Below are 144,179 nucleotides of genomic sequence, written 5' to 3'. Positions count from 1 at the left end.
TACAGCCGATGTGGAGCAGGAACCACTAAGTTTCGGTCCAATACGATGCACAGGTTGAGAGTAATACCTTCCTTAAGGCCCACTAGCTTAGGAATATGAAGTTTAAGAAAGGCGATCATGTCAGATCCCTCCTCTCCCTCTGGAATACCATGAAGTCTAAGGGTGTTTCGCCTATTGGGATTTTCCAAGTCTTCCGTCTGTTGTTTGAGAAGGGTTATTTCTTTGGACATAACCTCCATTTTAGGAAACACGTCTTGAGTGTCCCTAATCCTCTGCTCCACAACGTTTGTCTCCTCCATGAGATCATACATTGTGATAGGTAATGGAGTCTTTGAGAGAGAGCCCAGCTCCTTTTTTTGGCATTTTGACGCAGCCGCTATAGAGTCTTTGCATATGGAAGACATATTGGCAGAGGCAACCTTTTGATTTGAGGGGTGAGGGGATTCCATATATAGGAGAGGAAGAGATATCACCAATAATGATAATTTACCAGAGCTAGCAATGTGCAGCAGAGAGACCAGCTTGACAGGAAATAGACACAGCTTCTTACATAGTCTCTTGTCTCCCTCCTTTATTGACAGCCAATATAAAGCAGAGAACAACAGACAAAGTCTGCGAGGAAGAACCACTGGTAATCCCTCAAAGCAGAAAGAAAACTCCAATAATGTCTATTTCATGAACATATTTGTCAGAACCCCACCCTTGAGTGAACAGAAGCCACCATTCTATTGCTTCTTACAAACAAAAAAAATAGTAGGGCACCAAAAATGGCAGCAGAACACCACGCAGCCCGCAGCAGACAAAATGGCGGCCACAACTATTCCTTCTAAGGGGGACACGTCGAAGGAGAAACAGGAGCAAAAAACTACCCCCCCCCCCAAAAAACAAGCACAGCTACCTGATCTACCGCAACAGGGTAACTATTATAGCCTGTCTGTGTGTTTAGCAACAAGACGCTGCCGCTCCGTATCGGAAAAGGTACCGGCCGTTGCGCGGGGCCTCACGGAGTCGCGGACATCTTGTGGCAACTCAAGCCATGCTGCTCACGTATTTATTTCGATCTTTCCCTTTCAACCCTTTCCCCACTGGGCCATCACCATTAATGTGTTTATTCAGTTCAGAATTACATTTGGAAATGCAGTTGATCTAGGGCTTCCAATAGCTAGCATCCACTACTTTCAAATTATTAAACTAACTGCTGCTACGGTACTGCTTAGTTTGCATGAGCAGAAGCATCTCTCAGCACACCTTAAACACCTGCATTGGCTAATGGCAGCAGGAGAATGGTATTTAAAACCTAATACATAATGCACTACATTTTTTTAAATCATGGCACCAAATTTCATTTACAGAAAATGTGCACCTAGACTTGGGGCTAAGGAGCTTTTTGTGTTCAAGGGTCCTCTAACCTGAAACGATCTGCTCTTCATTACTGTTTCATCTCTGAACTTTTGAAAGTTAGGTAACAATGATCTTTTCATGTTAGTTTCCTTTAATATCTCTATATCTGTTTTTCCATTTATGTTATTTCTAAAGCCCAAGGAGACTCCTTTAGAGACTATGGGCTAGATGTGGGTAAATTAGATTTATAGATTCAAAAATATTGAATTTCACCGATTCGGTATTCATGAATCGGTAAATCTAATCTAGGTAATCATTCGGTATCAAATACCGAATCGGTAGGATTCGGTATTTACTGATTCGGTAATTACTGAATCGGTATTTGCCATTGATTCCTATGGCCCTTGAAGCCCATAGGAATCAATGGCAAATACTGATTCGGTAATTACCGAATCGGTAAAAATACCAAATTGCCAAGGGGGACAGGGTGTCACTTTGACACCCTGTAGCACCCCTGTTTCTGGCTTGTGTGCCTAGGGCATGTATGTGTGTCACATGGCACAGGTGTACATGCACAGATGTGCATGTACACAGGAATTCGTTGTTTACTACCCAAAAGTATTGGGTGGTAAATAACGAATTCTTAAGGGCCTGTGGCACTGTTTACTGTGCCACCTACATCTGGATTTACAGAATCGGTAAATTTACCGATTCTGTATTTTACGGATTCGGTAAATCTCAAGCCCCCTACATGTCAAACACCAAATACCGGTCGGTAACGGCCGAAATCGGCCGTTACCGACCGGTATTTGGTGACCTACATCTGGCCCTATAAGTGCAAATTATAAATCTCCTAATTAAATAAATAATAACTTTTTCATTGTTGGTGTCTGTGTAATTACTGAAAATAAAGAATGCATTAATGTTAAATCCTAAAAAATAATCAGATATTTTTAAATATGTGTGTTTAAACCCATAACTCATAGAATCATGCCATTCTAAAATAACAGCATTTCAGTATTGTCAATTTCATTTATTTTTATTTTTAGGTGTTTTACATTTTTGATTCACTTTTTCTCACAGTACCATTTTAGTGTGCACAGTTGGTTTATCTTATGAGCAAATGGACATATAGGCCCACCACTCAAATGCATCCCCCGGCCATACCTTTCCCTGTTCCAAATAGCTGAAGGGTTTGCATGTCTGTCACTTTGAACGTTTCACTCTGCAGGTAAATGCAAGCTCCTCTGATTAGACATCAACCCAAAAGTACGGGCAAACAAACATACGAACCCATAGGACAAATATGATAAAAGAAACCAACCATAATGAGCATATATTTTAAAAGAAACACATCACTTTGAAGAAAACAGAGCAACCAATGGGAAACAATGATGAAAAGAGACCAATGAAAAAGAGAAACGTGATGAGAAAAATAGCAACCCAAAAGATGCACAACTAATCAGACACACACAAATATTTCCTATTTAATGTGATGGGAAGTGGCAGAGGAAATAATAAATAGAGTGAACACAAACTGAAGTGACCATAGGAATAGGAGAGGCAAAGAGAACAATCAAAATTAAATTATTACCTCAAGTAAAACAGAAGGCAGGGGATGGAAGACCTAAAAAAGAGATCGCAATTGAAAGTGTGATAGATAGAAATAGTGAAACATAAAAAGAACAAGATGAGAAAGTAAAGGCCTAAAAGGCATCGAAATTCATGAAACCTAACTTCTCATACAATCACGTTTACCTTGCCTATCACAATGACAAGTGCTACATTACCAAACTGTGAGTACCAACATTTTCGGAGAGCTGTAAAATCAGGAATGTGCAATCTTGGGCCATGAAGAGCTTCTCCTACACCTAAGAGACAGAATTGAGCTTAGCTAACTTTCAGCTCACCTGGGAAGGCATGAGGTACATTGTTCTTGATGGTCTAAAGGTTGTATGGTGGATCTAATGTGCTAATACGTCATTAAGTTTTGGTCATCTGGGCAACAGCCCTGGGGCTTTCTTGGGTCTGAAGCTTTCGGTCAATTTGCTATAATGCATATTGAAATGTTTGGATTTACTGCAACAGGGACTGCACGTGCATGCTGGTTTTGCTAACCACAATTTTAGGCATACGTTCAAAATATGCATCAGATTATTATTTTAATGCCATTATGTATTTTCTATGTAGTTTGTGCGATAACTATTTGTAGAGGCAAATTACTGGACTGTACCGTTTAATCGATTTAACTTCTATCTCTCCAAACTGCAATATACTGGAAAACAGCTTATCTATTGTGTCTTAAAAGTTTTCAGTGAGAGATAACTAGTATCAAATATTAATATTGTATTTCTACTAAACAGTAAGTGCCCTGGGAAGAGAGAGAAGGCAGTGCCCTAACATCGTATAATAAGAATATCCTGCACTGCTTTAAAATTATTCTGATAAAAGGGGTTTATGTTGAGGGGAAAGGGAAGAGAATTCCCTATATCTTGATCCACTTCTTAAGTACAACCCCAAAACGCAAATAAACAATATATTATTTTGTGGGGAAATAAATCGTAAAGAACAAAGTCCATGAGCCAGGGAATATCAGTGAACCCATATGTTTTTGAAATAGTGGAACTCTGATTTCTAAATGCCCTTGTGATAAATGGTTGGTGCTGGTTGATCCATCAGAGGCATCACAGAGCTTGTGGCGATTTCTAAATATTCTCAAACAATTGCGCTCTGTTTTAATGCCCGCTGGCAAAGATGTGGGCCCTTTCTCAGGCATTTTCATGTAATATCATATGATGTCTGGGAAGCAAGCCACAGTAGTAAGGCGTAATATACTGTAAAACATTGTGATAGAAAGCTAGGTGAACGTAAAAGAAATGCAGCATGTCTCCACAGCAAATGTGCAAAGTTTCAGAGTACAGCTTTATTACAGATAGCATACCTATATGGATGGCACTGCTCATTAACATAGTTTTGGGTGTACTACGACTTGCATCTGTCGAAATCATTGCTTATATCGACATGACAAGATGAAAAATAAAGAGGTATGACTGGGCAATTACCATGCTTGCGGATGCCTAAAATAAATCAAGCCAAGGCAAAAACAACAGGTCTGGCGTTAGCTGCCAACCTCTTAGTTTTTACAATGATTTTATATAATGTTTTTGTAAAAAATTAGTGCAATGACCATTTTTGTGTGATCAAAAGCACATATTGGGACGGTAGTCCCTGACACTGAAAGGGACTACTTTTTCCAGATAAGTGCACATCGTGCAAGAGCGGAAACCCATCACTCACAATGAAGTCAGCTATTGGTTGAGGAAAAATGTGAATGACACAACAACAGACCAACTGATGAACAATGTTGATTGAAAGTTCCTATAAGTAACTATATTATATATGTTTTGGCTAATGACAGAGGCAAAAATTAGTTAGGCTACTGCGTACCTGAACCAACGACTTAAAACAGGAAGCGGTACCATAAGGGGAAAGTCAAACTCAAAGGGATGTGCTAAATTTGTCTTATCACCTCATAAGGAATATGCAAATCCTTTTTGGGGCAAGACAGTGTAGACAAGTTACAGTTATAGGAAAGAAAATAGAGGTTCTTCCAAAGATCAAAGAAGAGGTTCCCCTTTCAAAAACGAGAAACGCCATTTTTTTAATGCATCCTTGTACTCATGAATTCCCAGCTTCATAGAAATTGAGGCACACGTATGGAATGTGCAATAGAACGACTTGTATGGTCAATTTGGATGAATTCTTTACATTTTTGTTGGAAAGATCATGATCTAAGGGGTTACGCGGTAAAATAAGCCATCACTGCTGACATCTGGTGTTACCTGTAAGTCATAAATTGGAATCGCGGGAAGGCCAATTCATTACATCATCCTTCTGAATGAGAAACATTTAGTATCACTAAATTCAGGAACAGCTACATGATTGAATGCGTCAAAGGAGAAAATGATAAACCCAGGTACTTCATAGATCAAAACCTGGTATAAACTGCTGAGTATGTTCCTGTGGCTCCCCAAACCCTTTGAGGGGCCAACTTTTATACATTTATACTAGAGCTACTATAGCTGTCTGTGACTCGATTGCCACTTAGCAAGGCCTCATCACCTTCCCTTCCTCCCACACTCCTGTCCAAGACAAACCAGATTTTTCCCTGAGCCTGAAAACAAGGGCCTTTGATATATGGAAAGAGAAAGGCTGCTTCCGCCTCTAAGCTTTCTTCCTGGGAGACCAGATTAGGACCTTTGAGGAACTCAAACTTGACAATGGGATCCTGGAAACTGAGCAGTTCCATTATGTTCAACTCTGCCACTGTTTTTCTCACCCCAGTATAAAGGCTGGGGCAACCAGGCTGCTTACCCCCTTTGAACACTATCTTCAACACCTCACCGCTCCTAAGCAGCTGATATCCAATATATGTAGCCTTCTCAATGCCCAACCATCGACACCCAAAATGCCATACCAATTACACTAGGAGAGGGACCTTCCTCCAGCATACTCTTGACACCAAACAATGGTAGGAGGTATTCCTTTACAACATAAACTCACCAGAAATGCACAGGGAAATGACATTCTCAATAAAATCCGGTATCGCTGACATCTCATTTCCCACTGCCTGCACTCCATCAATGCGGCCCACTTAGCACATGTGTGTCAACATAGGCACCCTCTTACACATACTGGAGGTCCTTTGGATATTATATTCCAAGCGAACGCCCAGATCCAGAGTATTGAACTCGACAAACTTTCTGAAATTGCTCTCCTAGGAAGACCTGCGACTTTTACCCCCTCCACTCCTCTGCAGGAAAGTACATCTCTGAACTATTTCTCGCCTTGAAGCAAACAATGCTTTCCCTCAGGGGGAAGCCCATCACTCCTATATATGAACTCTGACTTCATAAATTGTGGCTGCTGTTGAGGCATAAGAAGATTGCTCACAACTAATGGACAAATCCCTGCTTTTTCACAACCTCTGGGACTTAGATCGTCTCTGTCAGAAATACGATTTCCGGGGCAGGACGTGCCCCCAAAGGCTTTGCGCCCTGGGCCTATCGAACACAACATAGTTACCATGCTATGATGTGGCCCTCCTGACAAACTCTGCTGTGTAGGTTTTAACACTTCAATTTCCATGCAATGGGTGTGAGTATGGGATGGAAAATGGTGGGGGATTGTTACAGACTGAAAAACACAACGTTGGGGAGGGTCAAGGGGAATATATTTATAGACTATCCAAACTCAATACCCCTATTCAAACTGCAGTAAACAAAAAGAGTTGGAGGGTCTGTATGCTAGGTCGCTGAGTCTCAAAGGTCCTTAATTAAGCACCCCTTTTGGATTGCACTAAATCAGACCTAGTGGTCACATGACACGGGTATGTAGTAGATATCCTATCAGCCCACCCATTTGGCGGAGCATCGTCATGTAGGACGTCTGACCAGGGTGGTAAATCTAGGCCCAGATGAATCGGCCAGATAATACACACTACTGGTTATGTTTGTACAGTGTCCATGCCACAGAGTGGTACTGAAAAATTGCAGTGCAAAATAGGGAGTGAGGTAGAGTGAAGCTAAAATGACGGTCAAGGCAAAGAAAAATAATTTTATTGGAGATATTCACCAGGACGTCAGGTTAAAAAGAAGTGTAGAACAGTGTTGACAAAATCACTGTGATACTTTGCTGTACTATGGATTTGGCCAACATGTTTCTGCCTGAGGTGAACTACACCGGCATTCTTCAGGGCCAGCTACAAAGAGATCTTGCTACTGCAAAGATACACTCAAACACGATGTGCAATGTGAAAACGTGAAACGGACAAACAAAAAGAGTTAAAGAGTTGTCCAGATTACTGGAGAGGTCACGTAGACCATCCTACCATAACCTCCTGATCAGTAGTAGTTGGAGGAGGAAATCCCAGCCATGTGTGGGGGTCAAGCCTCACCTCACCCGGCAACGGCTCGGAGATTGAGGCCCCGCTCTCTCCGTCGGTACCTCTCGGCTGGAACCTAAGCCGAAGGCTATGGTAGGATGGTCTACGTGACCTCTCCAGTAATCTGGACAACTCTTTAACTCTTTTTGTTTGTCCGTTTCACGTTTTCACATTGCACATCGTGTTTGAGTGTATCTTTGCAGTAGCAAGATCTCTTTGTAGCTGGCCCTGAAGAATGCCGGTGTAGTTCACCTCAGGCAGAAACATGTTGGCCAAATCCATAGTACAGCAAAGTATCACAGTGATTTTGTCAACACTGTTCTACACTTCTTTTTAACCTGACGTCCTGGTGAATATCTCCAATAAAATTATTTTTCTTTGCCTTGACCGTCATTTTAGCTTCACTCTACCTCACTCCCTATTTTGCACTGCAATTTTTCAGTACCACTCTGTGGCATGGACACTGTACAAACATAACCAGTAGTGTGTATTATCTGGCCGATTCATCTGGGCCTAGATTTACCACCCTGGTCAGACGTCCTACATGACGATGCTCCGCCAAATGGGTGGGCTGATAGGATATCTACTACATACCCGTGTCATGTGACCACTAGGTCTGATTTAGTGCAATCCAAAAGGGGTGCTTAATTAAGGACCTTTGAGACTCAGCGACCTAGCATACAGACCCTCCAACTCTTTTTGTTTACTGCGGATTGTTACAGACCACATTGGTTGACTGTTAATGCAAGCACTGTTTGTGTGTCTTTAAATGTAAAACCTAAATACAAATCATTGAATCTTAGGACTAACTGCACACGTCAACATTTAACATGGCACTCTGAGTTATGCCCCAGTGTCTCTCTTGCTACCTTATTCATGTAGCCTTTGCCATCCAATAGGAAATATTATTTTTCCCTAAAAACGCTGTTGAGTCAAAGGATACGAATAACTTGCTTTTTATTGTAATTTATGCCACACGGTTCTGAACAGTGTAATCTACAGATGATGCTACTCCTGAATTTACTTTTCAATGTTATTGAGGTTCTACTTTTAAAAGCATACAAGCAGTGCTTCCACAATTATAAGTATTGCAATCATTACTGCATTGCGTTTTTCATGAGGTAAATTTCAGCAGGTGAAGCATTTCAAAATGTAGCTGGGGGAAATGCCTTTTAAATTCTGAAACATGCAGAATTTAGTGCAAACATCATGAATTCCTCTTGCAGTTACTCATTTTTCTAGAGAACGCCAGATTTTAAGGTATCACTGCACTCGGTAACTACTTCACCCTGGGGAAATAGTATTACCTAGGTGCGATAAATACCTCATATCGTTCTGAGACACTCATTTTTGGGGGCCAAACTGGACCTAAAACAGTACTAGAGCGCATAAACATGATAATGTTAATCAAAAATACATCTGCTGTCTAAAGGCATTCGATGTTTCAGCTCTGTGTATATATAATAATCTGTGACATCTTCCTCAGGTTAGGGTGACAGTCTGTTACACCAGACTGCTTCAGATCAATATTTGGTCTCTTCATAGGATAATGGAAAAATAAATAGCATATATAAAGTTTGCACCACGCATATCCATATACGGCTGATGAAAAGCCTATGAAGGAAAGTAATACAAATATATTGAAGGGTGTTAGGAAACTCAAGATAGAGATTTAGTTCACATTATCAAACTCTCAATAAGTACATTGACCATAGCACTTTATGATTAGGGAAAATATGTCATTTAAATATAAGCAATGTATAGCATAATTAAACCCCAGATTACAGACAAGTGAAGGGTTCATATATGGATGAATATTTGCTCGACTTTGCATACCAATTCCCCTGCTGTCTTCTAAGCCCTTTCAGAAATGTATGCAGATCGAATGGTGCCCACATGAACCAGCTGTCACTGGGTGATGACTGGTTGTGTGACACTATACATGACAGCCTGCCAGGAACTCAATCTCTCTGGATGCCTCCTATCAATAGGTTGCTGACAGTGGCTGAATGGCTGGGAATATTAGTGTCTGTAAACTTGCAAGGGAAGTGTGAGCGTGTATTGGTGTCTGCACGCATATCTACACAATAGACTACATTGGGTATTTGGCACTTGTGTGTTATGTTGTGGCGAACATTGTTGGCTATGTCTGTGGTCCCTTGACAGTGAGTGCAGTACCCTTCAGAATGTATTTTTGCTTGCCATTGTGGACACACAACAACCTATTGGAGCTAGTTATTGTAGCAGTTAATTCATGTTAAGTGGGGGCGGGTGATGCTTGTATTCCTGTTGTCGGTTATATACCTGCCCTGGGTTATGTGCCTGCATTTGGCGCATTGCATTTTCACTGTACATTTCTTGCTGGCATTGGGGTACTAACAGAATCCCGCTGTGCTGCCGGACATAAGCTTGACCAACCCAAGATGTAGTTCTTTTACGCCGCGTTTTGCATAACCTGACTTTTCAAAAACTCAGATTTCTTACACACTGTACTCTGTGTTATTTTCGTTTGTGCTGCTATTTTCGTTTGTGCGTCTCTTTTGTTTGCTGCACTTGCAACACTGCTGAATACACCGAGACGAGTCTTACGTAATATTGCTGCCTTTGTATACATTGGATTTCATTGCTACTGTTTGTTGCATTTCTTTATTGTGCCTTGTTCTTACGTGTGTTGTGACCACTTGTTGTTTGTGTCCTTCATTTCGCTCTACCGTCTTGTATTAGTACTTTTACAGCTTTTATGGCAAGCTTTGGCTGTGTGCCATGCACTCTCCTCTTTTATAATCCGCGGTGTGTTTTGTACATTTTAGTGAACATTAAAGGGCTAGCCTTACATTTGCAAGTTACCTTTGGATTTTGAATATTCATATATAAACTTCTCTAATTTGCTTTTGAGTCTTTTATAAGCTATTTTAAAATCATGCTTTACAGCTCCTTTTGACTCTATTACTCTCCAAGTTGTTTGCTCCTGGTTAACACAAGTGTGCCCCACTGAGTCTAACAGTGTAGGAGGAAAAATTCCCTTGGATCAATGTTACTAACAGTCACCTTTCATACCATCCATTTCATATCTCATCCACACTGGTTCCAAAGTACAAGGACCCCCACATTTATCAGTATAAACACACTATAGGAAGAGCATATACATATGAAAAACAATATACACATTTATTGGAAAAAAGAGGTTAAAAACATGGTCATAATCACATTCATGATCAACAATCTTTATAAAACAAATTGTAAACAAGAGACAAAATTAGGTGAATCATATTGAAAACATCCAAGTAATTAATTTGTTGGGATCAATTAACAGAAACAGGCAAATATCAAAAGTACTCAGCACAAAAGTCCCTCGAATTTAATTAAAAACACTGGCGTTGATGCGTTTCGTTGTGCTGCCTGATATGCACCACCTTTCTCAAGACAAAAGAAGTTTATGTGTCTCTTAATTTCTTTTCACATCATAAAAAGACGAGAGTTATCTCTTAGGTATCACAGCTGGTGCTGAACTAATTTATGTGGTCCTTCCAGATGGTTATACCCTGTCTGATCGTATTTCTATATCTGGCACTTAAAGGTAATCCTTCAGAGCGTAAATTATTAAAATAGCAAATTTCATCAATTGGTGTTGACTCCAACTGTAGGCACTCCACTCCACACCAGGCTGTTGGCCTTGTAGTTGTAAGTAAATATAATGGTCTGCAATTATATGAGCAGTTCACGCATATCGTGTTGTATCACACTTCTTGGATAAAGTCCCTGAGTGTCCTATATCGAGACTAGGGACCAACAGTTCAGATTCCCAGATACGGTGAATCTTTAAGCGTGAATCATCGTTGTCATGTGGTTCTGGGGCGCAGCAAGATTGAGGGGCATATTACCAACAACTAGCGATATTTATCGCTAAATGGGCTTAGCAAGTATTTTTTTAACGCCAAGCATCGCCGGATATTATGGCAGAGATAACGTGCTATTGGCAACGTCTATCTCTAAAGCGATATAATATCCGGCGTTAGCGGTGAAATGCGCGAATATCGCTGGTAATCCAGCGATATTCCCGCATTATCGCTAATGAGGACTTAGCCATAATATCCAACTCCCATTGGATATAATGGCTAAGAACTGGTCTGAGCAGGCGTTAGTTTTTCGAGATATTCGTGCTTAGCGCGGATATTTCCATCGCTATGCTTGCCTTGCTAATAGGCGATAGCGACTTTAGGGAATGCTTTCAGTCGCTAACAGTTTGGGTATGCCCACTTTGCATGACATTAGCGATAAATATCGCTGACATGCAAAGCGGGCCCCAAACCGCTCGCTATCGTCTACAAGCTGTCTCTAACTTCTGTTAGCGACAGCTTGCTAATAGGGCGGTAGAATTATCGCTGCTTAGCGGCCGAAAACAGCCGCTAAAGCGGCGATAATCACATATATCGCCCGCCTTGGTAATATGCCCCTAAGAGTCTAAAACTGTTCTTTGAAAAATAAAATAAAAACACATTTACGCCGTATCTAACTAGAATAATCAAAACAATCTGAAAAACAAATAGTTTTCTATCACATGAATTAGCAAAACCCACAGAACCTGTAAAATCGAAGTTGTTTATTTCTGGAAGCAGCACTCGAGATTAAAAGTACACACTTTTAACATCTGCCTTAAGCAAACCCTGGCTCAAACACAGGACCTTTCCCCAATTGAAATTCTCCATTATCTATTGAAGAAATAATTGGGTTGCTCTCTGCTGACAAAGTGAACAAAATATGTGACAGGGAAATAGAGGGGAAAAGCACAGCTCATTCTACGATCATTGGATATCTGTCACACCTCTCTCTGCTAGACAGCAAGGGGGGAAGGATGGTTATTGTTGTGGGTGAGGCAAGACATACAGCAAAGTGTGAGGTCGTAGCAAAAAGTAAGGTGTAGGAAAATACAAGAACGGAACACCGTAGTGCGGAGATGTAGTCATAGAATTCGACCACTGACAGGACAGAAGGGACAAGGATATAGAGCCAACAGAGTGATTGATAGCAAAGTGCCTGTCAGATCGAGAAGGTTCAAAATGAAAGTGCAGGGGCAGAGAGAGCATGGGCGTCAATTCACCTAAATGTCAGGGGTAGCGGAAGGGACATCACAAGCCCTTTGACCTTCACTTTCACTCACACACACACTAACACACAAATTAACACACTTACACCCCCTCACACATAGACACACTCTCACCCACAAGCAGGCACACAACATACATTTAAAAAGTATGTTTTAACTTACCTCAGCTGCCATGGAAGGGCATACTCCATCTGATTGCACTCCATTTTTATTACACTATTAGTGAATAATATTTTATTTATTCGCTATTAGTGGAATCATTTTTTACAGAAAATAAAGGGAGGGGATCCCCTGCTGCCTCTGTGCTCCATGCATTATAGTTTCCACCTCTGAGGCCAGGGGTCACAAAGGCAGTGCTAGGGGTAGCAAAGGACACCCTACATGACGTCCATAAGGGAGAGGTGGGACACCTGGAAAATAAGCCCAGAGGAGAATTAAATCAAGATAAGAGTGGAGAAGGGAACAGACTGGGAACAGTCGAGTGGGAGAGTCAAATTAGTCAGGAATGGGCACGAATAACAGCAAGGAGGAGAGGATATGATGGTAATGGTTCAGGCGGGGTCAGATAAAGTGAATTGGTGAGGTAGAATAACACAAGAGAAAGTAAATTCTAGGCTATTAGGATAAAAACATTCAGAAAAAGTAGAGGTGCAGATAAGGACCACCTCGAGGGATGAATATATCTGCAAGGTTGTCTTCATTGATAAGTGACCTGCCTTGAAACCCCTCCAGGGTCTCACCTGCCCTAACCCCAGCCCGCCCCTGACTGCCCTCTGATCCCCTTCACTTTCCAGCTGCAATACCCGTCACAGCTACTGAACTGTTTCCACAGCCACATTCTCCCACACATACCTTCCCCAGCAATAAACACAAATGTCAACATGCAAAAATAAAATACAAATAAACAGGATTTGAAACAGAAGAGATATGGCTCATGACCTTGTTCTGGTCGCATCTGCCTGATCATGGCTACAGTCCTCTGTTCGAGCCCATGCTTCTGGGCTTGGAGAGATGTGGTGGTCCTTGCCAAGTGATCAGATATGGGGTAGGGATTTGGAAATTGTGCTGGGTGAGGATCAGTCTCCCGGCTAGCTACCCAGTGGCTGATTGGAGGTTTGGAGAGGTCAACGAAACTGGTGGCTCATCCTCAGTGCCTCATCAGAGTGCCTCATCCCCTGTCCCTGGTCTCGGTCACTGCTCATCCAGGGGAACACTGCGCAATGAGTGTGGCTCTCGCGCATTCTGCCTCTCCCTGAAGGCCCTGGTAAGATGCGGATAGTGATGAGCGCAGTCGAGTGGGCCTGGTTGGGCAGGTGGGCACAGACAGGAACTGCTGCCAATAAATGAGAACCATTTCACAGTAATACCACTGTTGGCTTTATGACACTGTGCAACTACAACAAAACAATGTTAAAAGGGCAGAGGCGTTAAACACACGTTGTGGTTTATTGGTGTGGCCAGTATGCAAGTCATATTGTGTAGTAATATGCAATTACTAATATGAACAGCCTAAAGAGAAGAGCTTACCTTTCCGCAAGCTGAAATCTTTTAATGTGTGACAACACCAAGAGAACCATAAAGTCCTATAAAATTAATGGCAATGCAGAAATAACTGAGATGACCTACAATGTCATGCCTTCAATGAAAGGTACCTTTGCTTGACCTAGACATGATTACATGGATCTCATAATAGTTAGCATCTTAAAACATGATTAGAATGTTCATTCATGTCCTCTGGGAAATGAGCTGTGAGTAATTTTACCTAGGTCACCTAAAGCGACAACGTGATGATTAATGTACACTATAATTTACATAAGCATTTCCCTGAGACATCAGGCACTTTCCCAGTTGCTAAATCAGTAGTATTTTGAAAAAAGTGTATAGTCCTGTAATAACCTGCTGGAAATTCTTCATTTTATTGAACCAGACTGCATACAACCTCGCTGTGCTTGTTTAGACTGAGGTGCTAAACACCTCTTTTCCTGCCAGATTGTTACAGAATTAATAACGTCAAAGGCATTGCACATATAAGGAATATAGACTTACATAATAAGGGACCATTTTGGAATTTCTCCAGAATGAATTGAATTGATTTTTAAATAAATACATAAATACTCGGATTTGTAGAGAGGGGCTAATCACCCACGAGGTTATCCAGGTGCTGTCCGTATCACGGGAAGATTTGCTGTGATTTGCTCAAAATCACAGGATGTTAACTTGATGCTGAGACTCAAACCTGGATCCCAGCTCTAAAGCCGGCAGCTCTTGCCGATTTGTCCCCAGAGTTCTTACATTTACCATGTAAGGAAGCATGTACATCACAAAATAATGTTAAAATAATGTGAGCAACATCAACTGTGACAGGTCAATTTACAATATGTCAGCTCCACTGTCAATCATATCATGGTTTTGAGGTGTATTAAGGTCATGCATTATCTGCTCAATCATCATTCTGGGTTCCTGTGTGCGATGGGTCAGTTATCCTTTCTAGATCTAAACTCTCAACAAAATGTTTCCTAAAACTTTTAGAAATGGGGGTGTCAGGTTCAGCATAAAGCTTAGGCAATATGCAAAATATGCTAATAAAAAGACTGTAGGTGCATATACACAGCCGTTGAAGTCACACCAGCCCCCACACATACAAACTGGGACAAGCACAAAAGCAAAGCTGTATTTCAGGTTTATATAAAAATGTCACAGTTAGAAATATTGAATGACACATTTTCGGTTCTAAATATCATTTACAATACTATTGTCCTGTTTGGGTAGATTTTCTATTATATTTGAAGGAGAGTAATATTTTTGTAAGCAACATTTAAGACACAGCATTAGGTCCAACAGTATTCTGAGAATGATATTCTGCTACCACACTACTCTTCAACACCCGATATAATGAGCTTTCAGGAAACTGGAGAAGATGCAATACTTACTGGCACATAATCGGATATGACGGAAGCTCCATTTGCATGTGTTGATTCCATGTGTGCATTAGAGGCATTTCATCTCATGTTAGACAACTTTATTCATTTCGGTAGGTGCCAATGTTACTTACTGAACATATTTTTGCTTTTGATGCTACGAGTGGAAGGGTAGCAACAGTCAGAAATGTAGACGAGCAGGAGATGGCTTCACCCGTAACATCTAAAAGTGACATCGTTGAGGGGAGTAATGCATGATCAATTAAGCTGAAGGCTGCAATAACATTGATACAGCTAAGAATGGTGAAGAAACAATTGTGCTGAGTTAGGTTAATGAGAGCCATTCCCATGGAGAAACATCTATGAAACTTGGATTTCCCAGTACTGAAAAAGTTGGTCATTGTGAGCATTAGTGAGTGACTGGGGCCGACTGGGAAACCAAAAGTCGTCCTGGCAAAAATGCTCAAATCAGCTTTGTTCCCTTCATCTCCTAGCACAATCTCTCTCCTTCCATACATCCATTTTCTCTCACTCTCCTCTTGTCATCCTCTCTGATCGCCATTTTTCTTCTTCTCCCTATATCCGTCTCTTTCTTGAAGCCTTCCTGTGACAGAGGCACCAGGCACAGCCCCAAGCTTTCAAAACTAGCTTCTTATGAAGTGTAAAAGCTGGTCTTGCCTTGCACGATACTTTAACCCTATCTCGACAACTGGACCTTAAAACTACCCATGAATAACCTGAGCATTGTCCTGTGCGGGTGGTCTGACCATCACTCTATCTCATTTTGTGTGACCATACCAAAGGAGCCAAGCCCCCCTAGGGACTGTGGGGACCTGGGGAAATCTCCTCCGGTTCCTAGGGAAGCCATTGATGACTATGAGCAAAATGAGTCTAACTGGCTGAAGGGGACTAGTGATACTGAATGCCCCAGGCATAGCTCTATCAAGACAAGAAACCACGAGGCCGACAAATGGTTCTCTGTAGATCTGAGAATGGCAAAACGGAATCTCCGAAGCGCAGAAAGGAAATGGCAGTCGGGGTATTCGGCAGCTCTGAGAACCAGTTATGTCCATCAACTTAAAATGTATAAGGCTCTAGTAAAGCAAACTAAAATTAGCCATTTCATGAATAAAATCCTTAAGGCATCTAATAAATCCAAGGAAATTTTCAGAATCGTCAACAAACTATCTAATTTAGACAGGGCGACTATTGTAAATAAGATAGTCCTTAGACACCAGATGATGAGTAGATATATTCTTAGATTTATTGATAAGATAACAACATCAAATCCATTGGAAGATGGTATGTCCATATGATGCCCCACCAGGAGCAGCCTCTGTCCTGCTCAGCCTGTACACTCCAACTGCCACTCCACAGCTCACCAAGCACCCAACATTCCACGACATCATCATACATCCAACATTCTAGACATCTTCAGGCACACCAACACTCACACTGGCTGAGCAGTAGGAAAGGGAACCATAGGCAAGGGAAATGCAGCAGTAGATTATAACAGCGACCCTCCCTATTACACCCTCACATAGTCTGTGCGATACTCTCAATGAATTTTTTGTGGACTAGATTGCCGCAATAAAAAGGAGCATCCCCTTGGGCTTGTCTGCTCCCAACTTCCCGCAGGGAAACATGAATAGCTTTATGCTCTTGCACTTCCCCAATGTATCGCAGGATGAACTGATGGAATTTATGGCGAAAGTTAAATTAGGGTCACCTAAGGACAATTGTCCTCCAAAAGTTCTTAGAGAGGTGGCAAGCTCTGGTGGGGACAGTCTCCAAAAATGTCTTAACTATTCTATCAACTTGGACCGGGTACCTAAATCCTTCAAAAAAGCAGTCATTATACCCCTCCTGAAGAAAGAGGGGGCAGACCCCTCAGACATGAATATCTTTCGTCCAGTGTCCCGTCTCCGTATTTAGCCAAGATCGTGGAAACCTACATGGATCACCATCTCTGCAATTTCTTGGAGGAATCAGAGTTTCTGGACCAATGTCAGGTGGGGTTTCGACCAGCACACTCCACGGAAGCAGTGGTTACATCGTGTTGGATGATTTGCGAAGAGACATAGATAAGGGGTGTGAGAAGTTAGCCTGGTATATGATGTCCACTAGTTCTAGAGGGCACCTTGCATCAGTCTAATCGACCCTTATTGATGGTAAGTTATAAAGTCAACCTTATAGAAAGCTATCCTAGTGGTAGCATTGGAGAGCAGACTTCAGGCTAAGACTTGGAGACGAGTTAAGCAAGTTGTTTTACCATTTAAAATCTCTTGAATACCAAATGAAAGCACACTACACAAGGTATATATCAAATATCTATGTATTTATTCTAAACACAACCACTCTGCACTCTTTATGAGGTCAGAGGTAAAAGTACAATACAAGGAACATAATTAGCATACAATAAGTTGCACAGTATACGTTTTGCCCTAGGGGCCTCACAAACCATATACTAAAATAGTGGTATAAGAACCACATGAGGAATAGAAAGCAGGCCTAGGGCCTGTGTAAACGCTGGGGCTACTCAGAACAACCAAAGGTTAGGATGTAGGAGGCCCAAGGGAGACGTGTGCAGTGTCTGAACACAGCTGCAGGTTACCATTGACTTTCTAAGGGGAACAAACAGTGTTACAATTTTAAAGAAAAAGGGTACAAGGAGGTGAACTGTGATGGAACTCTTTTAGACTAGGACACTTGGAGAGTCAATACCCACGGGAGCACAAGAGTACTTGTGTTACCTCACCCAGGGAAGCCGGGTGCATAGGTGTCTTTTCGTGTCGGGTTTCGTTGTCGATTCCAATGGAGAGCTGCGAAGAAGTACTGCAGGCGACCAGAGGAAAAGCGTCTGGGTGGATCCAAGGGTGGATCGGAGATGTGAAGAACCTGAAAGCAGAGGAGACAGAGTCTGGGCCACTAGCCAGTGACCAGGGCGGCGATAGAAAGATGCCACCAGATGTCGGGTGATTTCAGGTGAAAAGGTGAAGTTTGTCTCTTCAGCCACGAGGTCCAGGAGGCGTCAATGACATCCAGGAGCTAGATTCGAGCAGGCCCACAAACGATCTAGTTGACTGCGGTGTGGGTCCTCGGATTGGACCCAACAAGCCTTGGCAAAGGCAACCCACGCAAGATGGCGAGATTGGCTTCGATGCAGACTAGCAAGGACTGTGGAACTTTTCCTTTGCAGGAAAGTTGGAGCAAGCCTGGAGCAACCAGGAAAGCAAGTTGAAACAAAGGTTGGTCTTCTTGGGGGCTCACTATGCAACGGACTAGGAACCGTGAAGAGGTGTCAAGCGGAAATGCACAAAGTGGGCCCACGGGACACTCGTGGAGTGTGGGCCTCTGAGCTTTGGTGCAAAAAGTGCTCGGGTTGGGGCTTCAAGCATCCCAATGCAACTTCAGGATAGCTCGGAAAGTCAGTGCAGGTAGCAAAATGCAGGATGTCCAGGAGTTCCGGTCCCATGTCTCTCGTGTCTGCCACAGGTCTCAGCTTTGCTGTGAGTGGAGGGGTGGTCGTAGGTTCTCTATGGCAGCCCTTTCCCTCTGGAAGACACTTCCATTGGAAATGAGGCATGCATCTGTCTACAACAAATTTAGGCAACTTCTAAAGACGTAGCTGTTTGCACAGGCTTATAAATAGCAGGGATCCTTGACTTTTCATTACCTAGCGCCAAGAGACCTACCCGGTGATCGTGCATTCTATAAAAAAACAATAACATAACATAATAAAATATAAATGCGTACTTTGCACACATTTAGAAAATGGACATATGATGAGTGTGAAATTATTCATTATTCTTAAACTTTATTTATTTATTTATTTAATTATGCATTTTCAAAACCAAAAAAATTACAAGTACAAGCAATGCATCATATCCAATGTACAGGCGCAATCAAGATAATTAGGCGATGAAACAGATGTTAAGGACAAATTGGAAAACAGTAAGTCACAGAGCAATATATAATATCAGAGGCATAACAAAGATTGTAGGAATAGATCACATACACTGGAAGTCTTAGTTACATCAGATACTTCAATGGATTGCAAACAATGAAATGGAAAGAGGGGGTCTGTAAAAGTGGATGGGCAAGCATAATTTAGGCGGTCGCCACAAGGTCAGTCTGTGCGTTGTCAACTTCATTGAGTGGGTGAGAGAGTAAGTATGTCTTGAGGGGTCCCCAGTTGTGGCGGGGACGGGAGGTAGGGGGAACCAGTTCAGCAAATGCATAAATTTGTTCCTGCCAAAATACCATATCTCGTATCCATTCCTTAAATTTAGGTGCCCTGCCCCGTCCCCATTCACATGCTATCCGCCATTTAGCTAAGAGGAGGCTGAAGGAGATTAATTTCCGGCGTGGAACCACTAGTTTCTCAGTGTAACCCAGTAAGGCGAGAAGGGGAGAATGTTGGAGGCGCAGTGACGCCATTTGGTCTAGGGCAGTAAGTACCTGGCGCCAATACTCCTGTACAGCACTGCAGTCCCAGGCCAAGTGTAGAAAACCAGCTCCTACGGCGCCACAACAATCACATCTGTCATTATCACGTGATTTGTAGTGGTAAAGCTTGGCTGGTGTACAATATGTGCGGTGAAGAAACTTATAGTGTAGGATACGAAGGTGGCTACTGGACATGCTGTGTTCTGTCTGCTTGCAGCAATAAGTCCACTGCTCGTCAGTGAGGACAAAACCCATCTCCACTGACCATTTGGCTCAAGCAGCGGTCTGTGTGGGGCCTTGAGTAGTGTAAATGTCGGCGGCATTTGACACCGTCCCCCATGAGGGTCTCCTCGCCAGACTTTATGAGATCGGTCTGACGGTGCTCAGCTGGTTTAAATCTTTTTTGGCTGGCCGCCGACAAACGGTCTGGGTCCCCCCTTACTCTGCCGTGGTGCCGCCACTGGAGGTCGGAGTCCCGCAGGGCTCAGTGTTGAGCCCGACTCTCTTCAACATCTTTATGACCCCTTTGGCGGCACTGGCGGAGTCTTTTGGGGGCCAGATCATATCCTATGCCGATGATACCCAGCTCCTCTTTACGTGTTGGAAGGGAGCAGATTTTGTCGGCGAGAGTATCCGTGGGTGCCTTGGGGCTGTTTTTAATTGGTTCCAGCTTAACAGCCTCAAGTGCAACTCAGATAAATCTGAGGTACTCTTCTTCGGTTGTCGGTCTGATCCAGATTGGCAGTAATGGTGGCCTGTTAACATGTTCCCTCCAGCAGGTTCTTCCCAGCTAGCCAAGAATCTGGGGGTGAAGATCGATAAAGGCCTGACGTTGAGATCCCAGATTCTGGGCTTAACGGGTACATGCTTCAGCCTCCTCAGGATGCTCCTTATGTTTCTTCCTCTGCTCCTGGAAGATCACAGGAAGATTACGGTTCAGGCCTTAATTGGCTCGAGATTGGACTATTCCAATGTCCTTTATCTCGGCCTGCCGGAGTATCTTTTGCAACGGCTGCAGGTGGTCCAGAACTCGGCAGCACGGGCCATTTTTGGCCTCCACGGGTGAGCCAGTACCTCTGGCCTCCTGCAGTCCCTCCATTGGCTACCTATCCGGAAGCGGATCGTTTTTAAGGCCTTGACCTTGGCTCATAAGGCTCTCTATGCTTCTGGAGCGAAATATCTTCAAAAGAGGCTAGCTTTCTACCACCCTGCCCGATCCCTGAGATCCGAGTCTTTGTTCCTTGCCGTGGTTCCTCGGGTAAAAAGAGCAGGCATTGGGGGCCGGTCCTTCAGGCTGTTGGCACCACAGCTATGGAACACTCTGCCCGTGTCACTGCGTAGCACTTCCAACTTGTTAGCTTTTAGGAAGGGCCCTAAAACTTGGCTTTTTACTCTCTAGATTTGTTCTCTTTTTATTTCTGGTTTCTTTTTTTTAATTTGCCCTGTTGTGTTCTCTGTTACAGGTTAAAAATAAAAGCGCCGGGACACTCCTTGGAGTAGCCGAGCGCTATAAAAGACACAGATAACATAACATAACATGAAGAGTATGAGGAGTGAAGAAAAGTGTGACGCCACAACTCTATGTAGTATTATGCGCAATGGGGCAATCTCTGGAGGCTCCTGAGGATAAGAAGGTGTATGTTCCTTGAAGCCCTGGCGCAAACGGACATAGAGAAAAATGTCCATCGACGAGGACGGATGTTTAGAGAAGAGTTGCTGCAATGTGCGGAATTTACTGTATATGGTTTTCCTGAAAACTTCCTCCTGGAGGACAGGCATCTTCGGATGATAGACTAGGGGAAGTAGGGGCACGTACAGCATGGGAGCCTGGAATCGCTGGACAATGGCTTGCCATGCTTTCACAGTACTGGTGACTGGTGATGTATCTTCGGTGCGTGATGCGGTGGCAGTAAATATTGCGCCCTCTAGTGGTATGGGATCAGATAACCAGTGTTTGGTAGCAACTTGTGGTATGTACCTGGGTGGGTGGAACCATAAGTGAGCGTAGTGAGCCTGGGCGCATATATAATAAAGTTCAAAATCTGGTATATCAAACCCGCCTTGTAAATATGGCCTAATGAGAGTATCCCATTGTATTCTAGGTTGTTTTCCACACCAGGTAAGGTGTATCAGCTCTGAACGAAGCAAGGAGAAGAAGTGTCTGCCCGGATCATATGGTATGTTCAAAAATAAATAAAGGAGTTTAGGGAGGATAACCATTTTTATGAGGGAGATGCGTCCTGCAAAGGAGAGCGGCAGGGCAATCAATTGTGTGGTTTTATCTCTGATACCCTCTAGGGTGAAACCATAATTAAGCCGCATCAGTTTGTCGTGGTCTGCATAGATATGTATGCCAAGATACTTTACTTCCTCAGTGCACCACTCTATAGGGAAGTCAGGGGCGAATCTCGCGACTGATGTGGTAAGAGGGAAAATTTGGGATTTGTTTCAATTTATATGAATACTGGAGAGCCCTCCAAATTGCACAAATTATCGGAGCAGCGGGTTAAGGTTAAGTTGTGGCTCCCTCACGTAGAGCGTGATGTCATCCGTGTACAGGTAGATCAAAATGTGTCTAAGTGGTCATCGAAGGGCTTTATCTTGGTGGTGTTATCGTATCTTAGCTGCAAGTGGTTCAACCACAAGGGCGAAGAGGAGAGGAGCGAGTGGGCAGCTCTGTCAGGTACCCCACGTGATGAGGAAAGAAGGAGATGAATGGCCAATGGTCATTGATGAGGACCTTAGCTTCGGGGTTGGTGTACAATAGGCGGACCCATGAAAGGTATCCCCTAGGCATGCCCATGTTTTGGAGGATGACAAAGAGGTAGTCCCATTCAACCGAGCCGAATGCCTTCGTGCCATCAAGGAATACGGCTGCTAGGGGCAATGTTGGGTCTACCATCCGTAGTATGGAAAAGAGCGTACAGAGGTTGTACGATGTTGCCCAGCCAGGGATAAAACCAGCTTGATCCGGGAGAACTCATTTCTCCGTGAGCAGGCTAAAACAATTAGCCATATTTTTTGCAAGAATCTTGGCATCCGTATTGATTAAGGAGAGGGGCAGATACGAATCACATTAGTCTGCTGGTTTACCCGATTTCAGGAGAGAAAAGATCAGGGCCAGTCTCATGGACGGGGAGGCAGCCCAACTCTTGTGCCTCGTTGAAAATGTGCTTGAGAATGGGGAGCAGATGATCAATATAAGTTTTATAAAAGTTGACGGAGAGACCATCCGACCCAGGGGCCTTCCTAGACTTCATTTGCATTATAGCCTCATGTATCTCATCGTTTTCAAAGGGTGCCAAAAGGAACTACCTCTGTGAGTCACCGAGCCAGCCAAGGGATATATCTTGCAGGTATGGGGCAAAGTCTGGAGGTTCAACCCTGCAGGTACCATACAGATTAGTATAGAATTCGATAAAGGTACGGAGGAAATCCAGACTGTCTCTATGACGCATACCAAAAGGGTCCCTAATTTCAAGGACATAGTTAGAGAACCGGGCTAGTCAAATGTCTTGCCCTAACGCCCTACCTGGGCATCCGCCCTCTCTGTACCTATGTGCAGTGTGATATTTCCCTCGAAGTTGTGCCCCTGAATCGGCCGTGTGTTTGTAATCGGAGGGTTTTTCTCTGAATGTTGCCAGACGCTGCCCGGAGTTATCACCCCAGAGATCCCTCTCCAGCTGTTTAAACTCACTCTCAAGCATGTGGAGTGTTCGACGAAGGTCTCGTAGCACCTCAAAGCTTTTGGCCATGCAGGAGCCTCGGATGGTGACCTTAAAGGCTTCCCATACCATGCTCAAGGATGAAACCAAGCCAATATTGTTCTGAAAAAATTCAGTGATTTCTGTGCCGATTTCAGCCCTGAAGACGGTATCAAGTAGTGCTTCCGGCATAAGTCTCCAGAATCTAGGAGAAGAGATCGAATTAGGTGGGGCTATTGTTATAAGTACCGGGGAGTGATCGGAATATGTTCTAGCAAGGTGAGTTGCTTGCGTGATCCACAAGACCTCCTCACGGGAGACCACCAAATAGTCCAGGTGAGCCCAAGAAACGTGTAACGTGGTGTAGTGAGTACCTTCCCTTCTAGCCGGGTGAACATTTGCCATGCATCTGTGAGCCCATGAGCTGCGAATATGCCCACCAGTGCATCTTGCGTCTTAGTATAATGTTGGGGTGATGGATTGGTTCTGTCTACAATGGGATGTGGTGCTCCCCAAATAATGTGAGTGGAGCATATTTGGAGTATACGCCCCCATAATGTGGTGTAGAAATTGGTATAATCAATATTGGGCCCATAGCAGCATACTAGTGTGACTGACTGAGTAACTAGTATACCCCATATCATACAGCTTCGCCCAAGAGAGTCCTGTTGTGTGCCGCCCAGAAGAAAGGGAAATTCCCATTTTACAAGGACCACAGTACCTCTGGAGTAGCTACAATAAGAGGAGAATACTCGAACTGCAGCCCACTTGCTGGCAAAGGTAGGGGTACGAGCTGGGTCTCGGTGTTTCTCTTGTAATACCGCAATGTGGTCATGATGCCTACCAAGGTATGTCAGGACTTGTCTGCATTTCCGGGGATATCAAAGACCCCTACATTCCACTTGATTAGATTTAGTTGTAGTTCCTCAGTGTGGGTTGACATGGTACTTTAACGTAATTATACTGTGTGCTCTGCGAAAGTAGGGAGAGAGTGCACCTTGGAATATAAATATAGAGTCTGGGTCTACCTGTTGGAAAGAAATACAGCATACAACAATGGAGCCAAGTCCCCCCACCACCCCCACTCACAACAGCACCCCAATCGTGCCCGCAATGGTATCACTACCCAACTCAAAAAACAATTGCAACAGTGCAATAAAAAGAGAGTCATGCATTGAATATAGGGGGGAGCAACCATGTGGGGAACGCTAGTGTGCAACAATAACCTCCCCCTCCTTGTAGGTGTTAGGTCTGGCTCCCGATGGTGGGGGAGATGGGTGAAGGTGGGAGTTGCGGGGCATAGTTCGATTCATAAGTTAAAAAACAAATAGAAAACAGAAAGAATCATTGTCTGCCAATAAAAAATGGAACTGGCAATTTTGAGTTTGCAGCACTAATCGGTTGATAAGTAACAGTTCATCAAGAGCCAATCTTCTATGATGTGATAAGATGAGGCGTTGAGCGAAAAATAAGAGTGGCAGAACTGATATCAGGCAAAAGCCCGGGTCTCACCTGGACGCGACACCTTTGGAACGGCATGAAGACCATCAGCAATGACAACACCTCTAGGCAGGAACACTGAAGACGAGAGAGGTAGAGCTGGGGTCATCAGTGAGAACCCAGCAAAGGAGATTGAGATAGGTGGTCCTGGGAATCTCTGGCGGGAGAATGTTTCTTGATGGTACGAAGGAAGTTGTCGACCTGTTGCCCATTTGTGAAGAAGTGTTGCTTGCCATGGTATGTGACCCGCAGCCGGGCAGGGTACAATAGTGCATATTCAATTTGCAGCTTGCGAAGCTTCTGTTTGGCAGGCAGAAATTGATGGCGCGCCTCCTGGACCGCAAGCATAAAGTCTGGGAATAGGGAGAAGTTGGCACCCTCGAAATGTAGGTCTTTTGTTCCCTGGCCAGTTTCAGTGCAGTGTCACAGTCTCTACAGTTAAGGAGTCGGGCAACGATCAGGCGGGGGTTCGCGCCCGGGAAGGTCGGGCGCCAACGGAGCAGTGTGCACGCTTAACGATTAGCTGGGTGGAAAATGCGTCTGCGCCAAAGGTGGTGCGCAAACAAGCGTTTGACAAAGTTCTCCATGCGGCCAGTGTTTGCGCTTTCAGGAATTCCAGTGACGCAAATATTATTGCACCGGCTGGGCACCTCTAAATCGTCATTTTTGGCCACAATTATTTTGAGTAGTTTGTCCATTTGAGCCACCTGCTGTGTCACTTGAGTTGTGGCATCGTCAGTATCGGATATCCGTCTATCCTCTTCATTAAGTTGTTCGCCATGTTTCTCCACCTTCAACACTATATAGTCCATGTGGGTGCTCATGGAGTCCATTTTGTTCGAGAGATCCATAAGGCTGTGCTGCATGGCAAAGAGGAGAGTCTTCACTTCATCCACCTGAGTCGGCGGAGGGTTCTCGATTGTGCATCAGTAGTCTGCTCTAGTTCTCCAGTATTAGATCGTGTGGCAGCTGTTTTTGTATCAAATAGAAGTTTTGACTGCAGACCATCTGGGTTCCCCATGGAGGGAGGCGCACTTGAAGCGAGGATGCAGCGACAATCAGAGGCTTGGGGTAAGTTCCGTGCAGTGGCTGTCACCAAAACAGTTTCCCTGAGTCAGATCTCCCTTTCGTTGTATCTGAAGGAGGAACGGGCACTTAATTTTGCAGTTTTAGGCGTGATGTTGGGTATAGACTGCAGGTGAGTCCCACTTTGCAAGGGGGTACAGGCGCCTCAATGGTGAGCTGACCAAGAGTGTAAAATAGTGCTAAGTGAGTCTAAGCAGGTGGGAAGGGACACTGCAGACTGTAGGACATCAACGATGCTCGCCGTCAGTTTAGTTGGTATGGGGGCAAGCAGGGCGAGTGCAGTGTTGTACGTAGGCCGCAGACCAGACCGCTCGTGTAGGAGCGCACACGATCCAGCAGTGGCACCTACTCTGATGCCTTGAAGATAGTCCCCGATCCTGTCTGATAGCAATCCTCAGGTAGCAGTCTATCATGGGACAGCAGAGATCATGTGAATGACGGGGCGGTATCGCAGGAGCTAGGCACCATGCTCAGGAACAGGTGCTGTAGAGGTGGTGTTGCTGGGGAGCCCAACGGTAAGTGCTTCACTAAGCCGTGACAGGGTGGCACCAAGAGGGTACTGAACTGACCAGCGGAAGGCGCCTGGGTCCGGTCTGTGTCTGCGCAATGGGGATGATCGCATGCGGGCTCACCGTCTTAGGGAGGTTATCCAGATAGTTCAGGCTCACCAATGCAAATGGCGGAGCGGCGACGACCAAAGCCTGTGCTGTCCAGCGACCTGTGCAGGATATATTTGGGTTCCCTATGTCGCCCAGGGTCTCAGATTGCAGAGATCCGGCACGGTATGGCGGGCGGCAAAGGAGCAGCACCGGAGGCAGGTGTCTTGTTGCTCGTAGCAGCCTAGATGCCACGTGGAATCCCCAATCCTCTCCTGTCCACTCGAGCCACCAGCAGGGCTCCACAGGGCGCCATCCTCACCTGGGGCAGATTATTGCGATGCCTCCTAACATCCAGTTGGGGTCTTCAGTGCTAATTCAAGCACCGGAGCGTAGCTGCAGGCTTCGGGAATTTCAGCAGGCACTTTATTTTCATGCAGCATGCAGATAACTCAGGATAAGTGATGAATTTTACTGCCAAGCATCTGGAGCCTCACAGGTGTGCGGCCATATTGGTCGTGCGCCACCTAGCTCTCCCATTATGCTTAAACTTAATTTGTCAAGTCGAGTCAAGTTAAAATTTGTATAGCGCACTACTCACCCAGAGGGTCTCAAGGCGCTTGAGGGAGGGGGGTACGTTACTTATCAAAAATCCAAGTTTTGAGTTGTTTTCTGAAGGAGAGGTGGTTCTGTGTAAGGCGGAGGTGGGGGGGGAGGGAATTCCAGGTTTTTGCCGCTAAGTAGGAGAAAGATCTTCCTCCCAAGGTGGATCTTTGGATGCGTGGAATCACGGCGAGGGCTTGATTGGACGATCGTAGTTGGCGGGTGGGGGTGTAAAAGGTCAGGCGCGTGTTGAGGTATTTGGGTCCTAGGTCGTAGAGGGCTTTGTGTGCGTGGGTGAGGAGACGGAACATTATTCTCTTGTTGATGGGTAGCCAGTGGAGGTCTCGCAAGTGACCAGATATGTGATTGTGGCGGGGGATGTCTAGGATGAGTCTGGCGGATGCGTTCTGAATGCGTTGGAGTTTTCTCTGTAATTTGGCTGTGGTTCAGGCGTAGAGGGTGTTTCCATAGTCCAGTCGGCTAGTGACAAGTGCTTGGGTGACCGTCTTTCTTGTTTCGGTGGGGATCCAGCGGAAGATCTTTTTGAGCATACGTAGGATGTTAAAGCATGATGATAAGATGGCGTTGACTTGTCTGGTCATCGAGAGGGAGGAGTCCAGGATGAAGCCCAGGTTGCGTGCGTGGTCCGTTGGTTTGGGTGCGCTGCCCAGGGCCGGTGGCCACCATGAGTCGTCCCAAGCAGAGGGGGATGAACCTAGGATGTGGACTTCCGTCTTGTCTAAGTTCAGTTTTAGACAGCTGTTCTTCATCCACTCGGCTACGTGTTTCATCCCTTCGTGTAGGTTGGTTTTGGCGGTGTTTGGGTCTTTGGCAAGGGAGAGTATCAGCTGGGTGTCGTCTGCGAAGGAGATGATGTTGAGGTTGTGTTGGCGCGCGATGGATGCGAGGGGGCTCATGTAGACTTTGAAGAGAGTGGGGCTGAGCGAGGAGCCTTGTGGTACGCCGCAGATGACTTCAGAGGCCTCTGATTTGAAAGGGGGGAGGCAGACTCTCTGGGTTCTTCCGGCGAGGAACGAGATGATCCAGTCCAATGCTTTTCCTTGTATCCCGACGTTGCTGAGGCGTTGTATAAGGGTGCTATGACAGACCGTGTCGAACGCTGCGGAGAGGTCCAGTAGGATGAGGGCTGCTGTTTCTCCGTTGTCAAGTAGTGTTCGAATGTCGTCTGTGGCTGCGATGAGGGCGGTCTCGGTGCTGTGTTTGGTTTTGGAAGCCGGACTGTGATGGGTCGAGGGAGCCGTTAGACTCGAGGAAGGCGGCGAGACTGTTGACGGTTTTCTCAATGACTTTGGCAGGGAATGGGAGGAGCGAAATGGGGCGGTAGTTCTTAAGTTCGGTGGGGTCTGCTGTGGGTTTCTTCAGGAGGGCGCTGAGTTCGGCATGTTTCCAGCTTTCCAGGAAGGTAGCAGTGTTGAGGGAGCAGTTGATGATATCTCGTAGATGGGGTGCGATGATGGAGTCGGCTTTGTTGAAGATGTGGTGGGGGCATGGGTCGGTTGGCGATCCGGAGTGGATGGAGTTCATCAAGCGGATGGTGTCTTCAGTGCTGATTGGGTTCCAGGCGCAAAGGTTGGTGGTGGGGGGGCTTCAATTCGGAGGTAAGGAGGGTGGACTGGTCGCCGAAGCTGTTATGTATGTCAGCGATTTTGCTGTTGAAGAACGAGGCTAGAGAGTCGCAGAGGTCTTGAGAGGGAGTGATGTCGTTGGTGCCGGCGGTGGGGTTGGTAAACTCTTTGACGATGTTGAAGAGTTCTTTGCTGTTGTGGGCATTGTTGTCTAGTCGATCCTTGAATGCTGATTTCTTGGTGGAACGGATCAGCTGGTGGTGTTTGCGGGTGGCGTTCTTGAGGGCAGTCATGTTGTCTGTGGTTGGGTTTTTTCGCCAGATTTTCTCGAGGGTGCGGCAGATCTTTTTGGATTTCTTAAGGTCGTCATTGAACCAGGGGGCTTTTTTGCTACCTGGCTTGTTTTGATGGTTTTTCAAGGGTGCTAATTCGTTAGCGCTGTGGGTGATCCATTGTGTGAGGTTGATGGCTGCTTGATTTGGGTCCAATGATTTGGCGGGAGGGTTTTGGTATAGCGATGTGGTGAGTTGGTCGGTGGTAATTTTTTTCCAGTTTCTACGGGGGATTTGTTGTGAGTGGTGGGTCGTGGTTTTTCTGTAGTTGAAGTAGATGCAGCTGTGGTCCGTCCAATGGAGTCCTGTGGCGTGATTGAAGGAGATGTGCTTGCTGGAGGAGAAAATTGGGTCGAGCGTGTGTCTGGCGTAGTGGGTGGGGGTGTCTACCAGTTGTTTGAGTCCAAGATTGGCGAGGTTGTCCAGAAGGGTGGTGGTGTTGCTGTCATTGTTCTTTTCCAGGTGGAAGTTAAGGTCTCCTAGTAGACGTTTGTTATACTAAAAAGATTTCATTTCGAAATTAAACACTTTGAGATGTCTATTTCTCCTGAGGCTGCATTATTTCATAGCCCTGTGCAATGGACTTTCATACATTTCTGAAATGTTGCTTTATGTCTTCTTGGTTCATGCAACTACAACACAACGATCAGGTGGGGACCCAAGGGAATATTTAAAGACCGTGCTCTGGATACATTCCCTAGCAGTACATTAATAACACAAGAGTACCAGAGGGTCTAACCAATGTATAGTAGAGGTGCAGATAAACCCCAGCACTAAACTCAAAAGACTGACTCTAATAAAACTGATTCAATAAGCCACCTTTGCGGATGGTCTAGGACACCCATCAGTCATCACTCGGAACCACCCTTCAATATTTGGGGTTCCTCTGAAAGACCCCCACACACACAGGTGTCTTACTATCAGTAAGAAAAGGAAACCGAGATGGTAAATGGTCCTTTCTACTGGGATAGAAGGTGGTGTGGTCTTTCTACTCTCATAAAGATGTTGAATGGTGCAGCTGGGGTGACCAAAAAAAGTGCAGTGCAAATAAAAAGTAAAAAAGTGTATTAAAATTGGACGAGGAAGTATTGAACTACTTTATTCAGATGATACTTGCCCTACCAATATTAAAAATAGTCAAGACAGGTTACAAAAATTACTGTCTAGATGTGGTACAAGGTCGACATGTTTCAGCAATTTTTGGCAGATTAGCCTTTGCTTTCTTCAGGACCCACAACAACGACTATAGCTACTGCAAATCAAGATTAACATATATAGTGTAACCAAACTGTGAAAAAATGAAAATGAAGACTGGCACAGACATCACCTGAGAAGTCTAGGTGTTGCCTCACGTCTTCTCTTACAATTCAATACTCTTGTGTTATTAAAATTCTTGGTTCATGCGACATTCCTTATGATGACAAAGACAGCTCTTTACCCCTTTGTGTATGAATGGTGCAAAAGCAACATTATCCTTATACCAATAAAAAGTAACAACATGAAGAAGCTCTGTGTCAACTAACCTATGAGGATAGAAGAACATTAGTTTCTCATGATGTGTGTGGGAAAATATGCAGGAGTAATAATTTGTATCAGGAAAGATGGAGGAATGATCACATAACAATCAGATGATTGTGGACCTATCATTGATGTCATGGCTACATAAATCTCAAAACAGATGTTGAGTTGGGACTGCCCCAAAAAAGTGGCACTCAGTTAATCCGGGCTTAGATGTGTTAGTGGAGAGGGGCACAAAGAGAGCAGCCGTTTAGAAGCAATTTTAATAGAGTTAAGTCAAGAATTAGGGAAGTGAAATCCTAGGAGAGGTCCTCACCTGAGAAGAGACATATTTAACTCCAAGAGGTCACGGAGAAGGTCAAACTTTAAACTAATTTGTGGTTTAGATAGGATTACATTGAGAGAAATGTGCTGTAACATGACGAATGTAAGATTTTAAGGCATGCCATAAAGCTTTATGTGAGAAGCAACAATACTGCATCTATGCACAGAGGCTGATCCAGCAGGACACCAAACTACAGACAAGTATCACTAAGATACACACATACGGGCCCATAAACCACTCTCAGTTACAATATCCGGTCAATGAAAGCCCTGCTGAGGATCAATTTAGAGTTTTTCTATATGTCAGTTTACCTAATTTTTAACCTATTAATTACTAGGCCCTTCCTTACTCATGGATCGCTATTAGATGAGTTAGAGTTGGTAATTAACGACATTAAACATTTACCTATTTTATTTCATTGATTAACCACAGACTCAGTTTAAGTTTAAAGTTTTATATGAAAAATGTTAGTAAATAAGGTACAAATTACAGTGTTAACTCCATCATTCTGAAGAGGTAAGATTCAGTTACCTAAATTAGGCTCTACATTTTAATGATGAGTACCTCAGGAAAAGAGGACAGAGAGAAAAGGCACATTTACAAAAATACACAATTATATTTACCTAGGATTGTGTGAGATCAGACCCCTCTGGCTAAGAGTTTGGACCCCACAAAATAACAGGTAACAGGTTCAGAACAGGAACAGAACAGTACAGGTCACCTCTTCTGGATTCAACGCCAGTGTCAAACCCCTCTCTGATACTAGTTTCCCTCCTCAACTATCTTCCACATCTCGTTCCTAGTTCTTAAATTTTATTTGTAAATTCTAATCTGCTTTAAGTAAATCGATCAGCAATCAGACAGCATCTCTATCTCTCAGCGTTCTGGCAGCGATCAGGCAGCAATTAAGCTACTTCATTTAGCTAACTATCCCAATTATACCTATTGGTGGCATGTTCCACCCCTAAATGTTTCAAACGTGTTTAATCTGAGTATTTTGATTGGACAAGCCAAGGGAATGATTGTCACATCATACTAAGTTTATTACTTTTTCTTAAGAGCATTGTCTTATGTTCCTGCCCATTTAATTTGTTTCACCCAAGCTTTATTCCCACCCGTTTCTCATATTAAAATTAAACTTTGTATAACAGTTATAACAGTTATACATTTGTTCATTGAGTCTTCAGGATGTTCCGTCATTTCTGCCTATGAGAAAATATCATCTTTAATCAGGTTCCAAGACTTGAGATCACGACTCCAGCGTTGCGCGCATTACCCACGTGGGTTTTAAGCCTCGTCTCTCAATTTAGGCCCAATTATGAACTAACAGAGAAGTCAAAAAGACAAGATGTTAGAGTCAAATAAAATGGTTTCACTGTATACCACTAATGTCTACTCTAATCCCATTTAGTCAAAATAATTCTTTATGCATTAGTACTTAGTATGAAACACAGTTTAGTTTTAAGCAGAGCAGATGCTTAGCATGTGAGTTCTGAAGCGGCCATTTTGCACATTAGTGCACAGAAGCAAAGCTTTCCCTCCAAGCGTTATGACATCACGCAGTTGGCGCATGAGCAATTCATTTCCCGAGTTTATTTTGCGGCCATTTTAGTCTCATTCCAATTACTTGTTAGTAGACACATAGGCAAGCTTCTCCTGCTTCTACATTGTGTACGAATTTCGTGTAAATTAGTATGGCAAACATTTATTAGTACTTTATTATGATTATACGAGAGGATTCATCCAGCAAGATGCCTAAATGCAAATCCTTGCTCCATCAATCCCCTCTCTGATGGCATTTATGCCATCAACAACTACCCATACCCAAATCAAAACCAACTTTAGCATATTTCCATTCCTTTCTCTAATTTGTCCATTTATATTTCTTCTTTCCCTTCTATGTTCTTCATTTTCTTATATAATTCACCTTTTAATTATTCAAGCCTAATTTCTTCAAATTTTCTTTTCTTTCCCTGCTTATTTATTTTATATTTTCTTCTCCTTTTAATTCATTTGTACCAAATCATTAGTATAAGACATATAAATGTTATTCCAAGTATAGGCAGTATTATTTGAGCTATTACTCCTTTACCAAAACTAGTAAACCAAGACCCTATTGAAATGTAACTATTCGTTAGTCTTTTCCATACATCATCAACTTCCAGTGGTTTTAATTCTACTTCAAAATTAGAAATATTCTTAATATAGTTCCCAATTTCTATACTTTTGCCAGGAATGTAAGTGCAACAATGTTGCACTTTCAACATTTTATAGACTCCACCCTCTTTTGCTAATAATATATCAACCTGTGGAGACAAATCTTCCCCTTTTTTTCAAAATCTAATGCCATTGTAACCTGAGCATTGCCAGGTGTATAAAAATGTCCTTTCTCCGCCCATGATGGAATTTTGGGTTTCTTTTCTTTGGCTTTCTTCTGGAAATCTTGTCTCCTGTCTTCTACTAAATTCAAAAATATATTTTCTTCTTCTTTTAGTAAACATGTTAGATTATGCTTATGAGCTTCTGCTATATGTATTGCATTTTGTGCTAATAGAAATTCTCCCATAAATTGTGCAGCTAGACTAGTCAGTACTGGATTCATATTCTTTCTAACAGGAACTTCTGAAAATATCACATCTAAGTTTGAATAATAGTATTGCAATTTTCCTGTTTTATAGAACAGACTTGTTAGTATACTACATGATATGCCATAGGTTAACGGTAGGTGGTGATATGTAACTCCTTCTGCTACTGAAGCTGGTAATTTCATGCATACTTAACAATCACTTATCTCCATAGTAACTTCATATTCAAATAATAATTTTGTAAAGACATTGATGGCCATTTTATCAAGAAAGGGCGATACATTAACGTTGCTTTTATCGGTAGGAAACTGCTGCTAAAGAGGCGATAATGGGCTTGATAAGATGCCCTTGTGAATTCCAATAAAAGCCCAGTTTAACACTATAACCTGGGCTTCTATGGGAATTCTCAAGGGCATATTATCAAGCCCATGATCACCGCTTTAGCAGCAGTTTCCTGCCGATAAAAGCGGCGATAATGTATCCCCCATTCTTGATAATATGGTCCTTAGAATTGTGTTATTTTCTGTTACTGTGTGATGTATTTCTAACTCATCTGATGCTTCTAATTCTTCTCTATTTCCCTTTGTGTTAGCTAGCTTTCCATCTTTTATTGTAAAAATTGTCTTTTCTGTACTCATTGCTAAGGTGAATCCTAACCATACAATAATCACTATTGCAATGCTACATTTTTGTAAACAATTTCGTTTTGGTCTTTCACTAACTTTATTTTTAGCCATAATTTAAGAAGATTTCTCCAGTATTAGGGGTGTCTTTCATAGATTCACATGCTTGAATATTCCCCGTCGTCGGAGTGGGAGTCCCACGGTAAATAAAATAGCAATAAATGCTAAATATATAATAATATATAATAAATATATATATACATAATAAGGAAAAACCCAAAAAATGCATACAATAACCCTCTGGTACCTAACCAAGAGTTTCCACATAGGAATGCATGGGGAAAAAGAAGTTCCAATGCAGCCTATCCTTGTCATTATGTTAGTCCAAACTGCAGCCAATCAGGCGCCAGCAGCCCTCTAGAACCTTCTCCTCAGAGCTCAAGCCCTCAGATTTTCTACCGCACGTCGTGTGTAAGGGAGTCTCCCTGAGCTCTGCTCAGTTTTCTTTCTTCAAGTGTTCCAGTTTCTTCCAAAATGTCTTCAAGTAAGAAGTCTCTCTTCAGAGCTTGTTCCTCATGTGGAAAGCTGAGATTATTTCATGATGACCCACACAGTAAGTGTATTTACTGCCTTTATCCGGACCATGAAGTGGGTACCTGTAAACTCTGTAGAAAATTCTCAGAGAAGACTCAAAAGGACAGAGAAGGCCGTTTACTTGTCTGGCTTCAGAGGCTTAAAGACAAAGATAATTTAATTTCTGACGCTGAAAGTCTTGGGTCAGGCCGTTCTAAAGCAGCTTCTAAACGTGGTAGTGTGCAGGAGGTGCCTTCGCCATTTCTTAAAAAGAGGAAAGTTTCCCTCACAATGACCCCTGCGGTGTCTTCACCTTTGCCTACCACGTCTGGGCCCACGAGACAAAGCTCTCAGGCTCTTTCTGCTTCAAAGTCCAGTTTTTCTGTGAGGAAAACGGATTTGCCGTCGACGACGGTGGTTTCTACTCCGTCGACGAGAATGGCTGTCTCTGGTTCCAAATCGACGACGACAGTCACAACGACGCTGGCCTCTGGATCGTCGTCGGCCCTAGCGTCGACGTCTTCATCGTCGATGAGAGTGGTTCTCAGCTCTAAGACTGTGTCTTCTGTGATTCCTATTTCATCTTCAACGACGAAAAAAGCTCACTCGTCGACGACCCGGTCGTCGTCGACTAGAGTTGTAAAGGCTTTGACTCTGTCTACGCTCTCGTCGACGAGCGCACCGTCGATGGCTATCCCGTCGACGAGGGGACCTGTTCCGTCGACGACCGCTCCGTCGACGACCGCTCCGTCGACGACCGTTCCGTCGACGACCGCTCCGTCGACGATGACTCCGTCGACGATGGCTCCGTCGACGATGACTCCGTCGACGAAGGCGTCGACGATGACTCCGTCGACGAAGGCACTGAAAGTGAAGGTTCCGTCGACGATGACTCCATCAATACCAATGAAGACAACTCCGTCGACGGTCTCCTCGTCGACGATGGCATCCAAGCCGATCCCATCGCAAAAGTCAATTGATGTCATGCCGTCGACGCGTACGCAGGACACAATTTCGACGCCGGCCTCTTCTTTTGCTACAATGCCTCTATTGCCCTTGCAGTCCAGCAAGCCACAGTTCGAGACTCTTACAGAGCAAGAGATGATTAATCCTCCATCTCCGCTGTTTGCGACTGATTCTGATCAAGAGTCTGATGACCAAGCTCACAGTCTTTCCGATCTAAATATTAAGTGCCAAGACTTCAGTAACGACGAGGAAGATGTTTATGGCCAACATCAAACAACTCACACTCAAGTTCCAACTGCGATGTTGCCTATCTCCATGATATCTAACCTCCAAAGTATGTTAGAAGACTACAATCGGCGTTTCCCACCAACGCCACAGGTTACAACGGTCCCATCAGTAATAAATCCAGTTTCTAACCCGGTTCTGGCTCCTCCTCAACCAGTGTCGCCTGTCCCTGGTCACCGAATTACATCAGTTCGTGTTCATACTACCATCTATCCAGAGGATGATGATGACGAGAATCCTCCAGAGCGTGAAGATGGTGAAGTTTCTGAAGTAGATGAGGATGGGGAGGAACATTTGGCGGAGTGGGATGACTATCGTGCTCAAACACCATCTCCTTCTCAGGTGCCTGCAGCGGATTCTCCTCCAGTAGACATCGCAGGCTTCCACCAGTTAATGGATAGGGCAGCACAGCGATTCAAACTGCCACGAGCACACCGAGAGGAAGATTGCTTCCTATACGATTTCAAAAACCAGCCCTTGAAACAGATCCACACAGTCCCGATTATAGACTTCATCTGGTCTGAAGGGGAGAAAATAATGAAGACGCCAAACTCTCTACCAGCACAGCTGCCAAGATTAGAAAAGAAATACAAAGCTCCTATAGGATCTCCAGCATGCCTTACAGGTCAACCTAAGCCCGACTCTGTTGTCACGCAGGCAGCTCAACGGGGTTCAAAGAATCCGGCGTCTACAATCACTGCTCCTCCGGACCGTGAGGGCCGTCGCCTGGATGCTATTGGGCGAAAATTTTCCTCCATGTCCTCTACAACAGTTCGAGTAGCTAACGCAATGGCCATTCTAGGCCGTTATGACCGTCAGGCTTGGGCTGACATGGCCGCCTACGTAGCGTTACTCCCAGAGGCTTCCAAGTCAGAAGCACAGAAGATTCTGCAAGAAGGAGAAAGGACGGCAGAAGAACTTATAGATTGTGCAGTGGATGTAGCCTGCACAGGTTTTCGCCAGCTCGCTGGAGCGGCCGTCCTGCGTCGCCAGGGTTGGTTACGTTCAACTTCGTTTCGGCAGGAAGTTCAAGCACGAATCCTAGATATGCCATTTGACGGCGAGTCATTATTTGGAGCGCATATTGATGAAGCGCTACAATCTATTAAAAAGGACACGGACACTGCACGTGCTTTGGGTACCCTTCAGTTTAAGAAGCAGCCCTTTCGGGGTGCTCGAGGACGTGGCACTACGTCCACTTTTCGTGGAGGAAGCAGTCAATACCGGTCCTTCAACCAAGGTAACCAGCGTTACACCGGTAACCGCCAGCAGTCTTCCCGTCAGCAGCCTGCCAGAACTTACAGAGGGAAGTCTAATTTCAGAGGACAATCCAACAAACGTCAATGACTCCTCTGTCGAACGAAGAATTGGAGGTCAAATCTCTCTGTTTGGTTCTCAATGGTCCTCCATTACTACGGACCGTTGGGCACTCGACATTGTGAAGAGAGGCCATGCATTGGAATTTGTCGAGGTACCTCCTCCAACGCCACCCTCCGGACCACCACCTCCGCACCTCAAAGAACTATTTCATCAGGTTCGCCTTCTCCTTCAAAAAGGTGCGGTGGAAGTTGTGCCAAAGTCGCAGAGAGGGAAGGGGTTTTATTCCCGTTTTTTTCCTCGTCATCAAAAAGAACGGAGAATGGAGACCGATACTGGACTTGAGAGCACTCAATCATTATCTCAAGGACCAGACCTTCCGTATGCTCACGCTTACAGAGATCTTGCGTTTGCTCTCAGTCGGAGATTTCATGACTACCATCGATCTCCGGGACGCCTACTTCCATGTCCCAATTCTAGCGGCTCATCGCAAATTCCTGCGCTTCAAGGTGGGGCACCTTCATTTCCAATTCAGGGTCCTTCCATTTGGCCTCCGTTCAGCCCCCCGAGTCTTTACAAAAATGTTGGCTCCGGTCATGGCTTTTCTTCGTCTTCAAGGCATACAGATATTCCCATATCTCGACGACTGCCTCCTGAAATCACAATCCCGCGCACAACTTCTACACCATACAGCAATCTGCCAGACAGTGTTCCGTTCCTTGGGTCTGTCCATCAATCTGGAGAAATCTCAATTGCAGCCAACAACTTGCAAAGATTTCCTAGGAGCAACGCTGGACACCAACCTGGCCAAAGCATTTGTCTCCCAGGAACGTCAACAGAGGATCCTCCGGCTAGTTTCGCTACTTCTCGCAAAGAAGTGCGTTTCAGTCCGCTTGTTGAAGTCTTTTCTAGGGATGGCTTCGTCATGCATCGCTCTTGTCCCTCATTGCCGACTTCGAGCACGACCTATCCAACAGGCTCTGGACAAGCAGTGGCGTCAAGTCACCGGTTCCTTCAACGATCAGGTCTCCATCACCATTCCCATGAAGAAGGCGCTCAGATGGTGGGCACAACCACACCAGCTAGCAGCAGGCACGTCTTTTCTGTCCAACACCCCAGATCTAACACTGACGACGGATGCCTCCCTGGAGGGCTGGGGAGCTCACCTCCAAGACCTGTCCGTGAAAGGGAAATGGACTTTCCATCAAAAGTCCTGGCACATCAACAAGTTGGAGCTTATGGCTATCTTTCTGGCCCTGAAATCATTTCAACCAGTGCTGCAGGGAGAGTCAGTTCTCATACAAACGGACAACACGACCTGCATGCATTATATAAACAAGCAGGGCGGAACGAAGTCTCCGGTGTTATCCCGCCTGGCAGAGGCGATTTGGGACTGGTCCATCAATCATCAAATCCAAATCACTGCAGTACATCTTCCGGGGTTGTCCAACCTCCTAGCGGATTCCCTAAGCAGATCCCGATCATCCAACCACGAGTGGGAACTCCACCAGCCAACACTCGATATGGTCTTTCACCGTTGGGGATTTCCTGCAATCGACCTCTTTGCGACTCCAGAGAACCGCAAATGCCCCGCTTACGCAAGCTGGCATCCCCACAAAGGGTCCCAAGGCAATGCCCTTTTGATGGATTGGTCGAATCTCTTCGCCTACGCTTTTCCTCCGATCCCTCTAGTGCCACGCGTACTTTGGAAGATGCGGAGAGAGCCTTGCCACATCCTTCTGATTGCTCCCAGGTGGCCACGACAGGCGTGGTTCTCAGAGCTGCTACTCCTGTCTCAATGCAAACCCATTCTTCTTCATCCTCGAATGGATCTTCTCTCCATGAACAGGGGTCAAATCTACCATCCGGACCCCTCTTCCCTGAGCTTGTCAGCCTGGAACCTGAGCACTGTGAATTTGCACATCTAAGCATCCCTCAGGACTGTCGTAACATCCTCGCTCAGGCCAGGGCTCCATCAACTATAAAAACCTATAAGTTGAAATGGAAACGCTTTTGCCACTGGTGTGCAGACGCCGGAGTACATCCTTTGCGTGCCACGCCCGCTGAGCTCCTCCCTTTCTTTCTCCATCTGGCTCAGTCGGGTTTGTCACATGCTACTTTAAGAGTTTTTCTGGCGGCAATATCACGTTTCCGCCATGATGGCTCCGCCTCCTTATGCTCATCCAGATTGATACGTCAATTCTTCAAAGGACTTCTTCGGACTTTTCCTCCAGTTCGGCGTCCTCCTCCAGAGTGGCGCCTCAACATTGTTTTGTCCCAATTAATGACTGCTCCGTTTGAACCAATCCATAGCGCAGACCTCAAGTATGTCACCTGGAAGGTTGCGCTTTTACTTGCTCTGACGTCCTCACGTCGAGTGAGTGATATGCATGCTTTCACGATTAAACAACCATTTCTACAGTTCAAACCGGATTCTGTGCTTTTACGCACTAACCCTACTTTCCTTCCAAAAGTGCCGTCAGACTTCCACATTAATGAACCTGTTATACTGAAGTCTTTCTTTGCCAATCCGCAATCACCTGCGGAACAACGCCTGCACTCTTTGGACATTAAAAGATGTTTAAAGTTCTACATCAGCAGAACAGCCCAGTTCCGAAAATCGGATCAGCTCTTCGTGGCCTATGGCCGTTTTCAAAAAGGGCGACCAGTCACCAAGCCTACAGTAGCCCGCTGGGTGGCTTCGGCGATTGCTTTCTGCCATCAGAAAGCGGGAAAGCCTTTACAGTCTAGAGTAAGAGCCCACTCTACCAGGTCTGTGGCCTCTTCGACTGCACTCTTTGCCGGAGTTCCATTGCATCAGATTTGCAGAGCTGCCACGTGGTCCAGCAGGCACACGTTCACGAAGCACTACAACCTGGGTGCCATGGCTGAAGGGGATACCGCAGTGGGACAAGCTGTGCTCCGTAATCTTTTTCAATAAGGTGAGCCTCTGTTCTACCCTCCTCCTATGGTTTCCAGTCTTATGCATGTCTTCTCTATGTATACATATAGTTTTATAACTTCTATGGCATGGGTTTACACCTGTTGATTCTAACCTTTTGTGTATACATTGCATCCTGGAAACTTTGTGTTCGGATACGGACTGCTTACTATTCTATATTCAAGCATGTGAATCTATGAAAGACACCCCTAATACTGGAGAAGAACAATTGTTACTTACCTGTAAACAGGTGGTTCTCCAGTATTGGTGTCTTTCATAGATTCACATGCGACCCTCCCATCCTCCCCTCAGAGGCTCGCTTCTCCTCATAGACTCTGTGGTCACTCTTGTGCTACGAAAATCTGAGGGCTTGAGCTCTGAGGAGAAGGTTCTAGAGGGCTGCTGGCGCCTGATTGGCTGCAGTTTGGACTAACATAATGACAAGGATAGGCTGCATTGGAACTTCTTTTTCCCCATGCATTCCTATGTGGAAACTCTTGGTTAGGTACCAGAGGGTTATTGTATGCATTTTTTGGGTTTTTCCTTATTATGTATATATATATTTATTATATATTATTATATATTTAGCATTTATTGCTATTTTATTTACCGTGGGACTCCCACTCCGACGACGGGGAATATTCAAGCATGTGAATCTATGAAAGACACCAATACTGGAGAACCACCTGTTTACAGGTAAGTAACAATTGTTCTTCTCTTCTTTCTTTCAGAAAATCACAATTTTTGTTTTGTTTTTTCAAGGGAGTTCTCACCTCTCCCTCGTTAATTTGATCTGTAATGATTTCTTCATCACTTTCTTCATTTATATCTAACTTTTCAAGATCTTCAAGAATAATATAAGTCCATTCAGGTCCCTAGAATTTATTATTTAATATTCTTAGTCTCTTGCTTCTTCACTTTTGATTATCACTACTCGGTACCGATTGACTAGTGACTTCATTCACTTGTTCAAGTTCTTCATCAATAGTCTTAAGGGGATACCTCAATCTTTTGACATATCTGAGCCAAATATCACCTTTTCTGACAATTTTGGGTTGCACTGTTTTTTTTAACTTTCTTCATCACTTTCGAGTATTCTTTTATTTTAATTTGGTTGTGGCACAACTTGATTTTCTTTGTCTTCTGAATCCCTCTCTAGTTGACGAATTCAGGACTTTTTGAAGTATTACTCTTCACCTGAACATGTTCCGCTTTATCTAACTGACCCTGTGCTGATTCCCTGCTAATTGGTTCTTTTCCCTGTTCTTGTTTTCCTAGTCTTATTGAGCTTGGTTCACATTTTTCTTCTTCAGAATTATTTCTCAAATCGGTCTGTGTGTATTTTTCTGTTCTTGTTCAGAGTCTTCAATTTTGTTCTCTATTTCCTGAACTTAATCTCCTATCTCTATCTGATCTTCATCAACTTCTAGCTTCTCTGCTTTTGTTCTGCTCCTTGTCCTTACGTCTGCATCAGTTAAATAGACTGCTGGTATGCAATCCTCCTGACTAGTGCTTAGTTGTTCTTGATCAGCTACTTCAGAGTTTGTTATTCTAGGCTCTCCAGCTGTACAACATTCTGCACCTTCAACTTCAATTTCTTGCTGTTGATTTTCTTCATCGGGAGCTGGTACTTTCTTCGTATGGCTGGCATGTATCCAGTTAGGTAAACCTGTACATTTCACTGCGGTTGTTGTGACCAATATGACCGGTTTTGGGGTACTTCACCTGGGTGCGAGACAAGTTTCTCGGGTGTGATTCTTCACTGCCACCCAGTCACCTGGATTTAGATCATGTGCTTGATCCGGCTGCCTGGCCTCTGCGTCTTCTCCAACCTGGTGAGAGACAGAACGCACTAGATCAGCCAATCTTTTACAATAATACAATACCAGGTCATCAGTTATGCTTAACAATCTGTGTCCAGGTATGAAAGCTATTTGTTCTTCCCATGACCACTTCATGGGGACCCAGTATTTCTGTCAGGAATGAGTCCCATCAGAACAAGAGGCAATGCATCTGGCCAATACAGTGAAGTGGATGCGCACACCTTCACTGATCTTGATTTTATTTTGCCATTCAATTGTTCCACTATCCCAGAAGCCTCTGGGGTATAGGCACAGTGCAATGTTTTTTCAATCTTGAATGCTTCACAGATCAATCAAATTATTTCATTATTAAAGTGAGATTCTCTGTCTGATTCCACCTTTACTGGAAAACCAAAACGTGGAATGATCTCCCTCAATAATAATTTGGCAACTGTTATACTGTCATTTCTCCTGGTTGGGTATGCTTACAACCATCATGAGAATAAACACACTATGACTAGAATGTGTTTTAGCCCCCTACATGGTGGTAACTGAATGAAATCAACATGCTACCTCACAAATGGTCCTTCGGATTTTCTAATCCTTCACAAACTGACCACTGTCTTTCTACCTGGGTTATTTTGTTGACAAGTTAAACATCTCTGGAAAAGGCTCTCTGCAACAGTTCTAAACTTCGAACTATACCAATCTTGTCTGAAAAGCCTGATCATGGCATCCCTACCTATGTGGGTGACTCCATGATACATTCTTGCTAATTGTGAAAGTAAACGATATGGCATGACTGGTCTACCATCTGGATAAATCCAGACACCATCACCTTCTCTTCTTTGACATCCCATTTTGATCCACTCTTCCTTCTCGCTTCCTTCTACTACATGTTATAAATGTCTCACGTCATCCCATGTTTCTAATGCTGAAATAAGCATAAGTTGGCATCTGATTCCTGTAGTTTAAAATTTCTTGTTTACTGCCATCTTTGTTTAAGCATAATATTGAGCAACTTGGTCAGCATAACGATTTCCCGCAGTCACATAGTCATTTCCTGACTGATGTGCAGCACATTTGACCACAGCTACTTCTTTTAGCAACTGTATGGCTTCTAAAAGCTCTTTCACATATTTTCCATTTTTTATAGGGATTCCGGAAGAAGTTATGAAATCCCTTTGCATCCAAAGTTGGCCAAAGTCATGCACAACCCCGTAACCATACTGACTATCAGTGTAAATGGTTACTCTCCAATTTTTCCCAAGTTTGAATGCTTTAATTAAAGCAATCAATTTGACTACTTGTGCAGACCTGACTTCAGGAAAATAGGATGCTTCGACTATTTCAGCCAATGTACAAATAGCATAAGCAGCACTCAATTCTCCTTCTTCATGCCTCATGCATGAGCCATCTACGAATAATTCATTTTCACAATTGTTCAATGGTTCTTCTTGAATGTCTCGGCGAGGTTTTGTACAATATTCTGTTACTTCAAAGCAATCATGATCAACATCATCCCTCACTTTTTCTCCAGGAATATCAGGTAATAGAGTAGCTGGATTTCAAACTGTGCACCGGATAACGGTCACATTTTCAGCTCCCAAAAAAATTCTCTCATGTTTTGTCATTCGACTCGTGAGATAGTGGGTTCAAGTTCTTGTCAAAAGAATTACAACTGAATGTGGAACATACACTTTACCAGGATGTCCCATCACAATCGGTTCACTCTGTTCAAGACTTGTGCAAGTAGCAGCTACTGCTTCAAACAACCAGGTAATACAGCGGCTACTGGGTCCAGAGTGGCAGAAAAGTATGCCACTGGACGTCTCATCAAACCATATCTTTGGGTCAATACTGACAAGGCACAATTATCTTGTTCACAGCAAAACATTGCAAACTCTTTTGTATAATCTGGCATTCCCGGAGCAGGAGCTTCACATAGGCATTGTCTTAATTTTACAAAAGCTCTCATGCTTTCATCATCCCATTCTACAGGATTTTATTTTGCTTGTTTCTTTGTTAACTGAATCAGAGGCTTGGCAGGAACGAAATCCCTACAATCCAATGCCTACAATATCCTACAACGCTAAGAAACATTCCAATTTCCTTCTGAGTCTGGGGTAACTGCATCTGTTTTATTATTTTGATTCTTTCAGGTGTCACCCTTCTTGCTCCTCTTTCTAGTTGATGTCCCAAATATTTTACATTGTTTTGGCAAAACTGTAATTTCTCTGGTGACACTTTGTGCCCTCCATCTGCCAGATGGTTTAACAATACAATAGAATCCAAGACACATTCTTGTGTTTTTGAAGCCACTAACAAATCGTCAATATACTGGACCAAAACTGAATTCCTGGGCATTATCAATGTTTTAAGGCACTTTTTTAGAAGCTGATTAAAAATTAAAGGACTTTCAGTGTACACTTGAGGAACACGATTCCACACATAAATTTGATTTTCAAATTTAAATGAAAAAAGGTATTGACTATCTTGGTGTAATGGGATAGAGAAAAATGCATTACACAAATCAATTACTGTAAACCATCCTGCGTTCCATGGTATCTGATATAAAATTACTGCTGGATTAGGCACTACAGAACAACAAGGTACCACTATTTTATTTATTTTCCTAAGGTTTTGCACTATCTTATATTTAACATTAGGTTTCTTAATGCAAATTATGGGTGAATTACAAGGGCTGCTCATTATTTCTTTCAAAATGCCTTGTTGAATCATTCATTCTATTTCTGCTATGACACCAGATTTTATTTCTGGACTCATTTTATATTGTCCTGTATTTGGGTAGGAAGCACCTTCTTGTACAGTCAATTTCACTGGGTCCACACCTGCCATTAATCCTACTGCTTTCCAGTGAAATCTCATACCTTTGGATTTACTGTTAATTTTAGCTCTTCTGGTAGGTCATCTTTTCTCATCATGGAGTACATCTCATCTGCCTCTGTTCCTTGTTTTGCTAACATCAATTTATAGATACTATCTCCGGATTGTCACGTAAATACAGAATATATCCCAGTGTCTCAGAGGTAGAGAAAGGAGGGAAAAACTCAACAAAGCCCACGATTCATAAGAATGACATACGGTTTATATGTATGGATTCCCATCACTCACCATGCCTGGTGATTGGCTTCATCATTTGGGTATCCTTTTGTGAAGACTGACATTCTTGCTCCATAGATTTTAGAGCTCTAGGATGTCAAAAGGTATAGTTACCAAGATGAGCAGAATGTAGATAGTGGAGTGTATGGGACAGAAGGACTGAATGATTCTATCCCTTGGTCCCCTCTTTAACACTCCATATCACTGTACATTGCATTTTGCCATACCTTTGCTTTAACTGCGTTGCTAATTTTTATCTTTCTCTGAGGGATATGTTAATGTAGTTTTAAAGGTCATAAAGAGTTACTACATGATCTGGCCCCAGAGAGTTGATAACCAAGTTTCACTGCTCATATTCACAGCAGATTAGCTTATTGTTAAACCCCCATTTTTGAATATAAATGACTACTTTGCCATCTAGAGTTTATGCTAATAGTTTGGTTTTGTCAAGTTCCCTATCTTTGCATTTTAGCATTTTAGCATACCAATACTATGTAATGGCGGAGAGTGTATGACAAAGTTCACACGGTCCGTTAATCATCAGCGTATGTCTTTTTCTAAGCATAGAGTCTCTAGACTACATGTCCCATGATTCCCTAGGTTATTCTGTAGTTGTGAGCGTAGTCCCGCGAGATCTCAGGCGAACTCTCGCGCTTACCGGGACTACGCTAACCAACACGGAAGTCACTGGTAGGCTGCTAAGAGGAGCGGGGTCTATGTAGTGAGTGTCTCTTTTTCCGTTCGGTACCTCCCCGACGGCTCTGAAGACCATCAGAGGTACCGACGGATTGGTAAGAGCTAGAACATCTCTCGCTGACATTTTTAACCTTATCCTTATCCCTAGAGATCTCGAACGCTAGTTGCGCTATTCTGCATTTAACTATGGAGTATCTTGAAGGGGATAAACTTAATATTTTTAAAGGGGAAGAGGTTGTGATTTAGCTATCGGTTGTACATACCTCTACTAACGGCTAATTGGGTCATCAGAGTACCGCGACTTTCTCTGTTGTTGTATCTGAATTGGCGGACTTTATGATTAGCGCTTTAATCATAACACTAGTACTATCTTAGTAGCAGCTAGTTGAGGGCTGTGATTATGCATGACCTTTTTGTTATTAAGACACCTAAATGAGGTTTATGGTCACCATCACGACGCTTGTGGCTATACCACTGTCTGAGGAGAAATGTTTTATCTATGGACAATACAGTAAATACCCTCAAGGAGGGATAGTGCTGTCCAGCATGAGAGAGTGGGGAGTTACATGAGCTAGGAGTGCTCTACCTAATACATTTGGTATTTCGTTCTAGTTTTTAATGTTGAAGGTTGTATGTTACACCGCAGGAATTTTTGTTTGGTGTACTTTTCCTTCTAGAGCGGTGCCTCCTTTATCCTTAGCTGTTGCCAGGTAGGGTGAGGCCTTGTCCTCCATACTCACGAGGTAAGATGGGGGTTATAGCTTATTTCTTGGGCGTGAGTGTGATGATTTAACCTGTTACCACACATTAAATAGAGAATGAATGGGAAGACTCTATCCTAAGATTCTATTGCACATTGTGTCACTTTACTTATTTATTTTTCCAGACCACTTGTGAGCCTACGAGGAATTCTGGACTGTGAGAAATTTGACTCACATTGTATCCTTTTCTGGTTTGCAAAAACTTTTGTTTAGCTTACACTTACAGCAGTAGCTTTATTGTATATAGAGGTTCTGATGAAGGCACATGGTTTATCTTTACCGTTGAGTGCTGAAACATGTTGACCACTTTTGTCAAGGACGGCTATTTGTTAAAACTAGTCCTTAACACTGTTTTAAACTTTTGATCATAGCAGACATCAATAAAATTCACAGTCTGTCTACGCATCAATTTTATTTTTTACTTCACCGTTTTCGCACTGCACTTTTATTTCTGTCCCATACACTCCACTATCTACATTCTGCTCAGCTTGGTAACTATTCCTTTTGACACCCTAGAGCTCTAATATCTATGGAGCAAGAATGTCAGTCTTTACAAAAGGATACCCAAATGATGAAGCCAATCACCAGGCATGGTGAGTGATGGGAATCCATAAATATAAACCGTATGTCATTCTTATGAATTGTGGGCTTTGTTGAGTTTTTCCCTCCTTTCTCTACCTCTTAGACACTGGGATATATTCTGTATTTACATGTTAATTTGGGGCTGCATGTCTGGGTTAGTCTTTAAATTTTGGCCTCTGACCCTATTTAAACTTTCTGTGTGTTTTGGTCTGGATTGTCACACCATTTTGTGTACAATATATGGTACTGTTCATTTTACACAGTAAATTCCTACCTTACAAGTTTACAGCACTGGAATCACAAACCGTCATAATTCATCCTCCGATGAACTACTATTCTGCAAAAAAAATTGAGAAGTTACAGAATTTAGCTTACCACTTTATCCTTGAAATCCAGCATCCACACTGTACTTTGCTCTGTTCACAAAATTTGGTATAGGGGCAGGTGGTAATTGATTCTGTGGGCTTACAACCAGTTGCGGTTTACTCAATATCACCTCATTCTGCATTTGTGGATTTAAATTTTGATTTGGACAATTATTCGTTTGTATATTTTAACACTCGTTTTTCCAATGTCCCAATTTTCCACACCCATGACAAAGAAACTTTTTCTTTGCTTCTTCTCTACTCATTTTCCCTCTTGGTTTTCCCTCATTATTTTCATTCTATCCTGATCTTCTATTTTGTTCATTATTTATTTTTAATTTTTGTTGTTCCACCAATTTTACTTGTGCCCACATTACTTTTTCCTCTAACTTTTTTTGTCTATTGTCTATTTCATCTCCACAATATTTTGCATACTTCAAAACCTCATCTATAGGCTTAATCTGCCAGCACAGGATGTGCGTCTGAATCATCTGACACATTTCTGGTGTTAGTTCAGATACCAATCAATATACTAAATGTCCCATACTTTTATCACCCAGATTTTCAAATTCACTATACTGTTTAAACACTTGCAATAGACACTCGTAGTATGCATGGACAGTCTCATTTATTTCCTGAGTTGTTCTATCTATTTTCACCCAATGAGTTTCTTTTGGAGGTATATTCCCTTTCAAAAATGTAATCACTTGATTATATTTCTTCATTATCTCTTCTGACGGTGCACCTGTTTTCTCATCTCTTGGATATTCATCACTAGCCCAATTCACTGTAGTTTTACATTCTGTTCATAAATCAGTAGGTACCACTATGTCAAACAAACCATCCAGGTCCTTCAACAAAGCCTTCAAAACTTTCTCAAACCTTTCAACTTGTCTGGACCATTCTACAGGCTTCTCTCTTAACTTTGGGAAATCGTTTGTAAATGATAGAATATCTTGCCTTGTCCATGGAACATGTACGTATACCCCTCCGGGAACTTCTCTCGTAGGGCAAATTCTTTCAGTCTTTTTGTTTCTCTTAATACATACTCTGATGCAGCTTTATTTGATTGAACTTCCTCCCTCTTTTTAGTCCACCTTGCCTTCCACCTATCTAATTCCCCACATTTCTGCAAAATAGTCATCAGTTCTTTAATCTGCAAGTTTCTTCCTGACATATTCATATTTTCTAAATCTTTGTCAGTACTCTGCTCTGTAAGATTTTTGCAATACTTTGGATTTCTCAATGTCAATTCCCATTTTGGAAGCAAGTTCTGTTAACTTTTCATTAAATATGTTTACATTTCTTGTTATGCTTCAGCATATAAATAATAACTCTTCCTCACAATATGTATTTATTCTGTCTATTCCTACATTTTCAGCTATCATTTCTTCTAATTCTATTTTTAATCTATAAATCTCCAGAATCATTGGTGGCGGTATGGTTTTATCTACTCTCTGTGCCCATCTTTCTAATTCTTCTGCTGACACTAGGGTAGCACTTATAGTTCCTGTGGAAGTCTCCATTTGTATTTCTGGTGAACAATTTGAGGTAATTCTCTTCGGAGTTTCATTTACTTGTTCCTTGATTGGTAAGTCCATTAATGATATTACTGATTCGCATTCACTAGCTTGATCTTCAATTACTATATTTTCTTTCCTTGTCTCTTTTACAGAAGTAGTCATAACTTGTGAATTTAGACAATTTCTTTTATCCCCATATAATGGGACAACAGGACCTATAGCCACTGGTATAGTTAATGCTTCTGGATTTACACTCAATTTGGTTATTTTCTGTATTAATTCTTCTGTATTCTTATTGATGGCTTCCCTTTCCTTTTCTTGTAAAAATCTCAAATTTAATGAATCATGCAATACTTGTGGAACCAAAGGAGTTTCTAAAGCTGGAGCACTTGGTATGCTTCTATTGGGTCTTTCCTGATATGGCAGAGGATTCTTTGTTAAAATATCTTCCATTCACCACAACATGTCATATTTTTAGTTTTCCTTGTGCACTTGCTTCCTGATTGCTCATCTGACATTAATACAGGATACAATCCTTCTGCGACCATTGCCTATCTCCACTGTTTCATCTGATCTTCACGTTTTATGTGTAACGTCGTGGGATAGAATCCCCTTTGTCCCCTACTACTCCTAGTTCTGTCTCATTAAAACGACTCCATTTCCCATTCCTCTAGTGCTTCATTACGGGTTAATCTAGGTCTGGGTTCTAGTTCATGCATCCTATTTCTTAAAATATAAAGGATTCTTCCATTGAATTTACAATGTTCTGGAAAAGCCAATTTTTCATCACCTTTTGTGTATTCGATCCAATTTTCTAACCACACACAAGTATGATACCCTTTCTCCATCATCATAAAGGAAGCTGGTGTCTGGGGCGGTGGAATAAGAATTCCTTCTTCAGTTTTAACAGGTTTATCTTTTTTGAAATAATTCTTCGTTTTCTGCATAAAGGACATTTTTCTTTTTTCTCCGTACATATTATAAGTTATTCTTCTTATAAATTCTTGTCTAACAAAACCTAGTTGTCTCCTATCCGGGCGATTCCCTATTAAGGTTGGATCGTTTTTCCACATAAAATTCTTATTTTCATTCTAATTAATTTGTACTTTTGTTTACACTTTGTCCTCCAATCTTTTATTCTGTTACTCCAATCAGGTTTGGATTTTTAAAACTCTTTTTCCAATGCTTTTAGCGTACGTCAGTATTCACTCCTCAATAGTGACCCCTCCTTTACAAATCCTTTGTAACTCACATGCCTGCTGTCTCAACCAATCCCAGCACGGCACCTGTATTACAAAAATGTATTTTCTTGAATTACATTTTTTTTTTACATTCGATGACTACATAGATACATTCGCTACTCTGTTGATTTAGCAAATCTAATACCTAGTTTCTTACACTACAAGTAAACCCTTCTGCTTACTCTTCAAACACTACGAGCAAACCTTTTCCGTTTACTCTTCACACAAGCTCAGAAGAACCTGCTACTCTTCTAGTGTTACCCTTTCTAGGTGATATAACACCAAAATTTCAACAGCGAACTCTTCACTATCAAGTACTCACACTGTTTCTCAACTAAATTTCTAAAATCAATGAGTAACCTCCCTGCAGTGTGATTTCCATTCATCACCCGGGAATTTCCAGACAACATTAAAACAATATACAAACAATTTTATTAATACTTAGTCTATAACCAATAATCACCAAACTAATCAATAATAACCATGCCTGTGCTACCAGCAAATTGATCCAGCAGGAAACCAACCTACGGACAAGTATCACTAAAATACACACATTCGGGCCCATAAACCACACTCACTTACAATATTCGGTCGATGAAAACCCTGCTGGGGATCAATTTAGGACTTTTCTATAAGTCCGTTTACCTCCTGAATTTTGAACCTATTAATTACTAAGCCCTTCCTTACTCACGGATTATTATTATTTGAGTTAGAGTTGGTAATTAATGACATTAAACATTTACCTATTTTATTTCATTGAATAACCACAGACTCAGTATAAGTGTAAAGTTTTATATGAAAAATGTTAGTGAATCAGGTACAAATTACAGTGTTAACTCCATCATCCTGAAGTGGTAAGATTCAGTTGCTTAAATTAGGCAATACATTTTTAAAACAAATCTTTTAATTCATAATCCATGATCGCACAAAAGGCACATTTAACAAAATAAACAACAAAAAAACAAGAAAGGGTACCATAACACAATACATTACATCATGTTATCATAAAGTCAAGTACATACATGGTACAATAACAAACATGAAGGGAGAAAAGGGAATCTACACAGGTTTATTCATCCAAATAGGCAACCACTGGGCCCCAGATCTCACTGCCCAGTTTCTTTTTTCGTCTACCTTTCAGAGCGTATAGACTGAATTCTATATTAAACATTGAAAGAAATCTAGCTCTCTATATTTCAAAGGAAGGGACATCTTTCTGCTGCCACATTGATGCAATACACAGCCTAGCCACTGCTGTAGCCAAGAATATCAAATTCCGAAATTTGTGAAGAAATTGATCCTCAGCCAATAGCTCATCGACCCCCAACAGTATATGTACCACTGAAAGTTGTATAGGCCCACCCAGAATCTCCCCTAGAAATTTCTCTATATGATCAAAACAAATCTTAAATACCTGCAAGAATAGAAAACATGTACCAAGTCAGCATCACCGACCCCACAGTAAAAACACTTTCCGTCATTAGCGCCTCCCCTATTTAGAATTTTTTGCAGGAGTATAGTATAAATTAAAAACCGTCTTGTAATGCTGTGCACGAAGATTAGCTGACAAAAACAATCTCTCAGCCAATTCAATAGAGGTTTCGACTCGAGTGCCAATACGCCCTAGCCTATTATTCTACTGTCAATTTTGAACCTCTAGATCATTTCCCAGATTATCCAATAAAAGGGAATAAAGTGTACCTATCTATGCACTTTTCCTCACAACCTCAATGAGGGGGTTAACTACAATTTTCCATCGGGCTCTAAGCAAATAGTCCCGGACTTGCAGATATTTAAAAAAATCAAAACGATATTAAAAAAATTGCTCTTTTAACATTTCAAAAGACATCAGATCCCCGTTACTGAATAAATCTCCAATATAATGAACCCCTTTTACCCGCCAGCTATCGACCACTCGGTCCCAGAATATCGATGGAAGTAGAGTGGTAGCATTTAATGGAGTATACCACAACATCCTTTCTATCTTATACTTCTTTTTAATAACCTTCCATACTTTATAGGCCGTTTAAGCACCTTGAATCTAGTTCTCTTATAATAGCTCATATCATGGTTAATAAACAATCGGTTTTTAGCATCGCTGCCCAACAACATTTGATAGATACAGGGAGCTTCAGCCATACAAGTCGGTTCTACCCCAGTCAGTAGTATGCTCATACGCTGTAATACACACACATAGTAATATAGAGTAAAGTCCGGGACAGCCCACCCTCCTTGCATCCGAGGCAGAATCATGTATTGCAACGCCCTCTGTGATTTACCCTGAGCCCATAAAAATCTGGCACAAATAGATTGTAGTAATGCAAGATTAACACAAGAGATCTCCAATGGCATTGCCCGGAAAAAGTATACCATTTTCGGAAGGATCAACATCTTAAGGACATTGCATCGGCCAACCATGGACTAATGCAAACACTCTCATCAATCCAATTGCTTACACACTTCGCTCAACAAACGTGTCCAGTTGACCGACACCAATGCCTCCAGACAGACCCGTAATGTAATTCTCAAATATAAAACCTCATTCGCTACCCTCTGGTCGTCAAATTCCTTTATATTAGCGCATAAAATTTGTGTTTTAGAAGCGTTCAATTTGTACCCAGATACCCCCCAAATTGTGCAGCGAGTAATTCTATTTCTGGCATAGCAATCAAAGGGTTCGTTGTTACTACTGCCACGTCATCTGCGTATGCAAAGACACAGTATTGCTCTTGCCACCAGGTTACCGGTTAAATCCTAGGACTCTGTTCTAACATTTTTTTAAACGGGTCTATATATTAGAAAACAATAAAGGGGAGCAGGGGCATCCCTGTCTCGTCCCCCGTGTGATGTGTACAGGACTAGATTCTAGTCCCATTGTGCAAATTCCAGCAACAGGTTGACGATATAGCATTTGCAAGGCTTTGATGAATTTTGGCTTAAACCCACGACGTTGTAACACAAACCACAGAAATCCCCATGTTACACGATCAAAAGCCTTTTCGGCATCTAATTATATAAGGCTGAAGCCTTCCCCCGTGACATTTGCTATATCCAACATAGTGATCACTCTGTTAACATGGTTTGTAGTCCCCCTCCTGGGGAAAAAGCCATGTTGTCGAATTGAGACCAAAGATGTTATCACTTCTGCCAGCCGCGTTGCAAGGATTTTAGAATAGATCTTTCCATTGGCGTTTATAAGGGAAATTGGTTGATATGAAGCTGGTTGTTCAGCAGGCTTATCTTTTTTTTAAATACTACGATGCTAGCCTCATCCCAAGTTAAGGGAGGTGCACCTGACTGAGCTGATCTAACCATGGCTAGCATGTCATCCTTCAGGGCTCCAAAAAAGATTTTATAGATCTCAAGTGGGAGCTTATCTGGGGCCTTTCCCACTGCTAGCTCCGTTATAGCTCTTTCCACCTCTCCCATTGTTATTGGAGCCTCAAGTAAGTCTGCATCATGCCTCTCTAAACTATTATTGCAAAAGCGCTGAATCAAATCCTCCACTGATTGCGGGTCATAGGGTTCTCCACTATATAATGTTTCATAATAATCGTGAAACACTTCTAAGATCCCAGCCTCAGTTTCTACAAGATTGCCCCTGGAATCAACAATTGCACTAATCCTCTGAATCCTCTGAGCTGCCTCTTTAGACCTGAACTTCTGTGCTAAACATCACCCACTAGACTCCCCATATTCGTAATTTAGTTGTTTCTTGACCGCACATTTCTTAGCTGTCTCCTTGCCCCACTGAAGATTAATTTTAGCTTTACACCTAGCAACTGCGCTTTGAAGACCAGCAACATCAAGACCTCTTTGTATGCCCAGCAAGAGCTTTTCCTCTGCTTCAATCAATGCCCTATATAACTCCTGTATTACTATCTGCATTTGTTTTTGCTTATACAGACCAAATCTTAGAGCTTCCCCCCTAAAAGCGGCTTTAAAAGCATCCCAGACACACCCCGTTCCTGCACTACACCGATTAATCAAAAAGAAACACTCAATCCCCTCTTTCATATAAGCCACAAACTTCTCATCCAACGATCATTTTCTACCAAAAGAAAAAACACGGGCTTTAGATCTTATCCTATTAAGCGGTTAGATTACCACCAAAGGGCCATGATCTGAAGTCACCCGTGGGTAGACCTGTATTCCAGCACTGGCCAATAACGAACTCAGAACTAAAAAATAGTCCAGCCTTACAAATTTCTGATGAGGGAAAGAGTAGAAGGTGTACCCCGGCTTCTCCCCTCTCAGAGTGGCCCAAGCATCAAACAATCCATGAGCACTCATAAGAGATTGGAGGACCTTAAATACCCTGGGCTTCCTCCCAGTATATCTTTAATTAACATCCAGTAAGGCTTTAGGAGCGAGGTGTAAATTTAAATCACTGCAAATGACTAGTGGAGTGGACCATAAGGCCAATTCTACATTGAGCCATTCTAAAATCAAATATTGAGCCATATATAGAGCATACAGTAAATTTTTGATTTCCAGTAATACACTCCACAATAGCCCACCTCCCCTGGTTATCCGCCTTAGCCCTTCCTGTACTTTGAATATGTTTTTTTGCTAAAATAGAGACCCCCCGCAGATTAATAGATTGTTCAGTGGTCACCAGTACACTATAGCCCAAATCCAATAATAATTTCCTTTTAGCCCAAACTATATGGGTTCCTGCAGACATATTTGATCACACTGCAGCATCTGCAACTCACACGCAACCCGCTTCCTTTTATTAAAGTTATTTAGACCCCTAACATTCAACGAGCAAATCCGAATGCCTCCCTGAGTACCTCTATCCCCCATCAGTTTTCCCTGTATTTTTTAACCAATAACCTATGTGCCAGAAAACAACAGTTGCCATAGGCATAACAATAGTACAATCATGGATTTTTTTCCCCCAGACCCTATACCACCCCCCACCCCCGGACTACCCCCCCACCCTCTGACTCCCCAACCCACTCACCCCCCCCACCCCAATAGAGGCGTAAGGACCATGTCCTCAGTGACAATGGGCTGCACCCCCCCCCCAGCTCCCACCCTTGCTCCACCGCACCCATCAGACAATCATCCTCTTCAAACATCATACCCATTATCAACAATACTTGCAAAAAGAAAAATAAATAGATGAGTACATTAATCATTACATTAACTTCCCAAATTCTTGTGCAGCAATTTCTGAAACAAAATACTGTGTTTTTTCCTTATAGATCACTTTCAACTTACCGGGGTTTAACAGGAACGCCTGACCTCCTTTGGCCTGAACTGCTGTAATCAACTAACGCAATTTCCATCTTAACTGTACTGTAGCCTTGCAAAAATCTGGGCACACAAAAAATTCACACCCTTTACCAGAACATCGCACATCTGGCCTGGCCAAATCATACAATGCTTCACGCAGCAGATAGTTATTGAGGCAGATTAGTATTGTCCTGGGCCTTTCCCCAGACCCCCTTTTCCCCCTCACTGCACAAACGGAAATCTATGTGCCCTGATAATCTCTGTCTCCCAGTTCAAGTCCTTCAGATCAGGGAAAGCATCTTTAAACATCTCTATAACAAATTGTTTCACATTTTTCCCTTCTCTGTTTTCTGGAACCCCCAAAACGCGGAGATTATTTTGTCTTGATCGATTTTCGAGATCAGTCAATTTCCAGTCAATATCCTCCTTTGTTTTTTGTAGATCTACTATTGTTGTCTGCTGATGGACAAGCTGATCTTCTACCCCAGAAATCCGCTCTTCTGCGTCCACAACACGAGTTGTTGCTTCCGCACATGATTTAGCTATACGGCGTACGGTGTTTTGTAGTTTGCGCACCGCCCCCTGAGTGCAAAGCCCTTCAGCCTTTGTTTCTTCCCTATGGGCCATATTTATCTTATATATAGTATTCATTGTGATCTCCCCCTCCGGCTCTAGGGGAGCGCTTGGAGTAGTTTCTGTATACCCCTGCTGAGGTGAAAATTAATTGTCCCATACTAGCTGGCCTGCCAAGGTCGTGTATCTTTAAAGAGAAGATTACTAGGGTCCTGTATTTTCCAGACAGTCTCTTGATCCATTAAGTGATAAAAGCTAGGATCCTCCTCCTCTGGGTGTAATTCAATTTCATCGCCCAATCGGTAGCCGCACTTACATTATCATTCTATGAAATATTTGAGAGGTTGGACATAGAGTAAAACTTCCCACCTGAGCCCGCAGATTCCTCATCATTTAGTCCATCAACAACAGGGTGCCCATTGCTCTGTAAATTCTGCGCCTTCAATAAACTCTGCGAAGCCCTGCCTGTGTTTAATGGATTGCCTCCAACCATCAAGTTCAGACTTTTGCTTGAACCAGGTTTAGGAACAGTATCTCCTAACCTCTCTTTACCAATCACAATCACGCAATTACTTTCTAAAACTGTGACTTTAGCAATAGTACTGGGAGCAGGGCTAGTGGTATGCAACATTTCCTTGTAGAACCCCCCACAGCTTATTTAGCTTCTTCAGCAGATACAATTGTTACTGTTGCATTATTGCCATCATTGCCAGCTGCTGCTCCAGGCTCTGAGAGTGTAGGTATTTCAGCAGAACGAACCTCCGGCTTACCTCGCAACGCCAGCAGGTATAATCTGCACTCTCTGCGGAGTGCCTTGTTGCTGATCTGCGCTACAATGTTGCACTATGTCTGCCATGGTCGCTAGTTCTCCTCTCCGACCGCTAGAGCCTCGCACAGCTGCTCTTGCTCCCCTGCGTGGCACACAGTCTGCTGTCCAGCCTTAGTACGCGGAACAGCAGCAGCCGCCGCAGTTCCGAGCCCATCCAAAGCTGCTACAGTCATTCCGGTCCCTCCTGCTGCAGCCGCCGCTCCACGGGTCTTCGCACCCCTCCCTATCAGAGCCATTACAGGATGTTTTCCACCCTTGCGGCTAACGTAGTGGATATCCTGATGTCGTGGACCCGAACGCCCGGGTCTGTACTTCTGCAGCCGATACAATTATTAGAGGGGCCGCCTCTTCCAACACCAGGACGCCACCGGATAATGGTGGCACCAAATCCAGCGACACGCCGATGCAGACTCCAGCCGAACGCTCATAGAGCCTAAACCGCCACTTCCCAGAGCTTACCACCGGGGCTACGAGGACAGTAGGTGCGGTGAGAAAAACACAGGTGAGAGCCTAGAGAGGAGCAGCCACACGCCTCTCACTCAGCCACAGCTGCGGCCGCCATCTTGCCCCTCAAGGCCTAGTTAATTAGGCTATACATTTTAATGACGAGTGCCTCAGATAAAGAAGACAGAGAGAAAAGGTACATTGACACAAATGCACAATTATGTTTACCTTGGTTGGTGTGAGATCAGACCCCTCTGGCCAAGAGTTTGGACACCACAAAATAACAGGTAACAGGTTCATGACAGGAATAGAACAGGACAGGTCACCTCTTCTGGATTCAACCCCAGCATCAAACCCCTCTCTGATACTAGTTTCCCTCCTTGACTATTTTCTGCATCTCGTTCCTAGTTCCCTTGCCTCCTAGGTCCTCTTCCGCACACTCGGTCCTAAATTTTATTTGTAAAATGCTAAGTCTACTTTAAGTAAATCGATCAGCTATCGGACAGCATCTCTATGTCTCAGCGTTCTGGCAGCGATCAGGCAGCAATTAAGCTGCTTCATTTAGCTAACTATCCCAATAATACCTTTTGGGGGCATGTTCCACCCTCAAATGTTTCAAACTTGTATAATTTGAGTATTCTGATTGGACCAGCCAAGGGAATGATCGTCACACCATACTAAGTTTATTACTTTTTCTTAAGAGCATTGTCTTATGTTCCCCCCATTTAATTTGTTTCACCCAAACTTTATTCCACCCGTTTCTCATATTAAAATTAAACATTGTATAACATTTATACATTTGTTCATTGAGTCTTCAGGATGTTCCGTCATTTCTGCCTATGAGAAAAGATCGTCCTTGATCAGGTTCCAAGACTTGAGATCACGACTCCAGGGGTGATGTCTACTGTGACTGCGCGCATTACCCACATGGGTTTTAAGCCTTATCTATCAATTTAGGCCTAATTATGAACTAACAGAGAGCTCAAAAAGACAAGAAGTTAGATTCAAATAAAATGGTTTTACTGTATACCACTTATGTCTACTCTAACTAATCCCATTTAGTCAAAATATTTCTTTATGCATTAGTACTTAGTATAAAACACAGTTAAGTTTTAAGCAGAGCAGATGCTTAGTATGTGAGTTTTGAAGTGGCCATTTTGCACATTAGTTCGCAGAAGCAAAGCATTTCCTCCAAGCGTTATGGCATCATGCCGTTGGTGCATGCGCAAATAATTTCGCGCATTTTTTTTTGCTGCCATTCTAGTCTCATTCCAATTACTTGTTAGTAGACACAAAGGCAAGCTTCCCCTGCTTCTACATTGTGAATTTCGTGTAAATCAGTATAACAAAAATGTATTAATACTTTACTATGATTATACGAGAGGATTCATCCAGCAAGTTGCTTATTTGCAAATCCTTGCTCCTTCAAGGCTGTGTCTGATACCGACCAGCAATAATGTGCAGGCAGTTTTATGAAAAATCATACTCAAAACCATGCAGCAACATTCATACAGCACATTATTCCCTATTTCTTTGCATGAAATACAAAACATGGAACCAGCAGCAACATAATTACCAGTACGGGTTATCAGTACCAGGGACTTTAAATGTCCCCAAATCGTAGAGGGTGCATAGCATGAAAGGTTCTTGTCCTAATGAGCAGACACTTTTTTTGCATTCCTTAGAAAACCTAAAAACACATTTCTCTTCATTTAAAAGTGGCTGGCAGAATCTGATCGCGGGTATTGAATACATATTTTACTTGATTTGGACCTTTGGCATGGTTTGCATGGATGAAACGATCAATGGTATCGAAATCAGATGTCAATGTCCTCCCCACAGCAAAGACACTTCCAGCTCTATCACGGTGCCTGTTTGTCCATATAAAGCTAAACTGTTAAATCTTGAGTTATTTCAAGACACTTTGACTGACTAATTTTATCACATGCAATTCCTGCTCACATAAGATCAAATGCTGCTCGGGTTTGGAGGCATGGGCAGGGCAAAAGATGGCTCTGTCATCTCTGAAAGACGCATGCAAACCTCAGAAAAGAAAAGAAATGTATAAATCCCCAGAGCACCTTCGTCTAAAAGAACTCAAGACCTTGAGGTTGAAACAAATTAGACACCTCAAGAGTCTTGGGCAAGACTGAGCATGTGCAACACTTAACCCCAGTCGGCCTGACCTTAAGATATAAAAAAAGAATCATTACAAAAGCTTGCTGACCCTTCCACAAAGATTTCTGTTAGCAATGGAGTCATAATGAGAATATTGCCCTCGAGATCTGACAGGACTTTTATGAGAAAGCAGCAGAGAAACCACAATGGGAAGCAAGAAAGAAAATCAATAACAAGAAGCAGCGAAAAATAGGAAGACTGATGCGGCAGTTATAACCAACTTTGAAAGCGGATAGAGCTTGTTTTTCAATTAGGTGATGTGCTTTTTCTTAAAATACTTTTGCAGGTTCTGATTTAGTAAGCATGAGAAATATAGTATTGCAGTTTATTAAGATAAAACCATCGCCATTTATATTTATCTGTAAATAATAGCTTTTACCAAAGTAAACTCAAAAAATATCTGTAATACTAGTCAGGTACTTTTGTTGTGCTCGAGAGAGTTGTCTGACTCCTACCCTCGAATGCATCAAATTCATACATTTCTGACTTTGAATGTAAACATGTGTGTTCCATCTTTCCTCACAGCATAGCATGGACCACTGGCTATCGCAATTTCTTGATTTGCAAAACAAATCTTTAAATCATAACTTTTGAAAAAGTCCTCCGAGTTTTAAAAAAGTGCCTGCAAAAATGTTAAATTGCAAAAGAACTAACACGCCTTTTATTGGGTCAGCTACTGCTCAGAGCCAATAAAAGGCGGCAAAGGTGTTAACTTCCTCTGTTGCCAGCTTGTAACCACTGTGAAAATGCACAGGGCTCTACTCATGTGCTAGCATGCTGAGATCTGGCTCCATGCCTACTCCCCCACGACCCCTCCCTCTCCACTGCCTTTTATCTCGTACCTACCACAGTCCTGCTGCTAAACCCCCCACCTCTCCTGTGCTCTTCTCTCCTGTGATTCCAGTAGCCGATCCCCACCCGGCCTCTGTCACCAATGCCATCTCCAGGATACTGCTCCTTTATCTTCTCCACGCGTCTCCTGTGCCCTCCCAATTTACCCCCTGCTGCTCTGTGCAACTTTAGAATGGGAGTTGTAGTTGCCAGGAATAGAGAAGTTTTCAAACTCTTTGGCACCAGACAACCTCCTACTGCGAGACGCGGTGCTGCTGGACACTGTCAGGTCACAGACCGCTACTTGGCAGAGTGTCCTGGAGTGACATACCAAAGGCTGAGCAGTATGTGTATGGCAGGAACATTTTCTGCCTGTCACAAAATTATAGCAAACTTTGGGGTTTGTGGTAATGTAAGTGTAAGCGTGTCCGCATATAATATTCAATAGTCATGTATATGTGCTCTTGATGTTGTGTTTTTGTTCTTTAAAATCATAATAATTGGGGTTTGTGGCAGCAAATTTTGACTTCATTTGCTACACAATTTGCCATCCCAGGCCACAAAATCCTGGCAGTATGATGCATACAGATATATTAAGACATCACCAAGGGTACGATTCACAAAACAAGTGCGTCCTTTCGGGTATCCCAGGTTTCTACCTATAATTTGCATATATTTGGTGGAGTGCTCTGTTCATGCACTTAAGCCCTAATCACCGGCCGGCTGGACCATGGTAATGCGTTCTACGTAGGAAACACCTCACACCTCCTGGAGAGACTGCAGACCATACAGAATTCAGCAGCAAGACTCATCCTTAACCCCCTGAAGTGAACCCACATCACCTCCCACCTCATGAGGCTCCACTGGCTTCCCTTCCAGAAAAATTGTCAATTCAAGATTCTAATCCACACCTACAAGGCCCTTCACAACCTAGGACCGGCATACAACAGCCATCGCTTGAAATTCCACCAACCCTCCAGACACCTGCGCTCTGCCTCCCTCTCCCTCGTGCGCACACCCACATCCACCGAAGCAACAGTGGAGGATGCTCCTTCTCATAACTAGCTGCAAAATCCTGGAACAACTTTCCCCTCCACCTCTAAACCTCATCCTCCCTGCTGAAATTCAGGACAGGACTCAAGACCTGGCAGTTCAACTGAACCCACTTTTGCTGCAGGGTTCTCAGTACCTGGAAACCTGATTAGCCACGTCATAGAAATCCTGATTGACCAATCCTTAGTCCAACCACCCTACTATGAGTCGGGTGGACCACCAGATTACCAATGAAGGTGCCACCACTGACTCCACTGTCGGAAATCTACACTGGCGACCTGATGGATTAGGGGTTGTTGGATTAGGAACATTGCCCTATTTATATGGTCTGTTGTTCTTTCTTTTCCTGTTTGACATTGCCAGCGAAAACCTGGAGGTCCTATAGACAAAAGATTACTAATGATCCTCACACCCTTGGTGAAAACTCCTAAAGGAGTTGGGGTCATTATTACACTGATTGTCAAAAACAAACTCCTGGAGTGAGAATTGGTTTTTGAAAAAGCCAAACTGCTAGGTGAGCAGTCTCTTAAACATGGCAGGCTCTCACCAACCTTTCAGTGCCTTCAACACTGGGCCACAGTGATCTTTAAATATGAGGGTTCTCGGTTTGTCAGGCTTTTGGACATAATGTCCTCCGCCACCCTGGTGAACAGAGTAAACAAAACAGAGTGGGAATCAGGCCCCGAATCATAAGAAGTATGTCTCAAAAATGGACTTTACTTTAAGGTTTTACTACAGTGGTAAATTAAATTTGCTGTCTGAAAAGTCTTCAAATTGTGACTCTGTGTATTAGGATTTGGTGAACTATGACTGTTATTTAACATTGCCGGGTCGCCTCTTCGCTGGGGCAGCTACGCGCTATATAAATCTAGCTAACATAGCATAACATAACATAGCACACCACCACAGTTATTGACTATATTTATTTTGACCTCTATTGGAAAATGTTTGGTATGTAAAGCTAACTCTTTAAAAGCAAGGTTGTTAAAACAAATCTCCCTTTTATTCCACTACCTGTCTATCCCTTTCAGTTCTGATTCAAGTACCACCCTCCAATCTGCACTGTCCTGTCCTATTGCATCTTTTGCTATGCCACTGTTCCTTTTCCATCCTCACATCCAGTAAAATGTGGAGGTAAATTGTTCAAAATAGCAGGAGTCAGAATGTGGAATGACCTTCCAAAAGCCTCAGACTGATTCATGATCAGGTACTGCTTAAATAGTGGTATAGACAACATCTCCTGTAGGCACTGGACTGCTTCAAATAGACCCCATTACCCAACCCCTAATTCTGTTAACCGATTCTCCTGGATATTTGTTTGGTTATTACCAGATGAATTTAGTGATGAGTGATTTGTTATAATGTTTCATGTTTTTATTTTTCTTCTCTGTTTTCTGTGTTTATAGCCTGTGTTGCTTGGTGCACTGAAGCTGAGCATCCTGAATTTTATAAAAAAATAAACCAAGCAAAGCTCTCAACTCCCTTTGTCTGCCTTCTGAAATTCTGTACCTCTGCTGTACACTCCCCTTTCAATGTCAATAGCTTTGTTTTAGCTCTCCCTGTTCTTCCTGATTGACTCCTTACATAGGTGAGACTGTCCTGGCCTAACTCATCCTCCCCTAACCCCTTGGGCCCTCTGATCCCATTTCTGAGATTTTCCTTTTCTCTCCTTTCCAGAGTGCCGGAACTCTCAATCCTCTCCTTACACTCACCTATCCTCTCTCTACTTGCCATTCCCTGCCCCAAGAGATCTAAACAATAATTCACATGCACAGCCGCTGACCTCTCCCAGTCAGATGCACAACAGTTTTAGTGTATTCTCCTTCACTGCTGCTCTACAGCGGCCCACCACATTGATATTGCTGATACCCTCAGGCATCTCAACCGCAATCTCTTGTACTTTACTGAATAGCCTTAAGACCTACCTAAGGCTACTCTAGCTTCATTCTCACCAGAGTAAAATAACATGGTGGGATATAAACCATATTCATTAACCTTTAAAACCAGATGTATTCAAAATCATCTGGATTCGTCTTTTGTATATTTTTTGATGATCCAAAAATACCCAAATACACTACATTATGTTTAGTGTAATTTATCAACACCGTAGTGTCAACTGCCTGTTTACTGAAAAAAGGATTGGCACCATAACTTCCCAACAAATCCTCTTTACAAAAAAATATTGCTGAGAGACTTCACTCTGCACTAAGAAAGGAAAATACCACCTGTGTCTCTTAGTTGTCTCCTTTTTGACACACATCATAAAACACTGCTCTCATCCCACCCAGATCAAGGTTTCCATCGTTGACCTTAATATGGTTATTGAAGATGACCTCAAGTCCAAACCTCCTATTCCAGTGCAATGGTTAGAGTATCTTCAAAATCCCTTTTCATATGTCCCAAATTAAAGTATAACCTGCTAACCTAAAACATTTAAAGTATGGACATACAAGATTAAATTCTTGGGGCAAAGTACAATTTTCCCTATTACCTCTTCTGGGCATTCAAGTCCTCAACTCCACTGATAGCTCTCTCTCACTCTCTGAGCACTAAAACAAGGTTCTCTCCTAGACCATCCTTAAGCTCTCCCTGTTTAAACTTGAACTTAAAACCCCAAAATCTCAGCCCCCAAATCCTTGCCAACTATCTCTGAGGAAAGGAACTACAACAATATACTACTTTCAACCCACCCATGACAATGCACTCAACGGTGCTAACCAGTGGTACGTCGGGGTCGCAGTGACTGTTTAGAAGAACAGTTACTTCGTTCAGAGAGCAGAGCATATTTTTTGATGGCCTCATACCTTCAAAAATTATCTCTGCTGCTAGAGTGAAAAGGGGACTTATGTTTGGCAAGCATGTAATGGGAAATCAAGTTAACTCTGTCTCGAGAAGGGTAGATTTGGCTTATCTCCAGCTATGAAATTTCTTCACCAAGGTGGAAGCAAGAGGTTATGCATTCAAGCAACTAAAGCCATTTAACTGTACTCTTACACCAAAGTGTAAACATTTAGAAGATGCACATGTAGATCTTGGACAACAAGAAACATGAATATGAAAACCAATATTTGAATACAAGTATATAGACTGGCACACAAGCATAACTTGTGTGCCTGTTGTGCACTGCTTGTCTACAGTTCATAAATGCGGACGTGTTCACCATGATTTCATACCTATCTAGTGCATGTTTCTTAAAAATGTAAAACCTTAGTTAAACATCTCTTACCAAACTTACTCTACCTATACTTGATAAATAACTTATGCGGTTATGCACAAACTATGGATGTGCCACAGCCCAGCTCTGAGTCTTTTCTACCCCTCTTATAAACAGTGGCACTTCTTGGTTGTGCCAAGGTGACACCTTTCCCTTGAGTGGTACCAGGAGAGTAAACAAGGGTTAAAATAGCCCCTATATGCACCAGCTCTTAGAGATCCCCCAGGTGCCTTCTCAAAGCCAGCTACTATGGTTATCCGGCCTAATTTACCTAATGTTCTTGGACGTGCCCCATGTAGAGCAGGGGACTCCCCTTTTATATGTGGCCACCCATTTAGTATTATGAGATGAACTTCGTGACTTCTGTAATACACATTAGTGTGGCCGCCAATGCAAAAAGCAATGTATACTACTATTAAATGTGCAAAATATACCTTAATTATTTCTTCATTTCAGCAGTTAGGTAATAAAAAAAACTAGTTTGCACTTTGTGCACTTTCTCAATTTTGAGCAGTTGAGATGGGCCAAAATACAGGAAACTCCAACATTCAATGCAAACTGGGATCTGTTATGGGCATGTGAGTTGCTTTTGGCCTCCCAATAAGAACATAAATGGTGGCCAATACCAGGCAAGAAAAAGATGAGAGTATACAGGGGCGCCAATTCGACCTCACGAAAAGTGCAGTGGTGTTATTTAAATGTAAAAGCTGTGAAGACCAAGTAACAGATCAACTTGGTGAAGTGAAGAATTAAAGGACATTTGCCCACCACAAACCTCTATACCTGCCAGTGACGTACAGCTGGAGACTGATTATACCGGACTGCCCAGATCCTTATATTAATGATGATGCAGGCTGTGCAAAACATGCACCACATAGCTGGCCACCTGAATAATGTGCAAGTTCTTTTGAATATTTAGCAACTCTATTGCTTAAAGCTTGCTTACTTTCTTTGGTCATTTAGCTAGTATTGCAAAACTGTACACCCTTCCCTGTCTATCGTTCTGTCTGTCCCTAAAATCTTTAGGTATATTTGTCTTTAAGTTCAAATAATTTCTTAGAAAGACATTGTGGGTTATTTAGAGCCCTGAGAAAAGGTGCCATCTACCGTATTGACATTGATACACTTGTAATATCCAGATGAGACTTTTGGGTGGGTGCCCCACATCTTGCAAACTAAATAACCCCCATAGTTTTGACAACGTGAATATCATACTTTCAGTTAATCCTTGAAAATAAATGGTATGTTCTATGAGACAGAATTGTTTTATGCAATCGATTTTAAAGGGCGGAAAATATTTAGCTTTTAGCTGAACTCTGAAATGTTCTTCATTTGTACTCTAACCTCAAAGGCTTGGAACAGAGACTGGCAGGTGTCCTCTGTCTTTCCACGACCCTTTTTCTGGGATCATAATCCGTCTGTGTTAGGTATCACGTTCCCTTCAATTGCCATAGTAGAAAAAGCATAAAAAATGGATATTGTGGCCCAACATGCGCACTGTCATAGCACTCTGATTTGGCAAGTTTCCTGTTTACCCCTTTAACGGTTTATCAGAACGGGAATTTAGTTTACACACAACATGTATTAGATTAGAGAGTTTTTTCCACTAAAGTAAACAGGAGGCTCAAAAAATCAATGCTTTTATCCTAAGAGTTCCATAAGGAAATAAACTCTATTAGAATGAATCGAATTTGCACACTATTTCAGTTGCACAATATACAATTTTCTTGAAATGTATTTTGCTTCTTGAAAATACTTTTATCTCTGAAGAGTTTACCTTCAGTAATAAGTCACGTGGAATTTCTGAGTTATGTCTCCTATCTGCATGCTCATCTGACAAAATAAATACTTCTCTAAATAACAAAAATAATCCACTGGAGACTTTTATCCAAAAATAATGTTTAAGGCTCTCCAACGCGAGAACATCCTATCTAAATATAGATTTTATCTGCACACGTATGTGTGTGTATATAGCTACAGCTTGATTTAGAGTTGGGCCGCAATGACAGTTCTTTAAATTAAGTCATTTCAGTCTTTCACTGGGAACCCCGTGTAAATTTATGTGTGTGATAAGGCAGAGTTCTCATTGGTGGATTCTCCATTGGCTCTGTAAGAGGGAAGACTGTTAGGGTGTCTGTGACTCTCTCTGAAGCGGCACGGACCAGCTGGCTAAATTAGTGTAGGCTTGCACCCATTCCTGTGGCTGTCCCTTATTGCAAGACTGCAGTGTAATCCCTAGTGGTCTTGCAAAGGAAACCCAGAAAATGTCAGGCATGCTGGGAGAAAACTCCAGCATATATGGGTCATTTGAAATCGGAGTACTGGAGATGTTTCCCCAGAGTGGTGGACACATGTGTGACAGCAGTTCCACCATGTTGCTTTGGGAGAGGTCAGGAGGAAACAAGCCTTTGCCAAACCTTAAACAAGCACCAGCATGTTTTTTTATCGTTCTAAAAAATAAGACATTTTAAAAAAAACTGTTGTTGATGGAGCAGTAAAATTACTATCTAAAACCTTAAAAATCATAACATTTGCAAGGTAAGGTACGTAGACAACCTCATCTCCTTCTGTACAGTGGCTACAAAGATGATATTGCAGATATCATACCAAATTACATCATCAATTGTAGCACTCTGTTTCTTTCACATTCATAACTTTTACTTGAGTGTGAACGTGGAGACAACCAATTACACTAATTTGCATTATCCACTTAAATCCAGGATTTTATCAAGGTTCTTATGATATCATTCTCCTAAGTAGATGATTAAGGCAGAGTGTGTTTCCAGCAAGGGGTTTCCCTCTCATTGTTAATCGGAGAATGTGAGAAGGAGCCCAAGGAAACACTCCAACAATCTGGGATGTATTCAAAGTTAAAGTTAGAGGTGTTTTACCTTTAATAGCCTTGGGAGTAGGGGCAACCCTTATTATTTGATGTTCATATGTGCACCTGATAAGCAGTCCTGTGGTGAGCAAGAGTTTGGGTGAAAGGCCTTTAGCATTACTCCAGCATGTGATGTGGTAGGTGAGAACAATTATTGAATCTTTGACACAATGAAGTGTTGAAATGTTGAGGAATCAGTACTGTTTCTCTTCATCTATTGATCTCCATTTTTACAATCACTAGCATTTTCAACTGGTATTTGAGTATTTGAATTATGACCAGTAGTGGTGTACAATCGTCTTGTGGAACAGCTTAAGGGGGAGATTGTTGACTTAGCATTGGATACAATTTGCTAAGCCGAATATGAATCAGAGAACATAGGCAATTATATCAGTTTCAAGATTCTGAATGTGCTTAAGAGTGTATTCAAACTAATTTCCAATAAAGAAATGCCCACACTGTAATCATCATATAACAATGGGGTTATTGTGCCACACGATTTTAAAAAACACACAGTGGAAGCCTAATTTTATGATATTGTAGCATGAGTAGTGGGTGGAATTTTCATTTTAGGTTATTGGATGGCCTATATCAAACAAGGTGTAAGACAAAATGCTTCCCAGAAAAATGGCTAGAATTTTTTGAAATCCATTGGATGGAAAAATGTTCCCCATGATTGTGAATTTTGAAGGGAAACCAGCTATTTCCGAATATGCCAGACATGGCAAAGGCAAAACCTCAGAAGTGTGCAGCACAATTAGGAAGACTTACGAAGTAGGTGGATGCCAAGGATATGGACAGGTCTGTAGCAAGACAAAAGAAGGGTAAAAAGATTATTTTTGTACTCCAAGGCAGGCTGTGATCCTTGGTAGAGATTCCTGCTAGCACAAAAAGAATATGTAGTAAATAACAAACAGACGCCTTTTTGAAGAGGTTAAGCAAATTACTGGCCTATCTAAACCAGCATTGATATTTCACAGAAATTGGATAGTATGTTGATTCCTGGTTAACATGTGCAAGAGGAAGGAGAATGTGTTTGCACATTTTCAAGATGATCTGGGTTTAAACAGATGCATTGCATGGTTGTTCAAAGACGCCATCCTACATAAAATAAGCCCAGACACAGAGACTGAATTTCTGAAATGACAAATGATCCTGCAGTGTGTGTGCACATAGATTGGTAATATCTTTGGCTAATGCTGTAAAGTAGTAAGAAGAATACAGTTACGCTGTGTGTATAGAATCTACTATCAGTCAAAGAAGGTTAGAAGAATCTCACCTTAAGGCATAGTTAGCAGCAAATGGAGTAAAACTAAATTGACTATGCAGGATCAGTTTAGCCATTCGGGCACTGTGGGATTTTCCTCGTGAGCTGTGGGATCAGGGCTGCTTTGAAAGCAGGATGGGTTACCATGGCCTAACTATACCCCTGTAGTCCCTTTCTAATCATTACCTCATGTTGTGTGGGCTAATTTGAGCATTTTTTGAGGGCTGATTGAGGTTTACAGTCTGGTCATGCCTCTAGGAAATGCTGAGGTTGGCTCAGCCTGTCAGGAAAGGTACATTTGACATTAGCTTCTATTGTTCACATGTATTTTAAGCCTATTTTTCATAAACACGTGAATAGCATATAGTCTAACTATTGAATGAAAAGTTGTTTTTAATGGTTTAGCTAGAAAATAAAAAATCAAAGTTGCAAAACAACAGTTCTATAGAGTAAACAACAGGATAAAAATAAGTAGAAACGTAATTATGGCCTGTGGGTTCCCCATTATGGTCAAGAGTTAAGATTATGGTTACGGCAATAGGGAAAAGTAGATTTAGTTTATGAGTTAGATAGAGATGGTTGTGAAGGTTATAAATTCAAAGTTAGGGTGGCGGTCAGTATTACCGCTGAAATTGGACTACATTCAGATTAGAGATGGAATTAGGAAAAGGGAACGGTTTAAGTATTCAGTTTCTGTTTTAATTCTAATAAAAATCTGGAAAATGTTTAATATTAAGATTACAGCACATATCTGGATAAATGTTTGGTTTAAAATCTGAGAAGGAGTTAAGAACAAGGTTATAGTTTATGTTGGGCTTACCATCAAAAACAGCCTAATGGTAAGTGCTGGGGTAAGGAACATTCTAAGGCTCTGAATAAAAACTTTAAAAGTGAAACACCAGTTTCAAACATAATGCTGTAACCCTGCTGTCAACGCAATAAAAACACACTTGTCAGAGATTGTGAGAATCAATTTGTGAGTTTAGATGTTCACAATGATGTGAAATTAATGTTTTCTTTCAAATCTGTGACATACATTGTCTGTGAAGTAGGGGCTTCCACCAAACAGTAAGAGATAGAATCTCTCTGGGGGTTAGATTTTGGGTGCCAAGTGTTAATAGCTTAATTATCCTCTTTCTAAAAGGCAATATGGCAGTTATATACCTTTGTCTGTCTCCCCCTTCCCAGAATGTGAGCTGGACCCATTCTTGCAGGATGGACAGTGTTCTGACTATTTAAATACGGATATGACATACATCTGCTAACAGAAGCCACTGACAAAGTACAGCCTGTATTGTTACAGCATTAAGTAGACAAAACTTAGAGCGTGCTGAAAAGATGCTCGCTCTGGCAGGCTCACCAGGGAACAATTGCCAGTATACCAGTATCCTGTGCAACTACAGTTGCCAAGCTAAGCTTAAAGGTCTCATCACACACTCCCGGATGCCCAACTACATTCTTCTTGATATTGCTATTGCAACAGCCAAAGATAATACTCCATTATCATATCACATAAATATTTATGAGTGGAAAATGTTAAATACAGCATAATGGAATTGTAGAACCGCCCTCTACATTTTCTGTATGTCCATCCATGCCCCTCAAAATGTTGTCATACAATGCATCATGATCACATTTCCATTCATTTGTGGTTCCATTTTTGAAGTTGTAGTTCAAAGTTTAAACAAAAGTCCTTATAAATTAAAGGTATGCCTCACTGTAATCATAGCTCTTCACCTTCTCTGCGATACTATCTGCCAAATGTTACTGATATCCACTTCCCAACCCTGTCCTATGACAATCATATTGGCTGTTTCTTCAGCGACACCAAGGATGGAATGAGCACTGAGTTAAGATTGCTTTCAAACTCACATAGAACAAATCCATGCTCTCTTCTCTGCAATGTGGAAAGTTTGTACTAATAAAAACAGCCTCAATTCTACACTGTTTTGGTCCACCATCTATCTTTATCCCCCATTTCACACACTCAGTCCTCACTTACAGGCTATTGAGTTTACAATAAGTATTATGCAAAAAGTAACCCCTCGCACTCATTAATTCTCAACAAATTTATTGCTCACCAAGATGGATTGTTTTAGACATTGTTGCAGAATCGGCAGAGCGTAGCTTCAGGGGAGTGTTTGAGGTGGGGCAACCCCTCAAATGAATGCATTGTTGGCATAGCAATTGAGCCTAAGAGCCCTTGTTTGTTTTTATTGATGTTTTCATTTCACGGAAAAAACTTTAACTGTTCATTTTTTGGATTGAGAATGTATAAATTACGAGTGATTTATCAACTAGGCCTGGGCAAAATTTAAATTACACAAGCATACTTGTGTTACCAGTGTTAATCTTGTTATGCGAAATTTCCAAAAATGTACACTTTTATGCAACTATGTGTAATTAATTAATTAACATTTACAGTAAACATTTACAGTGAATGGTGCAATTTGCAGTAAAAATTCACCAAGAATGCATGGGAACAAGAGCACGTGAGTAGCTGTTATTCACAGTGCTCTTATTTAAATGCACCCTACTGTCAAAATGGACATGATTTGGTACTAAAATAAAGCTCAAAACAATTGATTTGAATTTTGCGTAAATGTGTGTAATTTCACACATTTATGTGAAAGCAAATTACACAAATTTCGCATACCTCTAATTCCAACCTATAGTTTTCACCTACTTTTCCACCTTAGATGGAGGTCCACTTAATGCAAACCAATACTGTCCATGTTTGCTCATGCGAGCAATCCATCCCAAACCTTTTTCATCTCAACCCTCCACACTGTGGCTTTTTTGAGTTGGGAAATGTGAAATTCACGCCCCTCCCGAATCACACTGGCTACGCTACACCCCTGAGAATGGGGACTCTTCGCAAATTGCAATGCCCACTTTGCGATGGGTGATTTACGATTGAAGCCGAGCTGTGCCAGTTGGTAGTTTATATTACTGAGCATCACAGTTGATGACTGTGATTAACTGGCCTCTGCCCCACCAGAAGACCCTTTTTGACATTTAATCACCATGCTTTGGGGGGGATGCAGACAGAGATTATATAGCAACCAGTGTTTAATGACGTCCAAAACCACAAATTAGCATGTGGAAAGTTGCAAACAGACACTTTACATTTTGGCGGATGGGTTACTCCATCACAAGGTGAGGAACATCTTGTCCTTCAAAATATTAATCCCATAGAATATAATGGTATTTATATTTCGGAAGACTGGATAGCCGTCACCATTGTAATGAAGAAACCCTCCTGCCAATATCTAAAACAGGCCCTTGGTGTGGGGAGAACTAATTACTAAGATGATCTTCCTTAGGTACAGCAGGCTCCTCCCTGATCATAGAAGCCTGAAAGGATTTAAGGCGCAGGATATTGCAAGCACTCTACTATAGAAAATATTTAAAGAACAGAAGCTTTACGTCATTTGCTTAACTACTGCTGTAAGTCCCTGAACACAATAATATGTCCTTCCTAAGTACTTAACTGTCGGGTAGCCTCTTATTAACACTGTTCCTTTTCTGATGGGGGTCTGAGGATTTTCTAATTGGATCGAAATGTTGACTTTATGCAAGTAGCGTAAATAGATTCCCCTGCAGACCGAATATCATTGGAAGATTTTGGTCCCTATCCCTGAATTAGACTTGCTGTGGCTCAGGAAGTTGTAATAGGTTGCGTTGTGTTTCAACCCTTCAAACCAATGAGAAAGTCTGGTTAGTGTTTGAATCATCATAGAAACTAAAATGCTGCTACTTCTCTGCTGATGGCTATTTTTTTTAAAGGAAAAAGGCATTTCCTGTGTCTAGCATAAGATGTCTGCAAGGTTTAGCTGTCAGATATCTTCTCTTGCCACCAATACTGATTTGGTACAATCTCCGCCATATTTGCTGTATGGTTTTCTCCCTTCCTAACTGTCTTATAAGTTGTTGCTCAGCATCCAATGCTTATATTCGCTCGATTGGAGAGATACAATCCTTCAAGATAAGACCTTTGAGAATGTTCCTAACCGGGGAGCTTGAGCACTGAAACATTGTACAGATGCATAAAAAAATATCATTGGTCTTTGTGTGATCTACAGTGACTCCCAGCTCTTTCAGCTGTCTCTGACAGATTATCACAAGGTTCTAAGTGCTTTGCAGCTTGTGTGATTTTGAATAGAGCAAATTTATTTCACACTATTTGTTATACTTACATCATCAGAAGTGGATAAAATAAATGTTCTCCACTTTTGAAATGTGAAAAAGGAGTACGAGCTTGAGGCAAAAATGATGGGTTCCCCATAAATGTATCTGTTGAATTTAGTTTACTAATCCCTTTTCTCTATTATTGCCATAGTCAAAAAGGATTTCTGTGATAAGCACTATAGTAAAATCTGTTTTCTCCTTTCTGAATTAAGTGGGGTGCCAAAATGCATGCTGCAAATGTATTTGTCCTCTTTTTTTTAATTTAGGGTCTGATTACGATTTCTGCGGTGGGTTACTCCGTCACAACGGTGATGGATATCCTGTTCACCGAAATATAATCGCATAGGATAGTATAGGATTTATATTTCGGCAGACGGGATTTCCATCACCATTGTGGCGGAGACCCCTTAGCCGAAAATTCATATGACTACAACGCTCCTGTGGTAACAGGCTCCAACTAATGCTTCTTCAAGGTGATGGGCCAATGGAGATAAGGCAACTAGCATGTGAAACCTACATGAAAGGAAATGTGTGCCTCTAGTAAGTTAGTGCACTAGGTATTACTCAACCTATGCAAACGCCTCCCTTCCGTCTGAATTATTCATTTTTCGAGTCTAAATTAAAATGACCACATCACATAAATACCAATACAAGTAGCAAATTATTTTATTGTAGAAGAGCTGTAAAGACAAAATGACAAAAAACTGATTTACAATTTGTTTTAATGTTTATTTATTTTTAGTAATTTAAACTTACAATCAAAGAAATCATGAATACAAGATACAAATTGGTTGTTGAGCAATAGCATTTGGTGTAGGGCAAAGAATATAGCAACAGTTCCTCTGTAAGAGAGCATGAGGTTAGAGTCCAGTAGTATATACATATATGTGCTATGGGTCACATCCAATTTATCCACACTTATCGACAATGGGTCAGGTATCACACCAGATTTACAATGTTGATCATTAAATAGTCAAATAAATGGATGAAGATGCAAGGACGTTATATAAAGTTTGACACAGTGGTGTACTATTTTTATTTAGTTATGCTGGTGATTTAGTGCAAAATATGCCAATTTTCTTCAGCGCTCAGCCTGGCAAGCATCCTTCAGTTTAAATGTTGTCATTATTTCCACTAGAGCTTTCCTGAACATAGTATTACTGCGAGATATAATCTGATTGTCCCACAAACTTGATTTATCATCTTATATGTTTACAGAAATACAAATCCTTCCAGTGCAATGAGGTCCTAATATCCTATCAGTTTTAATTCTAGGCACAGAATACTGTTAAGAACGTTCAGTCAAATTCAAGTTTACTTGAGGGTTCACATGACAATTTGGTTTGCAAAGGAATATATACATGATTGGACCACATATGAAAATCATAAGAGAGGACTAGATAGAGAGCGAGAGAGAGAGAGAAAAAAAAAAATATATATATATATATACATATAACCCACACTGTGAGGACCAGATCATTCCTCATAGCGTGGGTAAACCCTGACAAAACTATACAAACAATATCTTTGTGAGGACGGTGCGTTAGGACGGCCGGTCACCATAGTGTCTTTAGGTACTTTTGAGTGAGTGCATTGAAAAATAAAAGTGTAGCTATATTTGTGTCAGTCCGCTTTCTAACCTACCCCACTATCAAAGAGCGCATGGAGTTAAACTAGTATATGCACACCTCATTACGGTCAATGGTCGGTCCTTATAATAATAGGTATGTTATGTTGTGTGTGAGTGTATGTGTGTGCGCGTGTACAAACAACAAATCTGCAAGTAATAGTAGTTATCCATTAAATCTATATTTGATAAGATCATATCTAACCCTCTCCCCGCCAATTTCCAATTCTCACCACAACTGAGAGGACACACAAAAGGCCATGTATGAGGTAGCGATGCACAATCTGGATACTGCTAAACATCAACCTATTCACAATTTACCTAGTATTTTCCTGCCTAAGACTCATTCTAAGGGAAGTGGCTTGCAATTTTAATTGAAAAAATATCTGAAAATTACATTTACTTATATTCTTCCATAAACCATACTGCCAGATAACCAACATATATTACTGGATGCCTCCCAATTCCAGAGATCAAATATGTACAGTAAATAACTTTTAGCACCTTTGTTTCTCGTTCTTTTTCTCTAAATCCTGTTGAAATCCAGACTGTATTTGGACAGAATTGTTGGATTTTGCCCTGCACTCCTTATAAAGCCACTATAAGTAGTATTGCTACACCAGCTTTCCACTGCATTTCCTTTGTCAACAATATGGCGTCCTACATTAAGGCTATAGACCATCAAGAAATTCTGTTTACGCTTCCTTGTTCAGCAGAAGAGAGAAATGTGTTATTCTTACCAGACCTTAATTTAAATTGTAAAGATCTATGTGGCGGCTAAGAAGTACCTTTTGTGCAGGCCGCCAGAGCTGAGGCATGCACACCGCTCCAAATCCCATGAAAGAGATTGGGTTATATTGGCGCATTGACATGCAAACCAGGCGCCACCTCAGCAGGGCTGGCATGGGCCTAGCTGCTTTTATTTGACTAATTTACCTTGTCAGCCTGCTAACAAACAGCACAATAAAAACTGCATGTCTTGTAATTTCTGGCGACTTGGAAGGAAATAGGATATCCTGAAGGAATTAAAGACAGGCAACAGGCGACAGAACACTTGTAAATAACTTACACTTGATTAAATCGCCCTCTGTCCGATTTAAATATTGTGCCCTTCGCACCTAGCTTTGAGATTCGTTCCATTCAAATGCGAAATGAACGCGAAAGAATAGTTAATATGTTGTGCTTATAAAAGCACCGGAGTCTTCCCACTAACATTTGCTTTTAATGGCCTGTTATATTTCTGCCTAGGGAACACATTTCTTTAAGAGTCCACTGTAAGCTAGCTTGGGGCAGCGGAGAGAGGGTGGGGGCAGTTGCCCCTGCTCATTAGTTCTTTCACGTTATTGTTATGTTTTCATGAAAGTTGTATTGGTTTTTTTCTGCCAAAGATTATATCATGCTTTTAATGATAAAATTGCTATATTCAATGTAAGCAGATAGGAAAAGAAAAGTGTCAGTTCAGGCTTTCTTGAGTCTGCTAATGCCTTTGGTGACCTTCTCTGACATCATCGGTTAAAAGGGGGAAAATTAAACAAACTTTGGCAAAGTCCATTGGTCTGGGTTTAATATGTTATGTTATAAAGGAATTTGTATCGCGCACTGCTACTCAAGAGTGTCCTGGCGCGTGGGGGAATAATAACATGGGAGGCAGCAAGGGCTAGATGGATTGTTTAAACAGTTGAGTTTTTAGACGCTTTTTAACCCCTGCCATGCTGGTGACGGAACCGCTCCGTCACCAGCCTCGGTCGCGCTCTGCTGGTGATGGAGCGGTTCCGTCATGGCCCACTCGGCGCGTCTGCGTGGCGCGGATTCAGCGCCTGCGCTGGAGGTTCCATTGAGCGGGCGCTGCCATGACGGAACCGCTCCGTCACAAGCACAGCGCGCCCGAGGCTCGTGGCGGAGCGGTTCCGTCACGAGCATGGGAGCGCCGCGCGGCCCCCCTCCCCCCTAGCACTGCGGCAGAATTGCCGCCGCAGTGAAGGGGTTAAAGGTGGACAGTTCCTTGGTGTGCCGCAGATCATCCGGCAGAGCATTCCACAGAGTGGCAGCCTTGACCACAAAGGACTGCCCCCCAAGGCGCGCTCTCCGAAATCTGGGGATCACCAGCCGTCTTTGCACACCAGAGCGGAGGGGTCGGCTGGGAGTGTAAAAGGCAAACCTGGAACTGATATAGGCAGGGCCCGAGCCGTGAAGTGCCTTGTGAGTCATGGTAAGAGCTTTAAAATGCTGTCGCTGAGCAACGGGCAACCAACGCAGGTTGCTTAGCTGCTTGCGAACGCTCATGCACCTCGGGATGTTAAATAAAAGCCTAACTGCAGCATTCTGAATGACCTGCAGGTTTCCCAGGAGGTACCCTGGGATGCCAAGGTAAAGGGCGTTGGCGTAATCTAGGCGAGACAAGATGAGCGCCCTGCCACCGTCTCCCTAGCCAAGCGGGGTAGCAGGGGAAAAAACCTCCCCAGGGCTTTGAGTGTGCCAAAGAACACCCCTGACAGTCTCTTGATCTGTTCGTGAAAGCCTTAATCGCCCCAAAACCAAATTCCCAGATTCTTAGCTACTCCACAGTCTCATGTGGGGCATGGAAACCCAAGATGCCAGAGAGACTTTCTAAAAGCAGAAGGGAAATGGCCATAGAGGAGCACCTCAGATTTCTCTTCATTGCACTTCAGGCTAGCCTGAGCTAGCCTGAATATGCTAATGCATTTGGTGTCAGCACATTGAATTGTGACATGGAGAAGGAGGCAGCAGAGAGGACAAAGAGGGTTATAGTGATAAACTAGACCCTTAATCAGTTTGATTGGAGCTCTCAAGTGGAGGTGGAAAGAATATCCAAACAGCCAATATCATTAGGCGAGAGATGAACACTCTACTTGCATGAGCCAAGACATATTTGACAAAGTCTTAAGCCAATGGCCGAAAGAGGCTGGTTGAAGAAGGCCAATGGCCAAAAGAGGCTGGTTGAAGAAGGCCAATGGCCGAAAGAGGCTGGTTGAAAAAGGCCAATGGCCGAAAGAGGCTGGTTGAAGAAGGCCAATGGCTGAAAGAGGCTGGTTGAAGAAGGCCAATGGCCGAAAGAGGCTGGTTGAAGAAGGCCAATGGCCGAAAGAGTCTAGTTGAAGAAGGCCAATGGCTGAAAGAGGCTGGTTGAAGAAGGCCAATGGCCGAAAGAGGCTGGTTGAAGAAGGCCAATGGCCGAAAGAGGCTGGTTGAAGAAGGCCAATGGCCGAAAGAGTCTAGTTAAAGAAGGCCAATGGCCGAAAGAGGCTGGTTGAAGGAGGCCAAAGGCTGAACAAGTCCTCCATAGTCCTATGTGAATACTTCTAGCAATAGGTCTGTGTGACTTTTGCTCTGTAAAAACCCAGACTTAAAAACAATAAATCCTACACACCAACGGAGGCCAAATTTGAAGAAAAAAAACAACAGTTTTGCAACAGCTACAGAACAAGGATGAACCCTGCCAGATGCTTGGACAGGTAAATCGGGTGAAGCTGGTGGGAAATGAGCAGCATCTCAGCTCAGCATATGCTCTTACTGCCCCACATCTTAAAAGGCCAGAAACTAAAGAATGAACTCTCAAGGTAAATTAGGGCAAATTGTCTTATGATAATGTGCGTGGGACCCTTATGGAATGCTTCTCAGACACAGCAGCCCCAAAGGAACTGGCCTGTTGTTGCAAGACCAATCATTACCGTGAACCAATCAAAAGGAAATGAAGCATCCTATCTAGAGAAACCGAGAAAGTTTTAAAGGCCGAGAGTACGGAAAGTATGTTTATCTTGTATATTTGTGAGAAAGAAATAAAGAGCATTTTTAGTTAATTAAAGGGCGCAGCATCCAGCTTCAGCAGGGTACCTGAATCTCAGGCAAAGAGGTAGGTAAAGTTTTTCAGAGAGATTTCAGGTATAAAATCTCCTGGTCAAAAAAGGAGCTAACGACTGCTGTTAAATTTTAAGGTTTAATATGGTTCCTCTTTCCTGGATATGGACCCACTCATGTAAGGCAAGATCTGCAAAGAGGAAGTGGAAATGACAATGTGATAATGTAATACCAAAAGACAAACGTTAACATAAACTAAAGTAAAACACAATGTAGTGAACTTAAATAACAGCTGAATGTGAAAATGTACCCAAGACAGGTAATTTATAAACTCGATATTATTCAGTACTATGCCCTTCAAAAGGTGCTAGTTGGTGGCAGGATACAAAAAACATGCATTAGATTCATCTATGTCCTGCATTTGACCAACTTTGGGGCGTTTCATGAATATGTGCAGAGAAATTATGGCACACATTTCAATCAACTGCATTTTTGGTATTTAAAAAACCTTCCCGCTCATGTCGGCGTTCTCGAGGTGTTCAATGAGTTGTTTGGATGTGCCAGGCTTATGCAAAAGAAATTAAACCACAGAAACAAGGCAGCATCACATACCAGATATCTAGATATGAAAATATGGCTTTATATACAGTGCAAGAATATATCCATGCTGAAAATCACTACTACTCCAGCTGGCCAGCAAAGCAACTGAATTTTGAAAAATAACAACGTATGTAAATTGTTTTTACTTTTCTTTTTTTTCTTAATTCTTTCAATATACTTTTTTTTAACACTCAGAAAACTGCAACCTGGTCGTCTGAAGGTCTTTAAGAAACACGCCAGAAAAGAGACTTCCGCAGCAATGGCCACAAAAAACTTGATCCCAAACCATCTTAAATAAAAACCCAAATTGCCATTTAAAAGGGAGGCGGCGGAGTTAGTGCAGAAGGCTCGCCACATCTGGAAAGAATTGGGTAATGAGGGTTTTCACTAATGAAAGACAGGCCGAAGACAACCCCAGATGGCACGAGCTGGTGTGAAACCCACAAGACTTTTATTTGAGTTGTTACAAACTATGGTAAGTCAATATGTGGGTCTGAAAATGAAAACCGGCACATATCCCAGCATGCCACCGAGTGCCCTACTGAGATGCTTCACCGTCTGGTCCTTCCAAACAGCTGGACAAATGTCAAACTGTCATCGGAGTGTAAATTGGGATTTTACAGACGGCAGAATGCTGAACATCACAGAGCACGGGTGACAAGCCTGACCCCGCTGCACTAAATGATTACGAAAAGTTGTTTCTTTACAGCAAATTAAAAATGTGGCTCTTTATGTCACATGCAGAATTCTTAGACTTAAAAATGCAAAACAATGGATGCCATAATAACCTTCCCTGTATTATTTCACGACAATTGATGACTTTCCTTTTAATTAATGGACATTTAAATTTTCATGTACTAGTAGTAATATATTTCGATGTCGTGCTCTTCGTGGTCCAGTCTGAAAAGGGCTGCCGTATGGCCACAAACCATATGCAGGGTTTTCCAAAGAAAAAATGACCCAAAAATGACTGGCTGCTAATGAAATCGTACCATGACAGATTAGGAGGGCGACTTTGCATAGATAGATGTATATGGATTGAAATAGGAATGACCTTGGCTGTAAATTAGGCACATAAGTTAATGCCCTCTGTTAGGGATAAGGATTTCTTATCTTAACATTCAACAAATTACTACGAACGTTTTTGAGGGTTGGGAAAAGTTACCCTTCAAATACTTGTTGTGAAAGAAATGACAAGCAAATCAGTTGTAGCAGAAAAATGATATTGAAAAAATAGGTTCCATGGAGTTTTTCTCTTTCAAAATCTTATTCTATCATATTTTTTTAACCCACTTTCTCATACAATTTTGCTGTCTTTATGTTTATGACTAGGAATCACGTGTAAATGGCTGATGTACATTTACTACTAATGCATGGTATACTTCTCAAGCTCTTTTGTAGCTTCGAGCCTCTTTTAGAGGTGGACAATCAGTTAGAAGCAGCGCAGTGCCCACGAATCCTAGGTGAATACTTAATTATGTCAGATAAATTCAGCTAATTACCGAGATTTGCATTAAGCAAAAATTACAAAATGTCACAGTATTTTGCATTCCACAAATTCATATAATTTTTGCACAGGGAGACTCGTTCATTCAGAAAGTGTGGAAGATATTGACGATCCTCATTTCACTCTAAAAGCATAATTTTGCTACATTTTAATAGAATTTCACAAAAATGTTATGGTTTTGCCAACCCCTGCCACCACCTCATGTTTCTGTCTCAATGAAAGTGCAGGGAAAGGGGCTGTTAGTGATGGCGAAGCAGCAGCTGGCTCGGGCACCGAGGGCACCCGCTTTGCAGCCCTTCCACAAATAACAAAGTCCTAAGAGGGCCTGACCAGATGGTTTGTCTGACGCCATTGAGGGTCGAATGCCTTTAAAGCAATGGTGACACAAGCAGAAAAAACTCTCCAACTGCCTCCATGAACCAGGAGAAAACTCATAGTAAGTAGGGGACATGAGTTATGTGATTCCTATAGAGGGACCTGCAATTTGGGGGACTAGTGTCAGAACTCACATAAAGTAAGAGAGTTCCGTCATGCCGACAGTGCATAGTGGAACTGCTGCCATGGATTATTTTTGTTCCCAAAGGAGGGCTGGACTGGCCGTAGCAGGCACCGGGCGTTTTCCAGGTGGTCCGGAAGGGTGGGAGCCGGTTTTGGACCGATGGGGGCCGTTTTTGGTACAGGGGCACAGTTTTGCAGCACTGTGCTGCAATATCGGCTCCCTGTCCCATAAGCGGAAGCAGCGTTTCCCACTAGCACACCCATCGGGGGCTGGCCTGACTGAATTTTCAGGGCAGGATTGCGTTCCCAGTCTGGCCCTGTCCCAAAGTGGTACCATTGATACATATTGGAACCATTTCTGGAGAAAAATGTAAGCAGCAAAGGAGAGTTTGTTAAAATTGGGATGACAGCAGCATCCAGTGGCGGAGGAGCTACCTGATCACAGCAGCAGTTTGGCCGTCGGTTGCCATGCTTTAAAAGAATTCCATAGTCTTTAAGGATATACAGGTAGTAGTGTAGACATAAAACTTTGAAGGGCAAAATGTTAAAAAAGAACATCAATCTCACAATTGTATGATTTCAGGCAGTTGCCAATGACAGGGTCTAATTGTTTTTTTTATTTTTTATTTTATTTTAAAGGTTTTATATAGCGCTGGCTAGACCCGGAGGTATCAGAGTGCTTTACATGAGTATCAGATCATATTTACAGGTTACATTGTTACAAAGGTTACACAGTTATTAGAGCATGGCAACATAGTTACTTGTAAGGTCGAGATAAACAATAAGCACAAATACTTGAGGGGAAAAGCAGGCAAGGGGAGAGATTCAGGGGAGGAGAGGTAGGAGCAGGGGAAGTAGGCAGATAATAAAGGCGGGAAAGAGGAGGGGCGGGTGAAGGACACCGTATGGAGAGAGGAGGGGAAGGGTGATGGGGACACAAACTGGTAGACGAGTCAAAGCAATGTACAAAGTCCAGTAAGCTGGGATCCCAGGGGAAGTGGTATCACTTCCCTATCTCTGTTGCGAGAGGCTTCCTTTACGCAGTGGACTCTCTCAGAGGGGTCTCTGAGACTCCAAGGCCTACATACTGGATCCTTCCCCAAAAAGGGAGAGAGAGTGCTTTGGCAAGGGTGCCATACCATACCTCAGCGGTGAGTGGCTCCCTTGGCACAGTGGACTCTCTCAGCGGGTTCGCTGAGACTCCAGAGTATAAATATTGGATCTTTCCCCAACAAGGAGAGAAGGAATGCTTAGTCAAAGGGCACAAAGGACAGGGGGCTAGGCAGAGTAGCAGGCAAGGGGAGAGATTCAGGGGAGAGGGGATAGGAGCTAGGGAAGTTGACAAAGATAGAAAGAGTACTAAATAGGATCATATTTAATTAATAAGTTATTACATAGAGTTGGCTAGACCCAAAGGAATCAGAGTGCCTTACATGAGGAACAATGATGTTGCAATTAACATCAGGTAAAAGTTACCTAAGTATCAAGAAAAGCATTTAAAGAACATAGGGGACAAGGTGAACGGAGCAAGGAAGGGTAAGGGGAGAGGGTAAGGGGGTAGGAGGAAGATAAGACGTAGAGACGAGGGGAAAATCTGTACAAGGTTCGGCTGGGTAGGTGACGGCAGGGGGGGGGGAGTCCACACCCATCTCCTCTTTAACTATCTGGTTGCTCCACCGGGCATCAGGAGACTGCAGAGGAGGGAATCCACAGCCCTTCTCTCCAATAGCTATTGGTCAAAGAAAGAAAAGCAAACAACATCTTCAGAAGACCTAGCCTGACATTTACCTGCCTTGGAACAGCAGCAAATGTAACAAGATAAAAACAAAACGTAAAGCTATTTTTAGTGTGCAAATACGTTCTGAACTCGACCTCTATACTGTGCCAGGTGCCTAGGTAATTTGGAGGGGCCAGTTTGGGCAGGCCCGGCCCTCAAAGGCGTGCCCCCTCCCCTGGTTACGGTAACACTGAGAGTGACTTTTGGCATCTTTGGCTCGGCGGTGCAATTCAGCTGCTTGGATGAATAGGCTCATTACCTTGACCCTGAGGTCTGACATGTCATCTTCAGTGGTGGAAAGTCTCCTCTCTTCATCTGTGATTCTCACTGTTGCATTTCGAAGGTCTTGGCAGAGGAGCGCCACATCAACCCGCACCTCCCCTTTTTTGGATTCATCTGTGGCCTGGGACATCTGTATGGGCTGAAGAAACGTTACCAAGTCACCCTCCCGCGGGACCTCTTTGTCTGCTGCCTCTGATCCACTTGCCCCAGAGCCGAAAGTGTATTGGTCGATGTAGGTCTGGGAAGGATGCAGCTTCAGGAGTTTGTCTTTCCCCGTGTCCACAGCCGGGATGCACCACAGAGATGAGTTTGGCCTTGGCCCGCTTGCCATACACCAGTACCAGCATGAGCAGCCGGGCTCGCAGGGACGCTCCAAGAGCCTCAGGACTTATCCAGTGATAATCGGTGGCCATGTTCTTTTGAAATAATCTTAATATTTATCCTATTTAGTTACTTCCCATTGCATTTTATATATTAATGTATTAACATACATGTTCTTTACATTATAAACGTGCCATAGACAGTATTGTTGAATGATTGTTTCATTGGAAATAATAATTTAGCTTGCTCAAATATATTGTTTCATGTTTGTTTTAGTATAATTTGATATATTGATTTTCTTTGGTATTTTTTCTAAATAGTAAACAAGATTTCCTGAAACATGAGTGGGTGAAAGGGCATTTGTGCTCCTATATTGATTGTTTCAATAACAATCAACAAAATATAAATAGAGTATATAAGCTGCATTAGAACATTATTAGGAGTGAGAGGGATCTTCTCTTTTACAGTAATACAAGCTCAAGCAGAGGGTTGTATAGATGTAAAACTCTCAACCACACCTTAGACTTACTTCCCCTGGAGGCCAGACGCACCATGACTCAAGCATTGGTAACATCCCGTATGGATTACGGAAATGTCCTGCTCTTAGGCACCACAGGAAAAAGCATAGGGCGCTTGCAAGTCCTTCAAAATACGGCCGCCCGCCTTGTACTGAGACTTCCAAAAAGAGCAGCCTCCAAACCTGCTCTTGCGGCTCTACACTGGCTACCAGTCAGAAAGAGAGTTATGTAGAAAGCGCTCCTAATATGCCAAAGGATTATATGGCATAAAGCTCCATCCTATCTCCAAGACCTGGTACACATATATGAGCCAAACAGAGCACTACGCTCAGTAGGAGCAGGCCTACTAAGGATTCCCGGCGTAAAAAGAGCAAAACTGGGAGGCCACTCATTTAGACTGGTAGCGGCTCGCAACTGGAATAGACTTCCGGTTGGCCTCAGACTGGAAGGCTCTGAGGCCAAGTTCAGAAATCTCTTAAAAACCCACCTGTACAATCTGTAAAACACCGCTGGGAGGAGGAGCTACCACGGCCGCTGTACGAATCTGATCACAGCGCAGGGACACGCCGAGAGGGCGTCACCAGGCGCTTTATAAACTTCTTTATTATTTATTATTATTAAAGCTGTAAAAACCTTTTCCTTCCTGAAGGCTAAAGGAAGGCACATCAATTCTTCAAACTGGTTCATCAGAATGCCTTGACATACCATAGCTGTTTAAAGCAGAGACGGAAGCAATAGCTGTCTTCTTATGGAACAATACCTCTGATGCTCCACTAAGGTATACAGGTGAGAGCAAGACCATCTAACAAAGATGCACAGACTCCATTTGGTGCTCAGATTAGTTTAGTTAGATAGTGGAAGGGAGTTGCTCGAGAACCGATGCAGAGAAATTAAGAGTTACTGCTATAATATTGCAATATTTTTTACTTTTCTCTTTGTTAGTCAATAACAGCACCACTAAATTGTTTGTTTTCTTATTAATCATTATATCTATTGTGTGCACTAGGATATGTTTTTAATTTTAATTAAATACATTCTTAGTGTGAATTCCTGAGTGGCTCTCCTCACAGGGAAAAGAGGTTTTGAGGCCACTAATAACAAATAGTTCTAAGGGTCTCACAGGACAGATCATTGCATAATACACACCGTTCTTATGTAAAGTTTGGTGGCTTGCTTGGGTCACAGTCCACTGGGTTCTCTGTCTCATGATGGTATGTTGACTAAGTCTGTGCTGCCAGAGGGTCTAGAGAATCCATATCTCTTGCTGTATTCTGGAAAGATTCCAGAAAATGTATCACTTTTACATGGCATAACATATGAATGCTCTGGTGAGTTTTTCTGATTGTAAATGATGTTAAAGCCTGTTTACCTTGTGAACTTTGTCACATGATCACTTCATCTGAAACTCTCTCTAAGTACATGTGTGGATGATTAATGGAATGCTTTTAGACATACATGTACAACATAAATATCATTTTCTATGAATATGTTTGTTAATTCATGTGGAGTTGACCCTCAAGAGCAGGATAATACACTTCCATTTCTTAGCACTGCCACAGAATTATTGGACAAAGTGCTACAATGTAAAAAATTCCTATGCCTGAAAAGTGCTCTAATACAATAAGACTACAAGGAAATATGAGCAAGGCTGCACATGCACTAAAACTGAAGAGAATGGGAACACGAACATAGAAAGTTTGCTGCCCTGTGCAAGACATTCTACAGTAGTAAGGTAGCAACTAAAAAGGCAATGTTGTATGTTTTGGAACAGTTGGGTTATGTGCATCCAATGAGACCTACTGATTTGTTCGGAATTGATTTTCAAATGATTAAAAGATCCAGCATAGCTCAATTTAATAAAATATAAGATTTACTTGCAATATAGAAAAAAGCCATATTTGGCAAAAATGTCTTTGCAAGATCTTAAATTAAAATATGTATGCCTCTTCTCATAATCCGAATTATGGTACTCTGTCCTTGGCCTGAAAAAACATCCATATCTAATGGGATATTTACTAGGATGTAGGGATTTGCAAGGAAGACACTGACAAGGACGTGGGAGAGTCTTACACTAAAGTAATTATACAACAAGCTTGGAAAAAGGGAAACAGTTGGAAGTACAAACAACATTTTTATTTTAAGAATAATTACAGTGTAAAAAACTTTTGGTGACCCATGTATGGCCTTTCTTATTCAGCATGACATTCAGACTGTATTTTTAAGGTCCTCCGGGGGAGACAAACCCCATTCATAAGTTTTGGGTGCAAGGTTAAAACCCCATGTTAAGAAATAAATTACATCTTCAATTTCACATGTGCAACATGCTACACATTATTCTGTTTAATTGTTATGTTGTGTTGTTGGTTATCTGTAAAGCACACAAATGCCTAGGCTTTTTGTCGCTAACAAAGATGGCATGCAACAGTCCAAAACAACTGAAAGATTAGGTGAGGAACAGCCAGATTTTCATGTGTCTTCTAAATTTTGACAGGGAGAATTGAGCTCATGAGAAATATTTTATTTTCTAAAATCAAAGTCAGACAAGAGGGAAGACTTTCTGCATCTAGAGTTTGGTGTTTGTTTCACTGTAACGAGCAGTGCGCACATCGTACTGGCATCACAGCAAAGCAAAACAGAAAGCAGACTGCCCAATGGGGAGGTCTGTTCTAACTTTTGATCAGTGTTGGGGGCATAACTCTGCCTCCCGAGCTCCCATCAACATAGGAGAGGCAGCATTGGGAAGGAAATAATGCGCCTTTCCAGTGCTCTCTCTCCTTAGTGAATCCCTGCTTGGGGGTTGCACTACGTGGACAATCTGCAAGCAGGGATTCATGCCACTACACATCAGAGAATTTCAGGGTGTATTGCTTTTGGGTTGCAGTGCCTCCCCCAGGGGCTTGGCCCTGTGCTGCCCTCTTCGCTGGAGCTGGAACAAGATCACAGCTGACCAGCTCGTTACATCCCTGAGCCAGAACCCTCCCGCCAGCTCAGCGAACCCCAACCAAGCCGCCAACGACCTCACGAGGTGGATCAGCAACTGCGCAGACGACCTCGCTCCACTGAAGACCCCCCCGCCAGACCTGGCACCAAGAAAGAATCCTGATTTACCGACGAACTCAAGCGCTCCAAGAAGAACTGCCGAGCGATCGAGAAAGCCTGGCGCAGAGACCCAACGACAGACAACATGACCACCCTCAAGCTTGCCACTCGAAAGCATCACCAGCTGATCCACGCCACCAAGAGAACCGCATTCAAGGAACGCGTAGACAACAACGCCCACAACAGCAAGAAACTCTTCAACATCGTCAAAGAGCTCTCGAACCCTAACGCCGGAAACAACAACATCACTCCCTCGCAAGACCTCTGCAACTCGCTCGCATCGTTCTTCCACAGCAAGATCGCAGACATACACAACAGCTTCAGCACACAGCTGACGCACCCTACGACCGCACCAATGACCCCACCACCACCCTCCACGCCTAGACCCCGGTCAGGACCGAAGACACCATCCGCACGATGAACTCCATCCACTCCGGCTCCCCAACCGATCCCTGCCCTCACCACATCTTCAACAAGGCCGACTCCGTCATCGCACCCCATCTCCGGGACATCATCAACGCCTCCTTCGACACTGCCACCTTCCCAGAGAGCTGGAAGCACGCCGAACTCAGCGCCCTACTGAAGAAACCATCAGCGGACCCCACCGACCTCAAAAACTACTGCCCCATCTCGCTCCTTCCTTTTCCTGCCAAAGTCATCGAGAAGACCGTCAACAGACAGCTGGCCGCCTTCCTCTAGACGAATGGATCCCTCGACCACTCGCAGTATGGCTTCCGGGCCAACCACAGCACCGAGACCGCCCTCATCGCAGCCACCGACGACATCCGAACCCTGCTCGACAACGGGGAAACAGCGGCCCTCATCCTCCTAGACCTCTCTGCGGCGTTCAACGCGGTCTGCCACCTCACCCTAGTGCAGCGCCTCAACAACAATGGAATCCAGGAGAAGGCACTGGAATGGATCATCTCCTTCCTCGCCGGAAGAACACAGAGAGTCCCCCTCCCCCCGTTCAGATCCGAGGCCACCAAAGTCATCTGCAGTGTACCACAAGGATCATCACTCAGCCCCACGCTGTTCAACATCTACATGATCCCCCTTGCGGCCATCGCACACCAACACAACCTCAACCTCATCTCCTACGCCGATGACACCCAGCTGATCCTCTCCCTCACCAATGACCCCGCCACCGGCAGAACCAACCTACATGAAGGGATGAAAGACGTAGCCGAGTGGATGATGAACAGCCGCCTGAAACTGAACTCAGATAAGACGGAAGTCCTCGTCCTGGGATCTTCACCCTCCGCCTCGGACGACTCCTGGTTTATCCCTGCCCTGGGCAGCGCACCCAAACTAACAGACCACGCACGCAACCTGGGCTTCATCCTGGACTCCACCCTCTCCATGACCAGACAAGTCAACGCCGTCACCTCGTCATGCTTCAACATCCTACGAGTAGTGTGGCTCACTGGTTAGAGGCGGCAGACCCGAGAGCAGAGGACGGCCCGGGACCAGGGTTCGATTCCCGGCGCGGCAGGTTTCTGGACCAGGGTCAGCGGACTCGATAATTCTCTCGCCTCGGTGCCCACTCTGATCAGCGATCACACTCGGCAACTCTGGGCATTAGCTTGCCTCATCTTCACTAACGGCCCCACCAGACCGCCGGGGATGCCTGGTCTCACCCTGGAGATACCCATTAAGGGACCATCTCTCAGGGAAGCCAGGAAGGGTTTCGCAGCGGTCGAAGCGCCTTGGGACCCTACGGGTAAGTAGTGCGCTATATAAATGTCAATACATTTACATTTACATTTACATTTACATTTACATTTACGCATGCTACGCAAGATCTTCCGGTGGATCCCCACTGAAACCAGGAAGACGGTCACCCAGGCCCTAATCACCAGCCGACTGGAATACGGCAACTCCCTCTACGCCGGAACCACAGCCAAACTCCAGAAAAGACTCCAGCGCATTCAGAATGCCTCAGCACGCCTCATCCTGGACATTCCCCGACACAGCCACATCTCCGGACACCTGAGAAACCTGCACTGGCTCCCCGGCAGCAAGAGAATCACGTTCAGACTCCTCACCCACGCACACAAAGCTCTCCACAACCAAGGCCCAAGATACCTCAACGACCGTCTGACCTTCTACACTCCCACCCGCCAGCTTCGATCGACCAGCCACGCCCTCGCCGCCATCCCTCGCATCCGAAGAGCCACAACAGGAGGAAGATCCTTCTCCTACCTGGCTGCCAAGACGTGGAACTCCCTCCCCATCCACATCCGCCTGTCCCAAGACCACCTCTCCTTCAGGAAGCAACTGAAGACCTGGCTATTCGAGCAGTAGCGGACCCCACTGCCCCAGCGCCTTGAGACCCTCCAGGTGAGTAGAGCGCTATACAAATGCTGTGATTGATTGATTGATTGATTCGCTAGGCCACAGTAGTATTTCTGCCAAACTTAGCCGGTGTATGGGGGGCCTTCACCCTAATGTTGCCCCCAGGCGCACAGAAAGCCCACTAGGCACCAGGAAATTTTACAGTGTACTGTTTTGGGGGCAGAAACCTGTGAAAAAATGGTAATAAAAAATGTGTTGTGGGTGGCTCACCCAGGCATTTGGTAGTGCTTCCACCCCAGTAACTGCCCAGCATGCTTTTGGCACTCTCTGGGGGAACATTGGGGTAGCATGACCAAAATCTGTTGACACCACATTGCATTTTGGGGCTTAATGTGTCACGGATGCTCAGCCCTGCCTCAGAAGTACTGGTTTTATCTGGAAAAGTGTGGGAATGGTGACTGGTAAAACATTTGTGGGTCCCTGCAGATTTTAGAGCTTTCCTTTAGAGCAATATGAAGAAAATATGAGAATTTGGTCAAAGTTTGGCGGTTACAGGGCATTCTGGGTAAGAAAACATATGGGAAAGACATAAGTCGTACCACTCTGGATGTCTAGTTTTCTGAAATGTCACCCCTGCATCTCAACAATGGCATCAACTGCCGCATTAAATAGCTGTTCACAACCATTATCAACAAAAAAGATGCAATTCTTCATCCACATTCAGGCTAAAGGGCTCTTTACAATCCAACTGTGCTAGACTGATTTTGAGCACACCATCAGGCTGTGTTGGCCTTAGTCCTACTAGCTCACCAGGCACCATTTGTACCCCAAACCTTACAAGGTAACAAATGGATTTTACAACCTCAGAACAGGACAACCCTTATCCCCCCAAAAATTGTGGTAACAGATCTAGAACTCTTTTTTGGTTATGCATGCATACCCAAAGAGATACACAAGAAATACACAACGTGACGTTTCAATATTTATTTGAAGCATTATGATTATTGAGTAAAATTTGTGCGCTGCAATATTCGATAGAGGGAAATAGAATAATATGATTACTATTATGAGAATGGTGAAAAACATTTTGCTGTTACAGAGAATATATGCTTGCATATTAGTACCATAATATATTGTACTCCTACCCAGCGCTACCTATCCTTGTGTGCCTAGGATGAGTGAATCTGCCAGAATCCCTCTAAGGGATCTAACTCCCCCATTACCTGTGGATAAGTGTCATCAGGGTGCCCGTCTTGTTGGAGAGCTGGGCATTATCTCTCGCAAGAGGTAAACTGTAATGAGCTGGGCTGGAATTCCAGCATGGGGCAACATCTCAGTGCCTACTAAATGTTCCTCTACCTAAACAAGGAAGTAATGCTGTTTATATAATCAACATCGCCCATGTTGCCATGCTGAAGTCCCAGTCATGCCACCATTGTTGATTTTTTGTGCTAGCTCTGTTGCCGAACAAACAATAACAAACAACATTTTGCACAGTTAATTTAGCACTTGAAAAGAATGTTTAAGGTATCGTGATAATATGCCTACAAAGTTGAAATGTAAGCAAAGCTGTTTCAGAGAATATTATCCTGCACAGGCACGCATGAAAATGTGTGTCAAATGTCATCGTGTTTAAGAAAAGAAGGCAACTTACAAACGTAAACATGTTAAATGGTGGTGTTTCTACTCTGCCAAATGTGACCACCTGACAGGGCTTCCCACAAACTCACAGGGCACTTGGACTGCATAGTGTATATGAGAGGTCAACACAGCTGAGGACGTGTACCATGCCCTCAGTTAGTGTGCAATAATGTATTACATGCAATCAAATGTCATGAAGTGCAGTGTGATTTTGAATATAGTGAATCATCTTATCATTTGGCATAAATGATTTTCAATTAGTTACATAGGGTACTATGATTATGAATTTGTGTTGGTATGTGTTTAAGAATTTGCTATTCACTGCAGATGAGCTTAAATGTGGTACACGTGATTTGATATTGTATTTGTGGCATACCAACTCTGTACTTTTTAATAATCAAATAATGATTCACACCTATAGACAATTAATTAACACATGTGAAAACTTGTGTATCAATCTTTACTGTTGAATGAATTTAGCTATGATTTAGTCTGATATTCACTACATTTATTTTAACGTAACATGTTCCAAGATAATGACCTCTGTGCAATTATATTGGTTCTTTGTTTTTGTCTACTGCACTGATGATAGAGGTGGGGTTTAATTATATAAAGTTACTTGGATTCAATGGTGTCTTATATCGTGAAGAAGACTAGTGTGTTAAGGTGAAACGTATTGATTCCTCAGCCAATAAAATATTAGGAACCAACTGGAGAGGAGATATTTGTATATCTCCTCCTGCCTCTTCTCCACAAGAGGCAACCACACCACAAGTTTTATAAGACTCCTTACACAACTTGTGGTGTACAAGTTGTGTAGGACTCCTTACGCAACTAGTGGTGTTGGTGCCTTAGGTGGTGAAGTGGCACAAGGCGGTTAATGTAACAAAAGGAGTTGGCTGACTCCTCTGCTTCTGAAACCTCCCTTCAATTGATATATATATATGTATATATATATATATTATTTCACTGACAAAAACAAAAGGTAAAGTGATGTTACAGTTAGGCTTTTTAATAATATAAACACTATTGTTTTAAAACAAAAAAATACAGAAATTCACCAGTTGTAGTTTACTTACGACACTTTAATCCAAGGACGCTGATAAGCATACCTGTTTTTCTCGGTCCTGGGAGACTGGAACAATACCCTCCGGCTCCCTGCTGCTCCCGCTGACTCGCCCAACATCAGTGCGGGATGCGGGACACGGGACGCGGGACGAAGAACTACAAGTCGCGCCATCTCCTTGGTGGCGCCTACTCCACACGCCTTCAGCAAGCACCAGGAGGCACTAAAAAGAGGAGTGGGCTTAGAAGTTCCTGGGACACTCTAATCCAAGGACGCTGATAAGCATACCTTTTTTCCTCGGTCCTGGGAGACCGCAACAACCACCACCGGCCCCCTGCTGCTACTGCTGACTCACCCAACATCAGCACGGGCGCGGGACAAAGGACTACAAGTCCCAGCATCCCCTTGGTGGCGCATGCTCCACACGCCATCCGCAAGCGCCAGGAGGTGCTTGAAAAGAGGAGTGGGCTAAGAAGTTCCTGGGACACTCGAATTCAAGGACGCTGATAAGCATACCTGTTTTCCTCAGTCCTGGGAGACCGCAACAACCACCTCCGGCCCCCTGCTGCTCCCGCTGATTCGCCCAACATCAGCACGGGATGCGGGACGAAGGACTAAAAGTCCTGGCATCCCCTTGGTGGCGCCTGCTCCACATGCCATCAGCAAGCGCCAGGAGGCGCTTGAAAAGAAGAGTGGTGCCATTGCGCCGCGGGAGGCGCGCGGGCACGCGCCTGGCGAAGCCTGGGCCAAGGGCAGGCCCATCTGAGCCCGTCAGAGGCCGGAAGAGGCTCGCCTGGGCTTGCTCTCTTACTCCTAAACCCTGGGACCTGTAATTAAGGTACTGTTGCTGAACTATTCAGACTGCTAACCATCTTGAACTGTCCTGCCTTTTATCGGCACATAGTTGGCGCAGTGTGTACAACAGAAGACTTTGCATATTGAGGAACATTGTGTGTGTAGAATTTTCTTGCCCACTCTGCTCGCCTTAGATAGTGCTCTCAATTATTGGTTCACTTATTAAGTATATGGATAAGTGTGTATATTTCCTTTTTCCCTCTTCTTCCATTGTAACCTTTTGCGCCCACTTAAAATCCAAACCTTATAACTAACGGGGGAGTCTAACCCTAAGATATTGTAGAATGGGGAGAAGAGCATGCGCTGAGAAGAAACAGCCCCCGGTCCTGCTCAAACCTAACACCAAACCTACTTCTATTGACAGGATCCTGGAAAAGGCTCTAGGAGCTGTGGCAACTCAAATAGAGCAGACCGAGAGAGGATTGTCTTTGACCCCAAACCTAGAAATCGCACCAATTGACCCCAGTAACTCACAAACCTCAGGGGTTTCAATTACTGATCTTTTCAGTGACCAACCACCATTAACTGAAGTAGTTATCATTGAGCAACCTAGGGTTACTAAACTAAACCATTCGGGCAGAAAAGGCAAACCCAAACCCAAGGTGAAAGCAACCGTAAGAAGGAAGAAGCCCAAGGGTGCAACTTTTGATAACGGAAATTTTGGGAAGGGGAACCCAGAAGAGAGCATAGAAACTATAAGTGATTAGCCAGTGTGGGTCACAATGTTGGTAGTGGAACTACAGACCCAAATGAGGGATATAGTTAAGGATGAACTTAAGTCTTACAAGAGAGGTTTGACTGTACTTTTTAATGACTGGATAACTACTAGGGGGACAACCCATGGTATTGCTGGTTCTGAAAATTAGACATGAGCCCAGACCACTACAAGTAATACACTGGCTAATCCCCACCCCAAACCCTGTGACCAAGCTCTGCCCTTAAATCCAAGGGGGGAGTCACTCGCACCAGAGGCTAATATAATATTGCAAGGCCTCCACTAGTTATCTCTAACCAAGCCAATTGTCGACCCCGTTGCATAAATCTACAGGGCAATCACAAACAAATCCCAGGCAGGCAGGGGGTGGTGCTCCAACTACCACAGAAGCCACAAGCCACCTTCACCCCCCACCAGTCATTAATTTACCCCCCGCATCAACACCATACGTCCTCATTCTTGCAGGCATTCCTGAACTTAGAAGGGACCAATCTGAATCCCACCAAGAATTAAAGAACAAATGTGTCCACTGGCTAGTAAATCATAGACATTTAAGTTACGAGCATGTAGAAGAGATTTCAACCACACGCAGGGTGGGATGGATAGGCAGACGACACAGGACATACACGGAGATTGTAAAGTAATTAATTTTAGAAACCTGTGGATGACCCAACACATTTTAGCTAGAGAGGATGGGAGAGAAACTGGTGGTACTCAAGTACTACCATTAGGTTACTTCTACCCCCTAATAGGCCCCATCATGATATCTGGCACTCGGAGCAGGGTTGGAGAAATGACCTTAAAAATTGTGAGTTGCCTTACCTAGACCAGCACTGGCAAAAGCTATTTATTTTTAATATTCCCACTGTAAATAGGTTTAGCTGCTTAGATGGAGTAGATTGACTGAAGGAAAATCCATCTATCATCAAGGCACAAATAAGTCCACCACAAATTGCAACACAGACCCAGGCCAGCGTAATAGGACCTTGCACCCCGCGTGGGGAGGATTCAATCTGTGGGAGCATGTGCGGTTCCCCGGCTGTACCCATGAAGGTGGAGACTCGGTTCTGAGTGATAACCCTAAACTTCGATTGTCCGTAGGGCCGAATTCTAAGGATGATGGTGGAAAGACAGAGGCATTACTGCAACCATCCCCACCCGTGTTTCATAAATCAAATCCCCCTAATTGTCCAAAAACAAGGGTTCTATCATGGAACATTGCGGGTCTGAGCAACAAGATAGATTACCCTAATTGGGGTTCTTTTATCAACCAATTTGAGATCTGCATGTTTCAGGAAACATGGGATAGAGTGGATGTTCTTAAGCTGGGTTTTGCCACTTTTAGCATTCTCGCATCATATGGGGGTAAAGGGAGACCATCTGGAGGCCTTAGCACATGGGTGGGAGTTCACTTGGGATGTACGGCCGAGCAGATCGACACAGGATCTAATGATATACTATGTGTTATACTGCAATCCCCACCAAAGATCTCTGTAGCCCTTTTAAATGTATATTCAAGACCTACAGTTTTGGGTAAAGAGTCTACCATGCTGGAAGAACTAACTACATTTCTAGGCACCATTGCTGATAAACATACAGTGATCCTAGAAGGAGATTTCAACTGCCATTTCGAGCCACTAGAGGGAATGCTCATGGATAGCCTACATGACTAAGATAATTTATGGGCTATCCCAGAGACTAGATGCCCAACAGTCAAAAAATGGTCCCATCTGGTCATTCAGATGAACTGTCTTGTTTTGAAACACTCCCTACGACCTTGCAATGGTAGAACCTTGTCTAAAACATCGAGTAGTTATACCTTCCACAGAAACGACCAAGGTTCTATATTAGATTATATCATAATTGACTCTAAATCCTGGGATAGGCTAATCGACTTTAGGGTCGTTCCGCGGTAATATAGTGATCATCACGCGCTGGCACTCGAATTAAAAGCATTTAGTCTAGGGAGTGCCCTAAACTTGGACAACCCTATTGACCTCAGGTTGACACTCTCCAATTGTAGGCAAAGGGCGCAATGGACTGACTTCAGTCAATCTCAAGATAAATTGAGCTCTCTATATGAAGCCCTGCTCCCGGTGCTTCTGTTAGCATCCAACTCAATAACGCATAATCGGGACAGTATAGACCTCGAGTTGGTCAAAAGGAACCACGCTAGACTAGGAGAAGTCACATTGGACTTTTTCTATTTAAAAAAATCAAATCGGCCAATCAGGAAGCCCCCCTAACCTTGGTATAATGACCATTGCCGCACGGCCAAAAGACCACTGGTATCGTCCATCAAGGCTAATGACCACCCCTCAATTAAAATTGCTAGGGCGGTATGTAAAACGGCCATTTCTGAAGCCAAAAAAGGGTGGGAAATGGATAAGTGGGATACTTTGAGAAGCTCTTTGGGGGCTAGGGATATGAGGATCTTTTGGAGAGTTGTCAATACCGGTAGCTCTAGTCCTAGATCACTGGTAGACCCGAATTTGGAAGAAGAGGTCTGGCGGGAACACTTTGAATCCCTTTATTCTAAGGAAGAAATACTGACCGATGAGACATCTGAAGGATGCCTCATGGGGATTGACTACTCCCCCAACTCCGGGGAAAGTAAAGAACCCTGCAACGATAACTTTAATATAAGCATAAGTTTAAATGAAATTAAGGGAGCTTTGGCGAAAATGTAGTGAACCATCCGTTTGATCTCCATATCTTTCGGTGCCATTTAATGCTATATTGCAGGGCATGACGATTCCCCCCAGTTGGGCTGGAGCGGAAATAATTCTGATTTATAAAAAAGGCTCTCCGCTCTTACCAACCAACTAATGGCCCATTGGCCTGATAGACATCTCACAAAAAATCTTTGCGCGTGTATTGCTGCTTAGGTAACAAACTTGGATGGAAGAACAGAAGATGTTAACGTCCTTACAGGCAGGGTTCAGGGAAAAACTGTCCACTCTGGACCAAATACTCAGGCTCCAACTGTTATACTGGAAAACCATGTGTCTGGAGGGTGGCAGCCTCTATTTAATATTCGCAGACCTCAGGTCAGCCTTTGATTTATTTCCAAGGGAAACATTTCGGGCAGTCCTCCGCGAGATGGGGGTTCCAGTATATTTAATCCATCTTTTTAAGCGGCTGCACGAGGACAACTTCGCGCAAATCAGGTTTGGCAAGGATGGAAAGTTAACTGCACCCATCCCGATTAAGCGTGGTGTTCGCCAGGGCTGTGTGCTCGCACCTACTCTTTTTAGCCTTTATATCAATGGCTTGATAGATTTTTTACTAGCAGAAAATACCTTGATGTATCCAAACTAGCCTCCCGTATAATCCCGGCAATGATGTTTGCCGATGATACTTTGTTAGTATCCAATTCACCCATGGGGATCCAGAGGGTACTCAATAAATTTGAAGTATTCTGTAGTCAAAGAGGACTAGAAATTAATCTACAGCAGACCACATTTATGGCTTTTAATAGCCCTAAAAGGACACAAGCTAACCCTTCATTAAATGCTAAACCTGTCGAAAGAGTTTCTTCCTTCGATTATCTTAGCATTACAATCAAAGAAACCATGGATTGGGGGGCACAAATTTAAAAAATCATGATTAAAATTAGGGCAATCATCAGGTGGTATCATGAAGGTTTACTGCAAGTCTAGCCAGAAACCAGTGAGCCCAGCTATTGAAATTTACAAGGCTCAAGCCCGGGGAGGGGCATTATATGTTGCTAAACTCTCGGGCCATGTAAGTCACAAGAACTTAACGCAGGTAGAGAATAATTTTCTCAGACAGCTGTTAAAACTCCCATGGAGCACTCCGCTAATCCCGCTCCGACTAGATCTGGGTCTAATGGCAATCGCAGATGTATCCAATCTGAAACCTTTATTGTACTGGCGTCGCCTGTGGATAAGCCCCGAACTATTGTCATATAGGGAGGAATTATCAGAAGTAATGAACCTGCGGGGGGCTGCCAAACTACCATTGTATTATAACTATTTAACATGGGTATGTGCCAAGTTATCCATGTTGGATGATCTATTGTTAACAGCAGTTTTGGCATTTCTCATAGATTTTTTGGAACATTCTTTAAGCCACAACCTACTTTCAAGCATAACTCTACATCTCACATCAGGTGTGTGCAGCCTTAACCTTGTTTAACATGGACTACAACTTCCACCCAAAACATTAGTAATTTGTAAATGGTGCACCATATTACTTTTAACAAGACAATTACCATTACCTCCAAGGCTTACGCTATTTCCATGCTATAGACCCACACATTTACATTCAGTAACTATATGTGTTACCAGTGATTAGTTATTAGTTATAGTTAGCTCAGTAAAATATACCTGGTGAATATTAGGGCCTTTTTGTTACTTAAATGTTAGTTTTGATCTCATTTCAACACCTAACTATAATGTCACTTTTAATCTTTGCTTTTTTACAGTGAATTTCTAGGGCTTATTAACATAAGCTAAGATCTTTATTGTCAAATCTAACTATGATGTCCCTTTGTTTTTTCAGTGAATATTTACTTTATGTATATTGCATTTGTATTGCAATTGCATTCATATAGCGTTTACTACCCCTGACTAGGCGTTGAAGTGCTTTTCGGAGAGTAGCACGCTACTCCGGGACCCAAAAAGGATTAGGTGTGAATTAGTATAGGGAAATATGACATTAATTTGAGTGGTGGACATGTGAGTCTGTTAGTTTGATTGAAAAGGATAGTGAAGGGATGAAGAGGTAAAGGTCCAGAAACTGTTTATTTAGAGATCATAGCAGTAGGAGGAGGTTTGATATGAGGAAAGAAGAGAAGGAAGGGGAATAGTCTCCAGAAGTGGATTAGGGAGAAAGATGAGGTATTGGATGAGACTAGGAGGGATAGATCAGGGAAAGGTTTAGAAAGGCGTGTTTAGGAGATCTGAATAGTAACAGAGGTTTGAGATGAAATAAGGACGGGTAGTAGAGGGAAGAGTCTAGTAAGTGTTATTTTCGGGCTCAGGGTAGTAGACTTGGGTTTGGGATGAGTCAGAGAGAGTGGAGGTAGAGGATATATTGAGTGAGGTATAGGGTAAGATATAGAGTAGTGCATTGGAGATACAGAATTAGGAGTAAAGTAATCAATATAAAGATACATACTTACATAAAAGGTATGTATGTATGAGGAGGGTATTATATCTAGATTTAAGTTGTATTTAATAAACTCAGACTTTTGAATATGTTTCTGCACTTTAGACTAATTTTGTTGTTTTTAAATTTTTTTCCTCTTAATAATTCAATAGTGAAGCAATTGTAGATAAATAGTTATGATACAAATTCCCTTATTAATGCAGTGACCTATATACATGTTAATTATGGAATAATATAACCTTGAGTAATATGTACATTTGCTAGGCAGACCTAACAAATATCTACATATTTATAAACATTAATATTATGCACATTTATACAAAGCAATACCCATATCTAGATACATACTTATAACCAGAAGAAATGTTTTATACACAAGAAAATGCTGTACCCTTATGTATGAACATGGTGGTTATGTGGGGAAGAGCCAACTCTTGAGTAGTAGTATGAAGAAACAATATTATCTGTAGATCTTGTGGTTGGGGGTAAAGAGTTCTATAATTTGGATGCTTGAACTGAGAAGGATGTACCACCTATGTTTTTTTTCTTGTATGGTGGGATTCTGAGACAAGGTGCCACTCTAGAGCGGAGGTTCCTTTGATGAATGCATTTGGTGATTTTATTCCTGATGAAGATGGGCCCTGTTCAATGTATTGCTTTGTGGGTGATACAAAGCATTTTCAATGTGGATCTTCTGGCAACCAGTAACCAATTTAGGACCTTGAAGGCAGGGGAGATGAGGGTTGTGGCTTCACATGCAGGAGTAGTCTGGAAGCAGGGTTCTGAATACGTTGTTGTCGTCTTTTCATAGTTATTAACAATTATCCACGTTAGAGGCTAATGGTGTAGTTGAGTTTAGACAGTGCAAGAGAGATAATATCCTGGACCTTTTGTGGAAATCCCAGGTGGGGGAGATGCGTTGCAGAGCTTTTATAGTCATGATGTTTGATCTTGCTAGTTTGTCCACTTGGGCATTCATTGATAGCTTGGAGTGCATGGTAATTCCGAGATTTCCTATTTCCTTAGATACTTCAGGCGGCATTCCCGGATCGTCCGGCCTGGCGGCAAGTGGGTCATAAAACTTCCAATCGCCACGTGTGAGTAGTTCCATTTTGGAAGCATTCAATTTGAGATGGCTCTAGGTCATCCACTTATCAACGGCTCTGAGGGAACTGAAAATGTGTGATTTTGCACTCTCTTTGGGGCTTTGCAGTTTAAGGAGTATTTGTGTGTTATCTGCATAGTTATAGCATTGAGGTGAAATGAATTGATTACTTCATGTAGATGTTGAAATGCGTGGATGAGATGATAGAGTTCTGAGGGACCCCTGCTTTTGTGAAGTACAGTTTGGATGAGAAAGGGGGATATGGATAACATTTGTTCTGTTTTTAAGGTAGGATGTGATCCAGTCGAGCGCAGTCCCCTGTATACTGGCTTCTTAGAGTCTTTGTATCGAGTATCATGGCCAACGGTGTCAAAGGCAGCTGAGAGGCCCAAGAGAAGCAGTGCAGCAACCCTGTTCTGGTTAATTGTGTTCTTAAGGTCATCCCAAATAGATTTGGATGTTTGCATTGGGCTTGCGGTGTTCTCTTGGCTGACGGGGGCGACCTTGGTGGTATGGAGACAGGTACGTGTGATTTATTTTTTTACTTAAAACACATATATGTTGTGTGTGTACATATGTGTATGTAGGTTAAGTGTATAGAGCATGTTGTGTACATTGTGCATTGTACCCCTCCCACATACACATACAATGCAATGAATACATGTACACACTCAAACACCTACCTTCTGGAACGTTAAAATGGGGTACCGATCCAGCGTGGTGAAGGTACAATAGGTAAGGAGGTAAATGAGCAATGGAATAGAGGATGAAATCGCAGTCTGTACCCTTAGAAAAGGTGAGTTTACACTTCTTCTCTTGCCATTCCGCCTATCTGAAGTAGGAGGGATTCCCTCTAGAATTCCCTTCGAAACAGGCAACATCCAAATCTGGTGGCCTGAATCCTGACTGCAGCCCCGTGGCCACCTGCTGCAGCCTATCCCACCGTAGGGGCAAGGAGAAAAGTCCTCGCAGAGTCAGTGGGACCGTGGTGGTCTTTTGTCCCATTGCCAGCCAACATCTGAATCAGGCGGACGGACCGCCAGGTTAGTGGGTCGGAAGACCCACAAAAAAGCCAACTCAAGCCAACTCCCTTGTGGTCCCGCCAACATCTAAATCAGGCCCTATGTCAGAAGGTAAAAACATTGATGAGGTAACCCGATTGGTGTTTCCAGCTGAAAGACAGCGCAGGTCACGCGGCTAGGATATTTTCACTAATTACTCACCTGGGCCCATAATATTAATTTTCCCTGCTTTATTTACCTTGGGTAACACAGGCTCTACTATCAGTATATCTTGAGATTCTCTATACTACTAATTCCTATATCTATAACCTAGCAGTATAGATACTAGGAACCTAATCACCTAGGATCAGGGAGTCAAGTCGAAATATTAGGTAGTCAAGAACATTTATAAACATTTGAGAAATATGAAATAACCACAGACTCTGGGTAGGTTCAAAACTTTATCTAATCATCTTCATCATCATATGTCATGAGCCGAAAATTAAATGTAATAAGTCTATCAATAACTATCATCAAAAACAGTATATAGCTATGAATAAGACAGAGTATGCTTAGCATCTAGAACTTTAAACTAAAGGATAGGTAAAAACAAGGAACATGCTATTTTTAGATAACAACCTCTCGCAACCTGATTAAAGGAGGGTAAAGAAAGGGAACATGCTATATAAAAGTCTTTAGAGCAGTCAAAGAAACTTTATTGAAATTCGAGAACTAATTTAGCTCAAATACTAAAGGGTAGGTAAGATTGGAACATACTATTCAATTCAGCTTATCTCCTAGAGGGAGTGTAAGATAAACAACATATACCTAAGTTAGAAACGATTTAGCATTAACTAAAGGAAAGGTAAAAAGTGGAACATTCTAATAGACTAGTAATGCATGAAATCTTATATAAAGGGACAGGGGAGAAAAGGGAACATATGCAATTATGTTTTGCAATATTCAAGAATTAGAAATGCAAATATAGATAAGCAATCTCCCACACAGACTTTATATTTACCCAGGATAGAGGGAAGACCAGCCCTGGCCACAGGTCAGATTGGAAAAGACAGGAAGGGACCCTCAAGGACTTAGGTGCCAGTAGGTGAGCAGGTACAGCTCATGGACAGTCAGGACAGGATAACCCCAGAATTTGGATCAGGACCGGGTTCACCAAAGGGTATGACCAACACCCGCAGCTTCGGTTGCAACGCCTGAGCTACTCCCTCTCTGCAAGGAATCTGCCAATAACCCTGATTGGGTTCTCGATCCTCCCAGCAAAGTGCTTCGCCAGCACTTCTAAGTCTGCATAAACCCCGAATGGGTTTCTCGAACCTCCCAACAGAGTGCTTCGCAGCTCTCTGAGTTCAGTCACCTATAGAGTGTGTTGGGTCAGTAACAGGTCAGCTATTTGGACAAGTCGGACAATTTCTCTAGCTAAACCTAGGCTAGTTATACTATTTTTCGGGTCAGTGTACCACCCCCCAATGTTGCAAGTGTAAGGATTCCCAATTTTGATTGGACAATGGAGGAGGTTAAGTCTTCACACCACCTACATTTTAGACTTTCTAAGGCTTAATATTCAGTCTCTGTACCACCCCTTAAATTCCATCTTCCCATGACATATGCTTTTTGACTAACAATGGTGAATACAATATTTATGTACAATTGTATCAAATGATGTACAGTTCAGTTCTTCTAGGTGGGTTGAAGTTCAGGTTCCCAGGAGCATCTCTTCAGTCAATCATCTCCTTGGCGGCGTTTCAAAGGTCATCTGCTCTGGAGACTCGCAGATCTCGCGCAGACGCAGTTTCATATAACATGGAGTACAGCATTACAGAAAGGCCAAGTTTTTCGAAGTGTACATGAAATGGAAAAGAAACAGTTCTAAAACATAGAATAAATGATCTCACTGTATACAATGAGTTGCTATACTACACCCATTACTTCATAATAACTATAGCATTATTGGTTATGCAGAACAAACAGTTTTGCGAAAGCGGCAATGCAAGCTTAAAGCATGTGAAAAAACAGAGCAGCCATATTAGCTGTATTGCGCATGAGCAAACTTTTTCCCGCCAGAACTGCGAGTACGTCACGTCACATGGGTATGACCGACGCATGCGCAGTCTAAATTCCCGCATAGCAGTGACCATTTTGTAATGCAAGCTTATTAGGATTAATAAACACATAGGCAAGCGTCTCTTGGACACCCCGTATAATGAAAAATGTGCAAAATTAGTAAGACGAACATATTGATTATTTTATTAACATTATTTGAAGTTCATGATACAAGCAAGTCGCTTAACGTGCGAATCCTTGCTCCATCACAGCCTCTCCTCCATCGAGATTGGCCTGAAATTGCGCCTTGGTTCCAGTAAACAGTAATTTCTGATTGGGCTTACTTTTTCTTCCCCTCCTTTTGGATTTTGGTCATTTTGGTGTAATTTTTCTTAGTCATTTCTTCTTAATTTATAGGAATTGGTTGTGTTTTTTTTATTGAGTTGTGTTTTGACTTTTAGACTTCTTTTGTGTTGCTAAATACCTTACACAGTTTCCTAAGTTAAGCCTGTCTTCTCTGTGCCAAAACTACCATGACTGAGCCCAGGTTTAAATTATGGAAGCTGTGGGTGTTTGGTCTTTATATGTTAGTTTTTGTTTCACTTCGACACCTAATAATAATTCCACTTTAACCTTTGTTTTTTTCAGTGAATATATATATATATATATATTCACTGAAAAAAACATAGGTTTCACGAATGTTATAGTTAGTTGCAGATTTCACTCGTATAAAACCATAGAAATTCGGCCGTTATAGTTAGTAGACCTAACTATAACTCGTGCCCCCGCAATGCACTGCTGAAGACATCACATATTACATCACTCATGACATGCTTAGTGACATCACTCATGACATCAGTGATGACACCATCCAGTGAATGTGTGCTTCTATAAAGTATAAATATATGTGTTATATATACATATATATATATATATATTACCTACTGGCGGTCGCCAGTAGGTATATATAGTTAGGATTTTTTTTAATAGGGATTTCTGAAAATTCTATGTTAAATAACTTTGGCGTTGATGGACGGAATTGGCTGAAATTTTTAGGAAAATGGCACATTTTGTTTCTGAGCATCCCCTGAGAGTTTGGGGGGGGGGGGGGTTCGTCAAGCGGGGGCCGAGAAAAAAGGGGGTCCCACAACTTGTTTTTAACATTGAGTTTTCCATAGGGCGGTTGGACTCACTTTTAGCCCGAACGGCTAAATGGATTTCCACCAAACTTGGCAAAATTGTAGGGACTGGTACCCCGATGTGCCTTTGCTATGTCTCAAGATATATGCTCCAGTGGTTTTTCTGAAAATTAACTTTGAAAAATATATATTGGGCTATATATATGTTAGAGCCCAAATGTAGCCCAATGTAGCCCAATGTAGCCCAAAGATGGCCACCAGAGACAAAAAAAACCTTATGACAAAAGTATGGCACACCTGAAGTCATCTTGATTGGAATAAAGTGTTAACACTTAAAACATTTAATTTGCAAAGGAACAAAATGAGGGGGTTCATTTTGCCATAGAAATTATGATTATTGCTGGAGAAAGAAAAATTAGGGCACATTTTGAGTGACTTCTCAAATCCTCTTATATTTCATTAAAAAAATTCTGATATGCAGTCTCCCAAGATGGCCACCAGAGACAAAAGAGCCCAAATGTAGCCCAAATATCAGCCAGATGTAGCCCAATGACAGAATGTCCCAGAGTGTTCTAAAGAACAACTAGAACGCTAACAGTCTTACTTATGACAAAAGTATGGCACACTTAACACTTAATACACTTAATTGTTATCCTCTCTGTCCTCAGGATCAGCTTGTAGTATAAGTAGGCCACCTCCATATCTATCTAAGCCCCGAATGCTGTTATAGCCGTGGGCTAGAGAAGGATCAGGTGAGGGCAAAAAAAAAAACAGGAAGGAAAGGAAGGGGACTGCAGGGAGGGAGAGCTGTGAAGACAGAAAAACAAAAATAATTGATTGGTATCTTTTCTCCTGAATGTCTTCTTATACTATGGCTATTAATCAGGATATACCGTCTATACCTGTAACTGGAAAGCGAACAGCACTAACTCAGGAGATACTTCTCTTCCACTGATAATACGTAAATTCAGCCTGTGTCGGTCTTCCCCCTGATATCTTTCCCTCAGAGTCCTGAAGAAACGTAGACAGAGATCCAAAAAAGAACGACAGTACACTGTATCTCCCTGCGAACTAAACAAGGGTTACGTCACCCAAAAGTAAAATGAGAACAACTGTTACCTGAATAGTCGTGGGTTCAGGTGCACTCCAACAAAACTCTTCGTCCCAGCCTGGGACCTAATAATGGGAATCCTCCGCAATAGCCGGTGCAAGAAGGCTTTCAAACGGAGGATTGAAATCGGTAGATAACGCTCTCAAAACACCCAAATGTTTCCTCTGCAATAGCCGTGGCAAAAAGGCTCGCCAACAGAGGAAACGGAAACGAAAGAAACCCCTCTACCAGGAGTTGAGCAATCGTGTCCTCCGCAAGAGCCGATGCAAAGAGGCTCGCCAACGGAGACACGCGAACTATGAACACGGCACAAGAAAGTTCGTCCTCCGCAATAGCCGGTGAAAAGGCTCTCCAACGGAGGACAAAACAAAGCACTAAAGCTGGTAATACTCTCGACAGACTTGCTCCAAACCACAGGGTCGACAGGAACACTGGCGGTCACGAACCAAAATATCCGACACCGGCTGCAGGACGCGATGTCTAATTTATACCCCGCCTCCTAATGGCTGAACATTCTGGGACATGTAGTTTTTACCCAGTCCGTGCCCGTTTGTTACAGCGAGGCGCGACAGAATCTGACAGTACATCCCCCCTCACCTAGAGCGCCGAAGGGGACCGGGGCGCTCAGGAAATTGGCGATGATAAGCAGCCACCAGGCGAGGAGCATGAACACCAGATGCAGGCTCCCACGAGTTCTCTTCTGGACCGTAACCTTTCCAAGCCACCAGATACCTAAGGCCACGTCCCCGCCACCTTGAGTCTAGAATACCCTCCACCTCGTACTCCAGGCCTTCAGGGACCAGCAGAGGGGAAGGGAGGCGCCGTACCACCGCAGCTGCAGGCTTGAGCAGGGACACATGGAAAACGGGATGTATACGCAGATGTCTCGGTAACAGCAACTTAACCGCCACCTGGTTGATGCGCTTCACAACACGAAACGGACCAATGAAGCGAGGGTTAAACACACTGTAGCGCCTGAACCTGAAGTTCCGGGTGGACAACCACAGCCAATCCCCCACCGGATACAAAGGACCTGGACGACGTCTTTTGTCAGCCGTCTTCTTATATGCCACCTTGGATGTTTTTAGGGAGTCCTGAACACGCTCCAATACCATCTTGAGTTGGGAAACCCTCCTGGCGGCTTCAGGCACCGTCTCCTCAGTGTAAGGCTGTACAAATGGAAGAAACCGGGGATGATGACCATAAGTACTAAAGAAAGGTGATACTCTCGTGGCAGAATGTGTCGCATTGTTGTATGCCACCTCCGCAAGCCAAAGATGCTCCACCCAATTATTCTTAACCTGGGACACATAGCATCGCAAGAACTGTTTCAATGTCTGGTTGAGACGCTCCGTCTGTCCATCAGTCTGTGGATGGAAGCTCGTGGACAGAGCCGTTTAAATATGAAGAGAGGAGCACCAGGCCTTCCAAAACCTTGCTGTAAATTGAGAGCCCCTATCAGACACTATGACATTTGGTAAGCCATGCAGACGCACAACATGGATCATGAGAAGCTGCGCCAATTGACCTGCCGTAGGTACCTGAGGACAAGCAATGAAATGCCCCATCTTAGTCAAATAATCAATGACTACCAACACGGCTGTACAACCCTGATCTCTGAGTAGGCCTACCACAAAGTCCAATGAAATACGCTCCCACGGAGTAGAAGGGGTAGGCATAGGTTGCAGAAGCCCTGCAGGATGACGGTGATCTGACTTGGCGCGAGCACAAACATCACACTCAGTCACCCATCTCCTTACATCGTCTCTTATCGTTGGCCACCAGCACCTACGCTGAATCAGATCCATAGTCTTATCTCCTCCAACGTGTCCAGCACTGGGAGAATTGTGACACCATGAGAACATTTGTTTCCGCAAGGATTCAGTGGGAATCAACAATCTCCCCTGATTAATCGGAAAGCCATGTTGTAAGTGCCATTCAGGATGTGTCTGCAACCATCTCTTCCAGGGGTCTGTCCTTATCCCATACCGTATTCCCTGCAGAAAGGCATCAGGTTGGATACCATAGACCACCTTGACAGGGTCCACTATAGGGGTTTCTAACATGGTATCAGACGTCTTCGTGGATGATTGACGGGACAAGGCATCCGCCTTTCGATTGTCCGCACCGGGCCTGAAAGTAATAATGAAATGAAACTCTGAAAAGAAAAGCATCCACCTCAGTTGTCTAGGGGTGAGATGTCTAGCTGCTGACATAAACTGCAGATTACGGTGATCGGTATAGACCGTCACCACGTGTTTGGCCCCCATGAGAAAATGTCTCCATTCTGTGAATGCATTCTTGATAGCCAAGAGTTCCTTTTCTGCAATGCAGTAGTTGAGTTCTGCCCCCGTAAGTTTACGTGACATAAAAGCCACTGGATGTAATTGTCCTGTGGTCTTATTTCTTTGAGAAAGAATGGCTCCTATAGCAATCTCTGAAGCGTCTGCCTCTACTATAAATGGGAGATCGGAATTGGGATGTGTCAATATTGGAGCAGTGACAAACGCTTCCTTTAGAGTTACAAACGCCTCCTGGGCTTTCTCATCCCACCCAAACCTCTGGTCTTTTTTCAGCAGCCCGGTTATGGGAGCCACCACTTTCGAGAACTGGTTGATAAAGCGTCTGTAGAAATTGGCGAATCCTAGGAAACACTGAACATCCTTGATGTTTCGAGGAATCGGCCAATCTCGCACAGCTTGAATCTTTCTCTCCGCCATTTCCTGCCCCTGAGGTGTGAGCATAACCCCCAAAAATTCTACGGTGGTGACATGAAAGTCACATTTGGACAGTTTGCAGTATAGATGATGTTGTTGTAGGATACTCAGGACAGATTTGACATGCTGCACATGCATGTCCTCCGATTCAGAATAGATGAGTATATCATCGATATACACTATGACATGTCTATCAAGGATTTCTCTCAACACGTCATTTAAGAAAAACTGGAACGCTGCAGGGGCATTACATAGCCCGAAAGGCATGACCAGGTATTCGAACAACCCATACCTGGTCTGGAAGGCCGTTTTCCATTCATCCCCTGCTCTCATTCTCACGAGATGATATGCTCCTTTCAAGTCTAACTTGGTGAATACCTTGGCCTTTTTCACCTGTTCCAATAGTACGTTAATTAACGGCAAAGGGTATCTGTTTTTTACCGTTACTGCGTTGAGGGCTCGAAAATCAACACAGGCTCTTAATTCCCCATTGGCCTTGGGGATGAAAAACAAAGGGGATGCCGCCGGTGATCGTGAAGGGCGTATGAACCCCAATTCCAATAGTTTGTCTAGATATGTTCTTAAGTAAGCGTTTTCTGGCTCCGTCAACGCATAAAGCCTACCCTTGGGAACCACTGCCCCAGGAATTAACTCAATCTGGCAATCGTATGGCCTATGTGGAGGCAACTCTTCGGCCAATACTTCATCGAATACCCCTTCATAATCCTGATATACCTCTGGAAGAGTTACTGCCTTTTCTGCTGCCGTGGCTATCCGATCCCCACATGCCAAAGCAAACGAAGGACTCTGTGCGTATCTAAAACAATGCTCCTCGCAATGTTTGGAATTCATCATTATGGTGTCCGTTTCCCAATTGATGTCAGGGTTATGCCTTTTCAGCCAAGGATCACCCCATACTGCGGTGCCTTGATTATGCTGAAAGAAACTCTTTCTCTGTGATCCCCAAACCTCATCTCTGTCAGGGCCGTCTGATAACTAATGGGCCCTGTATTCAGTTTCCTGCCATCAACTGCAAACACATCGGTACCATCTTCTTTAGGGATCAGAGGAATGCCTAATCTTTCCGCTTCCTTCATGTCCATAAAAAAGCCCGTGGCCCCTGAATCCACCATAGCTTGTGTATGCACCTCCATCATGCCAATCATCAATATTATCTTGATGAATAAATGTTGTGCTCCTACTACCGTATTCAACATAGAAGGGATACTAACATGACTCCAGGGAACCCCCTCATCAACCCCAGAGCCCTTCAGTTTTCCGCCGGTTTCTCTGTGGCCGTTGAAACTCCCCTATTCAAGCGGAATTTGGAAAACTTGGGTTTGACAGGGCACTCTCTAACGAAATGGCCCTTTTTGCCGCAATAAAGACAAAGACCAAACTTGCGCCTCTGTTCCTTTTCGGTAGCGGTTAAGGCCGCACGGACAGCTCCAATTTCCCTGGGCTCAGGGTTGGGAGATACCGAACTGTCAGGGGTCTTCACCGGTACAGAAGAGGGAATTTTCCTATTCTTAGCTCCGCTACCGCCTTTACGATTCTTTATCCTATGATCTAATCGTAATACCAAATTGATCAAATCCTCACATGACACTGGTTGGGGGTCTATTTGAGCTATGATGTCTTGCATTTCCTCAGTTAAACCCTGATGAAAGATTGATGCTTGTTTGGCTTCTGGCCATTTAGTTTCAGCAACTAGTCGTCTGAAATGATTCAGATAAGTTACCATATCTTGATTCCCCTGATGCAAGCCTAACAGCTCTTTATCCGCCGTATACGTATCTGCTCTTCTATCGAACACTTTCGTGAACTCAGCTTGGAATTGGAATTGGAATTGGAATTGGAAGGTTCTTATATAGCGCATGGCTACTCGGAAGCATCCCAGCGCTTGAAGAAGGAAGGAAATTGATGCAGAGACTAGGAGAGGGAGAAGACAGGTTATGGCCTAGGAAACAATAATGTTTTTAGTTGTTTTCGGAACACCAGAAGGCTGGGTTCTAGACGAAGTGATAGTGGTAGGGTGTTCCATAGTTTCGCCGCGTTTCGGGAGAAAAGGCGGTCCCCAGACCGGACTTTATTGGTCCTGGGCGTTATGAGGAGGTTTTGGTGGTTGGAGCGAAGGTGCCTAGATGGAACGTAAGGTCTGATCATATCCTTCAGAATGGGGGGGCCGTTCCCATGGAGAGTTTTATGTACCAGACATAAAGTCTTGAAATGGATTCGCTCCTTCATTGGGAGCCAGTGCAAAGCCCTTAATGCTGGGGCTGCGGTGGTACGACGGCTGGTTCCGGTAAGTAACCTTGCTGCAGAGTTTTGAGCTATCTGCAGTTGACGGATGACTGAGGTGGGGGCTCCCAAGTAAAGAGCATTCCCATAGTCCAGCCTGGACAGAATGAGGGACTGGACTATGGTTTTCTTCGCAGTTTCCGGCAACTGGGGAAGAATTTTCCGGATAGTTTTTATTCGACCGAAGCACGTAGCCACTGTTTTTTTCGCCTGAGTTTTAAAAGAGAGCTCCGTGTCGAGCCAGAACCCTAGGCTTTTTATCTCCGTTTTGGGGGTGGGCCCGGGTCCCATACAGGAAGGCCACATGGAGGGGGTGTTAAAGGAGGCCTTTCTTCCGAGCAACATCAGCTCGGTTTTTCCTCCGTTCAGTTTTAATTGGGAGGCATCCATCCATCCTGCGACTTCAACCAGGCAGCTACAGAGATTGTTTTGAGGGGAGTCTGCCTGGGTGAGAGAGACTACTAGCTGGGTGTCATCAGCATAGCTCACCAGTTGGATTCCGAAGGGGGCTACTACCTCAGCCAAGGGGGCCATATACACATTAAACAGTGTGGGGCTAAGGGAGGAGCCCTGTGGCACCCCACACTGCAATGGTATTGGGAGGGAGCAGTTGGTGTCTGAAAAGACTTTAAAAAATCTGTTACTGAGAAAGGATTCAAGCCATGCCAGAGCTTTGCCTGTGATTCCAATTCTCTCTAGGCGAGCGAGTAGGACACAGTGATTAACCGTGTCGAAGGCGGCGCTGAGGTCCAGGAGGATAATGGCCGCGCTGCCACCTGCGTCCAGAATCCTCCTGGATACCTCAACCACCCTCAGCAAGGCCGTTTCAGTTCCCTGTCCTTTTCGGAAACCTGTTTGTGTGGGATGGAGCAGGTTTTGAGACTCCAAGTATGATGCCAGTTGTTTGTTGACCCACTTTTCAGCCAGCTTACTAATACCGGGGAGGAGAGAAATGGGACGGTAATTAGAGAAATCCTCAGGATTAAGGTTTGGCTTTTTTAACAAGGCCTTTACCATGGCTAGTTTCCAGTCTTGGGGGACTATCCCAGAGTCCAAGGAGATGTTAACAAGATCGGTGATATTTCTACTAACATGGGGAAGGACAAGTTTCAAAATGGACATAGGAGCGGGATCAAGAGGGGAACCACTCTTTATGGAATTGAAAAGGGAGGGGAAAAGTTTGTCACTAAGGGGATGAAAAAGTGCTAAACCAGGTGAGATGGGGTTAATGTCGTCCCTCGATGGAGGATTGGACTCTGCTTCTGGGGATGGGGGGAGGGAAAGTAGAATTTTTTCGATTTTCGTGGCAAAGAAATTTGCTAAATCATTGCAACGAGCACCGGATTCTTCCGGGGAAAGTTCGGATGTAGGAGGGTCAGGGGCCTTGATCAACGTTTTTACAATTTGAAACATTTCTCTCGGAGCATTGGCGGATTTCTCAACTTTTTCGGCATAGAAGGTAGATTTGGCTACGTTCAGTGCCCTCTTGTATTTCTTAATAGTGAGTTTGTACTTAGTTTTTTTCTCCTCATCGAAAAGTTTTCGCCATTGTCTTTCTTCTCGTTTACACTCCTGTTTAACGCGTCCCAATCATGTAACATTGGGTCATTTCTCTTGACTATCGGAACTGCCCATTGAGCCGCGTCCCCCACTAAATACGAAATGACGAACGCAACCTTTGACTGGTTGGTGGGAAATGATCGGGGTTTGCAAGAAAAATGCATCATTGCTTGCGTCAAAAATACTTGCACAGACCCAGCGTCTCCGTTAAATCGTTCTGGATGTGCTAACGGAATGCTAGGGGGGATCTCCACCACTACTGAACCGGCCGTACCAGACCCTGAAGCCCCAGCACTAAAAGGATTTTTCTGAATGGTATCTAACCGGTTCCTTAATTCAGTGCTTTCTTGTCTGGATGCCATCAACTCAGATTGCACCACAACTAAAGCCGCCATCACCTCGTCCAGAGTAGCCATTACCTTACAACTGATCGGGAGGATTAAAAATTCTTGGGTCGGATATTCTGTTATCCTACCGGTCCTCAGGATCAGCTTGTAGTAAAAGTAGGCCACCTCCAGATCTATCTAAGCCCCGAATGCTGTTATAGCCGTGGGCTAGAGAAGGATCAGGTGAGGGCAAAAAAAAAAACAGGAAGGAAAGGAAGGGGACTGCAGGGAGAGAGAGCTGTGAAGACAGAAAAACAAAAATAATTGATTGGTATCTTTTCTCCTGAATGTCTTCTTATACTATGGCTATTAATCAGGATATACCGTCTATACCTGTAACTGGAAAGCGAACAGCACTAACTCAGGAGATACTTCTCTTCCACTGATAATACGTAAATTCAGCCTGTGTCGGTCTTCCCCCTGATATCTTTCCCTCAGAGTCCTGAAGAAACGTAGACAGAGATCCAAAAAAGAACGACAGTACACTGTATCTCCCTGCGAACTAAACAAGGGTTACGTCACCCAAAAGTAAAATGAGAACAACTGTTACCTGAATAGTCGTGGGTTCAGGTGCACTCCAACAAAACTCTTCGTCCCAGCCTGGGACCTAATAATGGGAATCCTCCGCAATAGCCGGTGCAAGAAGGCTTTCCAACGGAGGATTGAAATCGGTAGATAACGCTCTCAAAACACCCAAATGTTTCCTCTGCAATAGCCGTGGCAAAAAGGCTCGCCAACAGAGGAAACGGAAACGAAAGAAACCCCTCTACCAGGAGTTGAGCAATCGTGTCCTCCGCAAGAGCCGATGCAAAGAGGCTCGCCAACAGAGGCACGCGAACTATGAACACGGCACAAGAAAGTTCGTCCTCCGCAATAGCCGGTGAAAAGGCTCTCCAACGGAGGACAAAACAAAGCATTAAAGCTGGTAATACTCTCGACAGACTTGCTCCAAACCACAGGGTCGACAGGAACACTGGCGGTCACGAACCAAAATATCCGACACCGGCTGCAGGACGCGATGTCTAATTTATACCCCGCCTCCTAATGGCTGAGCATTCTGGGACATGTAGTTTTTACCCAGTCCGTGCCCGTTTGTTACAGCGAGGCGCGACAGAATCTGACATTAATACATTTAATTTGAAAAGGAACAAAATGAGGGGTTTCATTTTGCCATAGAAATTATATATATATATATATTACCTACTGGCGGTTGCCAGTAGGTATATATAGTTAGGATTTTTTTTAATAGGGATTTCTGAAAATTCTATGTTGAATAACTTTGGCGTTGATGGACAGAATTGGCTGAAATTTTCAGGAAAATGGCACATTTTGTTTCTGAGCGTCCCCTAAAAGTTTGGGGGGGTTTCGTCAAGCGGGGGCCGAGAAAAAAGGGGGGTCCCAAAACATGTTTTTAACATTGAGTTTTCCATAGGGCGGTTGGACTCACTTTTAGCTTGAACGGCTGAATGGATTTCTATGAAACTTGGCAAAATTGTAGAGACTGTTTGCCCGATGTGCCTTTGCTAGGTCTCAAGATATGTGCTCCAGGGGATTTTGAGAAATTAACGTTCAAAAAAATATATATATCTGTGACAGCGTCCCGGTTAGCGCCCCGGTTCGCGTACCAGACGCGTAACGGAACTTCGCGAGGAGAAGCGGATTGGCTCTCCGGTGACTGTCAACATTCTAAACAGTCTGGAGCGGCCGCCATCTTGTCTCTCGGTAGGATCGAGAGACAAGAGGTGGAAATAAACTAAGGGGGAAATGAATGAAAGGGGGCAAGGTAGACCCCTCCTGACCCCCTAGGATTGATGTGGGGGCTATTAAAGGGCCCCGCGGGGCAAAAAAATTAAAAAAAGAAAATGTTTCGATTTTTCGCGGTGGAAGCGCTACCCGGTACGCGAACCGGGTAGCTCACCGGTAGCGTAACGGGAGTCCGCCATCTTGTGTTTCGGACGAATTTAGTCACAAGATGGAGGATAAACAATGTTGGGGATGGGTATAAGGGGGCAAGTGAGTCATATCCTTACCCCCTAGGTTTTCTGAGGGTGGTTGAGGAGGCCCATATATGTAAAAAAAAACAGCCTTTTTTTTTCAAATTTTTGCACGGTTAGCGCCCGGTCCGCGCACCGGGTAGCGTTCCGGAAAGCGTAACAAGGGGAAAGCCAAGGGAAACAGTAAAATAATATTGGTGGGTTATCCTGGAGGTGACGCACCTCAGCAACGCTATAATTGATTGGATGCCACCTCTGCATGTGGCGGTGCATAGTATAGTTTCGAAAACTATACTTTTTGTCTTTGCCTCGGGACAGAACTGCATCGCAAGGAGGCATGTCACCAGCCGGGCATTGACCTTTTTTTGCCCTCGAGGGTAAGAAAAAAAATTGCCATATAAAATGGTCTAAGCGGTGGGATTGCCGGGGCTCTTCACGCAAGAACTGCCTCGGCTCTGTCAGATATAGGTCTCTATGGGCCGCTGTCCGCGCAATGCGTGGGGTTTGAAGGCCTCTGTCCGTGCAATGCGTGGGGTTTGAAGACCTCAATGTCCGGAACCACAAATCCCAGGGGGCCAAGGGTGAAACTGCGCGAGACGTTAGCCGCGCAGACCAGGAAACATAAACCAAACTTACAGAGGAATCGGAGCCGATAATTGAGGTGAACCGGAGAGGAGTGAGGTCGTGTTTTCCTGGTGTATTCGTGAGTAGGAGTTACGGTGTGTTTCCCGGCTGGGAACACACGGAAGCAGAAACCATTCGAACTTGTGTGGTGTGTATTGTAGGAGTGGACGGACACGGCGGTGTCCGTCAGTTACCCGTTTTTGTTCCCCCTTTGAAGTACTTGTGTGGATTTTCTTGGAAAGAGAAGCGTGGCTGCGTTTTCTCGCAGGGAGGGAAATCCTCTGGATAATCCTAATACACATCAAAGAGAACAAGTCGGGACTGGCTAGTTAACGTTGTACATTGGGGAACTATTAACAACGCTCACAGTGAAGTGAGGGTTACTGGACTATTGATTTACGGACATGTGCAAGTTTCAATACTGATAATACAGCTTCTAAGTGGTTTGCGGGAAGAAACATTTCCAAGGTGCAATTAACCTTCCATCTATCGTTTGTTCTCTATTTCTTTTGGCAACTTGTTTGTGTTTTATTTTACACTACAGGAGAGAGGAAACAGGGGGGTACCTAGTTTTAACGGAAGAGTGGAACAAGGCTGAACATTATCAAGAATTGGTATGTGAGGGGTATTAAGAAAACCTTTATTTCCTGGTGAAACTGCTGTATATTTCATGTGCATCCTTTTGTTCTTTCCTTATTAGATTGATACCACTAATAGGACTTTCCCTCCCTCTCCTGCATTTAAAGAAGTTGAATTTTCCTTTTCAGGTATGCATGACTACTAGGGTGAAAAGAGTCCCATTCACCGATAGGGTGATTCTGTGTTTTAGGGTAGATAGGGAGGGGTATGAAACTAAATCCCTTGTCTTTGTCATTGCAGATCTCCCTCCCCGCTGTCCCCTTCCTTTCCCGCGATTGCGGAACCCTCCTACTGGTCTGTGATTTATGCCAGGTCACGGGTTGGTTGCGTAAGAGCGGGTATAGGACTTTCAACACAGCCCCGAGGAGACGTGTGTCGGAGCCTGACAGGCTCTACCTCCTCTTCCTCTTCTTCTTTCTCTTCCTCTGGGTTTGGAAGGAACTTTGCAAGTGGTCCTTCCTTCCTAGGTGGTTGTGGTGGTGGTGGGGGTCCACCAGCTGCAGCTACTACAGATGCCATGACTGAACAAGCAGAAACAGGTCTTCCTCTCACAAAGATGAAAGTCAGAGTGAGGAAAAAAGGTGGGGGCTTTCATCATTTGGGGAAAAAATGTTCTAAACCAATGAAAAGTGTTATTTTCAGGTCACATGACCTGTTACGCTTACGTTACGCGTCCCACTCCGCGCCCGGAGCGCTTCCGGGGTGCTGCGCTTCGCGCCTCGGGTCGCGCTCCGGAGCACTTCCGAGTGCGCTAAAGCGGCGCGTCATAAGACGCATTACGCGGCAACGCGATACGTCGCGCTTACGTGGCGCGTCACGATGTTGTTTTCGAATGCGGCAGTTGCGCTAACGGAACGTTTCCCGGTGCGCGGATCGGGTCGCGGCACCAAATTGAGCTAACGGGAAGCTACCTGGTGCGCTGACCGGTAGTGAAAAAAACAATAATAATTTATATACATAAAAAAATTATATTAAATACATAAAAAATATATTTTTCCTTTAAAAGAAGAATACATTTTACAGCTTTTGATATTTGCAATTAAAAAACCATTGAAATTCACTGAAAAAACCATAGGTTATAGACCCTATATAGTTAGGAATTAGCATTTACAAAACCTTGAAAATTCACTGAAAAAACCATAGGTTATAGACCATATATAGTTAGGAATTAGCATTTACAAAACCTTATTTTACTCACACAAAACCCTTGAAATTCGCATATATAGTTAGTTGCACTAACTATATATCGCGCACCCGCAATCCACTGCTGATGATGTCACATATTACATCATTCATGACATGGTCAGTGACATCACTGATGGCATCTCAAATGACATCACTGATGACATCACAGATGACATCTCAAATGACATCACTCGTGACATCACTGATGACATCATTGATGACATCTCATTTGACATTACTGATCACATCACTGATGATATCATTCATGTGATAATACGATGAACCTCTTCAGACTCTAATATAACCTTAGATACAATCAGTGTAAACAGACACTCACAGACTGTCACTCATCCATGGAGTTACTCACACACCTAGTCAGTCATGCAAAGAATCAATCACACCTCCATTTCCTCAAATATACAGTTATACACACCTTACTTATTCAAACATATACTTACACATATTTACTCTCTTATACAATCCCTGATACAAGTTCAAGATTATCCATACAGCCACTCACACATTCACTGGCTCTTATTCACAGTTATTTATATATGTCAACTCTCACATGTACTGTGTTTTACATATGTACTTACTTTGACATGTAGCACTGAGATATCCATTCACTCACCAATACACTCATGCACACAGTCAACCGCCCATACAGCTGTTTCTACATGCACTTTTGAACCCATATATCTAGTGAATCAACTGCTCACACATCTATGCACAGAGTCATGCACCTCCCAGCCACCCACACACACACTCAGTCTCCCATACAAATACTTGGGCAACCAATCAATAACCCATATAGTTACTCATATAGCTACTGATCAGCACATGCAGCAGTTACAGAACAACAGACATAATGATGCACAAATTAAGACAGTTTAGTCACTAACCCATGCACTCAGTGAGACACATTTAATCACTCACTCATACAGTCAGTCATGCACCTACTAAATCCTTCATCCAGACACTTATACATCCACTCATTCTTCAATATGTAAGACATATTTTAACTTTACAGAAACATACAGTCACTGGATGTTGTCATCGGTGATGTCATTTGAGATGTCATCAGTGATGTCACTGACCATGTCATGAAGGATGTAATATGTGGCATCATCAGCAGTGGATTGCGGGTGCGCGATATATAGTTAGTGCAACTAACTATATATGCGAATTTCAATGGTTTTGTGTGAGTAAAATAAGGTTTTGTAAATGCTAATTCCTAACTATATATGGTCTATAACCTATGGTTTTTTCAGTGAATATATATATATATATATATATATATATATATATATATATATATATATATATATATATATATATATATATATATATATATATATGTATATTTATATATATATATATATATATATATATACCATGTTGTATTGAAGTATAAGTGGGTGTATGAGTCTCTGAATGGATGATTTAGTAGGTGTGTGACTAACTTTATAAGTGAGTGAGTAAATGTGTCTTACTGAATGCATGGGTTAGAGACTAAACTTTGTGAATGCCTTTATTAGAATGTTAGTTAGTGTGTAAGCATCTTCGTGGCTTGGTGACTAGCTACATGAGTGTCTATATGGGTTATTTATTGGTGTCTGGGTATCTGTATGGGTGTCTGAGTGTCTTTTTGGGTTGGTGGGGGTGTGTGACTGTGCATAAATATGTGAGTGGTTGTTTCACTGGGTGTATAGGTTCAAGAATGCATATTTAAACACCTGTATGGGTGGGTGAGTGTGTGTATGGGTGTGTTGGTGAGTAAATGTCTTAGTGGTACATGTGTGAGTAACTACATATGTTTTAAAGCAGTATATGAGAGTGTTCGAGTATATAAACAACTATATGTGAGAGTGAGTGATGGCAATCTGTATCTGTATGGATGAGTGTGTGTTTCTATGAGTGATTGTTTAAGAGAGTAAGTACGTGTTAGTATCTGTATAAATAAGTAGGGTGGTGTGTGTTTGACTGTATAAGCAAAGAAATGGGTGTATGATAGTTTCTTTGCATGCCCGGCCAGGTGTATGAGTAACTCTTTGGGTGGGTGGCAGTGTGTGAGTGTCTGTATGGGTTTATGGGTGGATATATTAGTGGTTGTATAGATGAATGACTGTGTGGACGAGTGATTGTATAGGTTAGTGGGTGGATGTGTGTGTAGAGGTATGAATCACTGAGCAGGTATGTACTAACTGCTATTGGTCTGCCGATGGTTTTGATATTGGTGGTCTGTATTTTAGAGTGGTTGTATGAAAGGTTTTATTAGGGTATGAGGAGATGCATCATATGATCATGTGGATGATGTCATCAGTGATGTCATTTGAGATGTCATCAGTGATGTCATCAATGATGTCACTGAGCATGTCATGAGTGATGTAATATGTGACATCATCAGCAGTGCATTGCGGGGGTGCCAGTTATAGTTAGGTCTTCTAACTATAACGGCTGAATTTCTTTGGTTTTATATGAGTGAAATCTCCAACTAACTATAAAGTCCCTGAATCCTATGGTTTTTTCAGTGCATTTCAAAGGTTTTTTAAATGCTAATTTTTTAGCTATGCCTACAAAGGTAGGACATGTGAAGAAAGAGGAAGAAAAGCGTGAAAAGAAGCAAGACAAATGCAGAAAGAGGCAACAGAAGTCCAGAAAGACGAAGAAAAGCGCAGGAAGAAAAAGAGATGAGCAGAAAGAACCAACAGAGGAGCAGAAAGAAGCCTTGTTGCAAAATCATCCTGTGTCCACAACTTTTTCAGACGGGTACAGTGAAAACACCTACATGCACTAGGGAACACTATGCATTGGGGAACCCCTGTGGTTAGCATGACCTCCTCTGTAAGACTCTAGTACATATTAGGGCAGAGGGTTTAAAACGACCTCTAAGTCAGAGGTGCAGAAATATGCTACTTTAACTAGTAGTCGCATATGCAGAGTGGTAGAGAAAGGGTGTTGGGCGTCCAACCATTACTCAGGAATTTCTGTCTAGGACTTACAGGAGGTACCAGGAGGGATTCTTGCCCCCAAACTCCCTCAGGACTAAATTGGACTTCATCCCCATCCCGTAGTCTGCCGCGAGGCATATTTGCAGAGTGGTAGAGAAAGGGGACCATGGCCTTCGAAGACGTCTTAGCAATCCCACTGTGTGGGACTTACAGGAGGTAACAAGAGGGGTAGTTGGCCCCCAAGGACATCCTTGGGGGCCAACTTCCCAAACTATTACCTCCAGTCAGTCCCACACAGCAGCATTAGTAAGTACTCATACTAGGCCACGCCTTCTTCACCCACCACTCTACAAACGTGCTCCCCGGCACGCTCTTGGATGGGGATTGAAGTTCCCTTCAGTGCTGTAGGTCCTTTTGGAGCAAACTAGCCTACTTTTACCTCCGGTAAGCTCCACGCAGTGGGATTGGTGAGAGGTAGACAAATGCCATGCCCCCTTTCTCCACCACTCTGCAAACACGCGAGCTGGCACATTTTAAATTGGGGATTAAGTCCCCTTGAATCCTGAGGGTCCCTGGGGGCCAACTAGCCCACTAGGTACCTCCAGTGAGCGCCACAGAGCTACGTTGCAGAGAGATGTTAAAAGGGGGTTGGCCTGGACCACCTCTCTGCAACGCAGGCCTGTGGCGCTTACTGGTGGTACCCGGTGGGCTAGTTAGCCCCCAGGGGCCCTCAGGATTGAAGGGGAATGAATTCCCCAACTTAAAACGCACCACAGGGCGTGTTTGCATACATGGCAACTCAGGCCCCGCCCCATGCCTTCACCACTATGCAGACACGCCCGTGGCACGTTTTAAGTTGGGGGATAAAGTTGCTGTGAATCCTGAGGGTCCCTGGGGTCCAACTAGCCCATCAGGTACCTCCCATAAGTGCCATAGAGCTGCGTTGCTGAGAGGTGTAAAAAGGGGCGGGGTCTCAGACCACCTCTGCAACGCAGCCCTGTGGTGCTAACTGGAAGTACCTGGTGGGCTAGTTTGCCCCCAGGGACACTCAGGATTGTAGGGGAATTAATTCCCCAACTTAAAACGCACCACGGGGCGCGTTTGCATAGTGTTGCTGGGAGGGGGCAGGGCCTCCAGCTGGATGCCGGCTTTTAAAAAAAATATTGGGAAGGATGGATGTGTGGCCCCCCTTCCTTTCTTTTATTTTGGGCCCTGGGGACCCCATCTCCCAGGGTCTGACCCCTAATTGGTTTATTTTATTATTAAAATGGAAGGGGGCGCGTGGCTCCCAGGAACACACATACAAACACAGCGAAAGAGAACAGAAAACAAAGAAGAAGTAAAGGATACATCCTTATTCACATAAAAAACAAGGGGGTATATTACCAACAACTAGCGATAATTATCGCTATGTTGGTTTAGCAGCGATATTTTTATCGCCGAGCTGCGGCGATTTTTATCGCTTAGGAACCTTGCTATTATCAAGGTTTATTTCCTAGGCGATAAAAATCGGCCGAAATGCATGAATATCGCTGAAAAGTCAGCGATATTCATGCATTACCAAGCTAATGCTCTTAGACATGTTATCCGCCTACCATTGGATAACATGGCTAAGAACTGCTATGGGGCAGGTGTTAGCTTTTGGAGATATTCACGCTTAGCGCGAATACCTCCAAAAGTTGGTAATAGGAGATAGCGATGTTAGCGACTGTTTCCAGTCGCTAACATCACTGTTTCCAGTCGCTAACATCTTGGCACGCCCACTTTGCATGTCATTAGTGATAAATATTACTGACATGCAAAGCGGGGCCCAAGATGGTCGCTATCTCCTACTAGCTGTCGCTAACTGGTGTTAGCGACAGCTAGGTAATAGGGAGATCATTTTATCTCCGCTTTCTTGGCTTTTAAAGCCAAAAAAGCAGAGATAAACTCCCTTGATAATATGACCCAAGAAGTAGAACTATTAGAATTCCATGTCATATTTTTTTGTGACGGGTCAAATTATTCACAGAGGTAGCTAGGCAGACCATACAGTCTCAAAGCTGCCTCTCTATGTGTCTGTCAGTTGTCATGTTATAAAATCGACTTAGAACATGAATCCTTGAGAATTGTACGAAGATGTTTTCATTGAAATGTTGCCACTGAAGTCTTCACATATTCCTTGCGACAGTAAATGTTGCTGCTTTTAATGGGAAGTTGTTACGGCTCCTGCTTCTATAACACATCCTAACTGATCCTGCTCTGAGGCCTGCGTCGGGTATGTGACTGCACCCTTTCCAGGGCTAAGGTGAGGTCAGGGAAGGCAGCAGTAGTGCAAACACAAGCAGGCCTTTGGGACCCTACTGCCAAGGTAAACGGTGTGAAGAGAGTTAACCTCCTGCAAGGTGCGCGTCTCCGGGACGCCGAGGGCATTGCTAAGTGAGGGGAAATCATCTGAAGTCCCAGCTGAGGCCGGACACTTAGCTATCTCGTATGTTTCACTTCCTCTCCATCAGAACCGCTGGGAATTGGCCATTTCCATACGGCCATGCAGAGGAACTCATTAGCATGCGATCAATATGCATGAGCCGCGTCTGCATACCGGCTGCCCAATAGTCACCCTCTAAGAGGCTCTGCGAGAACGGCGGCCTCAACTTACAAAGCCGAGGCGAAAATAAAGGACATGCTAAAAAAACAGTTTAAAAAAACCGTCATATTGACTGATACATTTAAAATCCACAGCATCTCTTCCAGAACGTAATTATTATCTGCCACGGAAATTTACACATCAAATGCAGCAGGCATGGGATAAGTGAGCAGGTTGGCTTTAGCAGGCAGTATATTAGGTAGTCTGATTCCTACATTTGATTTCGGGATGGCTATTACCTGACCTGCACGTTGAAAAAAACTAGAACCTTAGCATTTCTTCTTTCAAATAAAGTCCAGGGACGTAGCTATCAATGGTGCAGAAGATGCACTGACATCAGGGCAGAGAGACCTGAGGGGCTCATATATATGGCTATAGATCACTACCCAACAAGAGTCGGCGGCCATTTTCCTTGCGTACACTAGGCCACAGGCTTCTCCAACGAGTAACTTGTGAGTTATTGGTAGCTCTTCAGCTCCCTATATGTAGATCCCCTTAGCACAGCCCAGCTAATAAATAAGAAGCTGTTGCTTGGTTGAAATAATGTACGTGTACCAAAATTGAAAAGTGTTTATTTGTTATATATATGTGTGTATTTTCAGAACTCATAAGCTGATGTTTGTAGGTCAAAATATGTTTACATTTAAGCGACACAATATGTAACGACTGGGAGATTTGTTACTGATTTTAGGCCCAGCACCTACGGCTGTTATATATTACCCATGTACAGGCATTCCACCTTGACAAAGCCTTATTCTACATTACTGCTGACAACCCAGGCTGATGAGCTGAGGTGATCACTGCTCGTAATCTTAACTATAGTGGGCGCTATTGTAAGCGTGGTCAAAGTTGTCAGTATAACAATACTAGTAATATTAGTAGCTTGGCATGATTTTGATTGGATTTAGGTAGCTCCTATTTCAGAGAAGGTTGGAGACCTCTGTGAAGTCCATGCTTGCACTGTGCTAGCTGTAAATAGAAAGGTAATCGACTTTCTGGTTAGATAGCGCCTGGTTTGTACATTTCGAGTAGTAGGCTATCTGGAGGGCTCAGAAATGTCAGGGTTTGTTGCCTCCTGGCACTGTGTTCTTTGGCCCCACCATACCCATGGTTGTGCTTACGTGACCAGGGATGCCGCCTCCCCTGATACTGGTGTCATGGTAAAGTCTTAAGGCTTGATCATGTAATGAGGGCTATAAACACCTCCCCTAACACTGAGACCAATGTTAAGCCTTACAGCTTAAACCAGTCCCCTCTGGAATCCAGCTAAATGTCGTCAGTGTAAAGGCATTACTTCATCGCCACAATAATCACAGAATGAGCAATAGCTCCTCCCCAGAACCTTTTAAGCTAAAAATGCAGTTTAGTTATTCCCATTCCACCCCTAATGTGGCAGACTTCTTCTTCCCTTAGAACAACCTACAAAAGGAAGTTGCACCCTTTCCTCCCCCTGATTTTCAGTTCTGTGCTAGACACCTTTAAGGAGATTTCAGGTAAGTGTATGTATTAGTATAATGGAGTGAACCATTGCTTTAGTTAGCTCATGTACCCCTTGCACTCGATAATTTTGAGATCAGAGTTAACAGCTCGCTGCATAAAGGCCCTGCAATAGCGGGCTCATGCATGTTGAAATTCTAGACCTTGCTATAGTGGATCACATGCTGGGGCCTTATTGTGGGTTGATACTCACTGGAGTAACATGCGTTCTGAGTTGATGCTTTTCTTATTTCTTTTTTGGAGTCGGAGCCTCTGACTCGGCCTCTCTGTCTCAACGCAATACGTGCACTCTTGTTGTGGGGTGTAAGTTGTATAGGAAGTGATGCCGCTTGACTACTTCTGCGAGAAATATGTTGGATTTGTAACTAGTGCAGTGCAACAGGTAGGGGAAACACCCTATAACCCCAACATTTGTGAAGGATCAAATCCTACACTTAACTGTAACCCAAAATCCTATGCACACGGTGTGAGTATTCTATCAATCAATCAATCAAGGAACTTGTAAAGCGCGCTATTTACCCCTGAGGGTCTCAAGGCGCTGAGGGGAGGGGGGTTCCTCTACTGCTCGAAGAGCCAGGTCTTGAGGGGTCTTCTGAAGGTGAGTAGATCCTGGGTCTGCCGTAGTTGGGTCGGGAGGCTGTTCCAGGATTTGGCGGCGGTAGGAGAAGGATCTGCCATCGGAGGTCTTTCGTTGGATGCAGGGGACAGTGGCGAGGGAGAGGTTTGCGGAGCGGAGTTGGCGGGTGGGGGTGTGGAAGCTGAGTCTGCTGTTCAGATAGGCTGGTCCGGCGTTGTGGAGGGCTTTGTGTGTGTGGGTGAGGAGCTTGAAGGTGATCCTCTTGTCGACCGGGAGCCAGTGTAGGTCTCTCAGGTGGGGGGTGATGTGGCTGCGGCAGGGCACATTGAGGATCAGTTGGGCTGAGGCGTTTAGGATGCGTTGTAGTCGGCGCAGGTGTTTGGCTGGGATTCCTGCATAGAGCGCGTTGCAGTAGTCTAGCCTGCTGCTGAAGAGGGCCTGTGTCACTGTTCTTCTTGTTTCTGGAGCCACTTGTAGATTCTTCGGAGCATGCGGAGGGTGTTGTAGCAGGAGGAGAAAAAGTTGACCTGTTTTGACATGGAGAGGGAGGAGTCAAGGACGAATCCTAGGTTGCGTGCATGGTTGGTCGGTGTCGGAGCTGTTCCCAGCGTGGTCAGCCACCACGAGTTGTACCAGGCTGAGGGGGTTGGTCCGAGGATGAGGACCTCCGTCTTGTCCGAGTACAGTTTCAGACGGCTGCTTCTCATCCAGTCGGCGATGGCCCTCATTCCCTTGTGGAGGTTGGTTTTGGCGGGGTGGGTCCTTGGTGAGGGAGAGGATGAGCTGGGTGTCGTCGGCGTAGGTGATGATGTTGAGGTTGTGCTGGCGGGCTACGCGTGAAAGGGGGGCCATGTATATGTTGAACAGCGTCGGGCTGAGGAATGAGCCCTGGGGGACGCCGCAGATAATGTCGGTGGCTTCGGATCGGAAGGGTGGGGGGCGGACTCTCTGTGTTCTGCCCGAGAGGAAGGACGAGGTCCAGTCGAGGGCCTTCTCTTGGATTCCAGCTTCTTGGAGGCGTGTCTTTAGTGTGCAGTGGCAGACCGTGTTGAAGGCGGCTGACAGGTCCAGAAGGATGAGGGCTGATGTTTCGCCGTTGTCCAGTTGGCGTCTGATGTTGTCTGTTGCGGTGATGAGGGCTGTCTCGGTGCTGTGGTTTCGCCTGAATCCGGACTGGGACGGGTCCAGGATGTTGTTGTCTTCGAGGTGGCGGGCCAGTTGTGCGTTGACGATTTTCTCTGTGACCTTTGCCGGGAACAGGAGCAGGGAGATGGGCCGGAAGTTCTTGAGGTCCTTGGGGTCCGCTTTGAGCTTCTTGAGAGTTCATCATGTAATCAGAGCACAAATGTTGATAAAGTCTCATGAAGTCTGTTTCTTGTCTTTTATTTAAACAACTAAAAGCATCCAGCCAACACGTGGTTCGTTTTTATGAGGAAATGTCCCCCGGCTTCTTCAGGGCTGGATATGATACAATAAGTCTTGTATAAACAGACATGGCAAACATTATGGGAAGTAGTATGGTGAGAAATATCACCTATATTTGGCAAAGTGAGTACAAATCACCTTGTACGTGGAAACCCTATGTATATTTTAAAACCAAACTGGCTAGATGCTTTTGGTTGTTTGAAAAAAGACAAGAAACAGACTTCATGAGACTTTGTCAACATTTGTTGTGCCTCAGGAAGGCAAATTCCTTCATCCTTCATGGCAGGTTCACGGTGGTGTCAATCCACAAAACACTGCTGAGCTTCAACTAGGGATATGTTTTAGCTTCCCTGGACTTTTTGAACGCTTACCTTCAAGTCACAATGCATCAATAACCCTAGAACTTCTGTGTGCACAACCAGGAAGACAACTCCCAGGTATTACCTTTGGGCTCCCTTCGTTAGCAAGGTTTTTAGGGATGTGTTGGCACCTTTAGTGGATTTTTTTCACAGTAGGAAGATTCAGATATTTTCATATTTGGATGACTAGCTTATCTCTACTTCTTTTTCTAAGGTTAATCTGCCTATCTAAGAAGTATGCAAGATTCTTCAGGAACACAGGCTTTTGCTAAGCTCCAAGAGTCTGGGGTTTATTGGAAGCCATTTCAACACTCAAGTGGGTCAGGTGTTCTTGCCATCAGGAAGGAGAGAGACTCTTTGAAAGGAGATTACCATTTCTTAGGGACAGATTCAGGGCCCGGTGACAGCAGCAATCAATGTCCTTCCTTAGGCGGGACTTCACATGTACCCCTTAATCAATCACTTACTCTGCCAGCGGCTCTCTTGTTCACAGGAATACAGTCAAGAGGTAGCCATTTCAGAGCAGCTCAGGATTTCGCTGGGTTGATGGTTGGAGGAACAAAATCCAACCAAAGCTTGCTCCGCGATCAACCAAAGGACTCTTCACATGCCACCACTACTGCTTTGTCTGCCTCACAGGACCTTCTGCCTGCCCTGCACCCGCACCACTCCTGATCAAAAAACTATGAACAACCAGGAATTGCTCTAGTGTATCCTGCTTAAATCCCGCTCCCACTGAAAGCATGCCATGGAAATCTGGCATATTATCACCACCCTCTCCCCAGACGTTCCCTTCATTACTGAAACATGGTTCAACCCCTCTTCAAACCCTGACATCAGCACTGCCACTCCTGATTGGCTATAAGATGATACACTGAGACCGCACGAACAATCACAGTGGGGATATTGCCATCATCTTCCGAAAAACTATCTGATGCACCCTTACCAACGACGATTGGACGCCTCTCATGGAACACCAGAACTTCCACTTACAGACCAATGTTAAGACCATGATAAGATTCACACTCGCCTACAGGCCATTGGGACCCTCACCAGCACCTAAACAACATTGACCTCACCCAACTGGTCACAAAACAATGCACAAACCAGAAACACACTCAACTCCATCTTTAACTCTCAGCGACAAAGTCAAATAAGTCACTGAACTCACCTGGACCGACCACACCATTGTCCACTTCACCATATCCAACTCCAGCACACAACCGCCAAGCACCACTGCCCCCCACCACAGCTGGGGCAAGGTAGGCGAAACTCAGTGGACACAGGCCCTCAGCACCGCTCAACACAAAATGTCAACAGACCTTGAGCAGGCCATCCAGAACTTCTCCACCTAGGTACCAAATGTGCCAACAAAGTCGCCCCGCTGAAACCAGCAAAAGCCAACAAAACATAAAAATAAGCCAGTTGGTACACCCCAGAGCCCAGAACCACCAAGCGCAGTTGCTACTGATTCGAGAAGCTATGGTGCGACACTAAGAACCCCACCGACAGAGCCGCTCACAAAGCAGTCCTCAGCAACTACCACCTGCACCTCACGGAAGCCAAGAGGGCAGTCATCACTGCCCACATTGATACCACGGCCAACCACAGAAAGGAGCTCTTCAAAATAGTCAAAGAATTCTTCGACCGACAGCCAAAAAAACACTATCCACCCCTTCCAAGAACTCTGTGGCACCCTCTTGTACAACTTCCACAGCAAAATTGCCACCATCTACAAAAACCTCAACCCCCCAACCCACCTCGCTCAGGCTCGACTACTTTGACCTCCCAGCGAACACCAGCCGAACTATCACCACCTGGTCTCACCTTACCACTCAGACCACCATAGCCATCATATTGTCCAACCACTCTGGATCATCCACTGACCCGTGCCCCCACGACCTTTTCAGATTTTAGGATCAACAAAATCAGCATGGAGCTTACACATATTTTTTCCTGTTATCCCAATTTAGAATTAATTTATAAATCAGCCTACTATCATACTTGAATCAATGATTGAAGCATCATCAGATATTGGAAACATCATCCAACAAAGTAGGAATCATAGCTTTTTGCTATTTAGTAAGTGTTTTTGGTAAATCATTTTTCATTCATGCTATAGTATAACAAGAATCTATTGTTTTCTATGCTAACTTGCAGTATTGAATCAGACATATGTGAATATATTTTGAATGTACTCTCTTCCTCTTTTACTGCTAAATGAATAGGAAGCTTATTGTATTACAACTGCTCATATGGTATTTTAGATTTGTGACTTTTTTAGCAATACAATTATTGCTGATACAGGATTAGGAGTGTTGTGTTGCATGAGGAATTCTTTGCGTTTTTATATACAACTATTATAAAGGTTTTATATAGGAGAAATATGAGTTACTATTGCTGTGCAATGTATTAAATAAATGCATTATAATTGTATTCTGAAGTCCTACATTTATGTTTTACAGGTATAGATTGTGGCTCCTGAAGAAGGTGTATGTCATTACGCCGAAACGCGCGTCGAAAGTATTGATTTGCCACGTTTTTTTGCTAATTTTAGATGTCTGTGTTGAACATTAATGCTTATGTGTTTTTTTAGGTATTACTTTATTGTAAAATTGTGATGTTGTTTTATATTAATTTTTGATTGAATATTTTTGTATTGTCAAATTGTTTTTATATTTGAACAACTATTAAAATAATATATGAACCTTTTTTAATTTCTTTGTTAAGAATTCCTTTATTGTAACTGCACCCAGTTGAGATGGTTTGATTTTATACATATAAAGCTTACCAGCATCCTCAACACATCTATCTCCACAGCAAACTTCCCGGGAAGATGGAAACTCGCAGAGGTTAGACCCCTCCGAAAGAAACCCTTGACCAACATCTGCAACCTCAAAAACTACCGACCAAATCTCACTGCTTTCCGATCCAGCCAAAGTCCAGAGAAAGCCATCAACCAACAGCTCACCCAATACCTGGAACACAACTACCTCCTCGATGCCTCACAATTAGGATTCCATACCAATCACAGCACTGAGACAGAGCTGATCGCTGCCACAGATGACATCACAACTCTCCTTAATTGTGGAGAAACTTTGGCTTTGATCCTCCTCGACCTCTCTGCTGTTTTCAACACCTACTCCCACCACACCCTCATGGACAGACTTTTCCACATCGGCATACAGCAAAATACCGTCAAATGGATCATCTCCTTCTTTACAGGATGCACACAAAGCATCCTTCTGGCTTCCTTCACCTCCGCACTCAAGGACATCATATGCGGCGTACCAAAAGGATCATCCCTCAGCCCCACACTGTTTAACATTTACATGAACCCCTCACAGACGTCGTCAGATTCCACGACTCAACAAAATCTCATATGCAGACAACACTCAACCAATCCTCTCGCTCACCAAGGACCCATCCAATGCCGAAACAAACTTCTGCAACACCATGACCAACGTAGCCAAATGGATGAGAGACAACTGCCTCAAACTCATCTCCGGCAAAACAGAACTGCTGATCTTCAGGAAGAACACCTCCACATGGGACCATGGCTGGCGGGTAGCAGAGCTCAGATTCACACCCACACCGACCGACTACGCATGCAACCTCGGCATCATCCTCAACAGCTAACTGCCCATGAAATGACAAGTCAAAGCAGTTACCTCCTCCTGCTTCTACACCCTATGCATGCTCCACAGCCTCTTCAGATGGATTCCAAGCAACACCAGAAGATCTGTCATGCAGGCCCTTGTCACCAGCTGCCTCTACTACAGAAACACTCTCTTCACCAGAATCTCCACCCAACTCCTCAGAAAATTCCTGACCATACAGAACGCTACAGCGAGATTAATCCTAGGCCTCCCCAAATGGACCCACATCACCCCTCACCTCAGAAACCTCCACTGGCTCCCTGTCCAGAAAAGATGCCTGCTCAAGATCCTCATACACCTACAAAGCTCTTCACGACCAAGAACCATCCTATATCAACCATCCACTAAACTTCAATCTGCCCTCAAGACACCTGCGCCTTGCCTTACTCGCCCTCATGCACACGCTCCCACATCTAACACAGCCACAGTGGGGCCACTCCTTTTCCTACATCGCCTCCAAGACCTGAAACAACCTGTCCCTCCACCTCCAAACAACACCCACCCTAGCAGACTTCAGAAAGACACTCATGACCTAGCTTTTCAACAGAGACTCTGCATCCTCAACGCCCAAATACCCTTGGGGATGACAGTGTTGTGCTTTACAAAGGATTGATTGATTGGTTCCATATAACTTCAACAAAAGTGATCATCTGAGAAGCCAGCAAGCTGGGATGTGAGAGGTACTTTTCAATCCTGTTCAGTTCAGGGGAAAATGAATCTACTTTAGGCTTCCTGTACCTCGAATATTAGAGAACTGAAAGCAGTTCAGTTAGCTCTACCGGGGTTTGCTTCCCATATCCTTGGTCATCATATATTCAAGTCCAAATAATCAACAAGGTAGTGATGGGACAACCTGAGGCATCAAGGGGTATACACAGACTAGTCTGTTTGGTTGTTGACACAGGAAATTGTCACTTGGGCAGTAGACAGTCTAGAGCCTCTGAATTCTGGGCGGAAAAAATTGGCAGCAGATAGTTTCAGTCGGATTTTCCCCCAATGAGTGCTACATTAATGAATAAGGTAGTGTTCCAGGTGTTACAGAAGAAATTAGGTAACAGTGAACCTCTTTGCCAGCAGGGACAATGCTGTGCTTCCAAGTGTTTGCACAATTATTCCCTGTTTGGAAGCATGGAGGTTGGACTCAATCTCATTCAAATGCCCAGAGGATCTGGTTTATGCATTCCCACCCATCCCAATGGTTCCCTTTGTTATTGGAAATTGCAGTATAACCCCACTGGGAGATCCTGATACATCCTAATCCTCTGGTAGGAGCCCATCATCTTCCGGGTGTGTTACAAAAGTTGCAACTTCATGCAGGGCTTTTGAGAGGGTAAGCCTTTTGGCAAATGGTTGTTCAGCACAGGTCGTGGATTTAATGCAGAATTCCAGACAACCCTCAACATTAAGATTCTATTCCAGACATTGAAATTTGTTTTGTAAAAGGCGCACTGAGAGAGCATTTGACCCTGTTTCAGTTGAAGTGATAAAAGAGTTGCACTTTTTGTCAGAAGGGTTCACTTTGGGTTTAGCCTCTTCAACCTTAAGAGCTTAGTGGGTGCCATTTAAGGTTTTTCAAAGACCTTTTGTGGACTATCTTGAACCACTGGTATCAAGACTATTGAAAAATTTTCTTTTGAAGAAACCCCGAGTATTTCGCCTATCTCTTGCTTGAGATATTCCCATAGTTTTGAGAGCTCTCCAACTGCCACCTTTTAAGCCACTTGACATGGTAAAGTTGACATTTCCGACATTTCAGGTTTTATTTTTGGTGGCTACTCCATCTGCCAAATAGAATTTGGGAACTGGGGTCTTTTTTAAATCTTAACCTTTTCTGACAATCTTTCAAAATAAGATTGTCTTAAGATTCAGCCCAGGTTTTGTCCAAAATTTAATAGATCACAAAGGCGAAGGTGCTGTTACAAGTGTTTTCCAAATCCCCAGTTAGGGGCAGAGGAGGCCTTACACATCTTAGATGTAAGGTGGGCTGTTATATACTATTTGAAAGAACAGAAGTATTCAGAAAGGTGGATAATCATTTTTTGTAAACTTTGGGACATGTGGCAGTGGACTGAAGCCATCCAATTCCAATTTAAGCAAGCTACTCTGCTAGCTTGTGAGCTATACGGTCCAGACTTGGATAGCCAGGTCCACTGGATATCTACTAGGAATAAGGTCAACTTCTTGGTCCTCATTTAAGGGAGTCTCAATGGAAGACATCTGTAATGTGGCCACATTGTCATCATTAGAGACTGGTGTTTGGCGATAATATGTCAAATGAATTTACTTTGGCTGTTAGAAAGCAAGCCGAAATCTATATTATGTGGAGCATAAAACATGATATGGTGTGATAATCCATTTATTAATTATATCAAATGTATGGAGTGGCATTGCATCTACAAAGTTTCATATGACTGTGGTTTGTAGTTGATACATGAAGCCGACGGTTGCTTGGGTATCAGCTCCTTCAGATTTTACAGTGGTGGGTAAGACGGGTAAGGAGGTAAAAGCCCTGGTTACTTACCGGTAGTCTTCATTACTTCAAGACCAAGTCTTCCTTACCACTGTCAGGTTTCCCATTCCTCCCATCCCTTTCTAGTTTTCGGCTTCATAAAAACTTTTCAGGTATGGCAAGGAATAGGAGGTGGAGAAAAGGGTGGAGTTCTCTTTTGTAGGTTGAACTAAAAGAAGAGGAAATTGGCCTTCTTTGGAGAGGGATAGCAACAACTAGACTGACATTTTTATCTTGACAGTTTCTCAGAGGGGGAGCTATTGCTCATTTAGTGATTACTGTAGCGAGGAAGATTTGATCTTGGAGTAATGGAGATTACCGGTAAGTAACTGGGCATCTCTCCTGTTTATAACTGTGAAGTCCATGTCTGCAGAGTCAAATCCATTCCGAAACTCCCAGTGTCTAACCTAATCATCCATAAAATTACGGTAATTTGAGTCATCCAGTTGGATCTCCATACTTCCTCTCTCCCATAACTGGGGTACCTTGCTGCACCACCACAACTCCAGTGGACACCCTTCTGCTGCAACCAGCATGGAAAGACTAAATGGAAGTAACCACAAATAAGGATCTTCAGATCTAATTGATGCCACCAGCTGACAACATTTTAACCTGGGCATCTATCTCTTACATCCATCACACCATTATGCGCTGCATCCCATGACAAAATATTAGCGTCTCTCTGGTCAGTCCCACATTACATGAAAGCACTTCCCATATAGGCGCACAACAAAGACAATACTCTTTCAGCCACAAATCCCACAGTTCCTACCATAGTGCTCATGTGGGTAAGCACTTCAGCTCCCCACGCTAGGGTAGTAAGTGATATAAAAATGCTACAATAAACCTGGGGTAGAAATTTCGCACCTCATCCTTGTCCATCAGCAGGCTCACTCCCAGACATTAACCTAGTTCATTCAAATTTGTATTATGAAGAATATATATATATATTTATATATATTACCTACTGGCGGTCGCCAGTAGGTATATATAGTTAGGATTTTTTCTCTCTGGGGCTTTTGAAAATTCTATGTCTAATAACTTTGGCTTTTGTGGACGGAATCGGCTGAAATTTTCAGAAAAATGGCACATTTTGTTTCTGAGCAGCCCCTGAAAATTTGGGGGGGTTTCATCAAGGGGGGGCCGAGAAAATAGGGGGGTCCCAAAACGCCTTTTTCCCATTCATTTTTCCATAGGGCGTTTGGCCTCACTTTTAGCTCGAGCGGCTGAATGGATTTGCACGAAACTTGGCAAAATTGTAGGGACTGTTAGCCCGATGTGCCTTTGCTGGGTCTCAAAGTATGTGCTCCAGTGGATTTTGAGAAATTAACGTTTTAAAAAACAGATATATCTGTGACAGCGTCCCGGGTAGCGCTCCGGTTCGCTTGCTTATCGCGTTACGGAACTTTGCGAAGCGAAGCTGATTGGCTCTCCGGTGTCTGTCAACATTTTAAACAGTCCGGAACGGCCGCCATCTTGTCTCTCGGTAGGATCGAGAGACAAGAGGAGGAGAAAAACGAAGGGGGAATATAATGAAAGGGGGCAAGGTAGACCCCTCTTGACCCCCTAGGAATGATGTTGGGGTTATTTATTTATTTTTTAAAAATTTTTTGAAACCTTTATTGTGCATATTCAGCAAACAAATACGGGCCCACAACCACCTGGCCGGCCGCGAAACATTTGGAGCACTGTTGCAAGTTAGACGATAATGCGGCAGTACATCAATACCCAAAAAAGCAATCATTCAGAGTTACACTGGACCCAACTGTACTACCGATATGCAGGAGGAATGAAGGTTAATTTTTAGGTTTTTAAAGGCATTTTTAAAGATTGAAGAACAAGAAGAGCCATAGTCCAGTCAGTCCCACTACAGCACAAATATGCAGCGATCAAGAGGTGAGTTCCATGAGACAAAGGGAAAGTTGGAATCAGATTAGCGGCATCTCGGAACACACATTCAGGATAGTTAATCACACTTTACGTCTAATGCCGACAAGTACCCACCTAGCTCCAAACCAAACTATAGCCCCAAAGACAGAAATGAGACGAGAAAAGAAGTTGGAGAAAAGAAAAATTAAGGCCCATAGAAACAAAATCCGGACATATAAATCCCCCCACCCTACACGCATGCAGAGGCTACGGCCTACCCCCCCCCCCCTAGCAGTGTGTCTGTCGCCCATAAGAGTATCCGAAATATAGAAACAAAGACATAGGAAAGAAGAAGAAAGAAGAATATCCTATAAAGCCGGAGGAGGGCCAAATCCACATATTCCCGGTCTACCCACCATGCAATCAACTTCCACCCCATAAACAAGATGAACAATGTGAGGTTCCGTGACCATCGTTAGTGGTGTTTTCGACTCGCACGAATATGGTCGAGTCTGGTATCTATGAACCGCAAATGACGAGTTTAGTGGGTGTGCGCAGTTTCGCTGTGCTAACCTGAACCGTTCATTTGTTTCGTGGGTTTTCTATCTGTACCCACGGGTTCCATCTTAGATATGGCATCCATTTTGTCTCTTGCCCTCAAGTAGCCAGCGAACGGACGCTGTCCGCTTCGCGACCCTGGGATTCCCAAGACTCTTGCAGAAGACACACTTCCTTTGAAAGTGTCTTTATGATGAGGGAGATGATACTGTAAGGCAGATGGCCCCACTCGAGGCTCATCTTGCCGTGCCGGTCTATTGTCTCAGCCGTGCATCTCATTAGGCACGTCCCTTTGATGCCTGCAGCTCGTGTTTCCCGATACCACCCCTTTTACACCCTTTCCGATCTCCCCACTGTTTCTGCCTTCCTCTGCACCTCTCCTTGTTCCTTCTTCGATCTGTTTACTGCCGATTGGAATGTACTAATGGTGGGAAGATGGGTTTTTACAGTTGGGAACCGCCAAATGTTTCTGTACTTATGCTCCGGACCTTGAATACATCAAAGCGACCCCTATCGGGGATAATTATGGGAACCAAGTTGTAAACCTTTGTGTACCATGTTAACCTATGAGAGAAATGTGTATAAAAAGGAGCGATCCACAGTAGCAAATTGAAGCAGATCCCGCGAACATACCCGCTGTGTACTTCACGTGACTTCTGTGTTCCCTGCAGTAAATAAACCTCCTTAGTTGGCCACCTCATGGTAGTTTCGAAACCCCGATTTTAGATAACCTCGAGGCAAAATTGTTTAAGAAAAAGTCAAGCATGGCGTAAAGAAGCCCGACAGAAAGAGATCAGACAGACAAAACGTAATCAGAGAGATGGTGTTGCCACTATTGTAAAGAAAGCAGAGCAGTTTCAGCGTGATAAGGAGGAAAAGGAAAAGGAAGTTTTTGACAGGCTTCAGCGTATGACTATAGATAAATGTTATCCCGCTTTGCAACGGAGTCAGATAAGAAGGAGGAATTAGTTGAGGATCCTTTAATGTCCTATCTTATGAAGTTACCACCTCCGTACGCACAGGGTACCACAGTTCCCGTGGTTCCTCCTGTACCTGCTCCTGTACCAGCTCCTCAACCTGTTCCTCCGACTGTTCCTGCTCCCTTGCCTATTGCTGTCCCTACTGCTCCTCCGCTTGTACTTCCACATACTCCTGCTCCCGCTACTGCTCCTGTTCTACTTACTCCTACTGCTTCTTCTGTTCCTACTCCTTCTCTCGTTTCTACTCTATCGTATACTTCTCCAACTACTCGATGTCGTACCCCTTCAATGGCTGCAAATTTTGCAAATTCTCTTGGACCTATTCTTGAGTCCGCTGATTCGGACGGTCCACAAAGACGTAGTCAGCTTCCTGGTAATAGGGAACGTGCTGCGTTGTACAATATGGCGATGTCATGGATGCTGCATCCCTATAGAAATCCTCCGCGTTCGGTGTTGAATACGTTTAGTCAATTCAATATACCGACACAGAGGTATGTTTTGGAAGAAATGTGCAAGGTTTTGCGCGATCAAATATCGGCCGATGCATCGGAAGATGTATTAACTGCTTTGACTAACTTACAGCTTCAGTTTTCGAGCGGAATGGTGGTAGGTACCAATGTTCGACGTGCCATCGAGCAATTATTGTCCCTCCGTCCCTCTCCGATACCTCAAGCATTGTTCGTTGAGGATGTTGAGAGACAGTTAGATGCGTCTGGTCAGTACCCCATGCGCGAAGTTCCACCAGTGTGGATGCCAGGTGATGCCAATACTAACCCCATTATTTTACCGTATTTCCAGAGAGTATGGATACATCTCCCATGGAAACGATCAGAAGTTTTACAGGTGAAGCAATCTTTGCCTGACCCTCGCAAAAATCCTGCAGGGTATTATAAGGAATTGTCGCAGCTTGTAGACGCTACGATAATGAATCTTGCCGATATCGATATGTTGTTTGGCAATGTCGTACCGCAACCGGTGTGGGCTAAGATACGTCAGGAAGATCATGCAAACGAATTAGGTGCTGATTGGGCTGCTCTTACTGCGGCAGATACACGACAAACTGGTGGGGCTAAGCCTGAACAGCTCATTACTGCTCTCCCTCAGAGAATCATTGCCCTGATGAAAACACTTATGCCAGCTATGAGGGTGAACTGGGACAAGTTGTCAGCTTGTCGACAGAAGAAGGACGAGAGTGTCTCTGATTTCTTTACGAGATTTGAGGAGGCATTTATCGACCACAGTGGTCAGGACATGAGTACTGAGGGTGGTCAGCGGTTGTTTGTGGATAAATTTGTTTCTAACTTATTGCCCGACTTGAGCAATAAATTAAAAAATTCTGAGAGTGCGTGGGCTGTCTCTACATCTGCTCAAATATTGGCTACGGCACAATATTATGAGAATAGGGAGAAAGAAGAGAATGATCGTGCCGATAAAAAGACGAAAGAACTTAAAACTAAGGTGTTGTTGCAGCAAGCGTATCCTCCGCGTTCGAATCAGAATGATTCGCAGCAACGGAATCGATCGCAGTCGCAATCTAATAGGTCACAATCACGAAATGATTCCTCATCGCAAAGATCTTCGTTAGGGTACAATCAGTGTGCCTATTGTAGACAGGAGGGACATTTAAAATTCAACTGTCCTGTTTTGAATGAGCGTAACAGTGGTAATTCGTCTAGAGGAGGTCGTGGTGGTTCTCAGCAGACATCACGTGGTAGGGGCCATGGTGCTCCCAACGATCGTTCAGACAATTCGTCAAATTCCAACAATTGTTTTGACCAACGCGGATCATCGCAAGGACGATCTGCACAGTACAATGTAGATGATTATTACGTCTATCAGGATGCTGACGACGGTAATTACTAGGACAGCCATAGACAAGGAGAGGGAGTAGTATCAGTTCCGGTTGATCAGAGAGGGCCTTACGTCGCAGTTGCCACCTCGGGCGTCGTTGAGCCTTTTCTGTTGGACACTGGTGCAGCGAAAAGTTCCATAATGCATTCGAAACTCCCTGGCACACCTTTGTCTGGCTTAACAAATGTTTCCGTTGGATTCTCTGGCTCCCCTGTTAGCAATCCGGTTTCGTGCCCTTTGCCACTTACAATTGGGCCTCGTGAGCTGAAAGCTCCGCTGATTTTGACCACTGGTTGTGGTGAAAATCTCTTGGGCCTGGATTTGCTAAAACGTCTGTATGCGACTTTGTATTGTTCTCCTGCGGGAGTAAAGCTTACTTTGGGTGAGAGAGTTGTCTCTCCAATGTACTTGTCTCTCGCTAAGCTTCCACCGGAATTGAGTTCTCTTCCTGCATCTTTGTGGGCAACAGGTCCCAATGATGTGGGCCTGCTTGACATCTCCCCTTATGTTGTTCATCTGAAATCTAATGTGCGACTGCCACGTATTCCTCAGTATCGTATCTCCCTTGATGGTGAACGAGCATTGTTGGCAATCATCTATGATTTGATCGAGAAAGATGTTATTGAGGAGACTCGGGGAAACGTGTGCAACAGCCCTGTACTGCCTATTCTGAAACGTACTGATCCTTCTAAACCACCTGTTTATCGTTTTGTTATCGATTTATGGGAGGTAAATAAAATTGTGATTCCTCAGTTCCCTGTTGTGCCTGACATCACGGAGCTACTGACTCTGATTCCAGCGTCTGCATCTTGGTTTTCAGTAATCGATCTGAAGAATGCGTTCTTCCGTATTCCGATTGCTGAAGAAAGCAGAGACCTTTTCGGTTTCTCTCTTGGTGGCCGTAGCTTCCGGTTTAAACGTGCTCCTCAGGGCTACTGTGAGAGTCCATCGATTTACAGTCAAGCCTTGAAGGGTCAACTGATGCGTTTATGTTGCCGGCTGGTGCGGCTTTGATCCAATACGTTGACGACTTATTGGTGGCTGCAGATACTCAGGACATTTGTAAAATTGCTACGGTATCGTTGTTGCAACATCTCTGTGACTTACATCACAAGGTGTCTCCTTCTAAACTTCAATATTGTTGTCAAGAAGTAACCTACCTAGGTCACTTATTGTCAAAGGAGGGAAGAAGGTTGACCCCAGAGAGAATTGCAGCCATTGCGCGAATATCTGTGCCAACAACCCAAAGAGATGTGCGTGCCTTTCTAGGTATCACGTCATACTGCAGACAGTGGATTCCGAATTTTTCATTGTTAGCGAAACCATTGGTGGCTCTTACGTGCAAGGATGTTTCAACTCCTTTACCATGGACGGAAGAATGTCAGAAAACTTTTTCTGAACTACGTGATGCGTTGTGTTCGGCTCCTGTGTTAGGTACTCCTGACTACAGCAAGCCGTTTACACTATACGTTCACGAGAGGGAAGGTTGTGTGTTGAGTGTCTTAACGCAACCTTTCGGTGATAAGCAACGTCCATGTGCATATTTCTCCTCGACCTTGGACCCGGTAGCTAGAGCATTGCCGAGTTGTTTGAGAGCAACAGCAGCAGCTGCGGTGTCCATCCGACAATCAGCAGGATTGGTCATGGATAATATGCTTACGGTGATGGTTCCGCATGCAGTTGACACTCTTTTGAATCGTACGAAAACTCAGCACTTGACGAGTGCGAGGTTGTCAGGGTACGAGTTGACGCTTTTGGCAAGTCATATTCAGATAAAACGTTGCAATGTCCTGAACCCGGCGACTTTGTTGCCAATTAGTGCAGAGTCAGATGAAGTAGCAGCGCATGACTGCTACTTAAGGACTGAGGAGGAAACAAAAGGTCGAGTGGACCTTAAAAACACTCCTTTGGAAGATCCCGATGGGACTTTGTATGTGGATGGATCATGTTTTAAATTGCCGAATGGTGATGTGACGACTGCTTATGCTGTGGTAACGTTGAATACTGTTGTGGAAGCTGCAAGATTGAATCAGAACTCTGCCCAGGCTGCAGAGCTGATCGCTCTAACTAGAGCGTGTGTGTTGGCGAAAGGGAAACGAGTGAATGTGTTTACCGACAGCCAATATGCTTTTGGCGTCGCTCATAGCTTTGGACGGTTGTGGAGAGAGAGAGGTTTTATGACGTCGCATGGTACGAAGATTCAGCATGGACAGCTTGTGAATGATCTTTTGGATGCACTTACGTTGCCTAAGCAGGTAGCGATTGTTAAATGTAGTGCGCATCGTAAGGTGACGGATGATGTTGGCCGTGGTAATGCGTTTGCGGATGAGACTGCTAAGGAGACTGCCCGGAACCTTAGCACTAGAATGTATGTGACGAGTTCGGTTAGGTGGCCTACAGAGACTAGTATGTGTGAGGACACTATCGAGAGTGTGAGAGCAATTCAGAATGAGGCCACCGAGACTGAAAAGACGAAGTGGAAAGAGAGTACGGGAAAGTTGGATGCAAATGGTTGCTGGGTCGATTTGTCGGAGCACAAAAGGTGGATGTTGCCAGATGCGTATGTGCTGGCTGTTGTGACAATGGCACACGGGTTGGCACACATTAGTGCGAAAGGTATTTGTAAGTTGTTGTCTCCTGTGTGGAAGAATGATGGTATTACGAAATGTGCTGAGAGATTGGTCAAGAATTGCATGATATGTATGTTATACAATCCTGGTAAAGGGACCCCCACACCTCCTGGCCATTTTGCTCCCCCTTCATATCCCTTTGAAGTAATCCAGCTAGACTTCATCCATATGGAACGATGCAATAACCTGAAATACGTTTTAGTTGTGGTTTGCGCATTTTCCCGATGGATTGAAGCCTATCCTCTGAAAGATAATACAGCCTTGTCTACTGCGAAAATCCTGCTGAAGGAATACTTTCCTCGGTATGGAATGCCTCGAATTGTATGGTCTGATAACGGAAGTGAGTTTGTAGGGAGTGTGATGAAGAGTGTGTGTAAGGGCCTTGGAATTAATCAAAAATTCCATAGCGCCAATCATCCCCAGTCAGCAGGTTTGGTTGAGGGGTATAATGGCACCCTTAAACTCAAACTGGCTAAGATTCAGGCTACGACTGGTCTTTCGTGGCCTGACACTTTGCCCCTTGCCTTGTTGTCAACAAGGGCGACAGTACACTCCCGAGTAGGGCTCAGTCCCTATGAAATAGTGTTCGGCCGTCCTGCGAATGTTTGGGGGGTTCCTAGACCGGGTGTATTTTCTAATCTTGAGTACCCAATGTTGATTGATTATCTTCATGATCTGACTGCTAAACTGAGGTTAATTCACCAACAGGTTCACGAAGCACTGCCGACGCAGACGGAGGGTCCAGGCCACCAGCTCCAACCCGGAGACTGGGTGGTTACTCGCAATTTTGCTCGCAAAAAGAATTTGAAACCCCGCTTTACTGGACCCTTTCAGGTCCTCCTTGCCACGAGAACTGCCGTTCGTTTGGAAGGGCGCAAAAATTGGGTGCATGCCACCCATACGAAGAAGGTTCCTATACCTTTACCGGCAGACTCGTGGGTGAGGAAGGGCATTGCTTCATCTGAAACCGAAGGACTACCGACCTTTGTACCCTTTAGCGACGCACAGCCTGTCGGAGAATCCTCAGTGCAGCAGAAAGACATCGTTGAACATTTGTCATCACAAGACTCAAGATCTGAACAATCGACTGATCAGCAGAACTCTGCTCCTTCATCGGATCCATTGTTTGATGAACAGACACGTCCTGGGAAAACTCGATACTTTTTGCGATCCAACACCAGAGACAAATAAAGAATTTCCGTTCTGTCCCTTGACAACTGCATTATCCCATTTGCCACGATCAGTCTAAAACACCCGTATTATTGTGATTATTTTGTAAAAATTGAGTTTCGTTCCATCTATGTGTTTTTACTTCCACAGCTAAGAGACTTTTTGTACATACATTGTGAATAAGATACCTTGCATCCAGGTGTACCGTAGGGCCGCGCGTGTACTTCCTTCTGGTTAGTAGGTCTTGGCGCTAGGTCAAAGACCGTCGGTTCCTGGGAACTCCTAGGGATTGACTACTGCTACACAGAACGAAGTACGTCAAGAAACGTTGCGGACGGTTGTAGGGGATGGCGTTTTCAAAGCTGATGGACTTGGAAGAAGCTCAGGCGCAAAGATTCAAACTGCAACAACTCATTCGTACAAAATGTTTTATGTTTCGAGTGTTCCTACTGTTTCTGACTGTTTCTTCGCTATTGGCGGGTGGGGTGTATTACATGATGTCGTACTTCTTACCTTCTGCCATACCTACTCCTACTTCTGAACCCAAATCTACCTCCACTGCATCCCCTCAATCTTTCCATATCTTACCCGAACACGAACAGGCTAGACGTGTGGAATTCAGAAATAATTACTTTATTCAGCTCCTTCATCAGCATCAGTTAGTGGTTAACACTACTAATTGTTGGGTGTGTGGGTTAATGCCACATACCACGGATAAGGGAATTCCATATCTGGTCCTACCTTATAGTTCCCAGGGTTCAGCTCGAGCATTCCAAACAATGTTTCGAAGTGCACTAGATTCCTACCCCAATCGAGAGCCACGTTCTCCCTACTCTGGTCCTGGCTCGTATCAGAAGCCTTTGTCTATAGCGATAGAGGATTTAGATAGAGATATCTATGAGCCGTCGCTCATCCCAGAGGAAGAGGTACAAGCCTATAGGGTCCTGAGTAAGGTCGAGTATAGTGCGCTCACGAGTGAAAAACAGCTTAGAAGCTCGCCTCCAATATGGGTCGTACCCCACCTTGGTAATTTCTGTCTAATGGGTCGTGGCCGAAGATCGAAAGCTCGTCTTGGAGAGAGTGCTTGCTCCGAGACTTATATCCTGCCGATGGTCTCGTCCCCTGTGTTTCTGGCTGCCAAGGGTACATACTTTGTCTGCTATGATCGTGCGTATACATGGTTGCCCTCCGACTTTGTGGGCTCATGTTTTATCGCAAATCTGTTGCCTCCGACGTTTACTGTAGACGCAGACTATCACAAGACTAGAGTTGTGAGAGGCGTGATTAGCGAAGAGGACACTGCCGGTCAAGAGGCAGGAGACTTTTTCAAGGGTTTCCTCCCGTTTTGGGGACCTATGGTCAATAGTAGGAACCTGAGACAGTTGACTCGTGTGGTGGAATCGACAGCTAATATCACTGCCAGTGCCCTTGGTAATATCACCACAGAACTTCAGGCGGAAAGGCTTATGACGTTACAAAACCGTATGGTTTTAGACGTGGTCTTAGCAGATCGAGGTGGAGTATGTAAGGTGATCCATTCGAGCTGCTGCATTTTCATTCCAGATAACGCTCCGACTGTCTATCAAGCCATCTCAAAGTTGCATAAGATCTCTGAGTCCATACACGTGGACGTAGGGGATTGGACGCTGCTTGGGTGGTTTTGGGGCCTGATGTCGACTTGGGGTTGGAAGATTCTGATGATCATTGGAGTTGTTGTAGCATTTCTGTTCACGTGTTGCCTTTGTGTGCAGTGTGGTCCTGCCTTATGTGGCCTCTGTGCTACGACGTGTATAAGACAGCCGCCTGTTACCAAGGGAGCTCAGTTGGACAGAGTTATGTTGCAGCAACATCTAGACGGTCTGATGAATATCGAGTATGATTCTGACTAGTGCTTGCCTACATGAGGGCAAAAGGAGCGTCTGAGGTTCCGTGACGATCGTCAGTGGTGTTTTCGACTCGCACGAATATGGTCGAGTCTGGTATCTATGAACCGCAAATGACGAGTTTAGTGGGTGTGCGCAGTTTCGCTGTGCTAACCTGAACCGTTAGTTTGTTTCGTGGGTTTTCTATCTGTACCCACGGGTTCCATCTTAGATATGGCATCCATTTTGTCTCTTGCCCTCAAGTAGCCAGCGAACGGACGCTGTCCGCTTCGCGACCCTGGGATTCCCGAGACTCTTGCAGAAGACACACTTCCTTTGAAAGTGTCTTTATGATGAGGGGGATGATACTGTAAGGCAGATGGCCCCACTCGAGGCTCATCTTGCCGTGCCGGTCTATTGTCTCAGCCGTGCATCTCATTAGGCACGTCCCTTTGATGCCTGCAGCTCGTGTTTCCCGATACCACCCCTTTTACACCCTTTCCGATCTCCCCACTGTTTCTGCCTTCCTCTGCACCTGTCCTTGTTCCTTCTTCGATCTGTTTACTGCCGATTGGAATGTACTAATGGTGGGAAGATGGGTTTTTACAGTTGGGAACCGCCAAATGTTTCTGTACTTATGTTCCGGACCTTGAATACATCAAAGCGACCCCTCTCGGGGATAATTATGGGAACCGAGTTGTAAACCTTTGTGTACCATGTTAACCTATGAGAGAAATGTGTATAAAAAGGAGCGATCCACAGTAGCAAATTGAAGCAGATCCCGCGAACATACCCGCTGTGTACTTCACGTGACTTCTGTGTTCCCTGCAGTAAATAAACCTTGAATCTTTGACGCCGAAGGAAGTGTCCCGTGTCTCTGTCATTTGTACGCCGGAACAGGTTCCCCACGAAGGTTTCAGGTGTTGTCCCCTGGCACCGCTGGGTCTTAAATAACCCAGTCCTTCAAATGGCAAACCTCAATC

Source organism: Lissotriton vulgaris, chromosome 12, assembly GCF_964263255.1.
Source record: "Lissotriton vulgaris chromosome 12, aLisVul1.2, whole genome shotgun sequence".
Classification (NCBI taxonomy): Eukaryota; Metazoa; Chordata; class Amphibia; order Caudata; family Salamandridae; genus Lissotriton; species Lissotriton vulgaris.
The sequence above is the reverse complement of the archived record's forward strand: the minus strand, read 5'-3'. Positions refer to the sequence as shown.